The 135,781-nt window shown below is 46.8% G+C and overlaps 1 protein-coding gene across 2 annotated transcripts; it reads left to right on the top strand.

Moving 5' to 3' along the window:
* Positions 1–32,694: 32,694 nt before the first annotated feature.
* Ark2c (arkadia (RNF111) C-terminal like ring finger ubiquitin ligase 2C) lies at positions 32,695–135,562 on the top strand. 2 transcript variants are annotated; one of them, XM_063231736.1, is made up of 8 exons: positions 32,695–33,224; positions 115,175–115,490; positions 117,144–117,254; positions 123,869–123,998; positions 125,178–125,282; positions 125,700–125,795; positions 128,817–128,923; positions 129,389–135,562. In XM_063231736.1, exons 1-8 carry the CDS (start codon positions 33,164–33,166, stop codon positions 129,504–129,506), a joined length of 1,044 nt encoding a protein of 347 aa, XP_063087806.1. In that variant the 5' UTR covers positions 32,695–33,163; the 3' UTR covers positions 129,507–135,562. The 2 variants fall into 2 exon arrangements, with proteins under 2 accessions (XP_063087806.1, XP_063087807.1); XM_063231737.1 differs by lacking the exons at positions 32,695–33,224; positions 115,175–115,490 and having other exon boundaries at positions 123,912–123,998.
* The last annotated feature ends 219 nt before the right edge of the window (positions 135,563–135,781 follow it).

The raw sequence follows: 135,781 nt of genomic DNA, 5'->3' as shown, positions 1-135,781 counted from the left end.
TCACTGCAGACTGTTAAAAATCTGCACTTTTTTTTTTGCAGGCTGGGCTTGATGAGGTCCTTGGTGTTGGGCGGGGCAATGGAGGGGCCAGAAGTTAAATCCCTGTGGTCCAGGTCCTCTGCAATGCTCCCCCTACTCTTCATGGCAATTAGCGTGTTTGAGTGCGTGGTCAGATCTACACCCTTCCAGCTGGTGTGGAAATGGGCCCACCCCTGATCTTCCCGGCCGGGAGTGGAAACCAGCAGCAGTCTGAGTGCTGCTCCCAGCTGAGCCAACAGGCTCCTTCTTTCTGAGTATGAAGAGGGACTTAGACAGTTTCTACTTGGGCCTGCTGTGACAGCAGAACTTGGGGTGGGTGGGGGAGGCATCAAAGTCATTTGGGGAGTTCTTGCCATATATGAACTGTGTATCTCACCTCAACCTGTTCTAACATGCAAGCAGGGCCGTGCAGTAGAAAGGTGCATTTTGAAGTTTCCCAGACAAATCTGATATTCACTCTCTGTCTGGATGAGAACTATGCCTGAGGGGCTCATGGGAGTAACAGAAAGCCCGTGGGGACCCAGACCTGCTCAGAGATGAATGGACCCATCTGCCCGAGAGGAGCACAGAGATGGGCTGGGGGCCAGAATGCCCAAGGTGAGTCCCTGGCCCACTGCCTCCAAAGCTGTTTGACCCTGGACAAGGCACTCAATGTTGCTCATCTACAAGATGATATAACCGAAGCCCTTCCCTCACATGAGACACTGCACTGACACAGAACCTGACCCATACCACTCAGTGATGTCAGCCACAGCTGCTCTTACATCATGCAAGCGGGAATAGGAGGAAATATTCCCCGCTGAGGTGCAAGCCAGTGGCTGCTCTCCCTCCTTCACTGTAAGAGGTGAAGTCAGTGGCCAGGGAGTCTGCCTCTGAAATCCACCCCAGCCAGATCTCCTTTCACTGTGGAGCTGGGGACCACCCTCCTTTGTCTGGAGCTGGGGAGACCGGTTTGGGGAACTAGAGAGTCTCCGGTATCACACCGTGTACTGTCTCTTCTGTGGCTGTCTCCATGCAGACAGGCTTTCCCTTTCAGCATGAACAGGTGGGAAGCTTGGAACCAGAGAAGACAGCCCAGGAGGGGTCGAGGGGCTGGCGCCGGCATAGGAAGATGGTTTTCACAGGCTCCCCAGACCCAACCCACATCCCGGTTTCACTTCCGTGACCGCTCAGATCCCCAAGTTGCTTCAATAGTCCCATTACCAAAGTTCCCTCTGTTCGAGGGCAAAGGGGCTTCATAACCTCATTTCCACCAGCGTGTTGAGACTGAATATATTTGTGTTAGCCAGAGCAATGCCAAATAGTAGGGTTCTGTCAGCAGCAGGGTTTCCTCAAGGGCGCAGGCTGGAGAATCAGGGCCCTGGTGACCTGTGCCACACACGTTGAGGCACAGGGAAGCCAAGGAGAGAGGACTTGTGGGGCTTCCTTGGCTCCTCCATCTCTGTTCCCATCTCTGCCCACTATGCCCCTCCCTGGGGCCAGTCAGTGTGATCAGCATGTGAACTCAGAACTCTCTTCCAGCTCCTGCTGGCCCTTGGCAGGCCAGCAGTGGATGCCATGGAACTACCTTCATGACCACCATCCTCCTTAGCTCCTGGGCTGCAGTCCTGCTGCATTTTTTGGTACATGTTTGCAGTACATAATGATTACACTCATCACAGGGAGTCAGTGCACAGATATAACGTACTTTAATTATTTTTTCACCTCCCCCTATCACTGCCTGTAATCCTGACCTCTGGGAGGCTGAGGCACTTCTGGATGCTTTCAGTGGACCCAGTGCCAGATGCTCCTTTCTCTGAACCCAAAGCCTGCAACTCTTCTCTGAAGGTTTCCTATCCCCTTAGCCTGGGAGCTTGGGAGGGGAAACAAAAGAAGTTCAAACTTCAATATACCTGACTCCTGGACTAATGGAGGTGCTTTAGAATCTCAGAAAAATTCTGCTGAGCTGATGAGATGAGCTGCTACCCATAATACCCCTTTGGCCCTACTTGCACTTGCCCTTGTCCCCTAAAATGCCCACTGGACCTCTTCTGACCTATCTTGCCCGCTCTCCTAAATAAAAGCCAAAGCCTCTGAAACTGATCCAGCCAGGCTGCAGGGTCAGTCCCTGACTGGACACATGGGAGCCACAGTGTCCATTCTGTGAAGATGGCCAAGGAGCATGGCCCTGCTGGGTGTGCAGGGGAGCCAGGGTTTTTGGGCTGCTCTCTGCCTCTTCAGACAGCTCAACCCAGTGTGTCCTCACGCGTCCTGTGTCCTGGACGCCAGCTTCCTTGTTCTATCCTCGGATCCTTCTGATGCCAAAGCCGGTGTTCCTTCCTCTCCACACAGCAGTCAGAAGTAACAGATTTGATGTACGCACAACCAAATGGAGGAGCTTAAAACAGAGTCAGAGAAAAAAATCAGAAGGAGATCCGTAACACAACCCATTTACATTAATTAAAATTATTCATGCCCCAAACAAGAATGTGTGCATGTAAGAAATACAAAACTGGTTAGGAAGGTGGCAATAGAGGGGGAGAAGAGGAACAGAGAGTGGATTCAAACATAAAGAAGAGAGCCAAGCATGGTGGCAGACCCCTGTAATCCTAATCTCTGGGAGGCTGAGGCAGGAGCATTGTAAATTCAAGTTACAACTGGGCAACTTGGTGACTTAGCAAGACCTTTCTCAAAATAAAACGTAAAGAAGGACTTGGTATGCAGTAGCTTGGTGGGCCCTGGGTTCAATTTCTAGTCCCGGAAAAAAAAAAGAGTGGAAAAAGAAAGAAAGGAGGAAGGAAAGAAAGGGTGCATTAAGAACCCAGTCTCACACTGTGTGACTGACCTTAGGCCACAGGATTCCGGAGTCGATGCCATTCTAATGTCTGACAGTGAGGTTCAGGCGCCGCCCTGACTTACTGTATCCCAAATTTACCTGTCCTTCCGAAGAGTCCTGGCTCAGGCCTAGGATCCACAGTAGCCAGCACAGTTCCCAGGACGGAAGAGGCTCATAGCACATAGTGACAATACAACAAGATGTCCCTGATATATAAGACATCCAGAACCTGAAGAAGATTTCAAATCCAACCGAAACTGCAAAATACATGAACCATTTACACACACACACAAATGATGTAAAAAAAAAAAAAGGACTAAACAAAGGAGACAAAAGAAAAGATCTATCTATATGTTCCCATATCAAGAGAGATGCTAAATTTAAAAATACTCTGAGGTACCAGCTCTCATCAGATTTGCAAATTTGCTTGACAATTGCCGGTGCAGGCAAGGCTGTGGTGAACCTTCTCCCGCAGGCACAGCTGGTGGGAATGCTCCATGCAGGGCCTTCATTGACACCTGAGAACACTCCCTAGACATTTACCCTTCCAACCTGCAACCCATTCTGGGAACTTACCCAGAAGGTACACTTCGACAATATGCAAAAATATAAGCACATATGGTTGATAGCAGCATTTTTTATTGAGAGGGGAGGAAGTCCCAGAGAGTGAACCCAGGGCCTTCACACTCAGCTACTTCCCAGCTCTTTTAAACTTATTTAAAATTTTGTGATGGGCTTCACAGAGTCACTAAATTTCCCAGACTGGTCTCGATCTGCCTCAGGCACCCAGACTTGCTGGGATTATAGGCAGACACCACCACACCTGGCTATGGCAGCATTGCTTATACTTGTGAAATACAGGAGCTACCTAAAAGTGAAAGCCTAAGAAATGGGTGGAAGAACCCGCCCACATGATGGGATGCAGGCAGCTGTAGAAGCAAGTGAGGATGCTCTCATTCAACAGATAGGGAGTGACTTTTAGGAAATGTTATTAAGTGAAAAATCAAAATACAAAGAATATATAGTATATTGTGTTTTATGTAAGAAATAAGTGAAATAAGAAACACTCATGTTTTTGTTCCCCCCGCCCCAAAAAAGGAAGCATAAGAAGCCCAGACTAGAAACTATTGAACTTTGTCATCTGTAAAGAGTGGGGTTCGACAGAAAAAGCCAGAGAAGGGCTGGGGGTTTAGCTCAGCTGCGTGGCAAAGGTGAGGTCATGAGTTCAATGCCCGGTACCAGAAAACAAACAAAAAAACAAAAAAACAAAAAAAAACCTGGGGCTGGGAATTTAGCTCAGCAGCATAAACGCCTGCCTTGCAAGCGCGCAGTTGTGAGTTCGATCCCTGGTACTGATAAAAAAAAAAGAAAGAAAGTAAAAGCCAGAGGGAGGGCTTATGGCAGTGACCTGTCTCTGACAATTTGGGAATTACGTTAACAGACTATTAAAATCAACACAGAAGGGGCCGGGATTTAGCTCAGCGGTACAAGCGCCTGCCTGCCAAGGGAAAGGTCATGAGTTCAATCCCTGGCATGGCACCAAAAAATAAAATGCAATAAAGTCAACAAGGATGTGGGGAATCCTAAAACTGAGTGTATATGGAAATGAATAAATCAAACTATGTTTCAAGTGAATATAGTAACCAAAATGAAAGAAAAAAAGTAACCCAAATAGTTTTTGAACACAGTAACTTTGAGCATAAGTCCTCAGACTTCAGATGGAATCAGATTTCTTCTTAGTTAGCTTTCTTTTTGTAGTCGCATAAAGGGCATTACTGGGACAACTGACAAACTTGAAATATGGCTTAGATCAGTAAAAAAGAATTGCATCAATGTGACAAATGTAAATAATGGTTATAAAGTTTCAAATCTCATGAAATTGATAGTCACACAGTACTTTTATAAAAGAACATTTTTGTTTATAGGAAATACACTCTGAAATGGTCATATGAGTTTTCTTGTTTTTCTTTTTCCAAAAGTTTGAAATTATTGTAAAATAAAAAAATGTTAAAAGTGAGTATGGTGACACACTCCTATAATCCTAGCTACTCAGTAGGCTGAGGCAGGAGATTATGTATTTTATATCAGCCTGGGAAACTCAGCAAGACCTTGTCTTAAAATTTAAAAAGGTGTTGGGAATGTCACTCAGTGCAAAGGCCCTGGGTCTAATCCCCAGTACCATCACACACACACACACACACACACACACAAAGTGTAATAAAAGCCCTCTTTCATCATGTAGATACCATACATTTGTTATGTCATTAATCTTCACAACAGTCTGAAGCAAGACCTTTCTTACATCCATTTTGCAGATGAGAAAACAGGCTCTGTAAGTACTTGCCCATGGTCACACTGCTGGTAACTTTTGGGATGGTTCGAAGCCAGGTCTGCCCAACTCTAGAAACTTTGGTCCTGATTCACTGCCTCTTCCAGGGCTGAATGAATGAAGCACCTGGTTCCTCAGTTTCCTGACTGCCTCACTGGTGTGTGAGACAGGCTAACAAGGTGACAGTGCGAGATGAGCAGAAGAAACTTCCTCAGTGCTTCCCGGGGGTAGTGACTTGGCCAGGGGAGGGCACAAGGGAAGTTACAACCCAGAGAGCTTTTGTGCTAGTGAGGAACAGCCAGAAATACCATTGAGAGGATAGGGGTGTATGTGGGGAGTAGAGAGATTGGGGACAGGTTAATACTGGAGATGAGTGTGGGGCGGCTGTTGAGGCAGGAGGAGCCATTTCTCACTCCAACTCCTAGTCTCTCTCAGCCCTTGTCTTTTGTTTTTGTTTTTGAGACAGGTTTTCACTCTGTATCCCAGGCTGGCCTTGAACTCACTGCAATCCTCCTGCCTCAGCCTCTTGAGTGCTGGGATTACAGGGATTTGCCACCACACCTGGCCTTCCTTAACCCTTTGGTGCAGTGTGTCAACCCTGCTCTGGGAGAAATTGTCCCCATATTTTTTTTTTTTATTTTAAAGAGAATAAAACCAAACAAAATAAAATAGAATAAAGCCAATCAAAACAAAACAGTGAAAATGATACAGACTTCAAAACAATGTACTAGGGGCTGGGGATTTAGCTCAGTGGTATAAACGCCTGCCTTGCAAGTGTGTGATTCTGAGTTCGATCCCTGGTACCGATAAAAATGAAAAAGACAAAAAAAAAAAAAAAAAAAAAAAAAAAAAAAAAAAAAACAAACCAACAAAAAAAACCCCCAATGTACTAAGAAATCAACAAAGGCTACCATAATGTCTCATGTTATCTTCAAAGTAGCTGCCCATACCATCAGACATAATAAAATGAAACAAAACACAGCAGAATAAAACTAATCAAAGCAAAACAGTGACAGGGATACAGGATTTTGAAACAAGATAATAGGAAATCAACAATGACTACCATAATATATCTTGTTATCCTCAAAATAGCTGTCCAAGAGGCTGGGGATTTAGCTCAGTGGCTTAAGTGCCTGCCTGGCAAGAGTTCGATCCCTAGTACCAAAAGAAGAAAGAAAGAAAAAGAAAAAAAAAAATAGCTGTCCATGCTATCAGATATAATAAAATTAAACAAAACAAAAAAGAATAAATCCAAACCAAACAAAACAATGAAAATGTCACAGGACTTTAAAACAAGATAGTAGGGAATTAACAATTGCTACCACCTTCAGGAAGAGATCCCCCATAGTTGCTATATTGCATATTGTTATCCTCTAAAATAGATGCTCAGATAGTCGGCGTTAGGCCTGCAAAGTCAATCAAACAATACAGGCATTAAGTTGCTTTTTTACTTCAGTGGTTACCATCTCAGCCTGTGTTTTTCTGAATCGGCCAGTTGCTTGGGGGAAGTGGAGGGTTGGCACTTTTTGTCTCCTGGCCGTGCTCTGGCCGTGCTCCGGCTGCTCACAGGAAGGGGCTGGCTTCTTCTTGGTTCTCTTCCTAGGATGTCCCCATGTGTTTTAATCATTCAGATTCTTCCTGTAGTCAGAAGAATGAAAGAGACAGGTGAGTGAGTCTTCAATGCTCAGGTACCTTCCTGCCCTCCAGAGGGACTGGACAGCCAGGTAGGTTCCTGTGGGTGGGAGGCTGAGGGGCCTGCCAGGGGATGTTCACAAGAGGTCACTGCTGCAGAGAACCCTGTGCTGGCAAAACCAGGATGGCGAGATGCTCTGAATGCAGTGGGAGGAGGCTCAGGCTTCTGCTGCAGGTAGAGTGGGGGGATTGGACCCCTCCCACACCTCATTCCTAAACAACCTTGATTCTGTCCCAGAGCTCAGCACAGTCACTGATTAGACCTCCTCACCCCCTCTTCGGCCTCCCTAGGTTCCCTTCCTGCCTGAGGCTGCCTGGTCATTAAATTAACTTGTTTTCCCCATGATCAGACATTAACTTAGCATGGTTTTGCCTCATTCATCGCAGAAGTAGGGCATTTGGATATGCACCTTAACATTTGTCTTGATGCAGCAGCCTCCTCCCAGCAGGTGCGAGGAGATGACAGGGAGAAGGGAGACCAGAACAACTCTGACCATGCTGAGATGGAGAGGCCATTGTACTAGATCACATTCCTGCCAGATGACCAGAAGTGGACAGACTTACTGCAGTCCTTTCTCTAACAAATAGGGGCAAGTGAACACACTTTTTTTTTGGTCTTTTGAGACAAGGTCTCTTTATGCAGTTCAGGCTGGTCTTGAGCCCAGACTGGTCTCACACTTGCAATGATCCTTCTGCCTCAGCCTCCCAAATGCTGGGATTACAGATGTGTGCCACTGTGCCCAGTGAAAACGCACTCTTAACACGCTCTTGCTCTCTAGACCCACCTGGGTGGGTCAGCTGCAGGGGGCAGGTGCCTACGGCTCTGGGTTGGATGATTGCCCACCCCACCCATCCCTTGCTTTCCTGTGGGAGCAACCCTACTCATTCTGTTCCCAGTCCCTTAGGAGACCAGTCTAGACTGAACTGAGAGGAAATTTACAAAGCTTTGCAGAAGAAGCCAAGAGGGAGCTGGCCAGCCCCCTGGATGGACAGAAAGGATAGCAAAGAGCGTCAACATCAGGCAAGGTTGCTTTGTGATCATGGCAGACAGAGACAGAAGACCCCTCTCCTAGTAAAACCACACAAACATACAGACACGCACCTCCTTCAGCTCACAGGAGTGGGAGCCACATTGCTTTGTTCTTGCCCGTCCATCCCAGGACCAAGAAGCCATTCAGTCACAGAAAGATAATGCTTCCTGACTGATTTGGTGGAGGGAAAACTCCAGTTCCTCAAACCCTTTGCAAAGTCACTGAACACAGTCTACTCCAGCCTCCTGTTCCTCCTTCTGGCCTGGATGCATTGTAGCTCCCCAACATCTACTGTCTCCCTTGGTAAAGTTGCATCAGTAGCTGCAAATCTGGTTCAAAGAGATGTGTGAATTCAGAGAATAACTCAAAATTCTGACCACAGAATTCATTTTCAATGATTTTTAAATCAGTTTGCCAATTTCTTTCTTTTTTTTTTTTTTTTTAAATCGGTACCAGGGATCAAACTCATTACTGCCTGCTTCCAAGGCAGGCACTTATGCCGCTGAGCTAAATCCCCAGCCCCTGATTTTTAAATCAATAAAACATTTAATAATCATAAAATTTGCTCTAGGTTTTTCTCTTTGGTTTTGTTTTTATATTGCGTATTATTTTTATTTTATTCCTCCTTGGAGCTTTTTACACTCCCTTCTCTCTCCTCCCCATTTGCTTCAGTTTGGTCTCCTTCAAATTTGCCAAAGATCTATCTCCCTATTTCCTATCTTTTATTTAGATCTTTGATTTATTTAAACTTTGGTTTCTGACACAAGAGAAATCACACAGTTTTAAACTTCAGTGTCTGGTTTATTTCACCTAATATTATGAATTCAAGGCATATCCAGTTTCCTACAAATGACTAAAGTTTATCCTTCTCTATAGTGGAGTAGTTCTCCAACGTGTATAAATACCTCATTTTCTCTATCCATTCATCTGTTCATGGCCAAATAGGCCACTTTCACAATTTAGCTATTACAATTTTATATTTCGCAGGGTTTTTGGGGGGGGGGCAGGGTACTGGGAATTTAAGTCAGGATCTTGCACTTGCCAGGCAGATACTTATGGCCCTGGGCTATGTCCCCAGCCCCTAAGTTAGCTATTATAAATTGTGCAGTTATAAACACGGGCATGTGTGTATCACTATAAAATGATGTTTTTAACACTTTTGCAAAGATTCCTAGAAGGGGAATTGCTGGATCAAAGAGAATTTCTATTTAAGTTTTTTGAGGAATTTCCATACTGATTTCCATAGTGATTGTACTGGGTCATATTCTTACCAGCAATGGAGATGAGCTCCCTTTCCAAATACAGCGTCTCCAGCACTTATTATTAATTTAGTTCTTAAAGATGGCCCTTGTTTCTGGAACAAGATGGAATCTCAGCATTGTTTTAACTTGCATTTCTCTAATAGACAGTGATGTCAAACATTTTCATGTATTTCTCGACCATTTGCATTTTTTTTTGAGAAGTGTCTTTCATTTCAGTTGCTCATTGTTTTTTCAAAACCCGTGGTTTTATTTTTATTTTTTTGTCTTTTTCATTTTTTATCGGTACCAAGGATAGAACTCATGACTGCACACTTGTAAGGCAGGTGCTTATGCCGCTGAGCTGAATTCCCAGCCCCTCAGTTGCTCATTTTTGATTGGGTCTTTTATCCTGGAGGGGTCTTTTTTTTTTAGTTCTTTGTATATTCTAGATATTAGTTCTCTGTTTGAAGTGTAGCTGGCAAAAATTTTTCCCATTCTGTAAGTTTTCTGTTCACTCTGTTGGTCATTTCCTTTGCTATGCGGAAGATTTTTAATTTGATATGATCCCATGTGTTGACTCTGATATTATTTCTCGTATTCAGGGGTCCAAAAAACTATGAGGTCACTGAAGTAGGGTTTGGTTGTTGTGGCCACAAGCCAAGGGACACCTGGAATCATAAGAATCTGGAAGAGCCTGGGCATGATGGGCACACATCTATAATCCCAGCACTTGGGAGGCTGAGGCAGGAAGATCATGGAGAACCTGAGGCCATCCTGGGCTACTTGTAAGTTCAAGACCAGTCTGAACTGCATATTGAGACCCTATCTCAAACAAAACAAAGCAAAACAGGAAGAGACAGAAGAACTCTTTTCTAGATTCTTTGTTGACATCTTGAATTTCGTCTTCTAGCACCAGAAATGTGTGGGATAAATTTCTGTTGTTTTAAACACTGTTTGTAGTAGTTTCTTATGGCAGAGCCAGGAAACAAACATGGTGGATGGATGGTTTTCTCAGATGCCCATTCTCCCAGGGATGCTGTCTGGCATCGCATTATTCAGTCATAGCGGAAGTCACCTGATGACTCCTGGCTCCTTGTGGGTTTTCAGCCTCACTGGGTGGAGGTGCAGCTGCCAGCCTGCAAGGGTCTCTCCTTGAGTACCAGCCCAATCCCCAATCTTATCCCAGCTGTGAGGAAATAGCAACTGTACAAACAGCTGGGACCTGGGAATGGCTTTTCTGTGGTGGAAAGGGTGGCTTAATCCACTCTGGCTGAGGGGGCGGCTGGCCCAGGCCCTGGTCCAGGACAGGGAGTCTGTGGGAAGCTGGTCAGCAGGACTGGCTGGGAGCCCAGGGTTGGGAGCAGGCCAGGGTGAAGTCAGATAGCCTATCCCCTCCCTGCTCATTATCTAATAAACTTGCTCATGCCTACGCTTGATTATGCTTCCTCTCCCTTGGAGATGAAGGGAAGGAGGTACCTCCATTCAGGATGGATTTTCAGGGAGTATACTCAGTCTCTGGGGACTCAGTGTCTCTCCCTCTCTTTTCTGTCATATCCCCATTGTCTCATCACACATTTTGACTAGTCTGAAATTCCTCCATTGATGCACTTATGATCTGTGATATCCCACAATATCTTTCTGTAAGTAAATTCCTGATGTCAAAGCCACTGAGCACACCTGTATGAATTCCCTCAGCAGGGAAGCAGCTGCCTGGAAGGAAGAGGAAAGACTTTCACTTTCACATTTTGCCTCGGCCAGGCCCGCTGCCAAACTTGCGGGAGAAGTCAGAGGTGGCTGGGAGGTGTCTGGATTCGCGTTACTGTTTCCAGTGGCCTCCTCCTTTCTCCATATACTTCCAGCCCTGCTTTTCTAACTCGCCTCTTAGTTTCTCTAAAGCAAGAGTTTGACAGAGGGCTTCACAAGGAGAAGCAGTTCATGGCTCGACAGGCAGAAGGCAGCAACAGCAACAGCAACAGCAAGAGCAGCAGCAGCAGCAGGCCTGCCTTCCCTCCCTCCTTGTAGACCACACCCAGGCAGAAAGCCCACTGACTGATGCCACCCACACCCACGGGGAGGGGACCCATTATCCACATTCAGAACTTTGCTGAACCCATTTTGTTACCACACACTCTAGATCCAGCCGCCTCCCAAAAGTCCCAACTATGAGGGCTTGAGGCTTTGGGAGGTGAAGGCTTCTTAAAATTTTATAGAATGCAGCTAAAGTAGTATTTTAGGGGAAAGTTCATAACATGAAATATCTTTATTACAAAAAAAGAAAGATCTCAAACTAGCTCAGGGGATGCGTGTCTTTATGGCTCTTCCCTTCTCTCTTTTTTTTCTGCTTCTTGGTTGACATGTTGGTCTGAGAAAGCCTTGGGTGTGGTCTATGTACACTGAGAATGGCATTAAAGACAGGGAGAAGGAGCTGGTCCCCTGGCGACCTCATGGAGTTACCTACCAGCTCTCCGTTGCTTACCACTAGTCTTAGTTCACCGAAATAAACTCTACCCTTGAATGTTGAAGCCATGCTTTAGGAGGAAAGGGTTGTTTCAGTTATCTGTGTCTGAGGCTAATCTAGATACTGCTGGGGAGGATTTAGAGGATGTGGGGTATTTGGCAGAGGGACAGTGAGCAGTGCTGGAGAGGAGGCTGGAGAGGAGGAAATGTGTTTCATGGAGACCATTTTGTGTGAACAGGGTCACCACTGTGAGAGGTTTTAAAGGAAGCTAAGTGTCACTAGTCTACTGGCAACTTTTGCTGAGTTGGTTTCTCTCTCCTGATCTGCTTTCTTATCCACAAAACGAGGAGTGTACTGTGATCTGAAGCTTTAAACCTGAAGTCCACACACAGAGCTTCACTGGGTCTAAATGATACACATTTATATCCATGTGCATTTTTCCAGAGAGGCCCATAGCTGTTTGTTAGCTTCTCTAGGAGATTTGTAGCTCCCAATGAGTTAAAAACAAACAAACAATCAAGCAACAACAACAACAAAATGCTGCCTCAGGTGCTTCCAGCAAGGAAGATCTCTGGTTGACTTATTATGTGTCCAGAAGGAGGCTTGGATGTTTTTATGGGCAGGAAAGTGAATACAGTCAAATTAAGGTTTTGAGTGTTCTTAAAAGTTTTTAACTCTGATAACGAATGCCTATAGGAAATGCGATTTATTTATTCAATTTTTAGAAAATATGTTTTTAAAAACCAAAATACACAAAAAAATAAAGTAAGAATTTTCCCCAAATTACTCCACCCTGTGGAGCACTATGTAGGGAAGTGTGTATCTCTGTATAAAGTCAAGCTTAACTCACATAGGCCTACTGCTTTGCAACCTGCCATTTCACTCCATGTGCAGTGAATGTTTCTCCACACTGAGAAGTGTTTTTCTATGTCAACTGTTTTTATGGCTGCACAATCCCAGGATTCCACACAGGAATTGTGGGGTGCTTTTCCTATGGGAGGGAAAGGGTTTTGATAATAGATGTAGGTTAATAAGAATCTGACACCTACAGAATGCCAGGAGGTTGAGGTCAGCATTCCCAAGCAGCCTGGGAGTGTGCGGGAGATGTGATGAGATCCCCCACTCCCCAACCTTGAACTAACTCCCTGGAATGAGATTTGGGGGTACCTGAGCACAATCAGTAATCTGCAGGACCCCAAAATAGGCACAGGACTTAAATTCAGAAATAAGCCCCAAAGAAAATGGGGTGGGGAAAGAAAAAACTCATCCTTTACAGGTGGGAATGGCTTTGACACATGACAGAGCTGTAGTCTCCTGGGAGACTCTGCTGTCCCAAGCCCTGCAAAAGGCCAACTCCTGCTCCCAAGAACCTCTGGTCCCGGTCATTTTGGGGTCATTTTTGTAAGGATGGTCCCTGCCATGACTTCCCTGGAGAGAAGACCTTGCGGAACAAATCCTTTTGTGGGAGGGGTTCAGACACTCAGGAGAAGGGTGGGTAGCATGGTCCCAGGAGGCCTTGGCATTGTCTTAGCACTGCTGGGCACCATACAGTTGTGTAAGCAGTGGATTTTTTTGGTACCAGGGATTGAACTCACAACCAAGCGCTTGCAAGGCAGGCGCTTATGCCGCTGAGCTAAATGCCCGGCCCTGAGCAGTGGATTTTATTTTCCCATTCATTACCTAAGAAAATGGAACCTCAGACAGGGTCACTCAGCACCTAGGAGAGGGGCACATGGAGGAGGCCCCTACAGAAAATCTGGCAGCCATGTTATGAGCACTTTGAGCAGGAACAGGCTATGGGGGCAGCAGTGGCTCTGGAAGCCACCACAGAACCCTGAACGGTTGGAGAAGGGGGCTCCTCCTTTGGCATAGGGACTGCTGAAACCTAGAGGTAATGCTTGGGTCTTCCAGGCAGGAAACTCAGCATGGTGCATGTGTGGGGTCTTATTATATCGCACATCAGAGACGAGGTTCAAGCCCAGCCCAGCGGTTAGGATTCTGTCTGCACCCCTCCTCTGTGTCACTTGGCACAGAGTGCTCCTATATGAGTCACCTTCTTCTGGCAGGGCGAGACCTTCCCCTGGTACCCTCTCTCATGCTTCTCCCCAATTCAGGCTGGTTATCAAGGGCCACCTGCCAGGTAGTATGATCTTCCCAGAGGGTTCTGCAGTGCACCCTGAAATTAGAGGCATGGAGGTCAAGAGAGGGAGGAGCCAGGGTCAAGTTAGGATGGAGGGACATCTGGGAGCTGCTGCCTTCACAGGGCAGACAGCAGATGCCTTCAGGGGTCATGTTGCCTGGCATTAGCCATCTGCCACCAGACCCACAACAAGTAGGTTCAAATCTCTGAGTATGGTCCCTAACCCTTCCTTACTATTTAGCCTACTTGTCTCTGTTCCGACTCAGCCCTCACCTGCTCTCACCTCCCAATCTGCCTTTACCCAAGCTGTCTCTGAGAGCTTTTCCAGCCTGGAGCCTTGTGCAATAAATTGGGAAGAGTTTTTGGGGGAAGGAGCCTTGCTTCTGACCCATGGAAGAAAGTCCACCTTCAGTGTTGATATTTCAGGGCAAAAGTTCCTGTCTGGAACTTCTTGAGTAAGTAGAGGCTGCTTGTCCATTGTCTCCCAATTTGGAAGCCCTTTACCATTTCTAAAGTGTGTGTACATCAGTGACTCATTCAACAAATACTTAAGTGTCTATACAGTAATGGACTTTGGCAATCAAAGCTATAACATGGCCCTTGCTGTTCTAGTCCTTATATTTACAACTTTCCCTATTACAATCATACCTAATCCAATGTTAATCTAATAACCTGCAGTGTAGGTATGTCTGAGGATAGTAAACCCATTTCAGAGATGGGGAAACAGAGGGCCCGAATGATGATGTGCTGCCAAGTTTATTTTCCAGTCACTGGGCACTGCATGTCTGGAGCCCGAGTTGGAGCTCCTTCCAAACCAGGGGAGTCTCTGGAGGCCTTTTCTGAGGGGATCTCATTAACTCTGATCCCTGGATAGGGTCAGGCCATCTTCCATCCTGGGGAGGACACACTGGCTTTCACACTCCTGCAGTCTCTCCCAGGGCAAGACAGCAGCATGCCTGTGTCCCTGAGGGTCCGAGGCTCTGGGCTCCCCATACCATCCATTCGTGCCTCTGCTGGCCACTTGTTGCCAGAGCACCAGCAGCTGTGCCCGAAGGGAGGGGACCCAGTCCTGTAGGAAAGGAAGCCTCTCGGCAGCGAAGGGGAGGCTGACAGCTTCAGAGACCTGTGGCAAACTTTCCAACCCGAGCTCACCACTAGCTCTCTGAGGGAGAAGAGTGCTCTCTAACCACTTTCTCCTCCCCAGCCCTGTCCCAGACAGCCCAGCTTCAGATCCAAGACCTTTCTCAAAGTCTCCTTTTTCCCCACCTTCAGCCTTCGGGGGCTTCACAGAGAGCTTGGCTGGTACTTGAGCAGGGTTGAGGGTGAGCAGAAACTGCAGTGGCAGAGCCAGGCATGGCAGAGCATGCCCATGACCCCAGCACTCAGGAGGCTGGAGCAGGAGGACCACCAGGAGCCAGAGGCCAGCGTGGACTACCCAGCAAGAACTTTTCTTGAAAACAAAACAAAAAATACTGTGGTGGAATTAGAGTGGGGATTTGGAGAAAGAAGACAGCAGAATTCAGCTCACTAGAACTAAGAACTGTTGAACAGTTGGAGCTAAATAATCTTCATGAAGCAGTTAGCACATTGGCCTAGGGAGCTGACAAGCAGAGACTGCCAGGAATGTTACCCTGGGCAGCAGGTGGGACTAGGTATCAGTGTGTCACTTCTGGTTCCAGGAGCAAGGGCTGGTGTAACTCTATGAGGCCTTACAGAGTATCCCACACCTTTCCCCAGAGCTGTCCAATCCGAGAGAAGAGCCCCCACTAACTACCTACAATGACCATCTTAATTGGGTATACTGAGAAGCCACCTACAGTTTTGAATGTGGGGACCAGGCTGTGTTCCAGAAATCTCTATGTGAGCCAGTTTCTGGAACTCAGAATGCATTTCCCCATAGAAACCAAGTTATAAATGGCGGTTGGTTTTTCAGGCCAGTCCACAAATTTCTGTTTAACTCATAATGTTCCTGTACCTAGTCACCTAGTGATTTATGTGGGAAAATGCACCTTGGGTGCCAATTTGGATGTGGGGATACAGCTCACTTCCAAGGGGGCACTAAGGGCCTGGGAGCTTCTCAGAGAAGCTGGAGGATAGGTAAGTATCTTGGGGAATTAGGAACTCCATACCTGTCCTCCACTGTGGACAGTAGCTTCCATACCTGAGGAGTTCTGAATTGGGAACACCAAGCAAAGTCCCACAGTGAGGTGAGGCAGGGGCAGAAATCCAGGCATGAATGCTTCTCTCCACCTTGCTGAGCAAACCAGTCATGGCGTCTTGTCAGTGAGGAAGTCACTGCGCCTTGAGTATTGCAGATAGCCCATGAGCAGGTGGCCTCTGGCAGTCTGGCTGGAAAAGCTGTCTTCCCACAAGAGTAACGAAGCTAAGCAGAACCAATCTATTTGGCTGCCTCTGGGATTTGGCTGTGGCATAGGGAATGACGGAGTTAGCTGGTAACCCGGGAGCACTGGGATGGAGGAGCATGTTCACCAGCCAGGATTCCAGGAGGCTTGTAGCAGGCCCTGACTCCAGTTGAGTAAATAGAAAAGAGGTTTCTGAGAAGCATCCTGGGTCACAAACTGCGGCAGGGTCTGTTGCTGCTGTGGCCATATCCTCTTGCATTTGCCACCACACACAAAGGTCAGCTTTACAGGATAATGGACAGCTTTTGGCCAGTGTGCAAGGCAGACTGGAAGTGCTACTGAATTAATGCCACCGAAGCAACTGTTAACCAGTGAAGGCTGGGGAGCTGGTGAATATTCTGGCCACCCCTTCTCTCTGTTGAGAAGACTTGGAGGCATGCTCTAGGCTGTCCCCAAAGCTCTCCAGAAAGACGGAGCTCCAGCTGCCCTTAGTGAGAATGAGCATGATATAACAGTTATCTGTTGCTATGGACCAAATCATCTTAACATTTTGTGGCCATAGAACAATAATTATTTCTTATAATCCTGTGGGTTGGCTGGTGCTTTCCTGCTGGGTTGCCCATACCCACTCACACAGCTGGAGACTGGCCAGCACAGAAATTCCAAAATGACCACATCTGGCAGTTGGCAGGTTGCCTGTTTTCCTTGCAGACTGATTTCCCTGTGTGTAAGTCTTAGGGCAGCACTCCAAGAGAGGCTGCAGGCAGAGCTGCAGGGGTTCTTTGGGCCCAGGTTCCAGAACCCATTCAAGGCCATTTCTATCACAGTCCTTTGGTCAAAGTCAGTGTCAAGGATGGTCAGGTTCAAGGTGGGTAGAGATCTTCCCTGGATGGGAAGAGTGGTGAAGTCTTGTTACCAAGAAGTGTGGATGCTGCAGAGGGAAGAAAAGTGGGCATAAAACAATCCGCCATGCTAGATTCCTTTGTTAGCGTCCTTCTCTTCTCCGCCTCTCTTTCTTTTTGTCCTACCGGCATCTTTTCAGGTAAGAACTTACACAATGAGTTTGTGTTTGCTGGGGGAACCTAACCCAAGGTCCACACTGGATCGTTTGGAGGGCCGGGAACCAGCTGAAGGCTCGGCTCCCAGGCCGGACAGCTATGCCACAGGGTACAGGAAGCTTATCTCCATGTCTCTTCTCACAGATTCTGGTCTGTTTCTCCAGTGAAGCCCATTCTTTACCACTTATGTGATAGTACCTCGCCCCATTATCTGCTGTTAGAGCTCCCAAACTTTTGTTTGTTTGTTTTGTTTTGACACAGAGTCTCACTTAAAGACCAGGTTCAACTCAAAGTCGCAATCCTCCTGCCTTAGCCTCTCAAGTGTGCTACTATGTCTTTGCCTCTGTTCTACTTTTGGGGAGATTTCTCAGATTGATCTTCTACTGTATTGAGTTTTACATGTCTGTTCTCATGTTTTTGATTTCCAAGAACTCTTTTTTATACTATTCTATAATTGTTTATTTAAACGTAACATCCTGTTCTTGGTATGTAACATCTTCTCTTATTTCTGTTGGGATATTAATGATCTTTAAAATATTTTCTTCTTCCTGTGGTAGTTTACAGCCTCCAGGGTGAGTGTTTGTCCTCATCTTCATTAACAGAGGCTCCTCTAGAAGCCTGACAGCCCTCGGTCATCTACTTATGATTAAGGGCATTGGAGTGCAGAAGGAACCCAAGTGCTGGCTGGAAACTCTAGATAGGTCAGTGGGTCTTGTCAGATTTGAGCTTCGGTGATGTGGTACGTGCTTTTTAGGAGTCTCTGGGTTGGTGTCTTCAGGGTTTCCCTTTGGGATGGTGAAGTGCTTGGGGAGGCCTTGTGTGCCAGGTAAGTTCTGCCAGTGTTGGAGGCTGAGTAAGGGAGGAGAACTTGGTGGGGGTAATTAATTCCATGGCCAGGACACTATAGGAAACAGACTTCCAGGTGGCTGTTCCAAGGGGAAAGGGACAGATGTCAGTACTGTGAAGTATGGGAGGGGACCTGGAGGCTTCAGCTGCTATCCAGTTTCCAACTCCTCATTCCAAGGGTCACACTAATGTCAGCTCCAGAGTGGAAACATTTTTCTTCCCACCACCCTAAGGTTCAGCTCCCTCAAACCTGCCCATTTCCAGTGACCACATTTCCATTTGCTTTCCAGTCCTCAAATTTGTTGATGCCATCTCCTCTTGGGTCTTTCTGTTCTGGTGAGTTTGTGTCTTTTTAAAAATCTCTTTGTAAGCTCTGGAAGTGAATTCTGGAAGGGAGCAGACTTGGGTATATGTGTTCAAGCTGCCGTCTTGGCTTTCTCTCTCACTGGGCTGGAGTTCTCGCTCCAAGCGATCAGATGGTTTCAACAGCTTCAGCCCAGCTGACTTCACTGCTCTGTGACCTCCACAGACAGGCCAGGCTTCCAGGGCTGCTTCTCAAATTGCTGCAGCTGCAGGGAGGCATGAGGACAGGGCCCCAGCATGTCCAGGCTTTTCAGAAACCCAAAGACCTGCAGCTCATTTACTGGGAGCTAAGCGTGAGGGAGGCACAAGCCAGTGGCACTACTGGGGTGACAGAGATGGAGCCCAGCCAAGCAGCCAAGGCCAAATCAACTGGACCACCTGGGTGGGCTGTACCATTGCCTTTGCATCCATGTGACCAGTTGCTGGAGGTGACAGGGAGGTGGGCCACATGCTAAAAGAACATGTGGATTCTGGTCTCCAAATGCTTGCCTCCACAATCTGACTGCTTTTGGGGTCTGCTCTCCATCTTTTTTAGGAGCTGACTCTTGTTTTCAGGGTACCTTGGTGATTACTCCATGGCCCTGACCTCTTTCCCTGCTTAACAGAATATTAATGTGCATGCCTAGCATTTGGCATGGGTCATGGTGTGGGTCATGGGAGGTCAATGTCCTGGGACCCCTGTGTCATGGCTAATTACACGAGGGGCGTGACACCCAAAGGATGTGAATGTCACCTGCTTCTGCCCATAAGATCTATACCTGAGCTGGGGATGGTATGGTGAAGGGAGCACCTTCTGGGGAGGATTGTCCTTTCTAGTAACAATGTGAGTTACACGGAGAAGACTCTCCTCTCATCCTTTTCTTCCTGATTTGGAAACTACCATGTGAGGATATGATGGTTGAGCAGGGCAGCCATCTTCCAACCATGAGACAATAAGCCAGAAAATTAAAGCCCATACGCTGTGGTGAGTTGAACTAAAAGAGAAAGAACATGGGTTTTTGATTACATTGTTGAGCCTCTGACTCATCTTGATATGCTAACTATTCCTACAGTGGGACATGGTAAGTCAGCTGTATGTGAACTTTTGGTTTAAGCTTCATAAAGCTTTCTGTTCATTACAGTTGAAAGTCTAATACTACTCAGACAATATTTCTGATCTCAGATTCTTCTGGTGCTGTAAAAAAAAAAAAGGTATGTCTTACTAGAGGCACAATAAAAAAGTGCCTATTACGTACCAGGCACTGATATAGTACTCAATTTGAAATCCAAAACCAAACCAGGAAAATGTGGGAGTCAGCAACAAGAAAAGAACCAAGTAGGATTTCTCCCAGTACTGTCATTCCCAGTGCATATAGAAATCAGTATGAATGAGCACGGCATTAAACACTTACAATTCAGTCTGCACACTAGCCTCTTGTGATAATATTAACCCCATTGTGCAGATGGAGAAACTAAGGCTCAGAGAGCTTTTGAAGGCTTTTCCATGATAATTCAGCTAATAAGCTTTGAATCTTGGATCCCATGCTTCACAGAGAGATGGGTGATATGTACCATCCGTTTTCAGCTAGGAGGGAAAAAAAATATGATTTGGCAGTACTTTCTTTCTGGTCTTCATTACTGGTTGCTTTTGGGGCCCAGGTTTGTTGCAGCCAGTTGGTGAACGAGACAGCTGAGCAGGGAAGGAGGGAGCCAGTGTTCATCCAGCTAGTCACACAAATGGGGATTCATTTCACGATGGGGTCCACCATGAGCAAGCACAGCAGTAGGCTCTGGTGGGAGATGACAGTGGAGCAGCCCCGTCCCTATTCCAGCTAGACACCAACACACAGGTGACCAGAAGCCAATGTGACAGGGCAGCATTTGTCACGTGCACGGGGCGTCCCAGAGCACAGAAGAGGGACCATTTGCTTTGGATTTAGGTGTTGAGAGAGCTGGACACTGGAAGCTTCGCAGTAGAGGTGACATTTAAAATCTCAGGAAAACGGTTTGGAGGTTTCTTAAAAAGTTAAAAGGAACTATCATTAAGACCAAGCAATTCTTCTTTTAGACAAGTACCCAAAAAAACTGGAGACAGAGGATTAGATATTTATAACCCATGTTTGCAGTAGCATTATTGATAATGGCTAAAGGTAGAAACAATGGATGAGTGGGTAAACAAAATGTGACATTTCAGTAACAGGATACTGTTCAGCTATAAAAAGGACTGAAGCTAATTGGGCAAGGTGGTGCACACCCAGAACTTTGGGTGGCTGAGGCAGGAGGATTGCAATTTTGAACCCAACTTGGGCAATTTAATGACTTAGCAAGAGCTTACATTAAAAAAAAAAAAAAGAGCTGCAAATGTAGATCAGTTCAAAGGTCTTGGGTTCAATTCCTAGTGTTATATATATAAAAAAAGAATGAAGTTCTGACACCTGTTAAAACATGGAAGAAGACACAGAAAATAGATCCAAGGTATTAGGGGTTCAGGGGAGGGAAGAAAGGGATGATCAGTGGGTAGAGAGTTTCTACTTGCGGTGATAAAAGTTCTGGAAATAGTGATGGTTCTGCAGCACTAATCTTAATGTGAATGTACACTTGAAATAGCTAAAAGGGTTACTGTTACATTGCGTTTTACCATTATCAGTAGAACAAAACAGAACAAAGAAGGAAGGCTCATATTTTGCCTAGGTAGAGAGTATATTGCACCTTCCTATAAGAATTGTAGGAGAGGCTGGGGATTTAGCTCAGCGGCATAAGCGCCTGCCTTGCAAGCAGGCAGTCGTGAGTTCGATCCCTGATACCGATAAAAAAAGAAAAAGACAAAAAATAAAAATAAATAAATAAAAGAATTGTAGGAAACAGAAATGACATGAGCACAGGCCGGCTTCCAGGTCACTACAGAGGAAGGATTTGAGAACACATTCAAGCCAATGGCCATAGCTGGCTTCACCCCATGCTCTGGTGTGAGCCGGGTCTGTCTGGGAGGATGTCCAGGTAGAGGATCTGTCTTGGGAGGATGAACCAGGCAGGAGTGGCAGGGCAAAGGCTTTCAGGGCAGATGGGTAAAGAGATGTGAGCTCCACAGGAGTGAGACCGTAGGGAGCTGAGCTAGGGTGGGGAAGGAGAAGTCTCTCTCCTGTGCTGACATTGCTGAGGCTGTTGGACAGACCCCTGGTATAAGCTGCCAGGAAACAACTGCTTGTTCCCTACATGCTGAGCTCAAGTGTCTTCAGGGATCTCTTGATCATTTGCCCCCCTCCACGTGCTGAGACCTAGGACCCACTCTTAGAGCCTTGCCAGAAGCTCCAGAAATGAATATGACCTCCAGCCCTTGTCAGAATGCTTTAGGCCTCCCCTACAGGTGCCCACAGCTAGAGTTCTCTGATTTTAAGAATTTGCAGGTCAGGGCCGGGGATTTAGCTCAACTGTATAAGCACCTGCCTTGCAAGTGCCTGGTCATGAGTTCAATCCCTGATATTAAAAAAAAAAAAAAAGAATTTGCAGGTCAGCCCGGTGCTATGGTGCATGCCTGTAATCTCAGCTGCTTGCAGGCTGAGGCAGGAGAACTGCAAGTTCCAGGCTAGCTTGGGAAGCTTACTAAGACCTTGTGTCAAGGGGGCTGGGGATTTAGCTCAGTGGCATAAGTGCCTGCCCGGCAGGCACAAGGTCATGAGTTCGATCCCCGGTACCACAAAAAAAAAAAAAAAAAAAAAAAAAGACCTTGTGTCAAAATAAAGAAATAAGAGGAAGAGGGATTAAAAAAAAGAATTAGTATGTGTTAGGTACATGGACCAATTCCCATGGTGATTGTAATTATCTGTAATTATCTGCAATACACTGCAAGCATGTATTACTACTACGACTACTACTAATAAAGACATAAAAAGGGTTGCAGATGTACTTCAGAGCTCCCTGGGTTTAATCATCAGCAGTGTGTGTGTGTGTGTGTGTGTGTGTGTGTGTGTGTGTGTGTATGTGATCTGAGGGTCAGAGAATACTGGAGCAGCAGGGACTCTGGTGTACACTGGAAGGAGCCCTTGATGGGTAAATGTGACCCAGCCATGGGATGTGGGAAGCCCTAGAAGCCTTTTTGTAAAGGCTGAGTGACCAGCTGTGGGTAAGGTTGCTTCGAGGATTCTTTCCCTGAGTTGGGGTGGGGGCAGGACTTTGTGTGCAGTCCTTTCTGGTTCTGAGAGTCACTGACCCAAGGCCCCCCACAAAGCTACACTGACTGAATGGCATCTCATTTCCTTCTTCATTAAATTCAAATACTCCCCATCTGGCTTTGCTTTGAAGCAGTTATTATTGGTAATCAGCCATCAATTCATCCCTAATAATGCAACCTGTACACACTGAAGTGAAGCTGGCCACATCTGCTCCGAGTGGCAGCAGCCCAGGAGATCTGGCCGCCTCCGCACTGTTCCACCTTTCTTCACCCCACGTGTGGCAGAGCCTCCACCTAAAGCCCCTCCTTCCCTTATTCCCTCTTTCCCTTGGTCCCTAGAACCAGCCTTAGAAGGCAGCAGTAACCTTTCCTGGGACTCTAAAGGCCTCTTGGATCCACCTGCTCCTCCTGGCCCCAACTTGAAACTATCTTTAGAGTCAGAGGCATCTGACCTAAGGCTTGTGACTCTGGAGAAGCGTAGTCTCGAGTTTCACTGGATACTCACTTGATGTGGGGAACCCAGGAAGGGAAGAGGGAGACAAAAGACACTAGAGGTCGATTCAGCTGCCTGGATGAATGTGCTGAGAGGCTGAGCTGAGTTCTCTGTGGGAAAATTCATCATCTAGAAGATTGACAGGCTCAAAGGGAGCTCACTCATTGCTTTTTCCCAGTTCAGATTTTGAGCTGGAATCTATGCCTGAATCCAAAGGAGTAAAAACTGATGGCTTCTTTTTATTTTTTGCAGTATTGGGAACTGAACCCAAGGCCTTTGCACTGAGCTATACCTCAGCCCTCCTTTGAGAACAGAATCTTGCTAAGTTACTAAATTTCCCAGGCTGAGCTTGAACTTGCAGTCCTCCTGCCTCAAACTTCCAGAGTGCTGTGATTACAGAGCACACCACCGTGCCCCATTGGGCTGGCAAATTCACTATAAAATGAAGCCGAGTAATCTAACTAGATGTGCAAAGACTATCTTTGCTTTGGGGGACTGCAAATAATCAGCAAGTGTCATGTGAAGTGACCTGGGTTAGGAGCCTGTCTGGGTATATACTCAAATGAATATCTTGTGTCCTTGGTGTAAGTAAACTGTCCTGACCACTCAGAGCCTCAGTTTCCTTCCTTTTCAATGGACAAGCAAACTTTCTATGCCCAGTGCAGGAAGAGATGCTTAGGACCCAATAAAGAGGATTGAGGATGCTGGAAAGAGCACACAGAAGTGAAACTCTGGAAATGTTTTCACCTAAGCCTTTGCCTCTTCAACCCCTGCCCCTCTGTCACCAGAATGGTGGCTCACTAAAACACAGAGTTTATTAGTGACATGGGCTGCAAAGTCAAAAAATAAGCTGAGATACAACAGGATCAAAATATTGGAATCAAAATGTTAGGAATCTGATATTTTAAAAAAAACAAAAAACAAAGAAGAAGAAGAAAATCCTCGATTCCTGTTGGATGAGATAACTTGCTTGTACTCCCTCAGCAGTCCTCCAGGGCAGCAGAGCTGGGAGCAGTGGAGCTGATGTTTAGGTCATCGATCAAGAATGCATGTGGCTCCTTATTGTCAATAGGCAGGTTTTGCGCTGCACCTGGTGCCCGCAGGGTGCTGGGGCTGGGCATTCAATGGACACCAAGGTAGGCATGGGGCAGCCCAGCCCGAGACTCATAGGTTAGGTGTCAGAGATGTTGCTCAAGGAAGGACCCTGGACCATCTGTATGAAATTCACTCGGGAGGAGGTGATACTTGTTAAACTGCAGGTCTCTAGGCCCTGCCCTAGGATGTCCTGAGTCAGAATCCCAGAGGCTTGGGGGCCTATCTTTCAAACATGGTCTCCCTGACTCTGACCACGCGGCCTTGTAAGAACCAGCCCACCAAGGATGGAAGCTGCAGAGGTAACTAAAGAATTAAGATAAGGTCATAATGTCCTTATCTGCAGCAAAAGCCTAAAACCTAAATCATTTTACGTCTTACCATATATAATTTGTTCAATATGCCCTTGATAGTCACTGAATGCATTTGAGTCACTTCCTGTTTTCCTTCCTGGTGGCCTCAGCACGTGAACTGTAATAGTCTCTCTGTCTCTGTCTCTGTCTGTGTCTGTGTCTCTGTCTCTGTCTATCTCTTCTCTACTTCATGTACACACATGCATAATGGATATTGAACCCAGAGCTTTCACACTGAGCTACATCCCCAGCCCATTTTTTTCATTTTTCTTTTGAGATGTCTTTCTAAATTGCCTAGGACTTGTGATCCTGCCTCAGCCCCCCAGACATGCTGGGATTATTGGTGTGTGCCACCATGACTATCTAGGGTCTCCTCTTATGAACTTACAACCTACCCCGATCTATAAACCAGAACGATGTCTAGCATCACAGCCAAAATGTGTCATCTCTAGCATACAAATGGGGAAGAATCAGTGGTCATGGGGTTATTTTATACCTGACTACTGGTGGGGGAAAGAGAAACTTGCAAATAACAATGGCTTTGCTTCTGCTTTTAAAGAAATAATAGTGAGGTTGTCTGGGGTTAATGTGGTTTCGTGAAGTCACTTAGTATCTAAGATCTTTCAGACGTGAGTGTATACTTTCGACTTTATTTTCCTATACAATTGCTCCAGTTCCTGCTCTTACATCCATCTTCCAGTTACTACAAATGATAAAGAGAAGAAAGACACACCTCCTCACCTTGAAGAGCACTTTCCGGGAGTCACACATGAAATCATGCTTACATCTCCTTGATCAGAATTTGGTAACAAAATCGCACCTGCCTACAAAGGCATCTAAGAAATGTAGTCTATTCTTGGTGGCCATGTGTTTAGTTAAAAATCAGGATATTTTACGGAGGAAGAAAGAAGACTAGATACTAAAAGCTGCTAGCAGTGCCTGCAGCGGCATGGCGTTTGTCTTCAAACTGAGACATGGTTTCAATGACAATCTCTGTATTTGAGATTGTCTGATAAGAGGCAATCTGCCTCATGTCTGATAAGAGAAAAACCAGAGAACATGTGGACAAGTTGGTAGAAGTTAAGAGTCATAGCATTACAGAGGCAGTCAGAGAGGAAAGTTTAACTTTTCAGAGATGAGCACATAAAATTCCTTTGAATGACATCACTTTGGGTTTAGGGACAGCTGGACTTGGAACTTTTGGAATCTTATGGTCATAAGGAAAGGCTTGTTTGTAGGACATTCTTTTTCTGGCTAAGGATGTCAGATGTGTCCTCTGTTCCTCATTTACAGTCTTGCACTCAGGAGCAAAGCGCCATTCCTAAGCCTGCCTTACACTCCTATGCAGATGATTTCCTGGCCCCTAGAGTCTACCCAAGCCACCCCCCTCCATTGTTTTGTGCACAGAGAGTCAATTACTTCTTCCAGCACTTCACTCTGATGTTCCAGTGCTTCCCACTGCCTACCAAATACACTCCTGATTTCCCTACCAGGTGTATGCCTGTGTACGTGCACACACACTCACACACACGTGCACATGCATTCCCATTCACAAGCCCACTTGCTGTTTCCTTAACTCAGCTGGGTCTCTGTATCCCCTCTCACCAATGACATGTTTTCAGAAGCTTTGCCAGTGTCTACTTGCCCCTGCTGCAGAAGGACCTGTTCCTGGATGGGTGAAGGAGGAGGGGGGACATGGGGAGCAGAGCCACCCCAGCGATGTGTAGACCTGCCAGTATGAAAAACAACACCAACAGCTACCTTGGAGCAGAAGTGGCTCCGCCTGGCTCATAGAACCAGGACTACTGCTGTGTCGTACTGCAATTATATTTTATTTATGGTACAATATTCTTGTAGTGGTCGCTAACTGAGCCACCTGATCAGGCATGCTCTTTCCCTGTCTGAATGCCCTGTATTTTCAGTGCCTCCTTTAGAGTAGAAATCACTTCTCCCTTCACTAGGTTTGGCTAGGATACAGAGACTAAAATTACTGTGGTTAGAGCAGGATAATTTATTTTTCTCTCTTCCAAGAGTTAGAGACTGCCCACTATAGCCATGGGGGTGAGTTAAAGCCACTCGTGTTCCTGAGGATGTCAAGCAGCAGAGTAGTGGCATCCAAGGGATGGGGGGGGGGCTGGAATTCAGCCTGAACTCCTGGCCTAGGGCTGGGTCAGATACGGTGCCCAGCACTGTCATACAATTCACCTATTTAGAGATGGTGACTTAATGTTTTGTGTGTCTTCAGAACACAAGAATGTGGTTAGCCAGCTTTGTGTGTGTGTCTTTACTTTTATTTTTGAAAGACTTCAAATATAAACAAAGTAGAGAGAATAGTATCCTTCATCTAATTTCCCCAATTATCTACTCAAAGCCAATCCACCAGGGTGTGGTTCCGCCTGTGCCTACACTTGGCCCTCCTCAGGGAGTAAGAACCTTCCGGATATTTCACACACTCTGTAAAGCATGTGTGCACATAAGGGTTGTGAGCTTAGGCACCACCACAATACCGCCATGCCAACGAAAACACAGTGATTCCTTAGTGACTGATCAGTCATTGAGATCAAGCCAGTGTTTGCAATTCTCCAATTACCTTTATAGCTATTCGCTCAAATTACATTTCACAGAAGTCTAAACATTGCATTTGCCTGATCTATCCTTTACATTTCTACAGTTTCCCCCTCCACCTCTTTTCACATGATAATTTATCTTTTCGAGAAAACAGTTGCGGAGTTTCTACAACCTGGATTTTTCTGGATCACATTCCAAAAGTGTCTTATTTAATATGATTCCTTGTGCCATCAATTGGTAACTAGATCTGCAGATTTGACAGGTTTGGGTTTGGTTGTCCCTTTCTGAAAAGCTACTTTTCCTGAAGTTTTGGCATGCTTTTCTATCAGGGATGCGTCATGTGTTACTGCCTCTCCTTTGGTGACAGTAGCAGCCAATGAATATCACTGCTGGGAACTTTTGTTTCATTAGGATGATATTCTCATGAAATAATTTTTTCTTCAATTATTAGACAATATTTCTAAGGAAAGAAATTTCTCCTTGTTAAATATTTCACTATCTTGAAATAATGGTGGACATATAGGAAAAATAAGATTTTTTAATAGATAAGTTTATTGGTACAGTTCAGATATGCATAATGATCACATTCATTGTAGGGAATTTGTACCTGTGCACGATGTATCTTACTTCCTCTTTTTTCCCCATTCCCCTCCCCTTTCTTCAATCTATCTCCCCCTCCTATTTACTTTGTAAACTTTGTATCTATTTTATCCTTTATTTCTCCTCCCCCCATCCCCCTTTCCCTTTTGAATGATTACTTTCTATTTTCTTACTATTATGCATTTTGGTTGTTATTTATACTCAGTTTCTCACACCACAGAGACAATGTGATATTGACATGTATGTGCCTGATTTAGGAAAAATAAGATTTATGCTGAATATATTTATTTTCTGTCTCTATCTCTGCTGCCTCCCTTACTGGGGATTGCCCCAGTGCCTTCCCATTGAGCTACATCCTCAGTCTCCTTTAATCTTTTATTTTTAGATAGGACCTAAGCTGTTAAATTGTCCAAGCTAGGCTCAAACTTGTGGTCCTCCTGCCTTGGCCGCCCTCAGAATGCTGGGATCACAGGAATTATCCCCCCTCCCCCCATACCCAGCCTGGCTTGGATTCTTTCTCTTTATTTACCAATTCCTAGCATCCTTCAAATGAGCTTTATCTTCTGAGAAAGTCATCCTACAACATTCTTGCCTCTAACCTTCTCCCCAGGACTTACTCATTTAACTCCGCCTCAGTGCCAGAGAGTCATGGGATCTTTAGCATTTTCTTGTGGTAGCCAGGTGCTCAGGTATTTTCCCTCACACTGGAAGAGAGGTTGGGACCTGGGGTACCTGCTTCCCTTCCCGTTGGCCCACACCTGTGTGAGGGCTGCAGTGCGTCATCCAGCCTGTATGGCTCCTACTTCCTGGCACGTAAGGCTCTGCCCAGTGACTGCATGGTGGGGGAGGCCTGGGTACAGGGTCCGGTCCTCCCTGCTCCTACCCAGCCCACCGCCCGGCTCTCTGACTCAGCCTGAGGACTTTGACCTCCCCTCTATGCTGCGGGCCCGCTTCCCTCTTTTCCTCTCCTCCTTCTTTTCCTCTTCTTCTTCTCATTCTTCCTCCCCCTCTCCTTTTCCCTTCTTCTTCAGCTCTTTCTCTTTCTACTTTTACTTCTGGATCTTCGTTCATATTTTTTGGTTCCTGACCCAAGGCTTCCCACATTGTCTTAGCCTACTCCAGTCAGTCAACAACATCTCGCCCTAATCCATCCAAATGAAGTCTGAATCACTCAAGCCCACCCTGACTTCTGCCCGCCTCACTCTCCCAGGGTGCTGGGTGCCCTTCGTGGTTACTGTCATTTACTTGTGTTTAAAACCTCCCCCCACCCCCATGGACTGTCCATGCCCCATATAACTATCTCTGCAGCAGGCTGCATCTGGAATCCCAGTCATGCTCAGCACAGGGCTGTTGTGACACCAGTCATGGTGGTTCATTGATCGAAGCACAGCTGTTTCATGCGGAGTTTGAAAAGCTGTCTGTACTAGATGCCAACACAACATGGAGAATAGCAGGAATTCTGTCATCAGTTTTGAAAGTTTTTGATGTCTGCTGACTGATGTGGTGGATTTGTTTTCATTTACTGATTAAAGAGCAATGATGGTGGAAGTCTGGATCTGATACTGCCTTCTTGAAGGGGTTCTTCCCAAAACAGCTGTTTCTACCTGGGTGTGGTGGATATGCCTGTAATCACAGCTACTCAAGAAGCGGTGGCAGAGGATCATAAGTTCCAGCCCTGCTCTGACAACTTTGTGAGATCCTGTCTCAAAATAATAAAATAAAATAGGCTGGGGATGTGCCTCAGTGGTAGGGTACCTCTGGGTTCTGTCTCTGGTAACACAACAAAATAAAACAACCTTCTAAACCAAAAGCAAACAAACAAATCCCAGATGCCTCTGGGCTCCAGAAATGTGCTGATCTATACAAGCTTTTCTTTAGGTGGCCGCAGTGGAACCAGAACAGAGTGAGGAATCACAGTGTGGGTGGAGAACTAACGTAACATCACCTTATAGGGTGATATTTTTCTTTTTTGAGTCAGAAAGCATAGATAGACTTTCATCATCATTTTATGTACTTTTGAGCCTCTATAAACATGTCCTAGGTACTGATTTTGGCAAGGGATCTTAAAAGCATAAAAAAAAATCCAAGTGATGGGATATTTCTGTAAATCTTTCTCTTCTAAGAAATCTGCTTAATGTACTTCTATGGATTTAATTAATAAGAATGGGAGTGGAAAAATCATCCCCACATGACGGAAAAATGGGAAGCAGGAATAATACTAGGCTATATCATAAGAAATATAAATTTCAGTTCTAACTCATCCATGAATTATTGTGACCTGCTCACAACCCTGTTTCTGAGCCTCAGTTTCCTCACTCATAAACCAAGAAATGGGCAGGACAATAAACACATTTTATTCTTGGGGGCATCACTGTATTTATATTTCCAGAGTTCCCTGTATTATTTATAGACACCATAGTTGTTTTCTCACTTGATCCTTACAATAAATCTATAAGGTAGATAAGGTTGGGGTTATTATCCTCATTAGACAGCTGCGAGGGTGGAAGCTGAGCAGTATTGGTAATTCTAATGTACAATAATTCCCTTCTTAGCAGGAGGCTCTTTCCTATGGATGGATGTTGATTTAATGGAGAATGTAGGCATCTGTCTGTTAGGTTTTTCTGATGTATGAATGAATATAAAGGGTGCAATTTATAAGGTGGACCATGATTTCCCTGTGTTCATACTGCTGGTTTGTTTTTCAGTGATTGTTTGTATCCTTTGAATGTTGTATTATTTTGTACTCTTTACAACCTGCACTAAGTAGGCAGTCATAAACAGTAACTAGAGTGAAAGTGGTCATGGAGAGACAGAGAAATAAAAGGGAAGCGATTGAGCAAAATAGGCACTATTCCATGTACTCTCCTAATATTAACTCTTTCTTCTGGTCCTCACACGAATGCTAGGAGTAAGGTGCTATCATTATGCTCACTTTATAGACAATGAAACGAAGACTGACCTCAAGAAGTTAAATACATGGCTCAAATTAATAAGTGTCAGAGTGCTGTCAAGTTCATACTGAGTAGTCATAAATCTTTATACAATGTTATAATACAAAGTAAGAGTTAAAAAATGTCTACCCAAAGCTAGTGAGATTGCAGAGGGGCGGTCCTTATATTGCTGGTAGCATCCACAATGAGTTTCATCTTTTTAAAAGGCAATATTTGGCAAGAGCTATAAGGTTTTCCACACCTGATTTAGGAATGTTGATTCTAAGAAGTTTATTCTAAGCTTATACTTCAAAAGCATGAAGCCATGTGCATGAAATTTGTTATATGATCTGTACTAATGGAAAATTGGGAACAAGTTAAATGCCTCAAGATGAGGTCTGATAAAATAATTTCACAATACACTCACTTGTTGAATTACCTAAACATTTAAAACGACAATTACAAAGACTATGTTTTAAAAAGGGCAAGAAGATGTTCTCCACAATATGATAAAGTTTAAAAACAGGACTAAAATATATAGATTACAACAACTCTAATATATATGTGCATATTGACAAAACCTAAAATAGAATGCAAAAAAGTTCTAGTAGATGTTTAATTTTTCACATTTTCATTAATAGAGGCACTTTTTAAAAAAAATCTAACAGATAGTAAAAAAAGGGAAAAGCTGGTGGTGGAAGTGGACTGTAATTACCATCCAGGGTGAGGTTAGGGACTGCTGTAGGGTTTCAGGCTGCCACCATCCCTGAGTTTTCTGGGGGCAGAAAGTTTCTTTCTTCGGAAGAGGCTAGTGCTCGAGGGATCCATGAGCTTGTGAGAGGCAGAAAAGATGCTGCCCTGCCAGTGCCACCCGACTGCAGTTAGTGTCTAGGTCACCTCTGCCTTGCCTCACTTCTCCAGTTCTTCAACTCTTAGGAGACAGTTTCCTAGCGTCAACCCTGCTCCTCCCATGGGGTGGGTGCTGTCCCCCTTTCCTGGCGCTCAGTACCATAGCCTATCTCTGCACCCATTGGGCCCGTTTACTTTCCAGAGATGCAAAGGGTGAGATTCTCAAGCCCATCTGGATCTCCACTCGATGCCCTGACTCACACACAACTTCTCATCCCTAAAGATGAGGTACCTGAGTTTAAATCCATTCCTTCCAGCTCCACATACCAGGATTTTGCCAGCTGGTTTTTCCCAGATGCATGAAATAAAGGAACCACTGATTTTAAAGAAAAGCCCCAGTGTAGCAAGTGTGATGTTCTGCCCCAAGTAACCTCTGGCCTTGGTGTAGACTGAGCCTGGTCTGAGGGTTTTCTTAGTAGGTTAGCTCCGCGTACATGAGCACGGCCTTAACTACTGCCTGAGAACAAGGTTTCTGGCCGAAGGCTCTTTGCTTGTGTTGTGAGTACCCAGCTGGCCAACCAGCAGCCACATGTGACTTGGGAACTGTGTCTCCACGTGTGAATCTGCTGGAGCCCTGATGTCACATATCTGCCCGTAGACTGTAGAAGTGGGCGTGTCTGTGCACATGGCTGTTGTGCTTGTGTCAGACCAGTCAAATGGTTGAACAAATGGCTCTGGATTTTTGGACAGTGTGTGGCTGTATAGACCGTGTGAACACATCTAGGATAATGTGTGGTTTTTCGATTCAGCAAATATATCGGGAGCTTTGTGCTCTACAAGGGCAAGAATGCAGTGCGCCTGCCAGGGAACCTGAGATGTGCGTGTTTTGCCTATGACTGCTTTGCGCGTCCTCTCATGTGTGTCTTTGGGAATGCGTTCTTGGCACGTGTCCCGCGTTAACAAGGCGGTTGTTCGGTGTGTACATGTTTGTGCGACAGTGCTTGGGTCTTGTTTGCGGCTGCTTGCTGGCTTTCCAGCTCCACTTGTGCCCGCAGTCGGGCTCTGCACGTGCGCCTGCCTTCCTGCGCACGTCCCCGAGTGACCCGTGCGCGGTGGGCAGAGACCTCTGGGTCGTGTGCACTTCTTGCGCTCGTGCCCGTCTCTCTGCGCTAAGGAAAGCACCTCCACATGTCTAGAAGCACGTCTTTCTCCGTATGTGCACGTTCCATGTGCACGCCGCCCGTGTATGTATGTGTGTGTGTGCGCGCGCGCAGGGGTGTCGCGCGCGCGCACCGGTCCGCGGGCAGCCAGGACCCGCGTTGGGCTCCACGCGTCCCGCGGGGCTGAACCCTCCCCCCGCGCCCCGCAGCAGGCCGCGGCGATTGGCCGCCCGCTCGCTCCCGGCCGTCACCCCGCCCCGCCCCCGCCCCTCGCGCTCCCGCGGTCCCCGCTGTCCCCCGCGGTTCCGGCGAGGCCGCGCCGCGCCGCGCTCTGTTCCCATTGGCTGCGCGCGCCTTTGTGTGGCGGCAGCTGCGGCCCCAGAGCCTTTGAATGTCGAGAGGGGCCGGGAAGGGAGCCTTTCCATGGGCCATCTGTTTCCCCGCCAGCCGCCGCCCCGCCGCCGCCCGCGCCCCGCGCTCCGCCTCCCGCCCCGGCGGCTCCCGCAGCCCCGCCGCCGCCCGCGCCCGCGCCCCGGAGCCGCGCCACAAAGGGCCCGCGCGCAGCCGCCGCCGCCGCCGCCGCGCGAGGAGCCAGGATGGTCCTGGTCCACGTCGGCTATCTCGTGCTTCCAGTGTTTGGCTCTGTGCGAAACAGAGGTATCGCTTTTTCCTTTTGGGGTCTGCTTGCGAGCGTGGATCGCCGCAGGCACCGGGCGGGGGCGGGCGCCGCGGGCGGCCGGGACTCAGGGCTCACCCGCGTGGACGCGGGACGAGCGGTGGCTGCTCCCCACCCCCTTTTAGGGAGACCCCCCGGGTGTGGGGGTGGCCGCCCTCGTGGGAGCTTCTGTAGTGAAGTTAGGGTTTGGCGAATTTGGGTCCCTCCCGCCCAGCCCTATTTTTATTCTTTGCGGCGGACGTGGTTCCTCCAAATCACAACCCTTTTCCCTTAATACCTAGCCCTGTGTGATCGAAAGAAGGCGAGAGATAAATGACTTTATGTCTGTATCTGTGTGTGTGAGAGAGAGAGAAAGAGAGAATGAATATGCACGCCTGGTTTTCTGCGACTTGCTTTTTTGAGACATATGGGTTTTCTTTTATATGTGTTTTGTATTTCTTCATTTTTGGTCAATCCCAATAACTGGTTAGCCGGGATCTAGGTATCTGCCTTATCCCATGCCCCAGCCCCCACCATCTCATGGGCAATTGCACGATTTCCCCGTCCCATCTTTTCTTCCCCTTTAACCCTTTTTGTGTTACTGCCCTTGTGCTATGGCCCTGCTCACCCCGCCCCCCGCAATTGTCTTTGTATGACAGTTGCATTTGTGGGTTCACAATCCTTGGGAATGTGTGTGTGTGTGTGTGCGCGCGCGCGTGCGTGTGTGTGTGTGTGTGTGTGTGTGCGCGCGCCTCAGAGATCAGACGTGCGCTGCCGCGCACCCCTGGGCCGGCGGAGCGGGGCATGTGGCCTTGGGTGTTGCGCTGTGTGTGAGGGTGAGATGGGAAGCTGTCCCCATGCCAGAGGCCTTTGCCCCAGGCAGCAGTTGACCAAGCAGCAGGCCAGCGCGGGCTTTGTTTTTAACTGTGATATACGGGATGTATTTGCAGTCCCCTTTCCCCACATCCCTTTTCCTTTATATTCTGCTACAACAATAGCTTGATTTTCTCCCTCCTCTCCCCCTTACCCCACATTTCTTCCATTTTCTTTCAATCAAAAATTGCCACCTCCCAAAGCAAATCCAAGATGCATTTCAATTCTTTTTTTTTTTTTTTTTTACTTTTTGTATTCTGCCTCTGGACTCACATTTCTCTTCTTGGAAATGTTTCTTCTCTCCCACTCCACGTCTGCTTCAATCCCTGCTGGCAGAGGCCCCCTCCCCACCCCCTCCCGCACACACTGAATGATGTCTTCCCTTTGCCGACCTGGCTCCGGCTCCAGTCAGAGTGGGGGGTGGGGTCGCAGGGCCAGCGCTTTAGTGCGCCCCGGGGGCCGGATTGGGCAGACCAGGAAAGCCCGGCCCTCCTCCTTCCAGCCCAGCTGTCCCCAGCCCCGCGCCCCTCTCCAGAACCCAGAAGGCAAGGTTGGCCCCTTTAGGCCTGTTTGAACCGCAGTTTTTGTGTGATGATAGAATGATGACATTCTGCATTTATCAAATCTTTTTTTTTTCTTCATTGTGTAGCTCAGTGAATGGTCAACTCGCTGCTGTGTGCGCTGTGACCCTTCTGCCTCCGCATTTAGCTGTATTGTGACACCCCTCTTAACCATTTCCTGTCTCCATCTGAGGAACGCATTGCTATTTAAGCGGCAGTATCCCCTATCTCAGGCCAGCCTAGCGTGGGGTTGAGGGGGTGTGTGAGGAAGAAGGGGGGCTGGATGAGATCTCCTTGAAATGCCAACCCCCTCCCCCTGTACACAATTATCTCTTATTAGTTGGCATTTCCTCTTAAAACGGGTGTGGAACATTACACTAGGCAGAAATTCAAAAATGATTAAGAAGGATGTTGAGCCTGAAAGTATAATTATCCTGATTAAATCATTATCATCCTCATTAATACCACCAATCTCTAAATACCATTGCAGGATACTGGTTCCATGTTTTGAAATTCAAATTGTTCAGCTGCCTTAAATTTTATTTTTAATACTTCTCCCCCAACCCACCCCCACCAATCCAACAAAACAAATTTTACTTGTTAGTCAAAGTTTACTTTCATGGCTAACACACCCACAGGAAATTTAAGGGCTGAGGGGTGAGTTGGGCTGTGGGTAAAATTTAGCACAGTGTGCTAAGAATTCATGACCTTCCGATAGAGGATACTAATGCTTAACTCAACAAGATCCTACACCACAATCTTCTTGTAAAACTGTTAGATAGTCTGCCAGCTTAAATCTGTTCTTTTTAATTTCCATTGTAGTAGTGTAGGATGTAGGCCATTTCAGAATAGATGTAGAGAAATAACCATTTTTGTATCTTCATCTTGTTTAGCCGAGTACATTGCACTGTAAATCCCTGTTAAGTGGATTCCTTTTGCCTTGGCTTGGAGGCTGCAACACCCCATTTTCCAGTTGTCTGGGTGGCCATCAGCTGGCTGCTTCGTAGCACCCAGACATACTGAGGATTCCATTTAGTTGGAGGCAAAAATTGCTAAAGACAAATATCAAAAAGAAAAATCTCTAATGAAATGACAGTTGCTGCTATTCCAGTCTCTGAAAATTTGGTGCACCAAGGTCCCTGGCTTACGAGGAAGCCATGGCCATAGGGTCTTAATTGTTTAATTGTACAATGTCAAGAGCATCTTTGGACATCTGCCCTGGCCCTCAGAGCTGCTTCTGTAACAGCCGGCTCCCTTCTGCTGCCTGGCCAGCCAGACCTGCTCGAAAACTGGAACAAAACAGCAGCAATCATGAAAGAATAGAGCCCCCTTGGAGGGCTCTTCCAAAATAAAGTCGCAAGTAGCCTCCCTGGACTGCCATTTGGCAAATAAAAAAAAAAAGAAAAAAGGAAAAAAATCTCAGCAAAATGGTTTTCCATTAAACAGGGGTAGCGTGTTCTGCTGTGCTGAATTACTTCCTGTTCTTATTTTGTGGGTAATTTTTTCTGTATCAAATATCCTTTTGGTTGTGTATCTTTTTCACCTTTTCTTGTACTAAAACTAAAGCATGATCTGTATTTTTTTACATCCCCCAGTTGACAATGTACAGCGCTCGGTTAGAGGTGTTACCCTGCTGAAACGTACTGTGGTCGTGTAGCCCGGGCCATCTGCTCATTGTACGCTGCTTTTGTTCTGTTGCCCTTCCGAAGCATGGTGGGCTCAGCCTTTTTTTTTGTATCGTGTGCATGATGACATTGTTACACACAGAATCCACTAATACTAATATACAATCTCTCAATAAAGAACTAGTTTTCCTATATTAACCTAGTGTGCTTTTTCTCTTGCTGTTTTCCCATTTATTGTCGTATCCTGCTGTTTAGATTTCCCCCCTTGCTTTTCTATCCCCACCCTCACCCACCCACCACCCCCACCTCCCATTGTAAGATTTGAGTGAATGCCTTTTCTTTTTACCTTCTTTCTTTTTTTTCCTTTCTTTTTTTTGTGGCAAGATATGGTGACTTTAATCTCATCTAGTCCATATCTTTTAACAATAGATTGGGGCCATGGGATGGGCCAGTTGTCCTGTCACGCTGAAACAGCATATAGAGAGCACCCCTGTGTTAGGCCACCTGTGTGCCCAGAGGTCTCCACATTTCATCTTAGTTTTCCAAGCTACACAGGCACTGGTTTATGATGCTGGAGAAGGGAAAGGAAAATGACACTTAGGTTGAGAGAAGGGATACTGTTCTTAACTAGCAATCTTGTAGCATTTCAGACTCACCTGAAAAACCCATTTTGGTTGTGCTTTAACTTTTCTGTTTACTGTCTCATTGATTTACTGTCCTTATAAATTATGTTGGGGGTGACATGTGACATATAGCTGAAGCCATGGTCTGGAATTTTCAAGAATCTTCTATGTGCATATTTAAATTTTTGGGACCTACAGTGTAAGATTCCCATTGAGATCCTGAATAAGGATGCATTTGAAATAGAAACTGAGACCACCCTACCTTGTCCCAGGGCTGGCCAGCAACCCGACCTACTACTATGGGAATAAGAGAATCTGTGCCCTCTGCAGCCTGTGAGCCTATTAAAGCTGATTATACCCTGCTAGCCTGACAGCTGCTTCATCTGTGGCCCTAAGGCCTCTGTTAGGAGCAAGCAAGTCAGATCACAGCCTTTGTCTGTGTGTGTGTGTGTTGGGGTGGGGGTAGGGAAGGTCAGGAGGGAAGTTACGACCTTCTTCTAAATTGAATTGGAAGAACCTTTAAAATATGCCTTTTTTCCCTTCTATAATTGCACTGGAGAAGCCAGTGGAGAGGTATTTTTTTCCTCTTAGAGTGGAACCCAAATTCAAGCATTTGTCAATTACACCTATTCAGTTTCAGCCCAGAACAAGCCTTGCTAAATGAGGCGTTTTAGACACCCAAGGAAATCAGTTGATTAAAGAAATTCATGGTTCCTTCAAGGGGTCATCGTTTGGAGGCCCATTCTCTCTTGGCGGATGTGCCTTGTCCTGGTTCTCGGGCTGTCTCCCTGTGCTCGCTTGCCTATGCTGCTTTCCTGGCAGGCAGATTGGCAGGGCGGGTGGACGGGCGGTGCCCCCTGCCTGACCACTGCGCTTCCTTGCCTGCTTTGTGGCTTCAGTACAATTCCCCCTGTGCCTCCCTCCCAGCTGCCCTCTCTGCTCTGGCCCTTTGTTCACATGCTCTTCCCAGCCAGGGTGGGAAAGCTGAGCTGATTTACTGTGACACATGGACACACATGGATGTTCCCGGTGGAGGCTCACGCTGTCGGGAGCAGAGATAGCAGGTCCCCAAAGCCAGTCTTGAGGATGTTTTTTTCTTTAAAATTTTTTTGTTAATTTTCATGAGACTATTAATTTTGCTCCTAGTTTGAGAAAGCAAAATACCCTCCCAGCCAACCTGAGCAATAATCAAACTACCCTAAATCAGGGGACCACTCTCATTTTTATCCTGAAGAGTACATCATCAGTGTTAATTAATTCTACGATTTTTATTTTTTAAATTAGTGTCAAGTATATCAAAACTGGTTGACAATACATTTTGAGGCTAGTTTATTAACCTAGTAATAATGTAGAAAGCCACTGGGTTAATGGGAAATCGTGTTTTGGCAATTTATCAAGTGCACACTATATTTGACCCAGATTGTCAGAACTAAACACTTGACATATTATGAAGACTACCCCCTGAAAACTGAATAATTTAAGAACTACAAAGCTGATATATGTTATATTTATTCTCTTAACCCTCTGACACAGACCTGCTTTGACTCAAGCATTTTGGAAAAGCCACCTGTTAAGGGGATCCTCTACTACTAGCCCTGTGATAAGGTAGCCTTTGTTCCAGTCTTTCTGAATTCAAGAATTTCTTTTTAGATTAGCACTGGATAAGGCCCACTTAAGCAAGTTTTCTAAAATGATAATTTTCCAAAAAGCAGCAAACACTATTAAATGTTCGGGGTTAGGGGACAAAGCCACTGAGAGCACTAACACATTCCTGCAGCTGATGAGGCTGGACCATCTTTCTTTTTTTGCAGCTTTCTCACTTACTGCCCCTCCATCTTTAAATAAGCAACCTGCAGTGTCACATTGGAGAACTTGGTAGTTGCCAGAGAGTCAGTGACTCTGTGCTAGATCCAGGTGTACCCTTGAGCCATTTTCTGGAGCCAAGACCAGGAGACAAAATGCTCTTGACTCTGATTCGGGGCATTCTATTCATTTCACGATCTAACAATGAAATGTAAACATGACCCCGTAGTTGAACCACTTGCAATGCTTATACCTCATGTGCTGATCATTCATTCATTCATTCACTCATCCACCCACACTATTCATTTAGTTAATAAGTGTTCTATGGTATCTACTTTGGGCCATGTCCTGTGTTAAGATGGTTACAGAACAAAGAGGGACCTCCTGGGCTTATGCTAAGGCTGGGAGGATATGGAATGCTCAGGGCACCAGATGCTGTCCAAGATGTCTGAGCTGAAGCACCAAGTGAAGGGAAGACTGTCCTGGCTGGTGCAGCAGGCTCGGAGCTGTCCAGGGTGTGGGTCCTAGCTCAGTCTTGATCTGGAAGAGTGAACCTAGCTACTGGTCTGAGCATCACCTGGACGACGACCATCATGAAACCTACCTGACAGGGGGTGTGCAGACTGAAGGCACCTCACACACAGTGAGGACATGTTAGTTGGCTGCCTTTCCTCTTCACAACTGTAGGCATTTACCGTTGGCTTGAGGATCAAATAAAGTCAGAGATGACCTTGCTGAGGAGGTGGTGTGCATACAGGATGGAGTAAGAGGGGAGGCTTGCCGTGTAGGTGTGGGGATCCAGTGAGATTTTGACCAGTGCCAGGGTTCTGCTGATTTGTCAAGAACACATGTGCACATGAGGAGGGAGGTGTGTGTGTGTGTGTGTGTGTGTGTGTGTGTGTGTGTTGTCTTACACAGCAACAAGGGCTGCAGGCTATTGTCCTGCCTTTGAGTGACTCCCCAGAGAATAATCAGGAGTCTCCCAGTACAAGGTCTACAGAATATGGGGAAAAGGCTGAAGGAGATGTCAGAGACAGTTTCTGAAGCCTTTGGAAAAGTTTGAACTTGCTCCTGTAGCCCCTGGGAGCTCTCAGGGGACAGTGGTGTATAGATAATTTATTCTGGCAGCTGATGACAGAGAGGTGAGATGGAGGGGCTGAGGTCAGGGAGGAGGCCATGGAAACTTTCTAGGGGTGAGGGTAGGAAGACGGCTAGCGTGGTGGGTGGTCCTTACCAGAAGGGAAGGAGGGAGCAGGGTTGCAAGTGGAAGGGGCTCAGGAGGGTGAGGTCTTCAGGATGCTGGGACAGTGTATCCCATGAAGACAAATGGAGGATGAGAGGAACAGTCAGCTCGGTGAGCAACGAGTCCTGTGTGTAGAAAGCATACAGCATTTGGCAAACGAAAGGGTATTGGAGTGACGATTGGGAGTAGAGACTTCTAATACCATGAAGTCCAGTTTTCTGTTGGAATGGGAAATGAACTTCAATAGTAAAAGCCTTCATGTTTACATGACCCCTCTCTCTGCATGCCTGACACCCCTAATTGGATAATTTACAGCTACCTTGAGCTGCTGGATCACCTGAAGCAGCCGCTCTCGCATTAGCCTCTCTGGTGGCTGTAGCTGGGCCCACGGTGTTTCAGTCTGGATATATTTTATTAAGTTTTCTCCTTCTGAGAAGAGGTTCCAGGACAGGCGAATGCCAGGAGTTTTGTTCCCATGTATTTGCAGAAAATCACCATTACCATGAGAAGGAGGAGCTGGAGGTACCCAGCCTGGTAGCTGAATGGGGTGGGCCAAAGGCAGGGGTGTGGTGGGGTGAGGACAGGTGGCAGGGAGTCATGGGCTCTGGTCTCAAGATTGGTCCCCTTTGTAGAGGGAAGATTTCCCTGATTCAAAGTTTATTCTCTTTCATGATCTCTGTTTTTCCCAGTGAGGAAGTAACTGGGAACCAGAGGAAGAAACTGAGGTCTAGAGTGGTGAAAACCCTTGCCCTCCTGCCCCCACCAGTAAATGACTGAACCAGGTGCCTGAGTGCTCAGCTGTAGTTCCAGCACTGGCCTCATGGTGGTCAGGCTTCAGGGACCTCCTTAAAACTAAGGCAAGGAGAAACAGTCCTGCTGTCTTCCACATCCAGTTCAGACCACTGGACCCTTTATCTGCACCGGGAGAGGCCTCCTTGCATCTCGCACACTGCAGACTATGATAAGTTCAGTTCCTAATGCTGAGCGCTGTGTGCCTCACAGTGGGCCCTGAGAGGTGGGGTGTGGCTTGAGGACCAGAGAACCCTTAGTAGGAACTGAGCCAGAAACTAGGACCGGGAATGGTGAGTTCCTTTAATTTTCAGGAGCTGCCTCAGCAGAGGCTTGGCCTGCTCACTGAGGGGGATGAGGAGGCAAGATACGTGATTTGCTTTCACAGAAATAACAGGCATCCTCTGCATTGTAGGTGTGTTTTGCAAGCTTTCTTAGATCATCTTGCTGCCTTCACAGTTGTCTTTTGTATCATGGAGATAACAGAATCCCATTTGGAAAGTTTGGAAAGTAAACCAAAGAGTAAAGTCTCTTAAGGATTCCGCCCCTCCGATCGCATGAATGAACTGCCTTCCACATTTTTGTACATACATTTAGTGTGTGTTTATTTTGCAGTAAACACAGTGTATATGTAATTTGGCATTCTCCATTTTTTATTTCACATAATGTCACACACGTTTTCACATTTTATTGTATTTTCACAAGCATCACTTTTAGTGATTATAATCCACTGGAATGGTGGTTTGATAGTTGGGACTGGGGCCTTCTGATGCACTCAACTGCCACGGTCGTGGAGTCTCTTCATGCTGGCCTACTCTCTGCTTCCTTCTGTATGGAGCTGTGAGGAGAGTTAGTGGATGACTGACAGGTCCCAGCCCTGCCTAGTGCCAGTCCCTTCCATCAGCAGGCCCAGTGGGGCAGAGGTGTAAAGGAAGGAAGATGGTGATAAGTGTTCTGTGACCTGGGTTCTGCTTCTTTTCCTGCTGTGAAAAGAACTGTGATCTTGAGCAAGTCAGTTTCCCCCATCAGTCCTTAGTTAGCCTGTCCAGGGTCTTGTCACGTGAAGTTACACGTGTGACACAAACTGCAAAGCCAGCCCAGGAATGACTAGCATTGTGCACGGGGACACAGTCCTGGCTTCGAGTCCTTATCTGTCAGTTACCACCCCGATGATGCTGGCCAAGTCGCCCTGCTATGCGACTTTACTTCCTATCTGCCAAGGGAGATAATTGGCCTAATTGCCCCTTACTGCTCCAAAAAAACTGTGATTTCCTCCTAATGAGAATAACTTCCGTTTCTGTTACCTTTTTATCAGGACAGCTACACACGCCCCTAAGCATTCTGTGGGCCCTTGGTTTCTGCTGGTCAGGCTGTACTGTGGTACAGGTGACAAGGGAGTAGTCATGGCTCCTGCTGGGCTGGCGGCCCTTGGCACAGACCCCAGGGCTCCCCAGGATTTAGGGTTGGGAGCGCTTCTGCTGCCACAGTTCCAGGGCTGAGGAGTGGGTTGTTGCTTCCCTTTAAATGTGCCCTGAGGTTGGGGCAAGCAGCCTCCAACAAATCCCCCCAGCCATTGAGGGATGATGATGTCACCCACGTGGTGGCCTGGCCATGGCAATGCCAGTTCATATTCCCAGTTCACAGGGTTGGCTTCCCAGTCTAGGAGAGGAAGTGGCAGAGCTGAGTCAGCTTGTGCCTGCAGTAGGGAGGGCAGAGAGGCAAAAATTCAGCCAACACCTGTCTCAGGGAAGGCAGGAAGCCCCAACAGCTGCTGCTTCCCTGGGGGCTGAGGGTAGGAGGGAGGAGCCAGTGCCCTCCGTGTCCCTCAGCCGGCTGAGCTCCAGTTCTCCCCGACCAGCTGCCACGATCCTATGCCATCCCTTCTTGAGAACCCCTCCTCTGGGCTGTCTGCCCCTCAGGACTACCAATGTTTTAGAGCAACTGTTTATTCCAAGGCCTGTGGGAGCTGAATGTGCCCACTCCTATCTCAGAGCCAGAGGCACTAGGTTTCCTTTACCCAAAGGATGCCTTTCCATAGCTCTTGGCCTTCATGGTGGGCTCATTCCCTGGAGCCCAGGTGGGAAGGACCCTACTCCTCTACCATCGAGGCATGGGCCTGCTGACCAGAGTTACAAATTCTGATTCCAGGGAAGGAAAGGAGAAAGGGGAGGCCTAGGTCCACAGAAGTGGCTCTTCTCAAATCTCCCTGTACCTTGACCACCCCATGGCCCATGGTATCCCCAGTCCTGCTGAGGGAGGAGACCCCAGGGTAGCTGGGACAGGGCCATGGCCCCAGCTCATTCAGTGCTCACCAGAGCTCCTCATCTTGGACACCAGGGTGGGTCAGCCATGGCTTTCCCTTTGCTTTAGGTAGGCAGGCTGGTGTAAGTCAGGCAGGGTCAGGAGAGAAGCAGCACATGGTGGAGGGGAGGCAAGCCTTGCTTGTCTTCTCTGGCTGGAGTAATCCTGAGGCTGCTCCAGGATAGGTGCCCAGGATGTGGGGCTGTACCCACCACAGAATTCAAAAGGACAGATAGCAAGAGTTGGTGGGAGGTTAACTGGACCTGCCTGAACCTGGGGGACCCAACCGTCCAGGGAAGTCCAGGGAAGTGGGGGCGTGAAGAAGATACATCACCCGGGTGAGGGACTCATTGCCAGCTGGCCTCAGCTTGATCCTGCCTGGTAGGTGAGGTGTGAGTGAGGTGAAGAGCCTGGCACATGGTGGTTCACCCTAAAGGGTCCCTGACCAGCCCAGACTCCCTGGAGAGAGTGAGAAAGGAACAGGGGAGTCGAGGTGGTCAGAGCTGGGCTGTGCTCACTGCCCAGGACCTCCTCAGCAGGGGCACTCACCTATCCCATGTGGTACCCAAGACTGAGAGGAATTCCCTTGGGGAGCATCAGACTGCAGGGGCTAGGGAGTTATTAGATGTATGCTCAGCAGGCAGAAGAACCTTAGCTCTGAGGCAAAAATGGCCTGGACTCACTGCAGGGTAAACACAATTCAGTTTCCAGTTTCACCTCTCAACTGGTGAAAAGCCAGCCAAATGCCTCTAGATGTGGATTTTCCACACACTTTTGGGTAAAGATATAGACCTTCAGTGACATATTCAGTCCAAGCCGTGCCCTATGCTTACACTCTTCCCAAATGTAAGTGCTTCTTGGACGTGTGTGAAGAGCATTTTGGGATTGGCCCCAGGCCTCTTATTCCCAGCACTGGGAGCCTGGAGTCCAGAGAGCAGAGTCCAGAGCTGGCTTCCTGAGTCCAAAGCAGGATTAGAACCAGATTTTTTTTTTTTGAAACAGGGTCTTGCTCTGTAGTCCAGGCTGACCTTGAACTCACTATGTAGCCCACGCTGACCTTCAAATTGCGGTGATCTCTCTCAAGTGCTGGGATTACAGGTGTGCATCATGCCAGGCTGGAACTCAGATTTTTGATGCTGAGGGCCAGAGGGATCCTTGGGTCCTGATACAATCTGTTAAACTGTATGAGTCTGGGCAGCTCAAGTAGGGCTAGTCAGGACTGATATGCACTTGGGTGAAGCTTGAAGCTTACGTGGTACGTGGAAAGGAGGTCAGGGCATGGAGATAAACCCACCATAGTGCTGTGTAGGGTTTCCTGGACACCAGATGGGGCTGCCCCTGTGCGCTAAAGATTCTATTTTTTTTATTATGGTGAAATAAAAACAGCATAAAATTTGTCATTTTAGCTATTTTATAAGGTATAACCCAGTGGCATCAGCTGTACTCACACACAATATTGTGTAACCATCACCACTTCTTATTTTTTACACTTTTTATTATTCCAAACTAACAAAGGCTTCCATTAGTCTTCACTGACTTTGGGGCCTGCTTGCAGGCAGGGCCAGGGCCGTGCTTGCTGAACCTCCTGGCGGAAGGGCTGTGGGCAGAGCAGGAGGGAGGACTGAGTGGCAGGGGAGTAGATGCAGATTTTGCCATCAGGCAATCTGGCCCTGTCACGTACTATCTAGGTGACTTAGGCCCTTGCTGAATCTGTCTCTTCCTCTGAAAAGATGGTGGTAATTGTATTAATGCCAGTGTCATGGGGAGGTGAGGATGAAAGAGATTATGTTACATGTAAAGAATGAGGCACACAAAATCCTGGGAAGCACTTAGCAAAAGATAGTCATTTCCCAACACCCATCCACACACCCTTTCTTGCCCTCTGCAAACACACAAACCTGCTTAATCAAGCCAGGTACAGCTGGGGGTCTTAGGGGACTTGGGCACACAGGAAAGGGCCACACAGGAAAGGCAAGGCATGTTCCAGTTTAATTGCCTAGGCAGTTACTGAGAGTCCATGGTGAGAGATGGGGAACTGACACACAGACTGCGGCTGGCTGGGGAGAGCCTGGTATGTTCCTGAAGTAGAATGAAAATGTATGCATCTGGCCACATCAAGGACCAAGCCAATGGTCATGCGGGCTAGAAAGTGTGGCCCAGCCAGGTGGAAGATAGCTTGGTAGCATGGGAAGAGGTCACTGAAGCCTACATAATTTGGGGGTGCAGCTGGAGCAGGCAGGACAAGCTACCCCAGTAGAAGGAGATGGACCCCAGTGGCCCAGACAGCCTTCCCCGGCCCCTCCCACAGAGAGCCAGAGCCTGCCCAAGAGATGAATATCTGAGTCCTGTGGCTGTCACCCTTGTCTGAATTTTCTTTTTCTGTTCTGAAGCATTGGACTCTCATTTCATCGTCATTCCACCCATCCCAGTCCCCTTTCTCCTGCCTCCCTTCTGGCCTGGCCATTCTGGCTGTGATTCGCTGCCTTCTCTCCTGCCCCTCTGCCTGGCCACACTGCTCCAGTGGGTTGCTCTGCTGTCCCTCCGAAGAGAGCCAAGTGGAGGACTGAGGCTGCACAGGAGCAGGGTTCCGTGGCCGCCTACCTAGGGCACTGGTTCTGCTCTCAAGATGGGATGCAAATTCACACCTGCCGGGGCTGAGTGAGAGTGAAATGACATGCCCACCATGACTCCTGGTACAGTGCAGGGCTGCTCTTGCTATGTGTGCTTACCTGCCAGGAGTCATCACTTGCAGACTCCTCTTGTTAGCTCCTTGGAAGCTCATTAAATGTGATGAAGGAAGCTGTGGTGGGGGGATCTTTTCTGATGCTCAGTGTTCTTGGCTGTAAAATAGGAACAATCACAGAAACTCCGAACTAAGGTTAAAAGGAGGCTCAGATTTGATAACAGGTCCATTCAGCTCACTCAGCACACGTGCTCTGAGCACCACAAGTGTGTTCACTGGACCAGGCCCTGTGCCAGGCCCTGGGGACAAAAGGATAACAACAAAACAAAAGTGGCAGCAGATGCTCATGTAGCCTCCCTCTTCCAGGCACTCTCCCACGCACCTTACCTGCCTCCCTGAAGAAACTGAGCCTCATAGGAAACAGGTGTGTGGAGGATCTGACGGTCCCATTCTGAGTCATGATTGGGTACTTCTCTGACAGAGCAGACATCCTAGGGAGGCGATGTCCAAATTTACCGATGCCTGAGCAAGTCTTAAAGGCTGTGTGAGGCTGAGCAGGAGAGGTAAGGAACCTGCTAAGGAACCAGAGGCTAACGTCCTGCTGCTGGGGAGCTGGGACTTTGCCAATCTCCTGGTCAGCACTGCCTACTGGTTGACACAACTGGCAGCAAATTGGCTTTTGTGGAGAGCAAAGTGCTCACAATCTCTGACTTGACTTGTCTTAAGCAAAGGGCCAAAGGTGAGAGCAGGATGCTACCTTTGAAGAACTAGCAAATGGAGAAGAGTCTCCACAGACTCCTGCAAAGAGGTGATGGGCGATGCCTTCACAGTAAGAAGGTTAGCATGCTCTGCCGTGGAGGGTGGGGCTTTGGGGGAGCAGGGTGGTGGTTGTCTGGGAGACCTTGAACATGTCAGGGTGGAGCTGACCTGGAAGTAGGGGAATTTCCCACCCTGTTCATCCAAACACTGCTAAAAGGTTACATGTTTGATCAGTTTGGAGGTGCTGCACACTACACCCCATCTTGGAGAGTACCGCTGTCTGTTGTTAGTACACTGGATGTACTGCTAAAGACTGTGATAAAGACAGCCCTGTGGTTTGGCTGCAGTGTCATTTCCCAAAGCTATCTTACCATGGAGCTGTGTGTGTGTGTGTGTGTGTGTGTGTGTGTGTGTGTGTGTGTGTGACTTCTAGAAACATTCCTTGAACTTCATGCCTGGAGCACAGTTTAGGAGGTACTAGCTTCAGAACTGGGTCACTCAACTCAAGACTGGTCCAAAGCACCCCCATTATAAGATAAGGGAAAGAACATTGAAGGGAAGCCCATACAAGATGGCTGCTTGTCTCAAGGTCCCTTGTCCCAGGGATGCCATGCTTAGCTACTATCTTAATCTATGCAGGTTGCAATAACAAAACACCAGAGGCTGGGTGACATAAATAACAGAAATTCATGTGTCACCATTCTGGAAGCTACACAGTCCAGGATGCAGGTGCTAACAGGTTCTGTGTCTGGCAAGGCCCACTTCCTGGATGCTTGCCCTTTTGCTGGAACTTCATATGGCAAAGGAGGGGAGGATCTCTTTGATAAGGACACTAATACTATTCACAAGGACTCCACACTCACACTCACAAGGACTTGCTGCTCACAAACATGTGTCTACATGGGTGTACCCCGTCATACCTACAGCCATTATTGACAGAACTATAAGCTTAGCTGTTTCCTGATGGGGTTCTGTTTTTCCTCTCTGATGTGTCATGTGTGCCCCTGTGAAGCCTTGAACTCACCATCACTGAAGTCACATCATAAATATTCCAACAAGGAGGTGAGGCCATCAGCCAGGATGGTGCCATGCATTCTAGCACACCAGAACCCACACCATCGTAGGGTCTCTGCAATCGTAGGGTCACTGCTCACAAGGAGCAGTGGCTGAGGAGGGAGACAGACTTGGTCTGGTGTGGCCTCCACTATGATGAGTAAGGCAGACATTACAAGGCCCCTTGAGGCCTGTGAGGTTTTGAGTTCAGACCGAGGATGAGCTCCATGTCAGTAGAAGGGGGCTCAAAAGGCATGATCCTTGCTGGGCATGGTAGCACATGCCTGTAATCCAAATACCCAAGAGGCTAAGGCAGGAGGGTTGAGAGTTCAGCCTGGGCAACTTGACATGACTCTGTCTTGAAATTAAAAATAAAAGGGACTGGGGATTTAGCTTAGTGGTAGAGCACCTCCAGGTTTAGTCCTCAAGACCACACAGTGAAGAGGAACAATCATGTCCGGTGACCCAAGCCCCTGGATCCCTAGGAGTGGGTCTGGGGACCATCTGGGAAGATATGGAAGAAGCAGCAGCAGGGCCAGGAAGTGGCCAATGGCCCTGCTTCACTGGCATTCCCAGCAGTGGGTCTGAACCCTAGCTGTAGTCCTACTAGCAGAGAGACTCCTCAGCTAGTGCCCACCTGTCACCCAGGTGGCTGGACCACACGATATTAATGTTGCTGCTCAGTTTTATAAAGTATCCTGACAAGCTGGTGAGCCAGGCGCACTCAGTCTTATTTACGGCTGCTATTATTTCTCCAACATTGAGATTAATTTGACGATAGCTGTTTATAAGCTCCTCTGTCATCAGATAGGCCCATTACCTGGGAGGAGAGGAGGCTGGGTTTAATTTGTGAACACTGTGCTGAGTCCCTCTGCCCCGGAGTGCATGTGGGAGTCGCAGCCATAAATCACTGCAGACACAGCTGCGCTGAGGCTGGGAGCTCCCCGAGTGAGCAAGAGGCCCCAGTGCTTGTAAGTAGAAGAAAGAGTCCTGATGGGGCACTCTGCAGAGCCAGGGGTAGGCAGGGATCACAATTATCAATGCCAGAAAAGACCTTACATCACAGGTGACCAGAGGCTTCCTCTTGAGTCCACCCTACCTAACAATCATCTGGAAACTTCTTAAACTGTAGATTCCTCTGGCCCAGCTGCATAGCCCGTGTATAGCCCCATGCATTCGTGCCTCTGTGGGGCTTGGTCTGTGGAGGACTGGGAGCAGGGGTGGGGTGTAAGATAGGCAGAAGTTCAAGTCCTCTCTGCTCCAAAGGCAGATGCTTCACTGGATGTCTGAGAACAAAGGATAAGAGGAAGGGCCTCCAAAGAACAGATAGGGAGGTTGGGCCCTTCAGCAAATGGCAAGGTTTGCAAAGGGTGTCTCCTTCCACCTGCAGAGCCCACCCACCATTGTTATCCCTCTGCCTACCACCAGTTCCTGTCTTGTCTAGGAAAGAATTATTGTCTGTCAGTGTCACACTAAGGACTTTAGAGACATCGTCTCTTTGTGCTCTGATGTTCATCCCTGGGTTGCTTTTTATTAAATCCAATTGAAACATAAGATGACTGAGTTGTTGCAAGAAGTGGCTGTCGGTGAAAAGGTCTGGAAACCGAGGCTGGGGTTCAGATCCAACCTTGAACCCTTTATATGAGGCAGTATCCCTTCCCCAGGGACAGGGTCCATCCACGAATCTGCTGTACACAGACATTGCACCCCTCAGCAGAGAGTAAACTCCCATGTGTGTTGGAACAGAGGTCTCCAAGAATGCGGACACCAGCAACTCTAAAGTGAGGGCTAGGAGCTGTGGAGGGGAGTGTCTTGGCAGGTGACTGCTTTGTTCCATTTGCCTGGCAGTTTCTTCCTAGAGAAGGGGATGTTTCCCCAGGGACTCTGGAGCAAGTAGCCTTCAGACTGCAATGGCACCTTTCCCCCTGGTAGCCTGGCAGGCCTGTCACTGCAGCTCAATGGGGGAGATGTTTGTGAGGCAGGAGACCCTGTTTTGCTTCGATGGTCCATAGTGTAGGTGGCAACCTTTCCTGTGGCCTGAGTTTCTGCCTTACCTGGGCCTGTCCCCTAGGAAGACATGCGCTCTGTTCCCAGGACTTGGCCTTTCTTCTCCCACCATCAATTCTCCCAGCCTGTTTTATTTTGTTTGCGGTACTGAGGATGGAACCCAAGGCTTCTGTCATGCTAGGCAAGTTGTCGGCCACTGAGCAACACTCCAGCCCCACTTTCACAGCCTTTGCAGGGCTGTGCTGGAGACATCTGAGAGCCTTCTAGACAAACTATCTGCAGTTCCCTTTCTCAGGCACCTTGGGTCCCTTCCAGGAGGCTCCCCTGATGCTTTCCAGCTGGTCAAAGCCCATAAAAAGGAAAGGAAGTAATATAGATTCCATTTGGACTCTGTTTTTTATCTAGAATCTCCACTTCTGTTAATATGGCCTCTACTGCATATGATACCACACATACATACCACATATCATCTTTTTTCCAAGTTTAACTCATATGGACCAGAACTGAATCTGGTAACACATACTACAGAGACTCTTACATCCTAGCACAATAGAACAGGCTTATTATGAAGAATGTAAGTTTGGCTGCTGTAGCAGAGGCTGGAAACAGAAGTGACTTAAAGGGATATCAGTTGTCTCAGAACAGCCTAAAGTCAGGGGTAGAGGGGAGGTTCTGGGGAGGCAGCACTTTGTGTCAAGAGTTTCAGGTCCCTCTTCTCTTGACTTCCCTAGAATGCATGGCCCAGGATGGTTCACCACAAGCTCACTTTCCAATCAGCAGGATTGATGAAGGGAAAGAGTGGGAAGGACATAGCACAAGGATGCATACCATCCTTTTACATCCCATCGACCAGAAAGAGTCACAAGAACATACTTAGCTGCAAAGGAGGCTGGGAAGTATATTCTTTATTTTGGAAGGCCATAGGTCCAGCTAGATTTGGGGATTTTGTTACTATATTGGAGCGAGCAAATACTGGATGACAATGCATCATCTCTGCCTTAGTTGCTTCTTAGAACCTATGCATAAGGCCTTATATTGATCCTGGGTCATGATTTTTCAGTGTTCATCCAGTTTTGTTTAGTGGCAGCTCAGAGCATAGTGTATGATAGAAATAAAACAAGAGACCCAAATCTCAGAGAGGCTCTTTCTCTGCTGCTCACTACTCTGCCATCTTCCTGGAAGTCTATAGTGTATCATAGATCTTCATTCAAAGCTTCATGTGCTTGGGCAAGGTATGTAATATCTTGATGCCTCAGTTTTCTCATCTGAGAGACGGAATATGAATATGACCTCCTTCTTGGATTACTGAAGAGATTCAGTGAGAGTCCATAGGAAGTGCCTAGTACAGTCTCTGGATTCTGGGTCAGGCTCTGGATGAGAATGAGGGTCTATAACCTGAGGGTTGTCACAAGAATGAAATGAGAGCTAATCACTCCTAGCCCAGGTGTCTGGCAAGCTGAAGGCACTCAGTGACTGCTAGCTAGCTCACTATCCCCAGACCCACTGGAGTTCATAAGGGACGTTACCTAAAAATCCCTGCATCTCATCCTTTCACAGGTGGAAGCAAGGGGGAAGGCTCTGTGAATCACAGTGGAATGGGGGAGCCAGGTGACAGTGTTTGACACAGGGAGGACCAGGAATCTGGTGCTGAGGTAGGGTTATGTTCAGTCCCCACGCTCCTGCTTGGGTCTTCTTTTCAGGAAGGAATGAGATGGCTCTGGAAACGATAACCAGAAACATAGCCCATGGCAAAAGCCAGATGACTGCGGCTGGCCTAATATAGCTGAGGCTAAAAGAATAGTGGCCTAGGGGCTGGGGATTTAGCTCAGCGGCATAAGCACCTGCCTTACAAGCAGGCAGTCGTGAGTTCAATCCCCAGTACTGCTAAAAACGAAAAAAGACAAAAAAGAAAAAATAAGAATAGTGGCCTAGTGGGTAATCCTGTTTCCCATTCAGCAAGGCCCAGCTCCAGTTTTTAATCTAGACCACAGAAATATTTGACCCATCTCCTTATTTTACACGGCTGGAAAGGGACTTGACCAAGGTCACTCAGTAGATGTGAAACTCAGGTCCCCACATCTCCTGAATCAAGAAGTCAGAAGACACAAAACTCACTCAGTCCCCCATCAACTCTTCCTTCTGCCTGCAATCATGAGATACTCTGTTTCTTGCCACACTGTGGTTGATGAGTCCAGGGAAGGCCCTGAGAAGCCATGTGCATTAGCAGATGCACCAGCAGAAGAAGGGGACCTCCATCAGAGGGAGGCAGCTGTGATAGGGCAGGAGCTTTGCACCATCAGGGGCTTGGGCCCTGGGCTCAGATACCAGCTCTGTGGCTTACTAGTGTGCACTCAAGACCAAGCATGGGCAAACTGGATACAGTTCCCGGAGATTAACTGATGCAGGTCTTTGAACCATCAGGGCTATTCAGACACCCAGGCTGAATAGGCCACAATACTCATGGTCTGGATGAAGATGAGGGTCTATAACCTCCTGAGAGGGTTGTCATAAGGATAAAACGAGAGCCATGCCACCTCATTCACCCACACAGGCCGGGGAGATGTGAGGTCAGGGTCAGGGGGAGGTCAGCTGTGCTGTTGAAGAGATGGAGCTCTCTTCATTCGGAGGCCCAAATGGAGAGACTTCACAAGGGACTTGAGGTGTGGTAGAATATCTCTAGGGTTCCTCAGCGTTTTCAAAGAACATGCCATTCTTGTCAGCTTTGGCACTGATACCATTCTAAGACGTACACCTGTTCACATGTTATAATCTTTGAAATTGGAATATGACTTATAAATGATAGTGTGTCCTACTTTACTTGCCTCCTAAAGATCTTTTAGTGGCTCATAAAGTGGTAATGTAGCATTAATTGATAGTCGCTTAGGGTTGATGCCATTTGGCATCTTTTTTTAAAAATCGGCTCCATATACAAGTTTTGGGAGCCACAGATAAATATATGGAAATTTTAAGAGTAAATAGTGCTAAGTTTGTGATTTGTAAGACCTAGCTATCTTCCTCATCATAGATATCTTTCTTTGTCTTGTTTTTGACATTTTAAACATGGCCTAAGGGCTTGGAGAAGACACATCAGAGTGAATGGAAGTCTGAATCGGGAGACCAGAATCCTGAGGTCCCTTTGATGAGGACCAGCTTGCTCTCCTTTCACAGAACTTGGGCTCCTCACTGGTCCATGGATGAGGGTCTTATTTCTGCTTTTCCTCTGACCCCCAGTGGAGATCACAGGAGACACTTACTGTCTGAAAAGGAGTGGGTGGGAAAAAAGGCCCAGAGGTAGTATTCTAGAAAAACACTAACTTCTTAACTTTCCTTCTCCTCCCAAACCGGCTGTTTGAGCACTTTCCTGTGCCCCTTGGAGGACCACCAATCTCCTGGATGCCCAGGTGATCACCAGGAATGTTGGCCTCCTTTTGCTCCTCCAGCAGCTATGGTCTCCAAGGAGCCTGGCACATGCTTTACTGGGGTCTCTGCTGTCGTCTTGGCTCAGAGGCTGCCTGGCCTCTTGGCTTCCTCTCCATTTTTTTCCTTATGTGCTCAGTTGCCCCTTTCCTAAACTCAGCTTTGTACACATGATTCAAAGCCCTGCATGACCACTGCACTAAATATTCACTACGATACCACCACACTAGGTACATGAGCATCATAGACAGTGATGACAATGATAGTGATGATGACAGTGATGTAGAAGGGCTCAAGTGGGTGGAGGCATGGTCTGGTGATGGAGCTGCTGCACCACATAGGAGTCTGGTCCTTGGCAGGGTCCCATGATCTTCTGCCCCAGGCCAGGATGAGCTTGGCTCAGTGTAGGCCCTTGCTCCAAATTCCTCCCTTATTCTCTCTTGTATTTATTACTCTAATATTTACCATGGCCCTTCTCTGTGCTAGGAACTATATAAAAGCTGAGAAAGAAATTGCTTTATTGTTCATTCATCTACTCACTGACTTACTCACTCTTTCTGTAGATGTTCTAGGAATGTTCTAGGTGCTGGAGGCCCAGCACTGAAAACCTTCTGATATTAAGAAGCTTACATTCTAGTGCAGAAGTTGGACAATAGCAAGCAAATAGGCAGCAGATCAGAGGTGATACATACAAGTGTGTAGAATGGCACAGGGTAAGGTGGGGTGATGCGGTGGGTGAAGTTGGGGAGGGGGTGCATGCTTTATGTCTGACACTTAGGAGGAGACCTGTGCTTGCTGTGATGTCTAGCATACGAAGTTTCAGGTAGTGAGAAAGGGAGCCCAACAGATCTAGGGGTTGAGTCTTGCCTCCCTGTTGTGAGCTTGGTGTACTGTGGACACTTCGGAGTATAGCACACTCACACTTTCCATAATGCATTCACAGACTCAACCAACTTTGTATGGAAAAGATTTGAAACCAAAGATTGCATCTGTATTGAATATGTACAGCTTTTTCCCTGTCATTATTCCCTAAACAATGCAATCAGCAACTATGTACACAGCCTTTAGGTGGTAGTGTTACAAGTCATCTAGAGATGATCTACAGTATGTGGGGGATGCACTTAGGGTAACAGACACTATGCTATGGTATACAAAAGGACTTGAACATTCTCAGATTTTGGAATCTCTGGGGGATCCTGAAACACATCTACCAGAGGATTCTGAGTAAAGACTGTGTTCACTGTAAACACAGGCAGGGAGGATTCAGACTCCATCTAGACCTCCAGAGCCTAGCCCAAGACAAGGCTGCTGAAGGCTGGGAGGGTGCTCAAGCCTCTGCACCCTCCTAAGGCTCTGTGTCCCTGGCTCTTCTCCCCACTTTGCCATGTGTTCTTCTCGCACTGTCTCCTTTTGTCCCCCAACTCCCTGCCTTGAGTCTAGACCTCAGTCACATCTAGTTATAGGGCAGGTAACAATGGCTCCACACTTTGGGAAAACCTGGACTTGAGTGGGTAGAGAGGTGTCCTTCAAGCCAGAAAGATCCCTGCAGAAGGTGGCAGCCAGTGCCCTGAGCTTCTATTCTGGACTCTGATTGAGCTGCGGCCAGCTCTAATGCTGGACACTAGGGTAACCTGGAATCTTAAGAAATCCACATTCCCGGGGGCTGGGGATTTAGCTCAGCGGCATAAGCATCTGCCTTGCAAGCAGGCAGTCGTGAGTTCAATCCCTGGTACCGATAAAAAACGAAAAAGGCAAAAAAAAAAAAAAAAGAAAGAAATCCACATTCCCAGGTTCCACTCTATGCCCACCTCTCAGAGACAGGAATCTGTGTTGTTATATATTTACATTTTAAATATGCACTCATTGTCTTTTCATTGAGGAAAGAAAAGTCCATAGAAAAGACCTAAGATGTATGACAGACTCATCACTCAAGAGTAAGTTTTTTCTCCTCTCATCCTGGCACCAAGCCTTCTCCAGAGGTAACAGGAACATGACATGTGCTAAAGATGGCATATTCTGTGGTGAACAGAGTCTGTAGCCCCTGTCCTCAGGGTGCTTATCATCTTGGCGAGGTAGCAGAGTAAACACATACTCCATCGATAGGCAAGTCCATGGGGAAGACCTAATTTGATGGGCTGTGCTGGAGAAGATGGTGATGCATAGGATGAAGGTTTCCTGACTTCTTTTCCAGAATTCTGGGTGGCCGTGCAGGTTCTCAGGATGCTCAGTTAAGCTACCAGCCGGCCTCACCGAGGGTGGATGCCTGGGGTTCAGAGAGGAGCAAGATCCCTTCCGATGTTTGGGAGGCACCATCCAGCTAGGGAGACAAGACATCTATGATGAGAACTGTATTCCTTTGTTGTGGCCACTGCAACAGAACCCCACCATGGTGCGACTCAACGCAGCAGAAATGTATCACCTCCCAGTTCTAGGCAGGAGGACGAAGCCGAAGTGTCAGCAGGAGTGGCTCACTCAGAAGGCAGTAGAGAAGACCCCTTTCTTGTTCTCTCAATTTCCGGGTGACTACTGGTAGTCCTTTGGGAGCCTTTGCCTATAGATATGATCTCCGGGCCTCTGCCTCTATTATCAAAGGTTGTTTTATCTGTGCATCCACCAGGGCCTCCATATGGCCCTACAATGACACTTATCAGTATGACCTCTTTGATTACACCAGCAATGACTCTGTTTCAAAATAAGGTCACCTCTATATAGTCTGGAATTAAGGTGTCAACGTTATCTTTTTTTGTGTGATACAACTCAACCTACAATCAAGATGACCAAGTCGAGTATTGCAGGCCCAGGGGATAGGGTGTGGTCCCTGCAGTCTGGGGCAGTGGCACCAGCTCCAGAACAAGGTGACCTCTATGATTTGGGAGAGTTCAAGACATGAGGCCTCTAAAGGACAGTAGAGGAGGCTGAGCATGAGAGAGTGCAAGCCAGCAGGGACAGGCTCCCAGACTTTGGCAGAATCACCTTCTAGCCATCTCGGTATGTCAGTCAAAGGCTATACACTTGGGAAGCCTGCCACACATCCCATGGGTCACACGTTTGCTCCTCTGAAGGAAGTGTTGGGCTCAGGGGTGTCTCAACCTTTCCCTATGACCTTCCCCAACTCCCAGAAGCTCTAGCCTTGATAGCGGCATCAGAAGAGGAGGAGTGACTGTCACCTGGGCTTGTGGGATGAACTAGTATGTTTTCCTCAATCCTGAGGCCTCTGGCCCTTGACGACATACTCCAAACACCTAGGGCTTTTCATTTCTCTCCTTCTTGTCTTCACACTGACCAGCTTCTCTTTCCATGACTTTCCTTCTCATTATCTCAGGAAAAACCATCATCATGTGACATGGAATGTTTATCACTATATTCCTGGTACCTGGAGAAGGGCCTGCTGAGAGCAGGCTCACAAGAACCTGCTTTGATTTCAGGCACATTCCTGACCCATTGTGAGATGAGAGCAGTATGTAGGAGTCACTCACTGCCCCCAATCTTATCCCTGCACAGCCCTACACTCCCCCTTTTGAACCCCCCTTTATACCACTGTGGCACTCAAATTGGGTAGGTCTCTTTCTTTTTCTTGGGTTTCCATTATCCTCAAAAGTGGAGGCAGTGAGATCCAGGTGCTTTCCCAGGGCTTAAATGAGAAGACAGACCAGCAGTCTTAAGATTCTAGAATTGTGTAGTTCAAGTCAATGACACAATCTGAGTTCGTGCCCAAAGAAATGGGGCACAATGCCAAGCCATGGATTCAGGAAGAACAGGGGAGACTGTCCCGCCCTGCAGAGGTCATGGTTAAGTCTGCTGGGAATAGTGGATTTTACAAGTGATGAACTCTACAAAGGAGGAATTCCGGCAGCTCTACAACGGCATACCTGGGATTCCAGCTGGTTTGGGGCCAGGTAAGGCCTTCCAAAGTGGTGGCATATAAGGGAAGACATGGCTGATTAAGAAACGTTAGCCAGACTAAGGTGAGAGAAGAGTTCTTAGCAGAGGGAATAGCATTTTGGAGTCTGCAGCTCTTAGTAAGTCTCACTCTTGGCTGAAAATAAACAGCAGCCTGGTGTCTGAAGCATTAAGGATGTGAGAACTGAGGGTAAAGAGACTAGATGGATTCCATGTCAAAGGCCACTGTGTTAGCTAGCATTCAGTTTGGGTTAAAATCTACAGTTTGTTTCTCTCACCTACTTGGGAACAAGTCTGGAGGTAGCATTTCAGGGACAGTGTGGTGTCGCATGGTGACAAGGACCAAGACTCCTACTTCCTCCTACTTACTGCTCTGTCACTCAAGACTTTGATTCCAGAAGTCACTTGTGGCTCAAGATGTTAGAGCTCTTGTTTACGCATTCCTGCAAATTCAAGGGAGAAAGAGATGGGAATGTCTGTTGAAATTAAGGTACTTTGTGGAAACTGAATGCATCATTTCCCCTAAATCCTGATGGACAGATGTTAGGCACTGGTTACTTTAAGCCGAAGGGAAACAGGGAAAAGATTTGTCCATGTTGCCAACTAAAAATGAGGATTCTGTTATTTTGGAAAGAGGAAAGCAAGTACATTGGGAGTCAAGTCAAGGCCTCTAATTATGATCATTTATTTAGTACTTTAACAAATGAGATGTGTTCTAGATCCAGAATACTCCTCAGTGCATCACAAGTCCATGAGGTGCTCACTTCCAAATGGAGCTGTCTCCCCTCCTACCAGTGTGGTTCATTAGAGAGTTATCCTCCTCCCCTCCATGGCTCTGGCGTTTTCCTGTATGAGTATTGAGGGTCTTCCCTCTGGGGGGTCTTCCCTTCTGCTTCTAGGATGAGAGAAGAGGTAGTGAGGTGTTTGTGGTCAATCATGGAGGAACGTTGAAGAGGAATTCACAGGGATCGAACTGGAGGTCAGACTATGGTGGAAAGGCAGTCTTCTGCTTTGGTGGGCCAACCTGGGAACCTAGGATTCCTAATGAAAATCCAATTAAAATTCCAAATCCCTTATTTACAAACAAGCCCTTGAGACCTGGGTTGCTTGTATCCTTTATCAAAGACATTTCCATGCCAACTCATGCTCTCCAGCCTGTTCTTCCTTTCCTTTTTCTCTTTTCTTCTCTTTTTGATCCGCAGTACCAGGCAGTACCAGAAAAAGACCCTGCATTAGGAAAGCTTTCAGAATGTCCCTGGTGACAGGAGATGGAGGGCAGCAAGCGCCCCACCCACACAGGACTGTCTTCATCACCTTTAGTCCACAGGCCCACCTGCTTTGTGATGCACCTAGATCCAGAAGACAGGGTACAGAATTTCACATGGCGTAGCCCCAGTACCAACTCTGGAGGACACACACAGGCTATCCAGCTTTAGGGCACTCCACCTACTCTGAGACTCCAGAGCTGTGGCGAAGGAAGGACCTGGGGCAGGGCTTCAGTGCTACAGAGTGAAGTTTTCCTTTTGCTGTCCAAGTGGCCTTCCATGAAACACTGCACTTTGAAAGGAGTTTTCTGCACCCAGAAAAACTGTCAGCTTCCAGTTACTCTCTCAGTGGCCAGTGGATAACCCAGATAGGGTGTGGGCTAGGAAGAGGAAAGTCCCCAGGTCACTTTCTACTATTTAGCAACAGAACTGGGGAATGAGTGTATTTTTCTTCTGCTCCCCATTGCTTTGTGAAGTCCTTGGGAGGAACTGAGGTGTTGCAAGAAGGAATGGGAATATGAAAAAAAATGAGGTTTCAACCTTGTTCTCCCAAGTGAAATATTAACTCTGTTTCTGTAGAGTTGATCTTTTAAACATGAAGAAAAACAACATAAATTACATATACTGATGGTGACATACAAATCATCAGCTGTGTATGTTCATGGTTATGTAGGTTACATGCATATGCATGTTAACACGTCATTGGAAATTGTAGCTAGGTGTTACAATATCCAAAGAAAGGCAAAGGGTGTGTACAGACTTTCTCCTCTGTGCCTGGACAGGCAGTTGTCCTCCACAGTTTCTTCTGGACCTTCCCAAAGATGATCATGCTCATCCCATTCTCGTCTTTTTTATACCTGTTAATGTCGTTCCAAGTGTTGTAGAGTAGAAAACAGACTATGGAAGGAGTGAAGCAAGCTGACTGTCCACAGATGAGCCTGGCCCCCTCAGGTGCCAAGATATCCAGCCTTTTCCTGCCCTAAGTGCAAGGTGCCCTCGGTGCTGGAGGCCTCAGTTACCCCTGTCTCTGATGTCTGTGTATTTCCTGGGTGACAGGATCTTTGACCCTCCGATAGACCTTAGACATCTGCACTAGAAAATGAGAGTGCTGGTGATATGCTCTCAAAGATTCCTGTTAGCTCAAATCTCTACAATCCTATTATCTACTTCATGCCCTGCTTCCCCACTTAAAGAAATTAAGAAATAGAGCAGTACTGAACATAACAGCTCATTTATGTCCCTGAAGGATTTCAAAGGCATTTCTAGATGGGAAGCAAAGTGAAACTTGAGTTTGACTGTGGTTTTCTTGCTGAAGGCAACCCTTCCCAGCCCTAGTCCCAATCCAGCCCCTTTCATGTGAAGCTGTCATGGGGTGGTCCTAGGCTCTGCGCTTAGGAGTAAATCCAAGATGACAAGTAGGTGGGGACAGTGGCTTCCCTCTCTAAAGCCAGTCTTCTCTCTGTCAAGTTATGAGAACCTAGCAGGCTCTTGGGATGGGTTCTTGGTAAGGCCATTTTCTCTTCAGGATTTTGTAAGAAAGCTGATTTCTACCTGAATTTTTTAGATCAGAGGTACTGTCTTAGCTAGGTAAATCCTCATTGTACCTCTATGGGGAATAAGAAACTTTGCACAACAGGCTTATTTTACTGGAGTGAGTCAGGCCGGAGTATGTAGAGAGGCCTGGCAGGTTCCAAGCAGCTTGGCTCACTCATTAGCAAAGCCCAGGATTCTTTTTGAACTTTCTCTATGTGGCTCTAGGATTTTCTGTTCTTGGAAACTCTGAAACATATCACAGAAGCTACTCAAACAGAAGCTACTTGCTCAGACTAAGGAGAACCTTGCAGCTTTGTTATTTATAATCATAGAGTATCTCAGCCATGGCCAGTGATTTTTGGGAGCCTGCTTCACGGAAATAATAAGTGACCTGCAAAGAGTCATACCATGTTGTTATCCTTGAGTAGACAAGTTCAAAGTGCTTGACCAGGCTTTCTTTTCCACAGTCCTCTCTGGTCATTTCTTTAAAGTACAGAAACACAGAGCAAAGAGGAGCTTTAGAGGTATGTTTACTTCCATTTTGCAAAAGTAGAAATTGAGAGTCCAAGGAAGGAAGATTCATAGCACAAAATAGTAGAAAAGGGCAAACCAGATCCCAAGGCTCCTAGCTAAGGAATCCTCCTTCTCTGGTCTGTGACTGAGGCTGCTGAAGGAGCAGGACTTTTTCACTGACCTGACTGTAAATATCTTTAGGGCAGGGAACATCCCTTCTTGGCCTGGATCTCTTTGGACTTTTTGAGCAGAATTGAAATGATTACACAAAACAGTGAATTGCTTGAGTTTGAGTCCCATGCTGTGCTCCTGAACCTCTTTTCTAAGGACAAAAGCTTTTTGAGTATCTTCTGGCTTTTCCCCACCCTTACCTGTACCTTTGTTCTCCAGCCAAGTTTGGTTGGGCTAAAAATCCACAATACTTTTCAGCATTAAGCAAAATAAGCTTGGATTTGGTCTAACAAAGGTTGAAATCAACAGCTCCAAAGACAGATCACACGCTCTAAAGAAACTGGAGAGGTGTTCATTTTATGGTGTTCCCCAGAGCACTTTTTGTAATGTCTGTCTCACATATAGATAAGGTGACTTCAGGCTGCCTCCCTGACTCTTGATTGTGAGATTTCCCCCTCCATTTTCTGCATGATTCCTGGATTTTACGATTGGTTTGCTTTTGGATTTTATTTTCTTCAAAGGCAGTCAAAGGAGAGGCTGGTGGCCCCATACTGTTGTCACTGGTGTCTTTACAAAGTTCTTTGGGTCAGCTTTGTCTTTAGGTGCTTTCTGACAGTTTGTTCTCACAGCCTGGTTGAAGGTGGCCCTTTCTGAGGACCATGTGGTTCCTGTAGCATAGAAATGCTAGGAAAATCAGTTCAATAAATTCTTCCAAGTCCTTTCTTTCTGGGCAGGAGGCCTGAGGCCTCAGCAAGTGGCTGGCTAACAGGCCAGGTTTCCTGGAACTTCAGGGTAGAACAAGAGGTCTGACCCAGGATTCAAGGAAGTTGGGTCCTATGGATAGGGGTGGGCTGCTCCCAGGCCTTCTGCTCTCCCTCTATGATAGAAGGGTGGTGGGGTTGAGGGTCTCTGGGATTCCTTTCACTTCTGTTGCCCTCTGTTTTCTGGTTCTGAAATTCCTGTTTTATCATTTTCCCTGCTTCTCTTAACACTCCCTCTCCTGGCCTCCTTGTCTTCTTGCTAAAGGAAGGGAGGGGAATTGTTCTTTGGAACCAGATCTGGGTTGGAGAGGAGGAAGTATGAATGGCAAGCAGCTCCATGCAGGCTTTGAGGCTCCCATGTGGGCTCTTCAGGGACCCAAGTGCCCTGAAAGTGCTGTCCAGCCACACCCCTGACCTGGGGTTAACAGTCAGGGACCCAAGGGTTCTGATATGGGGAGGGCTAGCATCTATCTCTACAAGTTTCTGGAGGAGCCTTTTCTACACTAAGTGAGCAAAGATACTTATTTTGGCACAAGAATGCTGATTGTCTATATATATGGAAGCCTCTGAGTTTGAGATCTGGCTGGGTAGATTTTCATTTTATGGTCTTGTGACATTTAATTTTATTTCTGAGTCTACATTCATGTTTTGTTTTTATTTGCAGTACTGAGGATTGAACACAGGACGTTCACACTGAGCTCCATTCCCATCCCTTTTTATTTTTTATTTTGAGACAAACTCTGAGTTGTAGAGTTACCCAGGCTGGGTTTAAACTTGGAATCCTTTTGCCTCATCCTTCTAGAATGTTGGGATTACAGGCATGAATTACCATAATCATTTGGGTTCCAGTATATTCATTCAATAGTGGGAGCTCTAAATTTGGGACTAGATGTACCTAAGCAGCTGTGATGTGAGCAGGGATTCGAATGACCACAGGAGAGATGTGAACCTGGAGGATGGCCCTGAAGGAAGTCACAGTTGTTGGTGACTTCTCACATGTGCCTAAGGACAGCGCACTTCTTGTGATCAAGTGATGGAGCTTAATTAAAAGAGTTCTGTTACACAGGCATAAATCCTCTGCAAGAGCTGAGAGAAACAACTGAGAACAATGGACATTGTCTCCTCTCCCTTGGCCCCAAGCCCAGCCTAGCCCCAAGAGAACTTCCTGTTTTTCCTAAACATCTCCCTCAGATGCTGAAGTTCATCTCTTGATGAGCCCAGAGAACCTGGCGAAGGGTCAAGAGAGTTACTCACTGGGCTCTTTGTATTTTCACTGAAAGGGACAGTAGCATGGGGAACTTCTTCATAGGGCGTGGTTATTATATGTAGGAGTCATCACTAAGAGAAACAGTAGGATTTCTGGAAAGTTTCTAACCTGGGAGAAATACATTCCTTTCTAAGATAGATTGGACATAGCTCTGCCTTAAAATCTTTCTCTACCTTTCCTGGTGCTGAGATTAGGTGAGTTCATTTTTTTCATCACTTATGTGATTATTTACTTAGGTATAGGTATGGGCTGGCCACCATCAGTCAGGGAAGCAAGAATTAACAAAACTTTCAGGAAGAGAGGATCTAAATTGAGTAAAAGGCCCCCTATGTCCCTGTAGAAAGAATAGGCTTTCTAACACTGGCTTAAGGCCCAGCCCTCCCATTGGGCTTCTGGGATTCACACCAAGAGGAAATTCATCATATACTTAATTTCCAAGAAAAAGGAAATAAATCACCAAGCAAAACAACACTATGAACCTTACAAAGCAAACACAACAGGAAGACACTGAGGCTAAGTGGATGAAAGGCTCCTGCTAGGCTGCCCATCTGCTGGGGGATGTGGGATCTCTCCTTACAGTTGTAGAGTTTGGGTAGTTTCCCTGGAGCCTTATGGGATATTTAGCTTCTCATTCAGCTGGTTCAGTCCTGCTTCCTCTCCCATTCCTGGCTGTCATACCTGCCTCTCCAGATGTTGGGTAAACAGGAAGACTCTTGGGGTTTCCATATGCCTTAAAATTCAGCAATTCGGTGATTTCTAGGAGACTCTGAGATTGGAGCTCAAATCGGAGGATTTTGTTAATGTTCAGCATGGGTGATAGGGAACAGTTTTTCTAGAGTAGTGACCTGGAAAGGAAGCAGGCTCTCACTTAGCAGAGGAGTGGCTCTGGTTCTGATCATCTGTGCCAAAGCTTTCAATGACATTCTGTGAAGAAGAGTAGAATTTGTTACTGAAGGGCAGAAAGGTCTCATAATCAGATGGTTTCAGTGAAATGGTGGACCTTAATCTGGGCTTTAAAATGCCCTTCAAAATTTTTCGAAAGCTGTGATTTTTATGATCTTTGGCACCATACTCTACCAAACTGGTCTTAGCTTCTTACTAGCAACTTGTAACCTTGTGCTATAGTCCAGACCATTCACAGACCTCTGGCTGGCAGGTTAGAGGTGTGGTTCACAAGCCTTCTTGGGCACTGGAATCTATGAAATGCTTTAAATCAGTCAAATTGCTGGGCTCCACTCTTTGACACCAAATATAGTTGACCTAGAGTTATAGGGATCTGTAGTTTAACCGTTCTCTACATGGTTCTGATTTCCAGTGAAGGATGAGAACTATTTCCTGAGGTCAGTGATAACTCCATGTGTGATCTCCTAGGTATCACCCTCACGTGAGGAATTTCTTGGCTCTCTCCCAGAGCTATTGAATTAGAACCTCTGGGTTATACCTGATAAGCCACATGAATAATTCTGAGGCACACGAAAGGTGGGTAATCAGGTCCCTAGACATCATCTGCTGTCTTGGACAATTGTCATGAGCCCTTTTGTTGGAACAAAGAAGTTCTTCCCAGACTAAGTTTACTGGAGAATCACTAAATGGATCATTTTCAGATACGTTGGGCTTTTCTACTACCTCCATCTGTTGGCTGAGATTGACTTAGGATATGACTAAAGAGAAAATAAAACACATTCGATAAAGTACAGTCTTCTTTCCTCTCTACCCCTCCTCTCTCCCACTGCCTTAAACATTCGGGCCTCTGGGTGGGAAACCAGCATTTCTAGGACAAGTCCTGGTCATGAGATCCAGGAGCAGGAAGCACCCCATGAGTGTCCCCAGCTTCCCTGTTGGCAGAGATATTGAATCACCTTGGTCAAAGTTTGACCTGAGTTTTGACTTGGGCTCTTTGGACCATTTAGGGAGGTCAGCTAGACTTTGTCCCAAGGCAGTTGAGTTCTGTTCTCTTCATTGCAATTCTGTGGAGTTGTGTCTTATTCAGTTACATAGTGAATCATGAAGCAATCACTTCATGCCAGGCCTAGCTCTGAATAGAGAAGTGAGACAGCAAGTTTGTAATGAACCTTCTGTGGGGTTTGGGAGTATAGTCTGGAGTGAAAATATCTAGGTTCAAACCCTGGCTCTGCCTTTGACTAGCAGGGCAAGTTGTTTGACCTTTTTGAACCTCAATGTCCTCATGTTTAAAACAGGATGATGATAACATCTGCCTTATAAGAATATTGGGAGAATTTTGTGGAGTAAATACATGTAGAGTTTAGAACAGCACATGACACATAGTAATGCTAAACTATCATCATTTCTGTATTCTGTAGTACTTTTGTGGTTTGTTTGATCCCATTCACTTGTGTGATTTAGTGTTATACTGACATCAAGAACCTATGGTCCAGAGAAATGAGGCTGTCTGCACAAGTTTACACAACTGAGTGGCAGAATAAGATTTGAATCCAGGTTTCTGCGGTCTAAAAGCAACTCCTCACCCCCACATGTGATTACTGTGTGGGAAACAAGAAATCTATCATTTATCAAGAATCAGGGTGTGGATGTTCATACCCATGAACCACTTGTGGAATATTCAAGATGGTGGCATCCCTACGGGCTGAACTGAGGCAGGGGCAAACTGTGCTGGGACTTGGTGGAAAAGCACAAGTGAAAAGGGGAAGGTAGAAGCCTGGTTGTGTGTGTGTGTGTGTGTGTGTGTGTGTGTGTGTGTGTGTACATGCACACATGTGCTAGGAAGAACAAGATTGGAAGAAAGCAGTGTGGGAAGAAGGGGTGAGACAGGAACATTGAAAGGTTGGTGACAGAAGCCTCACAATCCCTCCATTGGACAGTGAGTTGTCGTTTTAGGGAGGCCAGGGTTCCCCTCCCCTACCCCAATACACACTTTCATCAGAAGACTTTGGCCTGGCAACACCTCTTTTCTGAGGTGGTTTTCTAGGTGACCTCACTTTGTTCAGCTCAACTTTTCTTCCAAGTTCCACTGGATAAAGTAAAACTTTAATGCACATCTCAGGAGGCTGAGGAAACTTTATTTGCTTTTCTTTTATAATTCTTGGCATCAGGGTCTAGCCCAGGCACCGCTGGGCCCATCTACTTTAAATTAACACTAAGAAGTGATTCCGGAGAGTGCTGCTGGCTCTTTACCCTCCACCCCTACCCCAGACTTGGAGATGATTCTGAAAGGGACCTTGAGCACAAAGGAGCTTCTTTCTGATAGGATTCCTCCATCCCCACAAGGGGAAGAAGCTGAAAAAGGCCTTGCTGTTTGTCTTCCTCTAGAGCACCTCTTTCCAGAATCATCTACCCACTGGGGTTCCCAGTTCCTATTCTATTCTGACAGAAGGAAGAAATCAAATAACAATTAGTATTTGTGAGAACGTTTAATGCACCATACTTGACTTGTGCTAAGGGCTTCATATGTTGTTCTTACCCCCATGGGGAAAGTCAGGGAGTCACCATTATTCCCATTTTACAAATAAGGAAACTTAGTGGATACAGGGGCACACACATCTGTAATCCCAACTACTTGGGAGGTTGCATGAGGATTCAAGGCCCATGTGAGCAACTTAGTGAGACTTTTTCTCAAAGTAAAAAAAAGACTGGGATAATAGCTCAGTGGTAGAGATTTTGTTTAGCATGTACAAGGCCCTGAGTTCTATCCCAAGTATTGCAAAAAGGAAGAAAGGAAGGAAGGAAGGAAGGAAGGAAGGAAGGAAAGAAGGAAGGAAGGAAGGGAAGAAGGGAGAGAGAGAATAGAAGCGAGTGAGGAAAGAAAGAGGGAACAAAATAGAGGCCTTGGATACTTTCTATTCTTGGTTTAGGTAGAAAAAAGTCATGTTTAGATTCAAGATTGGAGGATGTGCCTGGCTCCAGGCTACCCCTTTTCAAAGTCTGATCCTTGATAGTCAGGTGTGGGTGAGGGCTCTGCCCTATACCAGATGCGAAGGGGATCCAGGACCAGGATAAGACATTATCTCTGTCATTCTCTTGAGCCACTTCTAGGTGGAATGACTCAGGGCACAGAGGTCCCAGATGGCAGGACATCCCAGAGAGCAATGGGAGAACAAGCTCCATGAACTGTTGGAGCTTAGGGAGCAAAGCATCAGTGGAGGATTTCAGAGTCAGGAAGACAGGAATGAACCTAGCATCTCCCTGGTCAACCAAGAGGGAGGGATGTGTAGGAGAAGGGTGCCATACGGTAGGCCAGGGAGGGGAATCTGACAATGAAGCTCCATCAAGGGGTAACTCAGGCCCATGCTGGGTCCTCAGTGCTCTCTAGTTAAGGGTACAGTTAAAGGAGATCCAATATTTTGGAAAGATTTCCAACAAAAAGAGGATCCTGAGTGAACAGGTTCTTTATGATGGTTAGATGATACCATGGGTGTCAGCTCCCACCTGGCATCTCATACCCAGCAGGCAGCAGCTGGTGGCTGGAGGTTGGCCGGTAGGTTCTCAAAAGCTGGATTGTGACTTCTGCCAGCCAGTGCCCAATTCAGACGCTTTCACAGTCCTCACATGAGGCTCTGCAAGGAGCATTGATCAGGGCAGCAGGGGTAAGAGCCTGGCTGGGTGCTGGGATGTGCTGATACCACCTCTGCTTGCTGTGCATCGTTAGGCAAAGCCATTCCAGTCCTTCCTGACAGTTCCATCATCACACAGCAAGGAGCCACAAGCCTGCCACCACCACACCCCTGTGGGGCCCCAGTGGAATAGTGCCCAGGACAGCCTCGAAAAGGTACTTTATAATATAAAGGGTACCCTTGTCCTCTCCATCTTCCCTGTGCGGGTCCACCTATTAGGCTCTAAGTTCACCCTTCAGCCTTCACTGTGACTGATTGCCTGCCTGGAAGAGAGGGTCACCATGCAGAGAACCAAGCCCATGCTAATACACAAACATGCAGATGTCTGCATTCCAAGCCTGGTCTGTTGTGTGGACTGGCTTGGAGGGTTGGGGAGCGAGGGGAGGGAGCTGAGCCTTGTCCTAGTTGGGCTGCAGGAATAAAAATCTTCTGTTGCCTCTGGCTGTGCTGTTTTATCAGTACTGTTAAACCCTGTGTACTTTGAGAGGCCCAAATCCACATTTCCCTTATTCTGACCACACTGCAGTGCTATTATGTAAGGGCTGTGTGGTGTCCAAGAAGCCACTGGGGGCACAGGAGAAAGAAGCTTTCTCATCCCAGTACCTTCTCCCCTCCCTTTGCTTCCACAGCCTCTTAATGGCACCACCATCAGCCCTGGAATCTGAGGGGGACCCTGCTGCTTGGCAACTGGAGCTGCATGTGTGTATATAGGGTAGGAGGACACACAAAGCGTGGGGTAAACATTCCCATGGTGACAGTGTCCCCCTCAGTCTTCTCATTCCACACACCAAGGTGAGCAGAAAAGCCTCTGCTCATTCACGTTCCACTCCTCAGAGTCCCCATGAGGGGTGTTCTCTCTGTTAGGAGTCTGTAGCGGCTCCTAGGACCTTGAGCTTGACACTATTATTGGGAATAATAACAGTGCACATCTCCCAAGCTTAGCGTTCTTGCTAAGGTTCCACAGTGGTTATTCATCCTGATATTTACCAGGAGGATGAGGACCAGAGAGGGCTCAAGGGATTGGGCTAGAGTGACCCAATGATCAGTGGGTTCTCTCCAGGCCTCCTGTACTGCAGCACCCTCCAGTGTCCTGGGGCAGAAGTACTCACCCTAGCTGGGTACATCTCAGAGTGGTCACTGTGATGGATGCTTTACTGGCTGTGGATGACCCTCTGAAAGGACTCTAGTGATGAGAATACCGATGCCCGGACACCAAGGGCTCCTGCTGGCTCTGTGGCACCATGGGCTCTATGGACAGCACATCACTCATGTAACCCTTTACAGGCTTCCCAAGACTGACCCTCCTCGGGGACATCGAAGGAATGCAGGAGTTGTTATCCACATCACACACGTGGGGAAGCAGAACTCAGTGTGGCTTGGTGCCCATGGGAGCAGAGTGGGGACTCACTGGGCCTCACCCGTGCCTGGCAGCCCTGAGCCCCCTGGCAGCTGCCTGCTTTCCCAAGAGCAGATGGACGGTGGCTCCCACAAAGGGGCTGTGTGGCACGCGTGCTGCAGTTCCCATGGCAAACCCAGACCTTGCGTGTTTCTAATTACTCCTGGTGTTCTTTTCTTCCTGTGGCATGAGTGCAGGCGGGCTGGCCCATTCTTACCATCCTGTTCCCCACTTCCCCTCCCACCAAGGGTCCCCATATGGAGCCCTTCTCACAAACAAGGACACTGGGCCTAGGCAGCTAACGCGGGTTACTAAAAGACTGGGGACCAGCGGGATGATTTTTATTGTACTAAAATAGTTTGATTGCAGAGGTAATATTTTATATATACAGTATATACAAAATGTATATTTTTAATCTTTTTTTCCTCTGGTTGAACCCAGGGCCTTCTTTCTGAGCCACATCTCCAGGCTGCTCTTTTTCCTTTTTCTTTATTTTGGGTCAGCATCCGAGTGAGTCACTAAGTTGTTCAGGCTGAGCTCAAACTTCCTATCCCCCTGCTCCAGGCTCCCAGAGCTCCCACCTGGGATTGCAGATGTGCTCCACCCTGTCCAGCTCTGTTTTAATCATTTTTAAGGGCCACAAGTCCGTGGCATTGAGTACATTCACAATGTTGAGCCCCCTTCTCTACCACCCATCTCCAGAATTCTTTTTGTCTTCCCAAAGCAAACCTTTGCAACCAATAAACACTTAACTCTTCGAGCCTTCCTCCTTAACCCTGGCAACCTTTGTCCTGTTTTCTAGCTTTATCAATTTGCCTCCCCACTTTAGTCCTGCATGTACATGGACTCACATAGGATTATTCATTTTTGTCTGGTTTATGTCATTCAGCATACTGTCTTCAAGATACCTCTGGTGGTGTAGCAGATATTAGAACTTCCTTCCCTAGCCAGGAGGCTTCTCTTTTGTTCTAATTTTTTAAATTCAAACTTTAAAAAAATATCAATGAAATAACCCCACCTCCCCACAACAGTCTTGTGTGGAGGCTCAGTAAGTGGCACACAAAAACAGAGGAACTTAGCCAAGTCCAGAGAACTGGGGACTGCATACACCAACCCTGGAGAGCCTTCCTGGGAGCTCCAGGGCTTCTACCCCAGCAGTCCCATGTGCCCTGGCGAGGGTGCCAACTTGATAAATGACAGGTTGTGGCTGAGGAGCCCTGCCTGCACTGACCCCTGCACTTTCCTGCCGTTTCTTGGCTTCCTTCCTGCCTATTGTCTTGGCTCTGGGCCCCAGCTAGACTCCTAGGTTCTTCCAGCTCAAGTGGTGGTCCAGGGGTACTGCAATGTTATTTACCTAGAGGCCTTGGGGTTCTTCCTTACCTCATCCAGGCTTCTGTACCTCAGCAGGCTTCTGTACCTCAGCGGGCTGGGTTTATCTGCTCCTGCCTGAGTCTTTTCTAGCCCCTGGGGAAAAGCCCGGCTGCCGCTCCCTGAAGCCCCTCATACCCCCTGCATAGCCCACTCCCCTGTACCTTTGGCTCCTCCAGGCTGCTGTGACTCCATTCTCTTCTGTACCTACTGGCCTCATGCGTACATTGATGCTGGACACCTCCCTTCCCTTTCTTCAAGAATGACTTGTCCTGCGTGCTGTGTGCTTGGCCGCTGGTATTAACTGTATGCTCCGTGAGTTGCTCGCTGCCTGGGCTTAGCCATCCTGGGAGTTTTACGTGCAGGTCAGACCTCAAGGTAGGCCAGGAGGGCATGATATCATGGGACAGGAGCACAGTAGTAATATATGTGCAGGGGACAATTTGGGTGCCTTAAATTCATCCTGGCAAGTAGATGCTTATCAAACAGTTGTGTATTAATAGCAGTTTCAACCTTGTGCTTAGGGCTTGGGAGGTTGCAAAGATCAGCAGGGGATGTGGCGGTAACCAACAAGGGCTTAGCATCCTCTCTGGGACAAAAATCTCTCTCTGTGAGGACAGAGTAAGTGTGCTCACTTCACAGACAGGAAGACTGAGGGTCAGGGTGCTCAAGAAACAACACCCAGGACAACACAGCCAAGACATAGTGGAGGCCACAGTCCAGGCCTGTCCTGTCCACTGAACTACAGCTCCTGGTGGATGAAAGGGGTGAATTTGGGCAGGAAGGAAACAGAAGGCTCAGCCCATCAGGGAGGGAGTTTTCCTCAGGGGTCTTTGCAAGCCCCCTGTGGATTTCAGCCCCTACTTGTGCACTGTTAGACCAGATTCTGTAGGCTGTTACAAACCATGCCTCTGTGGCTTAGAAAGGAATTACTTTGGGGGCCTCAACCCTGTTCATTTGAAATTCATTCAGCAAGCACTGGTTAAGAATCAGTCATATACTGAGACTGTGAGAGAATCAAAAAGGCAAAAGCCGGGCCCTTCCCCTGGGCAGCACCTGGGCTGCTGGGAGAGGCTGCAGTGCCCACATAGGTGCTAAGGAGGGTTTAAATATGGTAATCGTGTCTGAACTCCATGTCCCCACATGGCCTGACTGTGGGTTATTTTAAATGGTGAATATATTTTATATGCCAGATCTTTAGAAGGTATAAAATGTGTCATATTTAAATTTATATCTTCAGCAAATAGCCTTTAGTGAAAAGAATGTTTCATAAAGATGAGTCTGGATGAGACTTAACAGCTTTCTCCCTTTCTTCTTCCTTCCCCTCCTTCAACAAGTGTTGATTGGAACATGTTCTGTACCAAGCACTGTGCTAGACACAGTGAATGTGTCCTCTCACCTTTCCCCCAGTGAGGAGAGAGGGACAGACAAAGACGGTGCTGGCCGAGCCTCCAGTGGCTTTGCAGAGAGTATGTAAGGCGGGGGTGTGATGGAGGGGTGGAGGGGCAGGGCTGTGTGTCTCCATGCCTGGAGCAGGTTTCCTGGGGAGAAACACTGTGCTTTCGATGCTAGCATTTGTCCTGTGAAGGGGAGGAAGTTAGGGCAGGGTTTCAGGGACTAAGGCCCATTAGAGGGGTAGGAAGAGGGTTTCAGGGACTAAGCCCATTAGAGTCTATCCTATCTGTGAAGTGTCCTGGAGATCAGAGGAGGGTGAAACTAATTTTGTGTAAGGGTTGGCACACGGGAGAAAGATAAAGGCCTCACAGAGGAGTTGCTGTTAGGGGCACTGTAGGTGAGTAGGAGTTTGATAAGCAAAGGTTGAGAATTTTTTGGGCAGAGGAAGTGGCATGAACCAATAAATGCACGATATATTTAGGTGTGATATGCAGACCATCATTTCTCAGGCAAAGGACAGAAAGAGTGGGGCTTGGCAAAAACAAGCATCCAAGAAGAAGTTCTAAGCCAGCGGGTTGTGAATGGTGCTGGGCTGCACATGGGAAGTAGAGCAGGAAAGAGGAGGAGGAGTCAAGGGTCCCCCAATGCCTTGGGAAGGCGGTGATGAGTTTCAGCAATATATGAGTTACACTCTTTGAGAGATGAGGCCCATGGAAGATGACCCCAGGGTTTGAATCTGAGCTCAGTGCTCTGCCAGATCCTAATGCATGAATGCTCCAAGGAATTACCAGTTTATCAATTTGTAGTACTGGAGAAACAAACTTGGGGTACTGGGATTCTAAGTAAGAAAAGGACCCTGCACATTCTTTGGGGAGCTCTAGTCTGCACAGTTCTGCCTCATAGTTTCTCCATTGGTCCAACTACAAATGAGGAAACTGAGGCTGGGTGGCTGGGTGCAGTGAGTATCAGTGCCAGGGCTGGAAGGCAGGCTCCTAGACTTTCCGGCCTAGGGTGTAACCATCAGGACATGGGTCCCTCCAATCACCATGGAGAAGCAGGGTAAGAAGAGGGGGGCTTATGTATCTCTTTAGTAACTTCTACCCTAACTGTAAAAACTCTGAGAGCTCCTGGCAAAGCACTGAGTGCTGTGTCTTCACTATGGACGTCTAGCCTGCCCACCCCTGGTGCCACCACCAGCACAGCCAGATGAATAAGCAGCTGTACCCAATGCCACCTCCAAGGAAGGCTCCAGTGTCCTGCATGAGTTCCCCCTGCCTCTCACTGGGACTGCAGGGGGGTGGGGGTGGGTCTGCATTGGCGCGTGGTCCCCAGGCTGTGCAGCTGTGGGGGACACTAAAGGAAAGGGAAGATTTGCATCCTAAGTCCTTGCTATGAACCCCTGCCCCAGCCTCTGCTTTTACCCTATGACGAAAGCTGCTGAGGATGCTGTGGTTCTAGCAGGTCACTCAGTCGAGGAAAACCCTGTTTACTCTTTTTGGGAGGCATGTAGACTAGAGGTTTTTAAGCTCTGTGAATCTACTTGCCCCACTTTGACAAACACAAAGCCCCCTTTTTACAATCAATTTTGAACATTAAAAGAATGAATCCATTTCATAAGACAAGGAACTGGTTCCGTTTCAGGATTGACTCCTCATCCCAGTAGATTCTAGAAGTGTGTATGTATCTTATGCATTTTATAGATGAGGAGATACCACAGAGAGGTTAAATAAGCTCCTGGGGTCACACAGTAATTTGGCTTCTGGACAGTTGCACTGTCTTCACTTCCTTCTCCCCACATGCCCAGCTTCCAGCTTCCTCCTTTAAGTCATCTGCAGAATTCTCCTCTCTCCCAGGCCAGAGACCCTCCTTCCTAATGGGGAAGCCTAGCCGACCGCCCTCGAGCGTCAGATGGGTTTTCAAATGTACAGGAACACACAGCTTTGGGACCACTGACGGAGGAGGAGGAATTTGATGGTGGGGTAGGATCAGAGGGCCTTCCAGAGGAGTTTCAAGGTGGCTCTGTGTATGTCTCTGTCCCTAAGCTTCTGCCTGCAAAGGAAGTCTGCATGACTGTCCTGTCTCTTGTCCTTGGGTAAGGAGGTTTCTGTTGCTGGCCCTGTGTCCCATCTGTGTCCACATCTCTGGTGGGAGTGAAATGTGACAGAAGAGATGAGGCTCCAGCCAAGGCCTCCCCACCCTGACACTGGCTGCTGGTCTCTGGGTCTCCTCCGTGAGCTGTGCTGCTAGGGACTGTTGCTCCAGGGGACAGAGCGGCAACTGGCCTTGAACCTTTGCTTCTATTGCCACCCCTTGTCTCTCCCTAGTTGCTGAGGGTAGAGATAGGCAGACAGTGGTCCGAAGAAGGCTCAGGGAAACTTGCTTAAAGTTTCAACAAGAAGGGAAAATAATCTGCTGTAGTGGTGCATGCTTGTAATCCCAGTATTCTGAGATGCCGAAGCAGGAGTTTGAGCCCAGCCTAAGCAACTAAGCTAAACTCTGTCTCAAAGGAAAGAAAAGGGAAGGATGTAGTTCAGTGTGAAGACTGCAGATTCAACCCCTAATACTGAAAAAAAAAAAAGGAAGCGAAAGAAGTGAGCACACTAATGATACCATTATGGTGGCGGTGGCGGTGGTAATGGCAGACATTTGCTAGGGCTTGAGCCATCGCAGCTGCGAGCTGCCATCGCAGTGCATTACCCAGACTCTGGTTAGGTCTCAAAGCTCCATCCTTGTGAACCTGTTGCCTCAGGGAGACACTAAGCTCATTGCTGGGTGCTGGAGAAACTCATGGGTAGGTGCTGAGTGCTGCTAACTTCTTGAGTGTCCAGCTCGCAGTATCTGAGATTCTGGGGCCCCGAGTCCAGGCTACATCCTGGGTTGGGTACTTGGGAGTGGCCAACAGCCAAGCGTGGAGAGAGGATAAAAGGTAAGAGGTCCTCTGGGAAGGACAGGTGCTCTTCCTGGGGGATCTGGTACCCTCTCCCCGGTGCTGCTTCTCTGGTCTTAGAAACCCCAGAACCCACTCCATGGTAGAGAAAGAAAGGAGCTGAGAAAGACTGCTCAGAGGGCAAACTTCAGCCCACTTGGTCCCATTTTCCTTCTGGAACAGATCTGTAATAATGTTTTGATTCCTGAGAAGAAACACATGCCTTGTATCCTCCCCCATGTATGGCAGTGTGAGGAAGGCTTGGTCTCAGTTTTCTCACCTGCAAAATAGGGACAATGCTATCAACATCCCCTCCCACACTGAACAAAGGTAGCAAAGCCATTCTGTAGAACCAGCATTGCTGTTACTGCCAGCCAGGCTTGGAAAGAAGGTCAGGCCTGTCCTCTGTCACGTGAGACCAAAGTCTGGCCCCCATCTAGGCTTGCTGTACCCTCCATGATCTCTCTGGAGCGCTCCTGATTTGGACTCAGCCCTAACAAACACCTCTTCTCCATCCTGACTGGCTGTCTGCAGCCACGAGGCTGCGTCCATCCCAACCAGACAGGCTACCCTGACCTGGTCTCCCAAAGGTGTCAGCTGCATCCATGTGTGGCCATTCATGAGATCTTCTTAGCTCCAAAGAGGCCTCCCAGAGGGAAGCAACCCATCATAAGACTCTTGGGAGCAACCCCCAAAGGCGTGCAACCACAAGTTCTTGGAATTCTGGAATTGTTCTCTTGCTCTCTGGCCCAGAGTCCAGCCAAGCATCAGCAGTGCCTCCTCCCTCCCTTGGCCTCAAGGGCAAAATTTTCCTTGGGTCCTGCAGAAGCACTGGGGACAACTGTGTGTGGCTCATATAGAGTCTCCTTGTGCTGCATCCATCCTCACATCCTGCTGAGGGAGGGCAGGCTTTGAGGAGTCAGATTTTAAGTCTCAAACCTGTGGCTTTCAGTGACACGGTGGTTTTCCTCCTCCTCCTCTTCCTTCATCCTTCCCATGGTATACATTTAATGTTTTTAAAATGAGCACATTCACTGAGTGCCAGTATCTTATTTTTTTACCATCAAAGGACAAATCTTTCTTCCTCATGGATCTCAGCAGATGCTGCTGGCATTCTTGCATGTGAGGTTCTAGTATTTCCAATATAGTGTTCCAGCACTTATCCATCTCTTCTGATGTCGATTTCAGCCCCATGGGACTGCAAAGGCATGACATTCCCCCTTCTAGGGAAGAAAGGAAGGCTGTGATGCTTCCATCCTTTGAGGGAAGCAGAGCCAGGGCAGAGGCTGAAATACCCCTCCCACTCTCTGGGAGTATCCTTGGCCATGCGTGGGCGTGCAGGAAAGTCCTGGTCATGGTTCTGTTTCCCAACCTGGAACCCAGGCTCCGGGACCAGTGTGGCTGGATCATGACACCTATCTTGTGTGTTACTTTCTTTCACCGGCCAGGCGTGGATGAAGTCAGAGGCCCTGCCCAGGCTGGAGGATGCTGATTGGGTCTAGTGGATGCAGGAGGGATGATGAGAGATGCATCATATTCTATTCAGCTGAGGGAGATGCTGGATGTTGGGAGCTGAAAACGTGAGGCCAGTCCAAGTTAGCATCAAAGTCAAAACCTTAAAGTGTCAAAAACATAGTTAACTTACAAATATATAGAGATTTATTCATTTTGCAAATGAACAAGAAGGATGATAATCGTAGTTGAAAATAGGGTATGAAAGAATATGTGCCAGTATGTATATACACATGTTGGTGGGAAACTAATGTTGGAATAAGATTGCTAAATGAGACACACAACTGGTTAGTTTCCAGGGGGCAATAAAACCATAACCTTCAGGGGCTGGGAATTTAGCTCAGCGGCATAAGCACCTGCCTTGCAAGCAGGCGGTCGTGAGTTCAATCCCCAGTACCGATAAAAATGAATAAAACAAAACAAAAAAACCCCCATAACCTTCAGTGTTATATTCTCCACTGGACCCACGTCATTAGCTCTGCATCAGTTCTCTGGCAAACAGCTAGCCATAGAGTTTGGGCTTTTCTCAGTCATAAATCAAACAATGTGATACTGCTCTGAAAGGCAGACAACTCTCAGGCAGGTCTGTTAGACCACGAACTACCACGGCTCTCAAGGGACACGCAGTTTCTCCTTTTTGCCTTATTTCAAAATTGTATACACACACACACACACACACACACACACACACATACTGTACAAAAAATGGTCAGAGATTAAAAAAGAGGGATGTCAGCCAGTGAGACCTCAAGACAGACATGATCAAGACTGAGTCAGCACAGGGGAGCCGCTGCCTCTGCCCCACTTTCAGCCCTGTCGCATCTACTTGGTTGGGCCCCTGCCCCGTGAAAACGAGTTTGGCACTTCATTATGAGTCCGGAGACTGGGGATGTCCGAGATGTCGTGTAGGCCTCTCAGGAATGTCAGTCTTTCTGAAGACCTACAGGCTGGTGTGTGTGTGTGTGTGTGTGTGTGTGTGTGTGTGTGCTCGCATGTGTGTTATTTCTCTTGCTTATTATCACCAAAAACTTTCTTTAGAGCTCTGCTGACTTATTTCCTAACCTTCCCAAATTCATCACTTTTCTCTTGACTTTTTCTCATGGCATACCCTCTTCTTGCTAACACACATGCACGTACATAGACCCTGTCATCTAAGGAAACTCAGCCTCTGACATCTGTGGAAGCAGCAGAGCCTCTCCATAGAGAGGCCTCTGTCCCCTACCTTCCACCTGTTTTATTTGGGCTATGGCTGGCCCATTCTGTGCTTTTGTATGAGTCAGAAGATGTCCCCTTCTTTTGGTAGATGCAGCCGAGGGCTTGGGTATATACACAACTACTTCAGCCTCACTCACCCCTTGCTGGACACGTTGGTGCCCCAAACATGGTGGCCCCATACCTTTTCCCTGCAGAGATGTCCAGAGAGGTCTCCAGGGCTCCCTTCAACTTTTTGGTTAACAAACCTTTTTAAGTCCCATCAGGAGCTGGCCCACCCAGTGCTGAATCCATTCTCAGAGATTCTGCTCATCACTTGTGCTGGCCTTGTCTCACTGACCAGAGAAGATAGGTGACTTGGGCCTTCTAAAGTTGGGGGTTACGGGAAGCCCATGGTGCCCTACCAATTATAGGGCTGTTTCTTAAGCCATAAATCCAATGGCACAGATATGACAGTCAGTTTGTACATCCTCCTGGGAGATGGAAATGTGGCTCATGGCACAAGAGGGTGTGAATGACTGCCAACAGATTGTCTGTCTTGAGGACTCTGGGCAGTAGGTGGATTCTCTGTGTGTGTGTGTGCATGTGTTTGCGTGTGTTTGTGGTGTGTGTGGAGGAGGTCTGACAAGAAGGTGATGAATAAGGACGTTGAGGTTGAAACTGGGAGCTTTTCCGTGGTGGCTCTGCTGATTCCAGGGTTCCCCAATTCTGCTTCTCTCTGTTGCTGGGCTTCAAATGCACACAGAGAGAATCTCAACACATGCTGCACAGTCTCGACCTGGAAGTGTCATCCCTCACCCCTTGAGTGTGAGCCAAATGTCTCCTACCTCCTTCCAGAGCATCTCTGAATCTCCAGACTCTTGCTTCCTGCCTGCAGTTTGGCAGGACCCCTTCAGGGTAGTTAATTAATAAATCAGTGTTTGCTTTGTTAGAAAAGTGATTTTTTTTTCTCTCTGTAAGTGAAGAGTGTTGTAGCAGAGCCTGGTGAGGTATCTGGGGGTGGAGGAGTTGCTTTTATTAATCTGTGCCAAGAAGACTGTAATATTGTCTCCACAAAATGAGGGGATGGGGCTAGACAGCCTCATGGTGGCGTATGCCAGTCCTGACGTTCTGGCTCCATGAACCTTTGTCTGTAGGAGGGCATTGATTTTAGGCCATCTGGGCCCTGTTCTCAGTTGTTTTACCAAAATGGAGATATTGGGGTCCACCCACAGCTTCACAAGGCCTTGGCAGTAAATGCTTAAGCTTATCAGTTTGGGGGTAATGCACGTGTAGGTAAGAAGGGGATGCAGTTTGGTGCATGTTGTGCAGAGGTTTTTCCCGCCCCTGGCTGCCTTTTTGCTTACACATGTAAGGTGGGGAGAATGAGAGGCTTTCCAATCATGTACAAAATCTGCGCATTCTCTAACATTCTGGTTGCAGTTTCACCACAGCGTGGTGTCACCATCATCATCCATCACCTCTGACATCTGTACAATCTGAGACTTTATTAAGTACCATCAGCTAAGTAGTCCTTCCAATTGAGATGAAGGTTCTTGCCTTGATGGAGTTGAGGTGGATATACCATCATTGTTTTATAGGCTCAGAGAAGATAATAACTTTTTTCTTTTAGGGTCATTAAATACTGGAACGATAATGAAAATTGAAGTCTCTTTCTGATTTATTTTAAGTCACCTCGCATCCATATATCCATCCATCCATCCATCCATCCATCCATCCATCCATCCATCCATCTGATAATTGTTATGTACCCATTCCAACAAAGGTAGCAGTAATGAATAGAAGAGAACCTTTTGCTCATATTTGCTGTCTGTTCTGGGGATATTCTCCCTTTGGGGGAACATGCTGTCCCTAGAGAGAAAGAGGGGATGTGCAGTGGGCGCCAGGACATAAAGCTCTCAGAGGAACATTTTGTTTCTACTCCTCACTGCTTCCTTCTTCCTTCTGTCCATAGCAGACTGGATTTGGGTCATTTTGGGGATCCTTCCACCTTCAGATTTCTAGAACCTCTGGCATGTTGAGCAGGATTTTGCTAGAGAAGAGGCTTTAATGCTAGCAGAGGAAAGAAAGGACACTGAAGTCTTAGACACTGCTGAATGCTGGTGCAGGTTGCAAACATATCTTATCAAATTCATTTCTTACAACAGCCCAAGGGCAGAGGCAGGATGAACAGTGAGGTAGCCTAAGTGAGTGGGCCAGGTCAAGGACCCCAAGATTTCTGGCAGTCTCATTGGGCTGAGTCTGGGCCTTGTCAGTACAGATTTCTCTGTCTGGCCAGCTCAGGGGACATATTGCTTGATGTCATGTGGTTCTCAAACTTTAGTGGCCAATTTAGACAGATAACCAGGCTCCACCTCTAGAAAGTTTTACTCAGTAAGTGGGCATGGGTGTGAGAGGTCTATATCTAAACAACCCCCTGCTTGGTGATTCCTGTGCAGTAGTAGGGGACTAGTTTTGAGTAAGGAAATCACCTTTTTCTTGGGACATTGCAGGTCTGTGGGAATGAATTCAGTATGAAAATGGCACTTAACTCTGGGGACAAAGAAGGTGCATATGACTCAGTATTCTAGGACTTGTAGAATAGAAGCTTTGGTGTCAAATTCCTGGGAAAGCTGTGCAAAACATGGGCATTTCTGTGCCTCTCAGCACTGCCTGAGGGTGGATACAGAGGGTGGGAAGCAAGATCAGCAACCCCAAGCGGAGGATGCTTGCTTAGAACTGAGCAGACAGGCTAAGGATGAAAGGGCTCACAAATCGAAGCAGACCAGGATTCCCTGCCACCTTCAGTTCCAGAGCCAATCGATGAGAAAAGGGGAAACTTCCAGCCATAAGGACTGAGGACTTCTGAGACTTGAGGGTCAGGGCAGGGGCCATGAGCACCCAAAGCAGACTCTGTAAGCCAAGGTGACCTTGGGGGTTATCTAGTTATAAGGACAGCAAGTGTGGGGCATACAGGCTGCCAGCTTGACTCTTGGGACTGATGTCTTAGTTAACATGGCAGGTTTTCCCCAGGGCTATAGGCAGCATAGAAATTCTGCTTACCCTAGCCTGTAGGCTGGGATTGTCTAAGATTCAAGTTGGCACATGAATTCTGTGCAAGCCTCTTTGCCATTCCTGATCAGCATATACTCCCTTATTTGCCACAGAAAGAATATGAAGCTGAGAGCTGAAAGTGGCCTGCTCAAGGCAACATGTTCTTTAGAGTTAGAGCTGGGAGATGAAAAAGATAGCTGTGTACTAAGGTGGTGTTTTCAGAAGGAGCTTGGATTCCCCGGCCAGATGTACATAATGACATCTCCGTTTTGAAGATCTACCACTCACTTGCTATATTAAAGGCTTAGAAAAAAATAATAAAGGCTTGGAAGATTGCAGCAAGAAAGAAACCGCTTTAATTTTTTTTCCCATTTAACCTTTTCAACTCAATGCTTCCTGTATGCATCTGATCCCGGGACACTTCAGAGGCGTAGAAGCTGCTCTGTCTAGTAGGATAATTCTTCATTGGGATGTGCAGAATCTGCAGGCTGAGCATGAGATCAGCAAGATGGTTCCACTCTGTTTCTAGGGTCTGCCTTGCCTGTGATCAGTGGCTCAGAAAGGATGTGGGGTCGGTGCTAAATAAAGCTGCTCTCACCCAAGATGCAAGGAGTAAATGGATCTTTGTGGCTTCTTTTTCCTCTGGTGGTTTAGGCTTCTCAGATGGCGGGTAGGGTAGAGGATGGGGAACGTGAGCCTCCTCACCAAATCCCAGTCAACAAGAAAAAGCGACTCTTGGGGGAAGGGTTTAGAGTCAACCAAAGAAAGTTCCATTTTCAAGAGTGAGGAGTAATGCCAAGAGTGTGTTGTTGTGTGCAGAAGTGGGGATGAATGAAAATATGACACCCCACTTAGGGACAGTAATGAATGGAGCTAAGGGCTGAGCTGTAGCTCAGTGGTGGATCATGTGTTCAGCATATGTGAGAGCCCTGGCTCTCCCTTCAAAAAATGAACAAACAAACAAACAAACAAACAAACAACAGGTCTAGGAATGCCAAGGTTAAAAAAGCAGAAACAAAATGAAACACTAAAGTAGTTGTCATGAGGTTCATGTACTTGACTCTGGGACAACTTACTGGATTTCTTTAATAGTTTATTGACTTTTAGTTTACAAAGAGTTCTACTAGGACAGAGGCCAAAAGAGCATCGCTCAAGATCTGCAATAGACTGAAAACAACCAATTAGAATGGGAAGAATGTGCTTAGGGGCCCCAGGACTGACTTACAGTGGATAGGAGAGGATATACACTCATTTTGTATCATAACTCACTGCTAGGTATTTAGGACACCAAACAAACAAACAAACAAAAAACAAAAACAAAAAAAACAAAAAACAAAACAAAACAAAACCAGGGCAGAGTCCATTTTATTTAGTTACCGCTTGAAGAGCCAGGAGAGTAAGTGTAAACATTTAGGAAAGGTTTCCACACTAAATGCTGGAGATTAAATGAGTATATTTCTGTTACAGGGAAAATTCACTTACATGAATCTTTCCTGACAATGTTGATAAATGAAACATCACTCACTGTAAGTTCTAAATGTTCTGACTAAATTCCCATAGGACAGATACATAGCATGTTACAGAAAACAAACTGTGTCTGTCAGTTGTCTAATTCAACTACCCTATTTTGTAAGCACAGAAATGTTGTATAGGGATGGAGGGAGCCACCAAGCTAAAGCCACCAAGGTGATGGGGGCAGGGTCGGTGTCCGGTTCATGGTCCAGCATTTGCTATTGTCGAGAACGATCATGAAAATGGATTATTAGGCCTGCCCAGACCACCCCACCATGCCCCTCTGAAGGGCATGGAATTTCAGGCATAGGATCACCCGCAAGGCTTTCTTGAGTTCATTTTTGACTTTATTCCAGCCAGAACAGCCCTCTCCAAAAAAGGAAATGTCTATTTATCTATTGTCTGCCTCCCCATCTGGGTCTTCCCTGTCTTCTGCCTAGCTACGTCTGTTCACACCTGACTTCCAAACACCTCTCCTGGTGGCGTTACCCATGCTGGTCTAGTCTGGAAGGGAACTGGGTTGATACCCCTCAGATTCTTATGCAGAATATCTGGTTTCTCCTCATCATGAAGTTGGCCATTTTTCTTGGTCTTGAGGAAACCTTACAGACTTCTATACCATCTCTAGGCCAGTAACTATTTTCTCTTCTTCTCCCCTGGTGGCATTAGCATAATGAGAGGCCACTGTGGAGATTAAGGCAGGGTGAGGTCTCATAGGGAACTCCACCTGCTCCAGCCATCTCAGGCCTCACTGCAAGCGACAGTGGTGGAGATGAGTCCAGACTGCTATATCCTTAAGTGGATGGCTGATTTTGTCTCAGAGAAATTCTGACATATATATTCTATGTACTTCTTGTAGAACTTGAATTCATAACTCATGGGGTCCCAAGTCTCCGTGATAGGGAACATTGACCTTTCCTCTGAGTGATGGGCACAGGATGGTTTCTTTTACCCCCCTCTTTTCTGTAGGACAATCAGTCCATCAACTCTCACTCACACTTATGCTATGTGGACAATAAGACTAAGGAGACTACAAAGGAAATGGGGCAGGGCAATGGCTCAGAAATCCAGATTGGTCTGAGCTCTGGTTTTGGTAGTCTCACTTATGAGTTGGGTATTCTGGAATCTGGTACTTAATTACCCTTATCTATAAAATGGGAATAATTATTTTGCTATAAGAGTGTGAGGATCAAATGTGATAATGAATGGAAACCACAAAATAAGCACTCAGGAAATAGAAATGATTGTTCTACTGTAGAGGATATTTACTGATCTGTTCTTCTACTATCTCTAAAAGTTGTTGATGAAATTCTTGAAACAATGAATGACACGGAGATTCTTTACATTTCAAAGTGTTCTGCAAATCTGCGTGACCAGGCTCATTTTTGCCATCTGGGTGGTTGTGGCTGAGAGTTCTGGTTCAAAGTAGTGCCAGTCACTCACTGCTCTGTAAACGAGTTCTCAACTTCATTCATTCTTTACCATTTCCAGTTCACAGAGCACTTCCTCATGGATTAGGTTTCAGTAATCTTGCGGCAGGAGCTTGGGGCTCGAGGCCCAGCATCTTCCCTTCAGCTTGTGATGTGGAGCAAGTCTTCCAGCCACATGTCATTCAAGGTTCTCTAGCAGCCAGAGGGGACAGTGTACAGATCTTTCAGCTGGCCCAAACAATTAGAGGTCAGGCATGGGGGGTAAGCACAGTGCCTGGCTCCCTGCATGCTGTCCATTCAAGGGAAATGGCTATGTGGGTGTAAACGTCGCTGCTCTGTCCCAGCATCCTCATCTGTCAGGACTGTGGGACCCTGAAGTCGGGGAGAGCTGGGTCCTAAGGACCTCTGGGGTAGCCATGGGGGACAGGGCTAGTTTGAGCAGCAGGTCCTCTACTTCTCTTCAAACTGAGCTCCTCTGCTTGATCTGTGGAAGTTAAAATAAGTTTGCACACCAGTGGCTAGTGGTCACTGCTGCTTTCCTGCACCATGATTGTGAAGAGCTCTGGATGAGTCAGCCTTCCTTTCCCAAGATTGGCTTGGCTTCCCCACTCACCCCTCACACACATACCCCCTCCACGTACACCCCCCCCCACCACACCATACAAACATGAGGGCACGTGCATACAAACCCACCAACATGTCTCATTTCTGTCTCTGTGCCTGTGCTCATGCCATTCCTCCTTACCCTCCATCCTACCTTCCCTGGCTTTCACCTTTAATCTGCCTTTTCCTGAAAGTACTTGGGTTACTCCAGCCTTCTGCTTCCTGAATGCTCATTGGATTCACCTTACAGCCTGGAATGATCCTGTGTGCCTAGTTCAGAAGCTTCGCCAACCTTGCCTTCAATGCCCTCCTTGGTCACTGGTTGAACACAATTCATGGAAGTGGACAGGAACTCACAGTGTTTTACTACTTGTCAGCTCTTGAAAGTCACTCTGGGAATCCTTGGAGGGTCTCTGTGTTCCTGTCCTGCTGGGTAGTGGACATAGGCTCAGAAGTTGCTTTAGGGAGCACATGGAAGGGATAATGATTCATTCCACTAGGGGGATCCATAGAAAGGGGTCAAGGCTGGTGGACACTGGACTAGCCTCAGAGTGACACTCTCCAGTGTCTCTTCTTTTTTAGGGCCTGTCCTTTCTTGTTCCCCAGCTCCTGTCTGGGTACATGAGAGGACCAGGCACTGCTGAATCTAGGAGGACAATATACCTCTATCGTATTGAACTGACAAAGAGATGACACATGCCTGCCATTAGGGACGGACTTCTGATCTTGTTTCCCTCTGCATCCAGTCTCCAGGAACCCAAGTGGAACCCAACCAGAAAGCCCTGAGGAAGCCTCCCTTCTGCCTTAGTGCAGAGACCGAGAGGGACCCAGGCAGTGGCTCACAGTCACAGCCACTTAGCGGTAGAAACTTGGGGACTTGAGTGAGTGCTCCTGCCTTAGCCTCACAGGCATATTTTTCATGGGTCAAATTTGCTTAAAACTTAGGTCCATATTTAAGAGCAGTACCCAGAAAGAGCACTGTTTAAGAACTCTAGTCTCTGCTAAGCGGAGAGGAGAGGACCTTTAGCTCTATCCTGAACACACTCATTTGAGTTGGAGAACTCTATGGTGTGAATGTTTCCAGATGTTGTTCTGGCTGGAGGATAATCCTAAGGTAAAAATGGGACAAAAGGCCAGGCCACACCTGTCACATAAGAGCTCTTTCAGGAGGCAGGCAGCCCAAGCAGGACCTGCAGGAGGCAGGCCAGAAGTTCACATTGATTCTTCTTCTACCTCAGGGCTTTAGAAATGAGATTCCTTCCCCAGTTTAATGCCCTCCCTAGGCCATGGTCCTTTCCCTTCAGTCTAGGCAGAACATGAGCTGGTCCTTATGCTGTTTGAGTTGTCAAAGTGTGAGGTCTTAGAACTATTGTCACCTACTCCAAAGCTTCTCAGACCTTAATGTGTCCTCCAGATGTCTCAAACTTTACAACATGAGGAGCTGTTCCTAACACGGGGGCAGAGTTCGGTGGGGAGACAGTCTTCTAAGTAGAAAAGATATAGACTCCTGTTTTGGAGGAACTGGCAGGTCTTGAGAGCTGATTCACAGCCTGCCCCTGCCAATCGTTGTGTGGCTGCTTGGCCTTCCTGAGTCCTAGTTAATATGAAGTTTAGATTTGCTAAGGCAATCACCGCCTGTGGTGACCAAAGAGGCCCCAGGAGAGATGCCATGGGAGACAAGTAGGGCCTTCCTCTTAGCTTCCTGCTGCTACCTGGGGACACAAACCCCACTGCAGGCCATACTGTCACCAATTTCCTTCTCATAGAACCATCTTTTCACTAAGCTGCAAGTGCCTAGGAAAAGTGAGACAAATGGGGCCCCTTGCAGAGGGGAAGACTTCAGCCAGGGTGACACTGTGGCCATAAAGTGACAGCATGCATGTCCCGATTTTACCACTGCAGCATGATGTTTCTGGAGTCCCAGGCTGGGAATCTGTGGTTGTGCAGCCTTCATACTGACCACTCCTGTCTCCTGCCCAATTCTTCGACAGTACCCTCCTAGAGTGCCAACTGTCCCTGAAATTTAGTTGTGCTGGGTTCATTCCCTCCATGCCTCTCCCCATCCCTTCCAGTCTGCTGCCTGATGCCTGAGGGATGCCTGGAGATGTCACTGCTGCGGGTCATGAGTCTCCAGACTGCGCCCACGGCCAGGCCCAGCTCTCACTCTCATTTCACTCTCAGCTCAGCGCAGGGCACGTAGCTACATTAGGGAGGGTTTTCTACAGAGAAGGGAGTCTCTGCTGAGGCTGGAGGGATCAAATGAAATGAAACCTGAGCTTAGTTTGAAGCCAATTCATAAAAAACTAATGACCCAGGTGTGTTTATTTCTAAATTGGCCCCTAAAAGGGGCCAATTGTACATGATCCTGAATCCTAACAAGCAGGAAATCCAGTGCTTCCTCCATGCTCCCATCACAGTGCAAGGGCAGGGCATGTCCTGAGCACAGCTCCCTGGTGTTTCTGCAAGAACCAAAGGCTTTTGGAATCAATAAAGGAAAGGTCTCAGGAATTGTATTACAGGCTCTTGGAAAACAGATGTCTAGGTGGAGGATGCAGCGGAACTCTCTGAACCTGGAGCGTGAACGTGAACGTGAACGTGAACATTCTTACACATGGGGCTCTGCCCCAAACATGCAGTGAGTTTCACATAAAGCCTCACTTAGCCTGTAGAGACAGGTGCCTCTGGTCAGAGAATCTTGGCCAACAGACACTCTGAAGTGTCATCCACTCCACTCCTCCGTTGCAACTCAAGCTTACACCTAAACTCAATACAGACTGGCTAAACTCCTGTTCTGTGGAGTAAGGGGCAGATGGGCTAAAAGATGAATGGAAGCAAGTCAGCAATTTTCAGTACGATGTTTGCTATTAGTACTTTTCCTTGAACCTCCCAGGAATGAAAGTCTTTGAAGTCTGAATCTCCAAGAGACTGCATGTCCGTCTCCACTGCCGTTTTCTATGTGCCAAAGACTGGGCTAGAGACAAAGGGTTTTGTTTGGGGGGCTGTTTGGGTGCATTGTAGAATACTTAGCAGCATCCCTGGTTTCTTCCTACTGGATGCCAGTAGCACTCCTGCCCCCATGTTGACAGTCAAAAACATCTCCAGACATTGCCAGATGTTTCCTGGAGACTATATCATAGTATTTGAAATATATTATCACGCCATTATGGCGCATACAGTACTGATGCTCTAGGCAGCCCTTTGAGGAATCAACTTTATTATCATTCTCACTTTACAGATGACTTTACCAGAGCTGAGCAAGTCAAGTAGCTTCTCTGCAGAGTCAGGATTCACACCTGAGTTTTGTCTAACTGCAAAGTCTGTGATTTTAACTGTGACTCCTGCTGCAGGGACAAATATCATGCACTCTCTGAAGCGCTAAGGAGCCAGGAACTCAGCTGGTGTGCACCTGGAAAACATTTAAGCTACACAAGAGCTAGAGCTAATTAGTGGTGTTCGATGCAGTCCCAAGTTATGAATTCCTTCCCTTCAGCAGTTTTTGGGACTAAGTGGAGATGAGAAGAAGCAGTTGAGTAAACCTGCCTTCCTTCTGCAGTAGGTTGTCTGACTTTGGGGCTTGTATTGGTGTCGATTGCAACAATAATACTGTGTAATAATCTACCCCACACCCACTGGCTCAGAACCATTTATTAGTGCTCCCTATTCTGTGGGAAATCCCAGTAATCCTTTGAGCCTTGTTTAGGGTCAGCGAGGCTCACTCATGCATGTGTGGTTGCTGTTCTTGGTGGGACTCTCTTGTATGTATGGGCTTCACTGGGACTGCTGGGCTAACTTGGGTTTGTTCCTAGTGACCTCTCCCGGTTCAGCAAGTGAGCTCAGTCTTGCTCATGTGGCAGAGGCAGAAATCTGAGAGACAGCGAGGAATGTGCACGTGCTCTGAGGCCTAGGTTCAGAACTAGGAGAATGACTGCTGCCTTATCCCACTGGCCAAAGCAATTCACAAAGGTAGCTGAGATTCAGGGTTGGGGAATAGGTCCTACCTCTTGATTGGAGGAGCTTTGCAGCTGCATTGTAAGGAAGTGGAGACACAGAGGAGTCACTAAGGCCGTGTTTGTGTTTGTTCTCTTATAGCTCTCATCTGGCCAGCCTTGAGAGGAGAAGGAAATGTTAGCAGCCTCAGGCTTCAGGCTGAAATTCTAGCTGCTGGTTTCCTGTCATATTTTAAGATTTGAGCTCTATGACGGTATAAACCTCACCCTCCCAGCCTCCCACCCCACCAGAGTCCCAAGACCTAACATGTGCCTGGCACACACTAGGGATCTAATAATGATGATCAGTGGCTAAAAATGAACTTACCTTGATTCATTTACATCAACTAACTTCAGTGTAACTTGATATCTGTGGTTTTTGTTAATTACTTATTGTCTGTTGAGGTCAGCTATAAGGGGCCAAAAACTGCTTGATTCTCAGCTTGACTGTCAGGATCATGCATAGATATGGCTTAGTAGGGACAGGGACTGGAGAAGTCGTGGTAGTGCTGGCCTTGCATACCACACCTAGACCATGACAGGCTGAGCCATCTTAGGAAAGTCATGGTGGAGGCCTGAATTACTCGTAACTTCAAGATCTTGGCATGATGTGGGTTGGGTGGATCTTCTGCTCTTTTTCTAGCTGGCTCGGTTCAGCCAAACCCAGCGGGTGCCTGAGGCAGCTGGCTGACTCCCTTTTTCCTTTGAAAGCTGAAGAGCTCTGGGAGGGAAATCCAAGACCCATTTGAGAGTCTCCACAATGCTGGCTGTGTAAGGACGGCCAGGGCACGAGAGCTTTTCAAAGCCCTAGATTCTTAGAAACAGGAAACTGCTTTCTACAGTCAGTGAAGTTCTTCTCCCCTGGGAGGGACATGAAATTGGGCCTGGTGTTGGCTGTGAGGGGCCCTGCTGGATGCATCCTCTTCCTGCACTTCAGCGTAGAGGGTGAGCCTTAACTAGATACCACTGGTGTCTTTCATCCTCACCTTGAGAGTTTCTTGGGGCTGGGAATGGAAATTGGATGGGTAGTGAAGAGGGGTTCCTTCCAGACCAAGATACCATCAGACAAGTGTGTCAGACTGGGTGATGGTGTGTGTGTGTGTGCATGCGTGTGTGTGTGTGTGTGTGTGTGTGTGTGCATGTGTGTGTGATCATGGTGAGGAGGAAGGATAGCATTTCAAGGGAGGGTGAGAGGAGCATTCACCAGGAGACTAGGTTTGAGTGTCAAGAGTATGTCAGATATCTGGAGTGTCTTGCAGAGCTATGGATGGACCATCAGGAGAAACTCTGTCTCTAGGTGCCTGCTGGACATGAACCTGATACAGGTGACACCACTGCCAGGGATGGGCTAATTAGGACTTGAAGAGAGGACAGGACAGGTTTAAGGGAGAGAAGGGATAGTGCTGGATTGAAATTGTGGGGTTGGGAGATCTCGATTTGGCAGCATGGGTCTAGTGCAGGTCAGCTGAGATTGGGGCAAGAGCCTCCTCTTTGGTCTTCAGGGGCTCTTTGAAGACAAATGGCCTTGGAGCTGCTGCCAACAAGGATCTGTAGCTGGTGACATGAGAGGCCGAATTCCCAACTACTGAGACTCTTCCCTCCTCGATTCAGAGTTTCTGAGTGGAGAGGAAGTTAAGGTCTTTCATCCTACTGGCTTTGGCTTTATCCTCTGATCTCTGTCTCAGACAAGACATGTCACAACATCTGTCACTGTCTAGTTCACATGTGTAGTTCGGTGACAGAAACTGTGCCAAGGAACCCCTGGGAACACCTGTTGAAGGACAGACTCTTGAATACTACCAAGAGAGTCCCATACAGGACCAAGAGTCTGCAGTTGACAGGATCCCCAGAAAGTTGTGAGGAACTCTGTGTGTCTTCTGACTGACAGACTATATTCAACTGCATGGGTTCATTAGAACTCATTATGGGTGTGTTCTGGGCCCACTGTCTGGATGAGAACAGACAAGTGTTCCTGGAGAAGAATGAGCTCAGGGTCACACAGGCAATAGGCATGGGACTGAGATGAGAGATTGGAGTCCTGATACCCTGGGGAAGTGCTCAGCGCAGCTAAGTGGAAGGAGCCAGCCCACGAATGGCTGTGCATTTGCGGTGATCTGGCTCCTTTCCTCTATCACATACCCCCCACAAACTACAGGACCTCCCAGGAATGTGTGCCCTTGAACACAGTCAAAGGGCAAAGGCACCTGACTCCCTGGTATGCGCCTGTTTGGTCTGATGTGCTCATGCTGCCATGGTTCCTGATGGTGGTGCACAGAACCCTGGGTACTTGGAAAAGGAGGGCATGGCTTAGGCTGAAGGAGAAAGTGGAGAGGATGAAAGCAAGGGTCGTCTACTGGTCCTGGAGTCCATGTCACTGTTGGCTTCCTCTCCTCTTCCTTCTTGCTGGAGAACCATGTGGGCCCTTGGAATTGAGCATTTGTGATACAGGTGAGGAAGATGAGAGACAGAGGACAAATGACTTCCCCAGGCCACATCCTTCCTGCAGCAGACTTGGAGATGTGCTCGGATTTTCTGCCTGCTATTTTGTGACCTCAGACCTGGGAGCACCGGCACACTTCCCGCTTCCCTGCCCAGGCTGCCCTTATTCTCTCTCATCTATGAAGGTTTCCCTGGCTTCTCTTTTTTTTTTTAATTTTTATTTAAGGAGAAAAGAAAAGAAAGGAAAAAAAAAACAGTGAAGGGGTACAAGTTATACAGATTTACAGAATAAAAAAATGCGCAGTAGGAAATCACTAGTTAATGGATTACATATTGCCATCTTAGAAATAATTGTTTAAGTCACAAAATTAAAGCTTGTAGAGTGGACATTCCAACAATGATACTGCAAACAGTTCTGTTCAATGATCCAATAAAACTCTGTGATATCATTTTGTATCTTATACATTAACTTCTCATTCTACGGTGCCTGGCTCTTCAGTGCCCTTCAGCACTCACCATCGCCTCTGGCCACAAAATCCTGACAGGACTTTTCTTCAATAGTGTCAGCTTTCAACAGCCCTGTCACTGTGTTCCTAATGGCTAAATCCTGCACCTCCATCGGTTGATGGTCCCTTTGTTCTTCTGTTAGGTTAGAATGAATCCTGGAAACAGACTCAGGGTCAGGTCTGTGCTGGTCTTTGAAGACTAATGTCAGTGCCTCTGTACCCTGCATCTTCTTAGTGTCTCAGGGTGCAGGCAGCACCGCCTTTGGTGTCCACACCATGGGTTTTATTGATGAGGTCAGCATTGTCTTAGCCTTGCTGTATATCACATCCCATGGCTCCTTCTCTTCTTCCCCACCTTCCTTCTTTCCTCTCCCTTCCTTTCCTCCATTTAAGTCAACACCAACCAACCCTCACTGGGCCACTGACCTAAGTGTAGAATCTCTTATCCAAACCACATAACTCATTTCTATCCACAAACATTGCATAAATCTTCTTCAATTTTCTGATTCATCCACTTCAGTGAATATCTACTGAAGGCTTCCTTAGGCTGTGTGCTAGATTTCTGATGCAATCAGATCCACCGAGCACTGGTGCATGTCTGCCAACCTAAGCGATCTCATGGTCAAAGGTTACACTTTAGGGAGCTCTACTGACCCCTAGTGATGATCCATCCCCCTCTACTCTTTTTAAGTGATCTTGAGCCATTTAAACATTTATTACAAATTTGACAAGATGTTTTATAATTCCGTGAAAAAGTCCTTTTCATCTTTTTTCTTTAAAGGACAATTTAATAGAATTTATGGTCGGAAAACCATTGGCTATAATTCTTGATTCCTCAAAAATTGCTCAGCTGTTCTAGAATCACATCTGTAAGTTCTTTCCCAGAGTTCCACTGCAGTTTAAGATTGCTGGATGGTGGTGGTGGTGGTGGGGGGGTGCAGCTAATGTGCTGTCCGTCTTGCTTACTCCTTTTAACTTAATCTCATGCATTCTTACCAAGTCATTTTGATGGATGTAGTTGGAGGGAGGAGGAAGGCTGACAGAAACATGCTAACAGGTGTAAAGCACTTATCTTGTGTGGCAGACACACACGGTATGCAGAATTCATCATACCATCTCATCCTCGTACAGTTCGATATAGTAGAGATTGCTGATCCTGTTTTAGAGCTAGAGAAACTGAGGCTGGGGAAGTTCAGAGACATAAAACAAACTACTCAAAGTCACACAGCTGCCATTGCCACATGGTAGATGCAAAATTGATAGTCAGATCTATTTTGGCCCAGAAGCTTCTGATTGTTCCTCTGTACCAGAGACTTGCATCTAACTTTACACAGGGCTGATGTGGCAGCTCTGCCTTGGCCTTTTGGTAAGGTGTACCTTAGAATTCCTTTTATGTAGGACCTGACTCCTAAAATGATAGCCTATTATTTTTGAACATTTCTGTTGTGTACTTTTGGCAGACCAGGGTGTTTCTCTGTAGGACACAGAGAGTTCGGGTGATTTGTCAATTATCCTATAGCAGAATTCTTAGCCCAGGGGTGGGTCAGTGTCTCTGCAGATCTAAGGACTTCTCAGAAACTGTAGGAGGTATGGGAGATGCTATAGCCAGGGAAAGTATCCCTACAGCTGCCAGAATTCAGGGATGCACTGCCATCCTAGGCCTCGCACTTGGAAAGTGGCTCAGTGTGCTAGCTGTGTGACAGTGGGACCAGTGAGGGTCATAACCATAGCCAAGGCAGAAGGATGGAGAGGTTGGTGGAAGGGGTAGCAGGGAGTGGCAGAAACAACAGGATCAGGTGAAAAGGTGAATGGAAAGGGTGAAGGGAAAAAAAAGTGAAGACACTAGAAAAGATCCAGGGTCCTGACCTAGGCTTGTGGCTCCACATGAGCTCCGTATACTCCACGGAGTAAGACAGGGAGGAGGTGGTAGGGGAGAAATTTGCATTGGATGTGCATGTGGGACATCCAGGCAAAGCAACTTCAGGTTTGGAGTTGGTAAGAGAGTTTTGGGGACTCTTGCTATGGGAGAACCCTTTCCTGAGGGTCCTAGCATCCAGAACTCCTGCTGAATCCTTTTCTGCAGGATCCATGTCCCCTGTCTTCCAGTCAGATGGTGGCTCTGCCTGGCATATGCACACCTATGCACTCTTACACACCATCCCCACACAAGTCACACATTGCCCTCATATACATACTCACACATATTCCCATGCATGTATGTACACCTTCACACACCCATGCACACCCTCCTCATACACACGTGCATACACCCACATCACTCTGGCCTTGCACCTACTTCTACACTCCCCATCCTCACACTTACATACTTGTACATTCACACACTCACTCAAACACACTGCTGCACACCTTGCACAGACATGTATTCTTACTCATCACACACTCCTGCTCTTGATCAGCTCTTGCTGTAAAGTTGGCCTTTTTTGGCCACTGAGGGAGTGGCCATCATCGAGGGACTAATGCCTAGAATGCCGTGGCACAGCAACAGCCAGGCGGCCCACACTGGGGTTGACCCGCCCTTCACTGCCATTCGGCCTTTGGCACTGACTGGAACTGGCTGGCTGCAGTGAACCTGTGAAAGATTTGAAGGCTTTCTGTTCATAATTCCAGGCCACTAGGAACCTCGAGACCAGATGGTCTTGGCGTGGGACAAGTGTCAGGACTGGATAAGTCCCAAGAGCAATCCTTGATCTGGTTCATGGTACAGACAGGAAGACTGAGGCTCAGAGAGGGCCTGACTTGCTCAGGATTCTCTGCCAGGGGTGGTGGCTGGGAACTGGAACACCAATGCTCGTGCCTGTGGCAGGATCCCTCAGTGTTCCCTGGATGAAAATTGAACCACAGAGAATCTGACCTACCCAGAATCCTGACCCTGATGGGGACTCGCAGATCTAAGGGGGGCATAGGGCGGCTGTGTCTCCTGACATCATCCTAGTCATGTCCCCAAGCAGCCTAGTTTCCTGTAAGGATGACTATTTATGGAACTCTTATTTAAGAGTTATCTAAAACCTTCTTGAACCTGACTTTTGCCCCTGTGCTATCTTCTCTTGGAGGGAAACGAGTACTATAAATTGCATCCTACCACATAAAGTTTTACTTCCTTTCATTTGAATTCTCATGTTTGAGATCTATCTGAGGTCCTGGGATTAGTAGATGGAGCCCTTGTCTTCCTTTTCAGGGCAGCTGAAGTCTCCTGAAAGTCCAGCTTCCAACACCCTCAATCATCTGGATGCACCACATTTCTTTGTCTAAATCTGACTCCTAACTGCCCAAGTGTGGCTGTGAATGGCAGGCGTGGGATTGACTTTCACTTGCTATTGTCTTTGTATGTCTCTATCTGTCTGTCTCAGATTCTCTCTCCCCCCTGCTTCTGATATATTCTTCTTGTTGTATGACTTTACTTCCCCTATTATTAAATCATGGAACAAGAAATTTAAAAAATATAATTTCCAGTCTTAATACTAGTCATTTCATCCACTAGGATACATTAGTCTGTTAGTTTTCTTTTCGTCTAGATTTTTTCCCTAGGCAGATGAAGTCTTGTTTAGTTTGTTTCGCTGTTTGGCCTTGGAACCAAAATGCAGTGGACATTTCCAGGCCCAAGGCTCCAGCAGTGGCTTGCACAGGGGAAAAAAATGAGTCACACCTGTTTTTCATGATTGGATTTTAAAATTAAGAGCAGTGAAACACTTGCTGGGAGCTGGCATAGGGCTTGAAACCTGGGCCTACTGGGTAACTTCTATTTCTAAGAAGCTTATTTTCCAGTTGGGGCAACAAGACCCAGCTGGCTGAAAAGGTGGGTGACACCACTGCTATTACATCATTCCCAGTGTGATGAGGCTGCCGGGGGCCTTAACTACTGGGAAGCACAAAGGCAGATGATGTCTTCAGGACTTAGGGTGGCCCAGGAGGCCTTCTGGGGAAGATCGTAGAGTACCTGGCTGTGCAGTCTGAGTCAGTGTGGGAAAGATGGCTGGGTAGGAAGGGCATTTCAGACTTGGGAGACCTTTGTATGTGGGAAAGCACCAGTGTGTCTAGAGTCCAGATGTAGCTTGGTTAGGCGGGTGATAGGCTCATGTCAGGAGTGATCGCTCAGGAGAGGAGTCTGCCCTGGAGGAAATAGGGAACCACAAAAGTGGCTGATAAAGCTGCTGTGACTGGGGTATTGATTCAGTGAAGTGTGAGCAGGAGACGTCTTAGATCTGTGTTATAAGGCAGTGAAGGGGCTGCTGAGAAGGTGAGGGCATCTGCCTAGGGGCAGGCCCTGCCTGCCTCCTATCCAGAGCCAGAGCTGGCCTAAATGCACAGAGCTAGATTTCCCAGATTCAAAGGGCAGATCTTACTTACTGAGATACCCTGGAGAACGCCATCAGCAACTACCTGCAGGTGGAAACATGTCGATGTCTTAAGCTGTTCCGTGAGTTAGGACACATATCCGGTGGACCTGTTGGAACAGCTCAAAGGGGACACTAAGGAGGGCACTCACAGAGTTTGAGGGCTGCACTTAAACAGTCCTCAAGGACATGCATTGTCCTTGTCAGCGTTTGTAAACCAGGGAGTTGTTGGAGCAGGCAGAAGACAGGAGTTGTATATCTAGACTAACACCCTGCTTACAGAACTGCCGTTGGATCTGTTCATCTGCGGAACAGAGTTGGGAGGAGAGGTTGGCTCTGGCTACCTCCAACCTGCATGGGGCGTGGTGCAATGGAGAGACTGCTGTGTTAGGAGCCAGGGAGACTCAGGCTGGGATTGACTCTGACTTTGGGTAGCAGAAGGTGACTTTCTGCCCTTTATTCCTCATCCTGGGATGTAGGCAGCTCGTATGAAATAAGGATTCAGGGTAGAAGCTCTGAAGGGCCCTTCCTCTCTTCATTTCAACGCAACTTAGAGACCATGGCCAGTTTCTCCTTGCTTCACAGTGGTCCTTGAGCACATCTCTGCCAAAGGGCACTAGGTTAATTCCAGTCTTGTGCTTAGCAGTTGTGGGACACATTTTGTGCACATCTCTTTGTAGAGTTATGTGACTTTGTAGGATGCTGAGTAGAGGTGCCAGTCACCAGGGCTTGTGCATTGGTGATTTCTGTGGCCTTTGCTGAATTATTCTCTATAGAGGTTGCAGAGTCATAATCCTACTGTCCAGCTGTGGGCCTGTGGTGAGCAGTGGTGGGGAGCACATCTCGGCAACACATTTTCCGCCTGTAAGGTTATATGACCTCAGAGTCCTGCTCTAGCCCTGCTTCCATTTCTAACTCCAAAGACAGCCAGATATGGCTTCTTGAGTCTCTCCTTTCCCTCAGTGCTGTGACTGCTTCTAACTCCTGCTGCTTTTCTGCTCTAAATATCCCTGTGAGTGAGGGGGGAGACAGAGACAGAGACAGAGACAGAGACAGAGACAGAGACAGAGAGACAGAGGAGAGTATTCAGGTATTGTTTCTACAACTGTCATCCAACTTTTGTGCTCACACCTGGAGGGTCAAGAGGAAGAATAAGCTGTTAAGCCATGTGTCACAGTGAATGCCAGACCCCTAAGCCATGTGGAGAATACAGCAGCCAGTGTTCTCCAGATTAGTGAGTTTAAGCTAGGCGCTGATAACCCTGATGGTGATTTTACCCCAGGAAGATAGTGGTAGAGGCTAGATTTTGACCGTGACCTGAAACCATGTCCAGAGGCACTCAGATTTATCACCAAGAACTGTCCATGGGTTTGGAGGGAAGGACAAGCAAATGGCAATGACGAACAAATGGAAAGCCATTGCTAAGAAAGTGCGTTCAGACTTGTAGCTTGTGCATCCTGCTCTTGTCATTGGTATAGTTGGTAGTAAATAAACCAGGTAAAATTTTAATGCATGATTTCCTCCACTGTCGTGGCTATGAAAGTAGCCAGCAACAACTAATCCCTGGATTCTTTACATGTGCCTGCAAACATTAACAGGACTCCTCTGTTCCCTCCTCTTACACTTATTTGGGATCTAGATGCCAGTGTGAGCCAGGTGCTGGCTATGTGTGATGGCAGATGACCAATACCCTGCCTCCACCCCAGGAACTTGCTTGTGACAAAACATAGAGTGGAAAGTGACAAGTGTCGTAACAAGGCAGGTAAGCTATGCCTGATGGGTTCGGGCACCCTGTAATGACAGCTCTGGCAGTTTGTATTCCCTGAGAATCTGATAATTCTGAGGGCTTAATGAAGCAAGACAGTCAAATAGAAAGGAGAGGACTGCTGTGGAGGAGATGGGGCGAGCCCTTGGTGATGGGGGAGCTTCAGCTCAGGGCACTTGCAGGTTTCATAGAGCCACGGCAAGTGGCTTTGTGTTGAGTGAATTTCCTGAAAGGTAATTGATGTACTGTGGTGTTGGCTGGAGGAAAGAAAGAGACAGGTTTCCTAGGGAGCTCTGCACTTGGCCCTTGCTGATGAGGTAATGCCATGAGATCATGATTAACAGGACATGTGCTTCCAAGTCTCTTTATTTTTTTACCCTCGCTGTTGACAGGGGGTTACATGGAGTCATTTGCATTTTTTTTTTTTTTTTTTGCGAAGTCTGCTTTACTTCTGATCAACTAATTTCTGCACGTTTGATAAATTCTTACTATGTGCCAGCAGTGAGCCTGGTAGCTGAAGTCACGCCTCATGGTGTTGACAGTCTATGTGTGTGTTAATATTTGCGTCCCCACCTGTGACCTGGAACCCACCCAAAGGAGGGGCACTTGGATCTTAGTGGGGGACTTTGAGATGTCTTCACATTCCAAATATATGAGGCTCTTCTGGTGGAATCTCAGCCATGGGTCAGATATTTGAAGCGTTCACCTAATGCAAACACAGGTATGGGGGCAGGGACTGAAGAAACCAGATTCTACCAAGAAGCTGAGTGAATGGGATTTATAGCTTGGAGCTGGACATGAGTGGGTGACCTTCACATTCCCTCAGGTCCTTTCTCCTGAACTGTGAGGGGTTCAGCAGGAACAGGAGAGGCTGGGGTGCCAGCTCCCTGAAGTGGCATCGTTGAATCCAGTCTCCCGGGCCAAAATGCTTCTTGTCAGCAGAGTAATTGGATCTGACTTGCAGCAGGCAGAGAGCAGAGGTGTTCGAGTTGGGGCTATTTTTAAACGCCCTCTCTCTCCAGTAAGCCTCTCGAGCTCAGTGGGAGAGAATGGCTCATCTCTGAGTCCTGGGAATCAAAGTGAAGCCCCTTCCCTGCAAGCTGAAGTTCTCTCTCCACCCAGTTCTTCAAAATCAGATCTTAATTTGGGCATTGGCCTATGAATTGTGTCACACCACAAGCCCTGGTTTGGGGAAGGGTCAACTATGGGGGCAGTAGGGTCAGTGACATATCCTGATTTGGGCCTGCTGCCCAGCTCTCTGGAGACAAACTCACGGCCCTCTCTTGGTGGCCTGGCAGTCCCAGAGGCTCACTTATAAGTCTGCAGGCAAACACGTCCCTGCCTGCTCCCTCTCCCTTTGACTCTGGATAGCAGCTCACAGCTGCCTGTCAGGCTCTGAAGACAGAGCAGAGAGCAGCCACCTTCCTGTCACACTTCCTGCTGGGAGCTGAGCCCCATCCTGCGTGCCACCCAGGAGATAGGGAGGGCTCTGAGGAGGCTGATGATCTGTCAGCCTGCTGCTGTGGCCATCCAGGCTGTCTGCTTCTTCGCACTTGTTTCTTCCTCTCCCCAGCTCCCACTTCACTAACGGCCTGGGAGACGTCATCTGACACGGATGCAGGGCAGACAGGAAGGGCAATCCCTGTCCCCCTCCCCCCACTCCTGGGGAAGGGCAGGCCACCTCTGGTAGGAGCTGTCATAGCGGTGGCAGCATTCAGAGACAGTGTATGTGGCACACCTGTGGGTGTCACATTCTGTGACAGAGGCCGAAGGGGAGTCCTTGGCTGAGGTCACTGGCAGATCCTCTCTCTCTTCAGGACCCCCAAGAGTCCCCAGAATCCCTAAAACTTTTGGATGCAAAGAATGGGGGTTGCTTTGGCCTCAACAATGCCCCTCTCTAAGTAGATGTCAATGTCCAGGAGTCTTCCCATCCTGGAAGGGAGCAGGATTGTGTTCAAGTTTGTCATGTTGGGTAGCAGTTCAGTTTTTGGAATTGTTCGGTTAAAATTTTGCAAGCCCAGAAGCCCTGACAGGAACATTCTTCTCTAGAAGAATTAGAGTAAGGCAGATTTCTCTGTCCTATCCCAAGGGCACTGATTCACAAGTTTTATAAAGGGCAAACCCAGCGCTATCATGGAGTGAATCATGTGGTGACATCCCAGCAACCCTGGAAAGATGTCCCCCACACAAAAGACCTCTGCTCTAATCTGACCCGTGCCTGGACCACCCTGCAATGCAGCCGGCCCTCCCTTAGCTTTCTAATGAGTTCTGACCAACTGGGGCTGGCCATCCCCTGGCTTTGGATTGCTCACATCCTTCACAACTCATCTCAGGTCGGCCTTGTTCTGTATTACTGACCCTGTGACCTGGGAACTCTGACAGTAGGGTCTTTGCTTCCTTTGAGTCTCAGTTTACTTATCAATGGGGAGAGAAGAAAGGCTGAAACCGGAGGAAAGGCAGGGGTGACATTGGTGGGAGCCCTGGGCACTGAATGATGGACAGATTATTATCTTTTCCATTTTGCTGGGCTCATGCCCTTAAAATTATTTTACTTTAAAAATACTACTGAGAGTATTTTAAAAGCCATATACTATGTGCATGTTATATACAAAATCATATTGTAGGAAGGATGCATGTAAACACACATCAGAGTACCCTCTCTTCCCTGTCCCTTGCTGTTCAGTTTCTCTTGTCAAAGAGAATCACTGTTGTCAGATAACATGGATCCTTCCAGAAATCATCTGCTTATTTACTTTTGCTGTGCAAACACACTATCAACCAAAATCACACACCTTAATTCAAACTACTGCAGCATCTTAAAAATGCTTGTGGTTGCCTCTGTAGTACCAGGCCACATCTGTGTAAGACATTTTACAATTTTCAAAGCGCTTTACCCCAGCATATCTCCTCTGCCTCCATGACAGTCCTGGATATAGAGTGCTATCCTTATGAGCATTTTGCAGGTCAGGAAGCTGAGGTTCAACAGGCCAAGACATTTGCTAAGATCACACAGATAGTAAGACTGGATTTATCAAATTCCCCATGCAGATGCATCTCACTGCTTCCTTCAGGAAAGACTTCACTCTTTCTGTATTGTGTTGGTAAAGAGAACATAAGCAATAAAAATTATACACTAGCAAAGCAAGACTCTGGATAGGTCCTACCAAGAGCCATACTTGGCTAATCCCAACAGGCCATGGCATAGATAGATACTCAGATGTCAATTGCCCTCAATGGAATGCACACACGTCATGCATATGCACACTCACACATGCCTTACACACACATAACTGTCTGCCTCCAGCACTGAGAAGGGAATCCTGATCTTCTGGGCTTCTCTTGTGTCACTGGTGTTGGAGCGGTGGGGTGGTAGCTGGGAAGAGCTGTAGAGGGTTTACTGGGAAACCTCCCTCCTGCACTGTAGTAAACATCATTATTTTGTGTATGGCAGGTTTGCAAATGGGTCCACAAACTGACATCCAGGGCTGCAGGAGAATGTGTGATGGGGCCTCATGAAGCCTCACCTCCTGCTGGGCCTTTATTCTCAGCTCCTGGGCACCCCACTGGCTTCAGAAGACATCTGGATTCAAACCAAGAAATGAGGTGGCAGTGGAGGGAGGGAACAGAGAGGGAGGGAACGGAAGCCAAATCAGCTTGTGGGTAGCAGCTGTTTCAGAGCCTGGGTGAGTCCCTTCCTGTGGCCTAGATGACCTTAGACAGACTATGACTGATGCCCAAGCCAAACCTGAGACCATGACCTCGCCAGCGATCGTCTCAGGAGCCCTCTTCTCCGTGTACCTGACCCTTCACTGAGAACGGGCTTTGACAGTGATGACAGGCAAAGAGAGACAAGCTTGGAATCAGAAAAACGGGCCCCGAATTTCCAACCTGGGCCATCTGACATTGAGCAAATCTTTCAACCCAGACACTCAGGTTCTTCGTCTCTAAAATAGGAATAATCTCTATAATCCATAGCACTGTGTGGTTGTGGGACTGAGTTTGGGCAAGGCTTTGTAACAGGTGAAGTGATCCACACGCACCATCACAAAGGGACTGAAGTACAAAGAAGCTGGTGTACCAGGTGGGCGAATGGATGGGCACAGAGGCTAGAAATTGTGCCCAGAGCCCTGGAAATGACATCCAATTCTGGACAGGAGCGTTAGAGTGCCTAGTGTTACACCAGCTGGCTACCCCAGTGCTGTGGTTTGTCCTCAGCCTTCTTGACTTTGCTGCTGGCATTTTCACTGCTAATTAACATGTCATGGGGGTGGAGAGAAAGAAAAGCTCAAAACAATTGATTTGTCTATTTGCCAGCACATCTGGGGAAAGGCTGGGTGTGGGAGGTCAGAACTGAGGCTAAAAATTTGCTTCATGTTCTGAAGGAGACGCACGAATCTGTGGGTTCCAGTTCTCTGTTGCTGTTGCTGACGAAAGCTCTAGGAAATTAAAGTTCATCTGCAAATTCCTCAAAGCTGTGGGCATGGAGAGGAGGCTTTTAAAGCTCTCCTGGCTCTGTCAGGAGAAGGGTGACATAGGAACCTGACTCATGATTAGGGAGACAATTAATAAATCACTTCACACCTGCCACGCATCCTTCTATCTCTGCACGCATCCATCTATCCATTCACTCACTTCCGTCATCCATCTACCCAGAATTCACTGATTACCCACTGTGTCTAGCCCTGCTTTGGGGGGGTGCTCTGGTTGTTAGAAGGAACAAAGACAAGGGTTTGCCCTCTAAGAATTTAGATTCCTGTTCAAAGTAATTAGAGCCTAACTCAGCACAGAGTCTCCACCTCACTAAATGGCAACATCTCTGTAACAGGCATCCCTTTGTCTTTATGGCAACCACTCCAGAACTTGGCTGTGAAAACAGTTGCCATTTATTCGGCACACAACTCTGTGGGTTGGTCACTAGGGTTAGTCTCGGGTGGCAAGTCCTTTCAGTACCTCTGGGTTCACATGTGTGCCTGAAATCAGTGGCTAGAAATGCTGGCAAGGGTAGCCAGCTAGGGTAGCCTAGGCCTCACATGGCCTCACATCCACCTCACATGGCCTTGCATACTGCAGCAGGACAGCCTGGGCTGTGCTTCTGGCAGAGGCAGGAGATGAAAAAATGAGAACTGGAAACTTTATTAAAGCTTAGGCTTAAAAACCAGCATGATGTCACTTCCCTTACATTCTATTGGTTGAAGTTAGTCACAAGGCTAAGCCCTGACTCCTCCTCTTGATGGGAGGAGATTCTATAGGTAAACATAAAAGGAGAGGCTCATTTTTGCAAACTTTCAACTGTATCATTCTTCTAGTTGCTCAGAACAAAAGACTTGGGGTTTTCCTTGTCAATCTATGAGCAAACGTGTCATTACTACCCTTGAAATGAAATATATGTTGGATTTGACCATTTCTTTCTCCTCACCCAGCATTACCACCGTGATACAAGAAACCACTGTCTCTTGCTTGGTCTATTTTAAACATAGCAGATAGAGTTAAATCCTATCACCTCTCTACTCCTCATCTCACACAAAGGAATAGTCAACATTTTTAATGATCCTCAAAGTCCTGTGTAATTTGTACCCTAGTCCCCGATCTGTCTTACCTAAACTACCACATAAGCCTCCTAGTGTTTCTCAAACATCAGTTTTGCTTAATCACTGGGCCTTTGTATGCACTGTTAATTTGCCTTGGAAAGCAATTTGTCTGGTTATCTCCTGCTCAGTCTTTTTCCTCCTTCAGTTCTTTTTGCAAAAATTATCTTCTCAGTAAAGGCCTTCCTGGGCACCCTATTTACAACAAAAATACTTCCTCAGCCCCATCTTTCCCTGCTTCAGTTTCTTCCACAGCTCTATCATTATCATCAATGAGCAGCATGCTTTCTTATTTATCTACTTATTATCTAGACCTGTGCTGTCCAATAGAATAAGGTAAGATATAAAAAAATAGTAAGACATGAATATCATTTAAATTTTTTAGCAGTCACATTGAAGATGATAGAGGGAGAAATTTATTTGAGTAGTATAGATTATTAACTAACATATCCAGAATGTTATTATTTCAACATATAATTAAAGTTTCTTGCTTTATTTTACTCTACTTTATTATTTTATTTTATTTTGCAGACCCAGGAATAGAACTCAAGGCTTTTACACTGAGCTACATCCCTGCCCCTTTATATTTTTGAGATAGGTTCTTATTAAGTCTCTAAATTTCCCATACTGGGCTCAAATCTGCAAACCTCCAACCTCAGCCTACCAAAGTGCTGGGATGACAGGCACGTATCATCATGTTGGCTTTAAGAGGCTTTTTTTTTTTTTTTAAATTATCTTGTGGTTAGTCTCTGAAGTTTGGTGTATACGCTGACTGGCCATATGTCACATGTGTGACCATGCTGGGCAATGCAGAATGAGGTCATAGTTTCACAAGAGCCTGGGTTTTTGACTGTTTTATTCATGGCTGCATCCACAAATGTTGAGTAGTATTTGCCAGGCATGCAGTGTGATCAAAAAATACAGCAGATGCTTAAAACAAAAATTAATATGGTAGAAGATACATTGTCATTAATCCACTTCAAAATATTTGGAGTCCTGAATTGATTCAAAGTGTTTACCTGTCATGGTCATTTTCATTTTGGGGAAGAGTTTGGGGAAGTCGCACAGTGCCAGATGCAATGAATAAGGTGGGTAAAGACACACCACATTGTTTTTGTTTCATGGAAATTGTCTTACAAATTTTGAAAAGATTCAAGACAATATGGCGGCCATGACAGGCGACTAAAGGTGATTATGAAAGAGAAGTCTCAAAGCTGCTTCAGAAATTGGCAAAAACAATAGAAAATTGGCAAAAACAGGGCGGGGAAGGGGAGGGTGATATTTTGAGAAGGAACTAATCATAATATGCCTTTTACTGTGATATCTTTTAAGTTTAAATACTCACCATATTTTTTATCGTACTTATAGCAAGCACACAGTACATATTTGGAGAATCAAGTGCAGTTTTGTGACAAGGCAGTTTGAGACCCAGAAAGAGCGTGTTTGGGCACGCTCACTCTGTAGGCTGCTGGGACAGAACTGGTAATGATAAGACAGGCTTTCTCTACCAGCCTTGCTTCTCTGTGTTCTCCATTCTCTTGGAACACACAGACCTCTTGCCAGTTCATCCACTCTGAACAGCAGGGATGTCATGTGCCGTCTCCCTTTGTACAGGTGCACTTGGGAGGTAGCAGTGAGAGGAACCGCGCACCCTCCAAAGCACCAGCGCCCCCTGGAGAGGAGCTGTCTCTTGAGGGAGTGCTGTTGTTGCACTGTGCATCCCTTGTTATTCCTGGTTCCATCCTGGAAGTAGGATGCCAACCAGAGGGCTTCTTTTGGAAGACTGCCCATGGGGGGCCAGATGCTGGGCACTCTGGATACTTTCCCTTGCCTGCTGCTTCACTGCAGACTCTGCTGGGCATGGCAGGAAGAGTGGCGACTTAGGAGGAACAGATGCTATCAGGATTTGGGAATGCTTGCATCCGGCCCCGGGCTAGCCCAGTGGAGGGTGACAGGCATTTCTACCTTGGAGGCATTCTCAGAGGTGGTGCTTTGCAGAATTCACCCTGCCCATGAGCAGGTGTAATGCCTCATGCTCATTTTGAAGATTAGAAAGCTAAAGCCCACAGATGGGAAGCTTTGTGCCCTACTTGGTCTCCTGAGGACTTTCCTGGGCCTATTCTCCATAGCAGAAGGAAATCTTGACCTGTGAGCCCTCTTGGTCTAGCTGGGGTGATTTAGCAGAAGGGATACCAGCCTGAAACAACTATGCAATATTACCCCAAGCGAAGAGCAGAGGGGTCAGGGATACAGCTGGAACAGGCCTAGCTAGGGAGGGTTAACAGGATTGGAGAAGGCAAGTGCAATCACACGCTAAGCCAGGGACAGCTAAGGGGCTGATGGAGTCACTTGGGTGACCTGAGATGCACTTTGCTGAATGCAGAAATCTGGGATCTTCCAGTTCTGAGAAATCCATAATGTTCTGGTTTTCCTAGATACTTCCTTTCTTTCTCCCTCTGCTCCCCCTTCTTCCCTTCCCTCTCTTCCTACCACCTCTCTCTTTTTGTTATCTTTCTTTCCTGTTCTCTTTTACAACCTTATCTCTCCCCAGCCCTCCTTTCTTGTAGTATATTTCCACCAATGTTTTTGCTTTTTCTGTCACACACACACACAGAGGCCTAGAAGGGGTACCCCTAGAGCAGTACTGGTTGGAATCCAATGTAACTGGTTCTGGCTCCCCCTAAAAGCAAGCAGACACCCTACCCAACTGCTGTGGTTTGGGTTTGAGAGCATGGGGAGACCAAGAGCTGCGGTAGCACTCAGCTGTCTAGACACCCACAATCAAAACCTCAGAACATGATCTCCTGAGCATGTCACTGCTCCCAAGCAGAGCCATGGTCCTCTCTCTTCCTTCATCTTCTCCATCTCCACATTTCAGATTCCTGCAGAGCAGAGACAGGGGACCTGTTAGAATTCTCCTGGGGCAGTGGAGGTCCAGGAAAGAAGATACTGTCTGTCCTGTCCTCTGTTTGTAGGGCCAGCCTGTGTGTGTGTAATTCATACCCAGCAGTCTCCCTGTAGACATGGCTTTCCATAACTGCTTCTAGTTCTAGGATTCAGGCAATGCTCATGTGAGGTGGGCCCGGGAGCCAATGCACTTCTCAACAGGTGCCAAGGCTTAGGAGTTTGCTTTTAAACATTAATTTGCTCAAGCCTGGGCTATACCATGAGTTCAAGGTCACCCTAAACTACATGGTGAGACTGTTGCAGAAAAAATCAATTTACTTGAATCTTTATAATGCACACAGTATTAGGACTCTCTGAATTCCTGAGCTAGGCAGACATGCACATGGTTGACAATGTTGATCTATGCATCATGGTGCAGGCATTTTTCCCTTAGATGCAGGCTCTGTTCTGGGTCTCAATTTGCTTTTTCAAGATTAGTTGGTTGTGATTCGCACTGTTCACTCATGTCCCACACTGATCCCGGTTCATGTTGGACTTGTAACAGGTACCTGGGCTCATTGCAAAGAATTCTTGCTCTGTCTGTGGTTCTTCAAGGCTGCAGGCCCTACCCACCCCATGTGGGCATTGAACCCAGAATCTTCAGACTGAGTGACACCCCTTGCCCTTTTTATTTTTTGTTTTGAAACAGAGTGTTGCTAGTTCCTCAGGCTGGGCTTGAGCTTGTGGTCTTCCTACCTCAGCTTTCCAGAGTGCTGGGATTACAAGAAAACAAGATTACCATAACTGGGCTCTAAACTGGTCTTTCTACCAGCAGCTGCTTTAGTTACTTGTTTTTCTGCCACCATGAAAATCCATGTGGAGCTCAAGTGCTGGCAGACAGTGCTCGCTCTCTACCAAGATTTTTAGCAGGAGGCTGCTTCCTACATGTTTAGTCCACTCATCCCATAAGGTCTTAACTATGTGTCACCATGTGTGCTAGACATCATGGAAACAAGTGAATGAGGAGTCGCAGGCCCTTCTGACCATGGATGCCTTCCATAAAATACCCTGCTATGCCTTGGTATTTTGATAGACCCAAGAGGAGAGTTTAAAGAGACTTTATTGGGCTCTTTTGGGATGGAAGACTGGAAGACTGTCCCTTATCCACATGATTCTTTTCTGTGATTACATCCTGTCTCTGACCATCCCTCCCTTCTACTTTCCTTTCCTATGTTCCTAGTCCAGGGGAAGCTGGAGCTACACACTGGCGTTCGCTGCTGGTGGGAGCTCTGTGGTTTCCTTGTCTCAAAACCATGGACAAATGGGTTTCCTAAGGATGCAAAATCTCTTCCTTTTAGTGTTTTGAGAGCTGGAATTCTGGTTTCCTGGGAGAAGCTGAGCTTTTCATCAGAAGTCAAAGACTGGCCCTCGGGAAGCACCAGAAACCTGCTCCTGGCTTTAAAGACCCCTTTGGGTCTTTAATAATAAATAAATGATGAGGACACAGCACTTTCTCTTTTTAAAATTAATTTTATTGGTATGTTGTAGATCTACGGTCTGCTAAGATGTATCATCCGGAATGTGTACATGTACATATCTCACCACCACAGCTTCTCTACAGAGAGACTCAAAACCACTCCCCAATGGGTGCCAGAACTGGGGCCTTGTCATTAATAGGTCACCTGCTTAGGCAGGAACAGAGTTATTCCTATGGGAGCTCTGGAGAGGGAAGGGGGAAGAGGAGAGGAGGTGGGACCCCCAGGGTCATGGCATGGATTTCTGCTCAGTAGCCCACTTGGGCTGGTGCATTCCTCTCTGAGGGGCCCTTGTGTGGGCTTGCATGAGTGAGTGAGGGTCGCATGCCTAGAGAGGACTCTGTGAGGGCAGGGCAGGGATCACATCACACTTAAATTCAGGAGACCTAAACTCTAGCCTGACTCCAGCCTGACTCCAGCCTGTGCTCCAGCCTGACTCAGCCTGTGCTCCAGCCTGACTCAGCCTGTACCTGAGAGCCTTGGACAAGCTACTCAGGTTTCTTGGTTCAAGGTTCTTATCTGTAGGATGAAGGCTGTCCTGCATTCTGCAGGGTCTCACATTCTCTTTTGTACCATCTGACAGCCTGATTTGGGATACTTAATATTACCATCCACACTATGATTCCTTACCAGCTAGTAATACACTGCTTTGCAAGATAATGAAGTTCTTTCCTCCTTTTCCCTCTTGGCTCCACCTTTCTCCCTTTTTCTCTCCTCCATTCTCTCATTCTCTGTCTCCTATTGGAACCCTCAATTCCCTTCTGAGAACAGAGGACATTTGCTGCATGGTATTTACACTGCAAACACTCCCTTCACAGCTTATTACTGGAGATGAAGTCTGTACATAAATAAGAGACAGAGTTGTCACTTGGGAAGACCTTGGAAGGCTCTGTGGGAACTCGCCATCTGCCTCACATAGTCAAGGGTGGACAGGATGTGACAGTCTGTGATGAAGGTGGTGGTACTTGGGGCAAAGAACAACCATCGAGGGCCCAGAAGTGGGCAAAGACCCTGAGGGTCTGGGATAGAGGAGAAGGAAAGTCACATGGCGGGAAGAGGAACAGGGAGAAAGCATGAGAGGCTGGCGGGGAGCTTCACGAGGAATGGAGTGCTTAGAACTGGGCTTTAGGACATAATATGGCCGCTGTTTGGGACAGGGATGTCACAGGTGTTTCTGCCTCTCATCAGACGTTGAACAGCGCAGGCCAGCATCACACACTCTTCTGGGCAGGGGCTAGGGGCTGGAGGTTGGGCTCTTGCCATGCCCAGCTATGGGACACTGGGGGTGGCTCAGCTTTCTATGCCATTTTTTGCCTCTCCCATATGACAAGAGAAATGTGGCCAGCAGAAAGTGCTAGCAGTATGCAGGAGTAGGTATCAAGGATTCACAGATTGAGGAAACTAAAGCCTGGTGAAGTCCACTGTGACTGTGAGGGAGGCCGCCCTGGCCTCTTGGCACCCTTGGAAGCTTCTTGGCACTAGAGTCTTCCCTAGGACTTCTATGGGCTGACAACTGCTTTGCAAAAGACTGGCTTTCTTGGGGCTGGTGTGTGCATTTGAAAAGGGAGCAAAAGCTGAGCTCCAGAGATGAGGCCAGGACCTCTTGTCCCCACTGGTGGCTCACTGTCCTCTCTCCCTGCATACCATCCCAGTGCCTCTGCAATGGGCCCAAACTCCAGTACTCACCTTTCTGTCCCACAACTCAGGGGAGTGATCCTGGGTCAGTGAACTGAGGGACACCAAGAAACAGGACACCCTGGGAACTGGCTTAGGGGTGAGGGAACATGGCCTGGCTTCCCTGAGGGCCTGGAGAGTCTGGTTCCCATCCTCCTCCCCTAGGGTTCCCAGGAGGAGTGGAGGAGGTCTGGTCGTGGTTGACTGGGCAGTCCCTGACAGGATTCTGGGAAGACCCTGCCTGAGGCTCCTGCAAGTAGAAAGCAATCGTCACCAAGGCAATGCAAGAATGCGTGGCAATCCATAGATTGGGCTGAGGTGTCAGGTGCTATTGTGGTGCCAGCAGCATCACCTACCCCTCCTGCAGCCCCTCTTGTCTGAAGGCTGATGATGGGGCAGCTCAGCACTGGAGCCTTGAGGGTGGAGCTTTGTGGGGGGAAAGCCACTTCCTAAAATAGTAGAATGAATAATACTGGTGTGTGTGTGTGTGTGTGTGTGTGTGTGCATGTGCATGCGTGTGTGTGTCAGACACACAGACAGAAAGAAACAGAGAGACAGAGTGCCTTCAGTCAAGTGTGGCTGTCCTTACCATCTTTGGTACTCTGTAGTCTTGGCCTGGCTTCTCTCTCACACTCCAGATGCATCTCTGACTCCACTGACCACATCTGCAGCCCAGAAAAGGCCCAGACAGCATCCAGGGAGCCCTCTAGCAACCTGGTGCTGTTTCTGAACCACTCTGATCCTTGGGAGGCCCTGATTAATCCCTTTGGGGTGCTATGACAGCACATAAATTGGGTGACTTAGAAACAACCAATGTTTGTTGTTCAGTTTTGGAAGCTAGAAGTCCAAGATCAGGGTGCTGGCAGATACAATGTCTGTTAAGACCCTCTTCCTCATGGATGGCACCTTCTAGCTGTATCCCCACATGGTAGAAGTGACCAGCTAGCTCTTCAGGATCTCTTATAAGGACACTGATCCTTTTCATTAGAGCTAATCATCTCAAATGTGCCCCACCTGTTAAAGTGTCTGCATTTAACAGGGGGGGTTGGGTTTCATGTTATGGATTTAGGGGGACACAGACATTCAGACCATTGTATCCCCGACTGCTGTCTCTGCTTTGTCAAGCTTCCCATTGTGCTTGTCCCTCTGTGCTCTTCCAATGGCCCTGCTCCTCAATTTGGCTTTCAAGACATAGTTAGGTTCAAATCTCCACCCTGTCACCCATAGGACGGGTATACTGGGCAAGTCAACAAATCTTTTAAAGACTTGGGCCTTCATCTCTACCTATCTCCCCAAAGCTCTTGACCTTGTGTCCTATCTCTCCATTTCTTTTCCTTTTCCTCCCCCTTGGGGCAGTGGGGTTCCTTCTACCCTCTAATCCCCCTACTCTCCAGCTGCCAGCCTCCTTGGGCTCCTTGCACAAAAGGCATGAAGCAGCTCCAGTTCCCAGGCATTTGCAAAGCACCTGTTTTGTGTTCTGAGTGTCAGATGGGCATCAGGTGAACTGTGCACCTGTGGGCTTTCCCATCACATCTGTGCAGACTTGGCCTCCTCCAACCTGTAGCCCTGCACCTGCCTTGTTCAGGCCCAGGCCCTGCTGTAAGCCACTGTTCCCCATCAAGTCTTGGGAGCTGCAATTGTCAGCATCAATTTCCAGAGGCCTAAGACGCACATTCTCTTCTGAAACTAATTTGTGCCTTGTAATTGATGTGTTTATTTAATGTGGTGCTCTGTTTGTTTGTTTTTGGGAGACCTTCCTTTTCCCTTGCTCCTTTAAAATGTTACTTAGCTCATGATGGATCATTCAGTTGGTGGCATTTTAGCCTTGGGGAAACACGATAAATGCACAGTGTAATCAGGGACATCTGGAGATTATTTTTTAACCTGAAGGAGTGACTCTAATGGGAAAAGCTGCAGGTTGCCTACTAGTGTGTGTGGTGGCATCTGGGAATGTCATTGTTTAGACCTCACTTAGTCATTGGCTGTCATGAGAACCCACATATCCCTCTGAGGGTGTCACTTTCTTGGTCTCTGAGAATAACCAGAGCAGCTGTTACCAGGTACTGTCACGGGGCCCACATGACACAGGGCTGAGCAGGAGCCCAGGAAGCCCAGGGTGCAGGTTTTCCAGCTTTATTTCCCATCCAAGTAGGATAATGAGGCTGAGAATCATTCTGGAAAGGGGGTGACAGAATGGGGTATAGAGTTCCTGAATGAAAGTCGAAGGACCTTTGCAGGTGAAAATTGCCAGCAATATATTTTTTTTTTTTGTCTTTTTCCTTTTTATCGGTACCGGGGATGGAACTCATGACTGCCTGCTTATAAGGCAGGCGCTTATGCCGCTGAGCTAAACCTCCAGCCCGCCAGCAATATTTTTATAGATAGATACTATTGTCCACCTTCCTCTTGCTCCCCGTCCTGCTGGGGCATCTGCTTTCACTCCTCTGTGCATCAGCTGGGAGCCGAGGCTGCAGGAGCCAGGCAGCCTCCCTAGGCTAAGCTGTTAGCCTCAGCCCTGAGGTGGCCGTAGCACCCTGCAGGCTGCGGTGCTCAGGACAGGCATTGGGTGCAGGGGGGGAGGTGTGTGAGGAGGTAAGAAACTGCAGCAGGAGAGGCCATTGCCACCCCGGGCCTGAGGGGAGGACGCTGATAGCTACCCTCCCCCCACCTGCCAGACCTCCTCAAACCCAGGCTCCTGGGACCTCCTGCCCCTCTCTGTACCACTCAATTTCAGAGCAGTTTGTCTTCAATCAGCCACCTCAAGGCCTCAGGCCTCCAATGGGAGCCACTGTTTCCCCCCTCACTCCCTTAAACGCCAGGCAGATATCCAGGTATTTCCTGAGCATCCTCGAGTAGACAGGTGGGAACCCAGATCTGGTGAAGCCACACAGCTCAGCCAGTGGCATGTGTAGACCCAACGGTGCCCAGTGGGTGGGAGAGGCTGGGTCTCTATAGGCCTCTGGGGAGGTTGGCATCCCTGGGGCTGGTATGCAGGAGGCATTTGTGTGGGAGTCCAGAGTCAACACAGACCCTAAAGATGAGGAGGCAGCGGTGAGATGTGAGCAAACCCTCTCTGGGAGAATGTGTATGGGAAGTCAAAAATATTCAGCGGATCCACGTGGGAGTCTAGGGGAGCAGGACTTGGTGGAGTCCAAGGAGGACAGAGCTTTACTACCGGGCAAAAGGGTGTGAGTTTCACCAGTGCGGGTTCCCGTGTGAGGGCAGGCAGGCTGTCTAAAGTGCTTTGTGTTTCCTATGGAGCTGGATTTTTCCCTTCAGAGCTGTGCTGTCCCATCTGGAAGCCACTAACCACAAGGAGCTTGTGAGTGCTTGGAATGTGGCTAGTTCCAAATGAAATGTGTTGTAAGAACAAAACATGTGCCAGATTTCAAAGACCTAATATTTTAAAAAAGAGTGTAAAATGTCTCAATAATCTTTTTCATCAAATACATATTAAAATCACATCTTGACTATATTGAGTTACATATAATGGTATTAAAATTAATTTTGCACATCATTTTGTTTTTTTAAAGGTGATTACCAGAAAATTTAAAATTCCCTAGTGGCTCACATTATAATTCCATTGGACAGAGCAGGTGTAGCCTTTCAGTGTCCTTTAAAAAACAAACAAACTCATTTCTTTCCTGTTATCAGGACTGTCTTCCATTGCTTTATCTTCTTACAGCTCTTCTTTCCCTCTTTGCCCTTCGGGTCTGTCCCTTTTACTGTCATGAAGGTAACTGTCAGAGCGAGGAGGAGGAGACCCAGAGCCCGCTTTCTCACGCCCCCATCCCTGGACTCATCAGAGCCAGAATCACGAGGCAGGCAGAGAGGCCCTACTTATCCAGAACTTGTAAGAACTAAGGTTGTAGGTAATTGTTTTCTGGCTCATTTTAATTTTTATTTCTTTTTGCAAGTTTTTTAAAAACAAAGAAATCTATCAACATGTACAACATTTACAAACTCAAATAGACCCAAATAAGATGTATTTAGTAAAATAGCCGTTACCTGCCTCCACCCTTCCCACTAGGGTTAAATTCGCTTCAGCTCAATGCTTTCAACCTTTCAGGCATTCATTTCCTGACTTACAGAAGTTACTGAGGAGATTTATAACCAAATAGAGGGTTATTTGATTTTTTCAATTTCTGACATTGTCTATATTCTTCATATTATGGAAAAAATGTTTTCTGTTCTATAGTTTATCAGCTACTTTATTATTAATATGTATATATTATTACTGCTGGGCCAAGTAGAACATTATAATTACGTTTGTTTGCACAACTTTTTTTTCTGGAGGCGATCCTTGCCTTATTTCTTTTGTTATTGTCTTGCCTCCTATGATTTTTAAAAATAAATTCTACCAAATTATCAGTTTATAATTCTTCAAATTGTATTTTCATGTGGCCGAATTTATCTGTAATTCTGGTTTTCCATCCTTCTTCCCACCAGATAACCTACCGAACCCTACCCTTGTGAGGAACTTTCACACAACTGTTTGCTAGAGACTATTCTGCCCCTTTGGGGTGCGCCTCCATTACATTGTTCCTTTTTTTCCTTGGTTTCTGTCAGTAAGTCTTTGAGGAGAAGGTTAATTTTTATTTGAAATGGCTTTATCCTATGCCCTCAGTTGATTAATGGACACGGAAATCTGCATTGAAAATCATTCACCCTTTGCCCCAGAACCTGGAAGGCAATGACTCTATAGTTGCTAAGTTCCTAGGGCCACTTCTGAAAAAAGTCTGATGTTCTTCTGATTTCTGCCTTTTGCATAGGAGCTGTGTACTTTCTTTGGGGGGGGGGTGTTAGAATGGCCTCTTGGCCCGTTTGGAGATTTCACAGGGTGACGCTGGAGAGTGGGTTCTTATCCCCATCTGCATTGCTGGGTACTTAGGCCTCCTTTTTTATTGAGAACCACAAACCTTCAGTTCTGAAAATATTTTTGTGATTTTTTTCATAATTCTTCCTCTACTAGTTCTTCCCTTTTTTCTCTCTCACGAGTGCAATGTGGAGTCACGTGGTCAACCTTGTCTCATTCTACTTCTGGGAAATGTTCCTGGTTTAATCTCTAACTTCATCATTGAATTTTAGATTTTGCTTTGTATATTTTTATTTTCCAAGAGCTCGCTTTCCATATTTTCATTTTCTTTTCTTTTTTTTTTTTTTTTTTTTAATCTTTTTTGAGATGGGGTCTCGCTATGCAGTTCAGGCTGACCTTGAGCTCACTTTGTAACCCAGGCTGGTCTCGACCTTGTAAGGATCCTCCCACCGCAGCCTCCGTTGGAGTGCTGGGATTACAGGTGTGAACCACCACACCCGGCTCTCTGGGGTACTGGGGATTGAACTCACGACTTCGAGCTTGGCTTTACTTGCCAGGCAGGCACTTAGGCCACTGAGCTAAATCCTCGGCCCCTTCATTGTTTTTCTTAAATAGGTTCCTCTTGTTTCAGGATCTAACATCTTATTTCTCTGAGGATACGGAAGCCCCCGCCCCTGCCCTAACTGCTCAATCCTAACATTATCCCTGTTCCTCTGACTTTATTTTTGTTTTCCCCTTTTAAGTTTGACATGTTTTCCCTCTTTTTCACTTTGCAACCTTCCTCATCAGGTCCGTGCACCATCTGATCATGTCAGACAAAGCAAGCCACTAACAGCTGTGCAGAAGCTCTGTGTGACTATATGTAAGAACAGACTTACAGCTAATTGGCATCATTACATAGTGGCTAGGGAGACAGACCCGTGCATTTCATTGGGCCGCTATCACCGAGAGGAACAAATAGAGCCTTTTCTATGACCAAGGATTTTCTTGAGAGAAGCATCCCTCAGTTTTCAGCCCACAGCAGTGTGCAAAGAGAGACACATGCTGGTGTCAGGATTTTTGGCACCAAGAAGTAGAAGGAGGTAGGGAGTTGCAAAGTTCCATACACAGATCTTTACTTAATTGTATTGGACGTAGTGCTGCATGTCTGACTAGTGTCACCTACCCCGCTGGGGACTTTCTGGGAGAGGGAGAGAAGCCCTGAGAATAACAACTGTCCTTTGTGGAGACTTGTCTTCAGCTTCTTTCTGCTCAGCTCTCTCCCTTCTCTCCTGCCTTCTGAGGTAGCTGCTACCTCATTCCTGACCTTTCCAGCCCCTCATGACAAAGTTTGTCCACTTCTTGCTGATCACCCCTACAGAGGCACTTGGTGTCTGATTTCTCAGCTGTGCTAATTCCTTCATCTGTTTTCCATCTTCCTAATTTCGGTTGACATCTGTTGCCTGCTGATGTCACTTGTCCTGTTCTGTCTTTGTGTCTGTTTATGGTCTCCTTATTCTGTTGGTCTCATTTCAGTGGGGTTTGGGAAGGAGCAGATGTGTGTTGAATCTGCCATGTTTAGCAAAGTTCTTCGTAAACCTCTCTGTACTGTGCGGTCTACCTCCTTGCCTCACTGGAAGATTCCACAAGTGCCCAGAGCTGACCTGAAAAATGGAGAATTTGCAAAGTTTTCTTGTCATCAAATGCAGTATAGGTAGAAAAGTACTGGGGCCTAAGTTAAATGTGACAAAAGTCCAAGTTGTATGTGGATATATTTGGTTTTAAATATATTCTAGATATTATAAAGTATTATTTATGTAATAAATTGTTTCATGTGACTTGCCCCCTTAAAACTACAATGCAAAACAACTTGTGGCTTCTTACTGTGGAACAGGGCTTGCTCTCTGGGTTGGATCTTGGTTAGCCAAGGTCTCAGGGAAGTTCACAGACGGGCGAGGCTGCCCTAAATTTTCTCTATGTGGTGCATACGAGATTATATGGAAGGAGTTCAATTCAAGAAAGCAAATCTGCCATTGGGGACCCTTAAACCTCTTTAACAAGTGTGTTAACTATTTTTTAAAAATGTTTTTCAGTTCATTAAACATCCTTTCCCCTCCAACACAACACACAACACCGCAGCGTGAAAGATGACCATGTGCGGATGAGAGTATTGGAAATGCTGTGCGCTGACAAAGGCCTGAGTTTCACCAGCTCCAGGCTGCCCGGGCGGGCTGGGGACCGCGGTCCGGAGTAGTGGGAGAGTCCCAGTGCAGGTCCTCATGGACACTTCTGTCCTTGCCTCCCCAGGTGCCCCCTTTCAAAGGTCTCAGCATCCGCACGCTACCTCCTGCCGCCACTTCCACCTGGGCCCCCCGCAGCCACAGCAGCTCGCCCCCGACTTCCCGCTGGGCCACCCCGTGCAGTCGCAGCCGGGCCTCAGCGCCCACATGGCCCCGGCCCACCAGCACAGCGGCGCCCTGCACCAGTCGCTGACCCCGCTGCCCACCCTGCAGTTCCAGGACGTCACAGGTCCCTCCTTCCTACCTCAGGCCCTGCACCAGCAATACCTCCTGCAGCAGCAGCTCCTGGAAGCCCAGCACCGAAGGCTCGTCTCACACCCCAGGTCCACTGCCACTGCCGGCGCCAGGGGGCGGGGACAAGGAAGGGGCTGGGCTGGGTGGAGGTGAGGCCTGGCGACAGCCACAGCCAGGCTAAGGCAGGGGGCGGGGCGGGGCGCGGGGGGGGGGCGTGGGGGGGGTTCTGGGGAAGTGAGCTCTGATTCTTCTTGGATTCTACTTGCCAGACTTGGCCAGCAGTTGCCAAGTGGCTCTGCAGGAGGTAGCTTTTGCCTCTGTTGGTGACATTCATTTCAGACAGTGAGCTGGACCATTACCTGATGGTTCCTTTAGAAAGCTAGTGTATGTCTCCATCATATCATCCCCTCAGGGTCTGGGATAACTTGTGGTCTGCGGTGTTCACAGTGGACTTTTGTAGGCATGGGAAGAAATTTAGCTAGAGACCTCAGGATCCTTCCAGCCTATAACCATTTCATTCTAATACCCAAGAATCATAAAGAATTCCAAAGGAAACCGCTGGTTCTAGCTCTGCCCTCAAAGAATCCAAGTCTCGTTGAAAAGTCCAGCTGCGGACCCATAAAACAAGAGATAAAAATTAGACTGCTAATCAAATGGCTCTGAAGTAGCTGTACTTCTCTGAGCCTCAAGAAAAGAAAAAGAATTGAATTAGTCCAGTGATCCTCAAACTTTCTAGTCATAAGACCCTCTTTATATGCTTCAAATGAATGACCACAAAGAACTTCTGTTCATGTGGGTTAGAGCATCAATATTTACCATCTTAGAAATTATTTTTAAAAAAATGATCAATTCACTAAAAAATAAGTCCTTATGCTAAACCAATACAATATCTTAATGAAAATAACCGTATTTTAGTGAGAAGAGTGACTTTTAAAAAAATTTGCAAGTCTCTTTAAGGCACAGTTTAATAGAAGAGCTGTATCCTTACTTCTGCTTCTGTACACAGTCTTGCAGAATGCCATTCACAAAGTTTCGAGAAAATTCCACTGTTCTCCTGTGAGAGAATGAGGGTGAAAAGCAAACTGCATCATAATTTGATGTCTCAAACCACCCCAAAGCACCAGGGACTCCCAAGGATGCTTGGAGTGCTTTGAGAACCACTAGCATAGGTGATCTCTAAGACTGTGGGCATTGGTGGCTATAGCACTTGAGATCCTTGGGACAGGAGAGCAGCGATGTAGCAGGTCAGAGGTGAGGTCACCAAGATCTGGAGTATGCAGGGGGGTCTTCCTGGAGAATAGGGGCTTTGACTTTAGCCATTAAAGTTGGGAAGAACATGGAGAAAGGAGGAGGAAAGAAGGTGGTAGAAATGGAGAGGGCAGCCCACAGGAGGGACATCTTATGTTTTGAAGACAGCCCTCCAGGAACAGAGTGGGAGCATCAGAAGAAGGACAGAGGGAGTGACAGAATTTAGGAGGACTCCAGTGGCCTGCCACACACACCTAGGGAGAGGCCTGAGGTCAGTGGGCAGCCTGAAAAAAACCGGAAAGGCCAAGTGACCAACTGCTACTCATCTGGGAAGCTCCCTTGGAGTTTGGGAAGGGGGGTGAAACCCATCACCCCCTAGTCTATGGGCTCTGTGTGGTCTCCTCTGGTTGGTGGGCATTGCTCAGAGTTGTGGGAGCTCACCTGTTCCTGGCAGGTCTTGATGTCATGGGCTCTGTCTTTGCTTTCTGGTGCAGGCGGAGTCAGGAGCGTGTTTCCGTCCACCCCCACCGCCTCCACCCCAGCTTTGACTTTGGCCACCAACTGCAGACCCCTCAGCCCAGGTATTTGGCTGAGGGCACTGACTGGTGAGTTTCTGGGATACCTGGGGGAAGGACATCTGTCAGTCTTGCCAGATCCATGGGGTTTCTGTTTTTCTTCACTTTGAATGATGCAGAGAGCCTAGACTTCAGTCCTTGGCCTATCTCCCTGTCCCTAACTACCCTCAGGGTCAGCTGGTCTCACTTGGCTCTGGTTCCAGCAGCTAGTTTAGATATAACTCGATTTCATCATGTGCCTAAGCCGTGGCTCAGTGTCTGTGGTCCTGCAGGGGAGGAGGGAGACAAGGGTACAAAACATTTTCTAAGTTCAGAGACATGAGTTGGTAGACATAGGGGAAAGGCAAAAAAGAGAATTCTGAGGAGACAGGGTGGTCAGGGAAACTTCTTCAAGGGGAGGGTTTCAAGAGAGCCACAGAAAAGTGCCAGGAAGTGCTGCCAAGCTAGTGCAGGAGGAGGCCATAGGTCCTGCAAGGTGGAGACAGAGCTGGCCAGGTTGGAGGTAAAACTTGGGGAGAGAAGCTGGCAAGAGAGTTCGAGGGTTTTGTAACTGTGTCTGGTAGGCAGGGGCCCTGTGCAGTCTTCCCATCTCCTGTGCTTGGGATGGAGATCTCTGTTGTCTTGACAGGCAGTTTTGCTTGTGTTTGGATCTTGGTTCCACTCAACTCACTGGTTCTCATTTTGGAGAGGGTTGATTGTAACTAGAGGTGGATAAGAATCCTTAAATACTTCTAAAAGATATACAATCCACTGAGTCTTTAGATGTAAATGGCATCATCCTTGCAATCTATTTCTAAATAGTTCAGTAAAAAAATACTTGTTTCTGTAGAGATATGAGGGAAACAGAGATGCAGTAAAATCTAAGGAAAGAGACTCTATGGTAGCTACTGTTATGTCGGGTTGTCTTGTGGTGAACCACTATGTTGCTTAAATTGTTCTGTTCTGATCTGTTTTGTTATGTCCTCTTTTATCTTAATCTTTTTAAAATAAAATAAAATAAAATAAAATAAAATAGTACAATGGTAACATTTGGGAAATCTGAATGAAGGGGGATCCAGGGATTCTTTATGCTGTTCCTGGAAATTTTAGGTCAAAAAAATACTTTTAAATGTAAAAAAAGAAAATTGTCTCACTGGAAAAGGATTAGGTAATTTAAAAACAAGTGTCTCATGGTGTCATTTTCAGCCATTTGGCCCAGCAAACTGGCTTAGTCGAGGGAACCTTAGGGAGCCCCTTCGGTAGGCACCTAGGAATGATTCTAAGGGGCAGTTCTGGTTGATGGACCACCCAGGGTGCTGGTAGGTTCGGGAAAGAGGAATTTTGGCATTTCTATTGTTTCTGATCTTCTGCTTATTCTCAGGTACAATCTCCGTCAAACTGAACAATCCCTTGAAACAGATTGCACTGCTGCCAACTTTAGCCCAGCCCTTTTCTAATTAGCAGATTCAAATTAGGAAGATTTAATTGCAGTTTGGATTAAATCCTGTCCCTCAGCAGTCAAGTCAGTTCAATTTGATTCAGTTCAGCACACATGGAGCACCCAGGGCGCTTACCTAAGGCTGAGCGATTTGCATGCACTCACAGGGCCCAACAAAGCCTGGGGGACTGGACAGACGACACAGGCGCAGGTGCCATTGTCCCAGAGAGACGTCAGGAGGGATCATGCAGGTGTTAGCCCTGTCCCAGCTTTCTTATTGAGCCAACCTCTTCCTGCTTTGTTCTCCTTTCAGCCACTCTGCTGTCTTGGTCCCTGCTACCTGGAGGAACCCAGAGCTTGAGACTCTGAGAGGTTGTCCCACGCCCCAGAGTCCTACCTGGGTCACCTTTCATGTAATGAGCTCTGCTTTGGCAAAGGCCAATCTAGTGTTACCAAATGATTATTGTAATTTTGATCATGCTAATTGCATCCTAACCATCTTTTCCAGAGAGGACTCTTCTGCCAGGAGAAGGGAGTCTAGTAATTGGATTACAAGAAATGCATGGTTGGAGGGCCACTTTCACCCTCTGTGAGGAGGGGTTCTGCAGTAGCTCCTTTCCCTTTATTTTAGACAACCAGTAGAAACCAATGAATATTCCTTAGGCCATCTGAGAATTCTGTATTGGGTCCTTGTCTAGTCCCTGATGTATGGCCTTTCTTTCCCCCTCCCATGGGGATACTTTAGCCCTCCCCAAGCAGCTTTTCCCGCTGGGCATCCTGGAGCAGAAGGCCCTTAGTTCAAAGTCTACTTTACCTGTATTAACGTAGCTGTCCCAGCTTTGTTTCATGTACTGTTTGCATGGTATTTTCTTTCCTTAGTTTACTTTTAACTTATGTCTTTATATTAAAAACTTTTTTCATAGGAAGCACATATTTGGCTTTTGGTTTCCAGTTGACAGTTTGTTAATGGGAGCGTTTAGACCATTAACATTAATGTAATTATATGTTTGGGATTACACCCACCATCTTGCTGTTTGTTTTCTGTTTATTCTGTCTTTTTAAAAATTACTTCTCATCTCTTTCAAGCCTTCTTTTGGATTGGTTGAATATATTTTTACTATTACACATTGGCTTTCTTGTTGTGTCATTTTATCTTGTTATTTTATCCTATTTGTGTGTTTAATCATTCTATCTACAATAGGATTATACTGCTTTGTGTGTAATGTAGAACTCATCACAGTATACTTCCATTATTACCACTTTCCCATTCCATTTGTAGTTTTTTTATACATGTTGTAACACCTCAATATATTGCTGTAATTTTTGTTTTAAATCAAGCTCTTTGAAAACTATTATTTGGAGGTCAAATACGGCCATTCATTGGTTTTGTAAATAATTTTTATTGGAACACAGCTATATCTATTTGTTTATATGTGGTTCATAGCTGTTTCTGAACTACAGTATCCACTGGAATAATTGTGGCAAAGAAATATGGGTCTTTGATGCTAAAATACTCTCTGATCCTCTAGAGAAGAAGGTTGCCAGTTTCTGCTTTAAACAACCAAACCCCAAATCCATGTTTTAAATGGAGAAAAAGAATATTTTACATTTCCACACACTGCCATCCTGGCACTCCTTATATTTCTGCATAGGTCTAAGGTTCTGTTTGGAACGATTTTCTTTCCTTTTGACTGGAGAACTTCCTCTAATGCTGTTTCTTGTAGTGCTGGTCTGTTGGCAGCACCTTCTCTCCCCTTTTGTTTACCTCAAAATGTCTTATTTCACCTTTATTTTGAAAGGTGTTTTTTGCTGGCTGACAAGTTTTTGCTGTAGTTGTTCTTTTGATGAAATGTCTTCCATTGTCTTCTGGCTTGCTTTGTTTCTGGGGAAATGCATGATAATTCTTATGTAGGTTCTTTGGTATTTAATGAGTCTATTTTTCTTGGATTGGTTTTAAAATTCTATCTTTATTAATGTTTTTCAAACATTTGATTATTATATGTCACAAGGAAATTTTCTTTGTGTTATTCTGCTTGAAGTTGGTTAAATTTTTTAAATCTATGGGTTTATAGTTTTCACCAAATTTCAGAAAAATTTTCAAGCACTTTTTCTCCTAAAATATTTTTTCTGTCCTTTACCTTCCATCCTCTCTCTTGGAATCTTTTCTGTCTCTTCAGTACTAGGGATTGAACCTGGGGACTTAATGCTGAGTTACATCTCCAGTCTTTTAAAATTTTGAAACAGGGTCTTGCTAAGATGCTGAGGCTGGCCTTGAACATGCAATCCTCTTGCCTCAGCCTCCTGGAGTGCTGGAGTTAAGGTGTGCTGCCACACCCAGCTTCCTCTTGAGTCTTTACTTACTTATATAGGTGACCATTTTATATTGTCATTGAGACTGTTAATTTTTTAGTTTTTATGCCTGCATGCTTTATTTAGTTTTTCTATTGGTATGTGTTTCAATGACTGATTTTTTTTCTCCTATAGTGTCTAACCTGCTATTAATCTGACCCAGTGAAATTTCATTTCAGACATTGCAATTTTTATCTCTAGAATTTTCATTTAGGTCATTTTATAAATATCTTTCTTTTTTCTCCTGCCCATGTTTATATTTTTATCTACATGTTTGAAATGACTACAATAGGTACTTTAGCACCTTTATTTTTTAATTCTATCATCTTTGTCATTTTTGCATCTTAAAAGTCTATTGTCTGATTGTGATCTGATTATGGGCATATTATCCTTTTTTAAAAAGCACTTCCAGTGTTTTTTTATTAAATGATGAACATCATGAATTATACATTGTTGAGTAAGTTTATTTTACTCAGAGACTGTTGAACTTTGTTCTGCTAGGCGGCTCTTGCAGTTCAGCTTGATTCTCTGGAGACTTGTTTTTAAGTCTTATTACTGCAGGTCTAGAATATCCCCAGATTATAGAATACTCTAGACCTACTCTAATAAAGCTTACAAGCAAGCTTCAAAAGGCTCTCTGGGTCTCTACTGAATTTTCTGAATGATCATCAAGAACGTTCTGTGCTGACTTGTAATTTGAATGCATCCTAACCGTATGTAACTTATGACAAACATTCAGTATTCCTTTGGTGCTTTTCGCTCAACCTTGCAAGATTTCATCCCAAGCATACATCACCTTAGCACTCAGCAAAGATGCCAGGGGACCCAAATGCAGATTTCTGGAACTCTCTTTTGATGTACCTTCCTCACCTCCAAAATACTGTATTCTGGATGCACTATCCTGGGAAAAGCCAGGAAAGTTGTAGGACTCACCTTGTTTGTTTTCCTTCCCCCAGGGATCTCAGCTCTGCATTACTCAGTGTCTGAAAACAGATTTCATGTATTCTGTGCAGTTTTCTAGTAGTTTACTGTAGGAGGGCAAATCTGATTCCTGCTACCCTAACACATGGCTGGGAGCAGAAATCCCTTTATGGCCCTCTAAAAGGATCATTCAATTCCAATTCATTTTAAAAAATGAATACCACTAGAGAAAGTAGAGTTTGCTTTTATTTGGATTTTGCTGTTACACTGGTGGCGTCACTTAAAATATTATGAATTTTTTATATCTCCTGCACATTGGCTCTTAGATCAACGTTCCAGCATCTTGGGGTTCAACTCTTACTGCTTAGCAAACGTACTTCAGAGGTGGCATTGTGTCTTTACACTAGAAAGCACCTTGTGTCTGGTTGTCTCTCCTTTTGTGATGTTAGTAACAATTGATGATTTTTGCCTAGATCCTTTATTTCTTCAGGGAATGCAAAATGATAACAAATAATTTAATCTTTCCCTGTTCAGTTATTAGCTGGAAGACATTTATGGAGAGAAATTTTCCCTCCTCAAGTATTTGGTTACATCTAATAAGGAAATGGCAGGATAAATATTTGGGGTTTTTTCTTTTTCTTTTTTTCACTAGTATTCCACGTGAAGAACTGATTCCCTAGTATCCTTCAGAGAGGACCAATTTTCTTTAGCATCAGTTAACTCTGATCAGTTAAACCTATTTCCTGTGTTTCAGTCTCAATTGCAGTTATACTTACTTTTTAAGCAATATTTTAAAAAGTCTAACTTTATTAAAATGAAAACTCATAAGCATAATTCTCTATTTGAATATTAAAACATTTCAGGAATTTTCTAAGGTCAAATTTATTTTTAACATGTTTATCAGGACATATTTACTATACCTATGAATGCATTCATTGTGGGGAGTTGGTGCATATATATATATATATATACATATATATATACACATATATATAGTTATAGTATATATATATATAGTACCCAAATCCTTTTTGTTTTCCTTTCCCCTCCCTTGCCTTTTCCTCTCTCCATCTCTAGATCCCTTTTCTTTTGCAGAAGGTCTATCTTCCCTATTTCCTATCACCTACTTTTTATTTTGCTCCTTAAATTATTTGTAGTTTAGGTTTTTCATATATGAGATACCACGTGATATTTAAGTTTCTGTGTCTGGTTTATTTCACTTAGTGTTACGATCTAAGGTGCGTCTATTTTCCCACGGATGACTCACTTTTGTCCTTCTTTGTGGATGAGTGAAGTTATGCTTATTGCCACGAGATTATCCTCCCTTCCCGGGGGAGCTCTTTCGGATGGCCCTGAGCACACGGCCCTTTCCCCAGTGTACTTTGACAGCTGTGTTGCTTTCAGTTATGACAAGATGCTTTACTCTGTTGTGTGCATTTTTTCTGCAAGTCTGAAATAAACCTTTTTTCAAAATTAGCCATTGATTTCTCTTCACTGTAATTAATTAATTTATTAGATTCAAATGAAATGTGTTTCCCTGTACTTTTAGAAGTACGTGGCAGGGGGAGGGCGAGGATGCAGCTAGGACGGTTTTCTAGCCTGTGAAAAGAGTGTAGAGGTCTGTCTCCTTTTTCTCAAAGTGCTCCTTCCTCTCCTTTCATCTGGATCTTGTCCTTCCTTAACTGTGCGTCCCTAATCTGCTCTGTTTCATACTTCTTGCAGTGTGTCTCTCAGTGAAGGGCTTTGCCCTGGGAGGGACATTTGAGCTCCAGCACACTCAGGCCTTGTAGAGCGCTTTGCTCTGAGGTCTCAGTTTCTTCTCTTTACAGAGAAGGGTAGGGCTGGATGATGGAAGGTCCCTAGCAGCCCTCATACTGTGTGGCTCTGATGTCTAAAATACCTTCTGGAACGGATAGTGCATCTGCCCCCTGTGGTTACTGAGGTTGTGTCCCTGCAGGGATCTCAGTGTGGACGCTGGCTTGAGTCCTGCTCAATTCCAGGTGCGGCCCATCCCTCAGCACTATCAGCATTACCTAGCAACTCCTCGAATGCACCACTTTCCCAGGAACTCCTCCTCTACCCAGATGGTGAGTAAAAGGCTCTGCCAGAAAGAGAATTCCTCGTCGGGTGCAGTGGTGAGCTGAGGTCCCTGGCTCCTCTGTGTCTCGGTCCCATTGTGTCTAACCTGCTCTGAGTCCTGGCTCCCTGAGCACACCCACCACTGCTCTGGACTGAGTGGGGGTGAAACGAAAGCTGCTGGGCTAGAAGCTGGTGCTAGGAAGGAATAGAAGTAGATAGGACAGTGACACAATGCTGGGGTCTTTGGGGGAAATGCATGAGCTGAGATCAGGCAGAATAGACCCTGTCCCTCCTACAACGTCATAATTTCCTGCGACCATGTATTCACAGGCTTTGGTTTTACTTATCTGTGAATTGGGGATGTAGAGGTCTGCCCAGCACATCTGGTGTAAGAGTCAAAAGAGATCACAGAAGCACAGTTCTGAGCACTTCACATGTTTTATTTCATTCTTCAAATAACCCCACACAATAGGGTTTTATGCCTGTTTTACAGATTGGCAATCTGAGGCCTAGCGAGGTTATGTAACTGGTCCTGGGATGCACAGTAAGGAGTTGAAATGGGAGCTGGTCCCTCTGACTCCTAGTCAGGATGAAGAAGAGGTGAACGAGTCAGGGTCAAGCAAATGTAGTACCAATCTGTATCTAAAATATTGATGTTTTTCTCAGGATGGACTTTTTTGCACTCATTTTGACTTTAAAAATATTGCACATTATTATATGCTTTGACTATTGATTCTTTTGTTTTTTACTTTGGTCCTGGCCTGCCCTGAACCAGACAATGCACTCTGCTGCTTACCTGCCTAGTTTGAGTTCTGGTTATGTCACTTGATTGTATAATTTGAGCTAATTACTTAACCTACCTGTGCCCCATCAGCCTGAGGGGATTGTAATTGCATGCACAATGTAGATCAAGTGAGGTGACTGGATTGGTTTATCATGTGAAATGCTTATGGCAGTGCCTATTATGAAGTGGATACCCAGTCAGATTAATTGTTATTTAACTGATTTTAACAATGCTTCTTGGGCTGGTCCACACACAAGTTTGGTTCTTGATGAGAAAAAAGGGACCTAAGAGAAGGAGGAGACATCTCTCCTGCCTGCCAGTAATCATGGCAAGAGAAGCTGCATGTGGGCCTCATAGATAAGCCTGGGATCCTTGTTTATTCAAACTTTTCTCTTCCCAACAGGTTGTCCATGAAATCCGAAATTATCCTTACCCTCAGCTTCACTTCCTTGCTCTCCAAGGACTGAATCCCAGCAGACATACTTCTGCTGTGCGGGAGAGCTATGAGGTATGTTACTCTGTCTGACACCAGTTGGATTGGTGGAAATGACATTGTCTTATACCATCCCTCTGCTAGTGGGTAGGTGAAATCCCATGGCAGAGAGAGAGAGAGAGAGAGAGAGAGAGAGAGAGAGAGAGAGAGAGAGAAAGGAGGAGGAGGAGAAGGGGAGAGGAGGACGAGGAAGAAGATGGGGAGGAAAAGGAGGAAGAAGAAGAGGAAGAGGAAAAAGGAGAGGAGGAGGAAGAGAAAGTGGAAAAGGAAGAGGAGACAGGAGATGGTACAGGTTCTTAGCATCAGACAGGTCCTTCCTGTTGGCTATGTGAATGCTTCCTGCTACCATCTTGGGTGCCTTCATCTTTACCATGTGTGTACATGTGCATTTAAATATGCTGACTACACAAGTCCCTGTTTTCCTCTTTGCAGGAACTGCTGCAGCTCGAGGACAGGCTGGGAAATGTGACTCGGGGAGCTGTGCAGAACACCATTGAGAGGTTCACTTTCCCCCACAAATACAAGAAGGTGAGGCTTCCAGCAGCCAGCCTACAGGGTCAAGGAATGGAAGGGAACTGTGTTACTTTGTGTACTTGACGAGTTCTGGCCTGGTTGTGTATAGGAGCACAGCTCAAAATCCAGAAACCTCTGCTCTGGTTAAATACTCAGATGCTGTGAATCTTCTAACTTGTGCAGGTGGTGGTCAGAGGGAAGATGAAGACTTCTCATCAGCAAAGGTGGAGGGCCGTGTGTGTGTGTGTGTGTGTGTGTGTGTGTGTGTATGCACACACATATATCTCAGTGAGGTGGGCAAAAGGTTCCTGGATGGAAAGCTAAGATTTGCTTTAGAAAACAATTCCAATGTCACTGTCACCTATGGAAGGGTTCTGAGAGGAACCCTTCTAAATCTGACTATTAAAAGTGAGTATCCCGACTGAGGAGCTTTTAAAGCCACAGAATCAGTAGAAGCAGAATTAGCAGATTATTGCCCAAAAGTCTAGAATAAGATTAAAGACCAGGAATTTGAGATCCTAAAACATTTAAAAATTTTAAAAAGGAATGAAAAATTTAGAAACAACCAAGATGTCCTTCAATAGATTGATGGGTATATTCATACAATATTATTTGAACTGTGGTACATTCATACAATATTATTTCACAATAAAATGAAATTAGTTATTAAGCCACAAAAAGATGTGAAGGAGCATTAAGTGCACATTACTAAGGGAATAAGTAACTCTCTGAAAGCTGACTCTTGTATGAATTCAAGAATACAACATTCTGGAAAAGGCAAAACTCCTGAGATAATAAAAATCTCAGTGATTGCCAGCTGCAAGGGAGTGAGCAATGAATTGATGAAGCATAGAGGATTTTTATGGCAATACAACTCTTTTGTATGATATTGTGATGGTGGACACCTGATGTTATATGATTGTCAAAACCAATGGAATGCCATGATACATAGAGCAAAACTTCATGAAAATTAAGGGACTCAGCTAATAAGAATCCACCAATATTTATGACCAGTTGTAGTATGAGTATCACAGGCATGAGATGTTAATTTAGTGAAATCATGATGGGACAATATATGACAGCCTATTTTAATTTTGGCTCAATTTTAATTTTAACTAGAATTGCTACAAAAATAAAGTCTATTGTAAAGACAAATGAGCTATTAATTGTAAAAATTCTCTCTTCCAGAAGAAATTAAAAATATGGTAGATATTGAGAAACTTGGAGTAGAACATGCTTATGGTGGTCCAGTCAGAGATTGTCATCACTGGCTCATAAGCTCAAGAAAGGAGTGGTTGGAAACACCTGGTGTTGAGAGCAGATCACCAGCTTTAAATTTTAGTATTTATGGCTGCATGACTTTGGACAATATGCTTGACTTTTCTGACCCACTTCTTTCTGTTTTAAAAATTCTTTATTTGTAGTATTGTGGATTGAACCCAAGGTCTTTACACTGAGCAACATCCCCAGCCCTTATTTTGGTTTTTAGCTTTGTGCCAGGGGCTTTGTAGGTTGCCCAGACTGGATTTGAGCTTGCCCTCTGCCTGCCTCAACTTCCTGTATGCTGGGATCACAGTTGTGTACCACTCTGCCTGCTTTCTTTCTTTCTTTCTTTCTTTCTTTCTTTCTTTCTTTCTTCTTTTTTCTTTCTTTTTCTTTCTTTCTCTATTTTCTTCTTTCTTTCCTTCTTCTTTCAACATGAAATGGAATGGTAGCATTAGTGGCTACAGTATGATTCACTGAAATGCTGTGTATAAATATCCCAGTGCAGTGCCTGTTCCCTACTGGGTGTTTGGGAATGGCAGGCTGCTATTACATGGGAATGAGGTACACTCCTTCCTAGGCTTGAAGACCATGAATCTCATTACACCCATGTCCTCACACAGGCATTGAGTTTATTCATGAATAATTTCAACCACATTTATTGAGTGCCTACTACATGTCAGACTCTGGATTACATACTAGTAGGGAAGAAGTAGCAGTACTTCCATAGCTAAGGGTATCATCTATGTGGGGAAAGTGGTCCTTCTCTGAAGAGGCTTTAAGGTATTGGATAAGAATATGGAAGGAAATGAGTGGATGTTCAGGGATCCAGAGCAGTTTATGTGTCCTTTACTGCAGATGTTCATGTCTAGAAGGGCCACACACCACACCTACCATCTTTTCAATAGGTCACAAGAAAATAGAGAAAAGAAGCAACACAGAATGAAAAGAGAAAATGGATAAATTGGTAAGATAAAGGGCTCAGGTAAAAATTAGTATCAAAGAAGAACCAAGGAAAGAAAAATGTTGTAAAAGAGAAATAAGAATTAAAAATGGGGACTGAAAAAGTTTAGGACCCAAATAAAATGTCAAAAAGTTTTTAAAAAAATTTTTTGAGACAGGGCCTTGCTGCATAGTTCAAGCTGGTCATGATCTCACTATGTAGCCCAGGCTGGCCTCAGTCTTGTGACAATCCTCCTGGCTCAGCCTCCTGAGTGCTGGGATTTATAGGTGTGCCACCAAAATAGTTTATAGCAATATGACACAAGTTACAGGAGTTAATGCTGTGTGCAGTAAATTTGCCTTTAATCTGCCTTTAATCATAAGTAAATGAATATTAACTGAGTTAATGAATGAATGAATGCAAACACAAATGAATTAGTGAAGCCTGCTGGACCAGAAAGTGGATCAAGAGACCCAGAAGCAAGGTTTGGCTTGGACAGGGTCTGAGGAGTGAAAGAGAAACAGAGAGGAGAAACTGTTTGTACATGCGACAGAGGTTTGCAAATTATCAGTTAATTTCTTTCCAAACTTTGGGCTTCTTGACAGTGTCTGGGTCAGGAGACAAAAGTCTGTTTGGCCTCTTCTTCATTTGGCAGTAACCCTCTCTCCCTCTCTCCTACAGCATGGGGGAGGGTTGGGAATAGAGTTTAAAAAGACACTGATCCTCAGGAGAAGAGGAAGTGCAGGGTGAGAGGAGGCTGCGGTGAAAGCCAGTGGCCACCAGGAGAGTCTGCCCCAGATGATGAGTGCTCATCCCTTTGCTTCTCGTAGCGAAGACCCCAGGATGGCAAGGGCAAGAAGGACGAAGGGGAAGAGTCTGACACTGATGAGAAATGCACGATTTGTTTGTCTATGCTGGAAGATGGAGAAGATGTGAGGTAGGAGGACACCTCTTTGAGTCTGTCTCCCTTCTCTCACAGTCATTCAGTGCCCAGTTACCACACTGCATGCCCAGGGGTGAGGATGCTTGCGGGTGCGTGCTTATGAGTGTGCCAAATGTGCCATAGTTTGCTTTGTAGTTGCACTGTGAAGGTGGGGCATGGAATGTTGTAGATGTGGTACCCACGGTTATGGACTCATTGAAGTTAAGTGAAAGAAGACAGCATGATGTTTGGCCTGGTGGCTCTAAGACAGTCATGGCTTTGTTTCTGGCTGACTTGAAAAGGCCTCACAGAGGAGAAAGAGGGTCTATGAGGCTCACTTCCGGTCATGGCTTTCTGCCTCAACCATGACCTCACAACTACACCTCAGGGATGCAGAGTGTCCCCGGTCCGTGCAGTGTCCATTACTTCTGTTGCAGCACCAGCTCCTGCCTTTGCTGCCTGACTCTTTCTCTTTTCCAGACGCCTGCCCTGTATGCATCTCTTCCACCAACTGTGTGTGGACCAGTGGCTTGCCATGAGCAAGAAATGCCCCATCTGCCGAGTGGACATTGAGACACAGCTGGGAGCCGATAGCTGAAGGAGGAGTTAGCCAGTGAACACCCCATTTCCTTCACCAGGTCCCCCCACGGCCATAGCCCTTGCAGCCAAACTTTGCCTTCTGAGCCATTGGACGTAGAGGAGAAGCCTGCAAGCACATTTTGTGGAAAGAGGAGTCAGTGGTATCAGTGTCTGAGGGAGGAGCGGGTGGGGGAGGACCCACCCATCCAGATGGCGACTGCCCCATCCGCCTTGCTCGCAGGAGGGAGGGAGCTGGCCGTGCCTGTGCCCTGAGCGGGGGTGGGAAGGGGGGACCCACGCCGCTGAGAACTAGATATGATCCCGAGGGCACTAGCGGATAGACGGCCCCTCAATCCTGACCTTTGAAGGATTGTATATATACCTCTGGACCACGTAGAAACCATGTAGGGGTCTCTAGCTATTTCTGTGGATGGCAGCCAGAGCATGTTAGCTTAAGAAAACGTCGTGTGTGGTGCTCTAGTCATCTTGTGGTGGACATGTCGCTATTACTGAACTTGCACCAAATATTTCTCATTGAGTTTCTTGTTTTGGTGCCTGACTGAACCAACCAACGACAGCCCCAGTTTTCCCGTCTTTATGAAAGAAAAGGAAAAAGGAATCAAAGGTGAAAAAAAAAAAAAAAAGCCAAATCCTGTTTACGGTGAAAAAGGATGACTTCTTTTTCACCCAGGTTGGAAGTGGGGTGTTGGGGGGGTGTTCTTGTTTTGTTGTCATTTTTGTTTTTCCTTGCTTTTGTTTTTCTCATGTTTACAGTGCACGGAGTATGGAAGGCGCCTCTCAGGAGGGAGGACTGGGAGAGAGCAGATGGGGTCAGAGTGGGGCTTCTGAGGGGTTCAGGTGAGGGGGAGAATGTATTGCCAGAGCAGTGAGCGAGTTCGTCTGTAAGTCAGGCTTCACGTCCTTGGCCTCATCGCTATGCCTCTGGTTCCACACGGAACTGGGGAGCACTCGGCCTTCAGCTCTAGCTGCTGCTGTGTTCCTGGAAGCCAGGCGGCCTCTGCTTACTCCAGCTCCTTTCTTACGGCTGGCTCTTGTCCTAAAATAAAGAGGCAATGTAGCCGCTGCCTCCCTATGCAAAAAATTAGCCAGATGATGCAGATCAGACAGCATAGGTGGCCACTTGACCTTGGCCAGAGTGCCCGCAGCCAGCACTCAGGGCTAAAGTCCACCTCCACAGACCTTGAGGAGGACCTTGAGCCTCTTCTGGGCGCTTCGAGTCCAGTCAGTTCCTCAGAGATGGTCCTGGCTCCGAGACCATGATAGCTGATCCTCTCCCCTCCCCTGCCTTCCTCCCCTCCCCCTCCCCTCCCTTGTCTTGTCCTCTCCTTTCTCTTTCACCTGTACTGAAGTTTGATCCCAGGACCCCCTAACACTGAGCTATCCCCCCTGCCCAGCCCCACATCCCTGGCCTCTGATTCCTTCTCTGACTCTTTGATAACTTTGGGCAATTCCCTTTCTTCCTCTGTGTCTGTTTCCTTCTCCTTCCTGTGGGGAGACACAGTGCATCTCCCTTTTCACTCCCTCGGCCTCCCCTAGATGTGGTGAGCTGAGCTGTCTCTGTCTAGCACATTCTGTGCTCTTTATTCTCTCCGGAAGCCTCTTGGCTTTTAGGGATGTTATGCTTTGTGAGATAGATCTGGACATTTCATATGCATCATATAATGTATCTTTCTGGACCACCCTACAATTTTTTGATCCCAAAGGGAGCAGAGGACAGAAGACTGAAGACAGCAAAATCCACCAAATGCCAATCTAAACCCAATCTCTTCCTCTAGCTGGAATTTTACCACCTCCCCTTTCTGCTTGCCCTTCTCTTTCCCCCTTATTTGCACTGCTCTCAAAGTCTCCCCTTCCCTTAGCCCCTAGCTAGTCTCAATGCTCTCATATCTATAGGGCTGGGGACAGGACCCTTATCACATAAATGAACAAGTCCCATGCACATAAGGAAATCTGAGTCTGTATTGCTATTGCCAGGACCAGTGGGAGAACTTGACAATGAGGCCAACTTTGGCTTGACTTGAAGCCTGTTACAGCTAGCCCTATCTTGGAGGATGGCTGCTCTGGACACCTGTGGACAGAGAGGGGGACACAGTTGCCAGTGGGGGGTTACTCCATATCCAGATGAAGGTGTCTCCCAGTGCCAGTCTTCTAGTGTCATATAAAATCTTTGTTGAGTGCCCGCCAATGCAGGTGTTGGGAAAGAAAGAGCTAAAAAGACAGTGGAGGATGAGACAGCACACAACCAATAGTGCAAAAAGGACAGGTAGTTTAACTTACAGTGTTAACAATGGTGAGCATTTCACCCTACAATTTGGGGACTGTACTGTGCCAATAAGGTCTGCAGGGCAAAAGCTGGGAAAAAACATCTGAGGATGGAAAGGAAACTGCTTACTGATAGCCACAGGAAGTTGGGAATTCTCTCCCCTCTTCTCCAATGGCTTAGTCAAAACTAGGAATTTATCAGAAGATTTAGCCTGCAGGTAGTTAGGATGGTTTAGGCAGGTCACTCTTCTCTCAGATTGGCCTTCTGTTCCTCATCCTGAGGCTGTCCTGAAACGCTAGCACAAGAGGGGAGTCAGTGAGGAGCCAGGATACAAGGAGAACTGATGTCCTGTGTTTTAGCCCTGGCTCTTCACTGACAAACCGAGTGATGCTAAAACCACCTCCTCTAACCAACATGGGCTTCGGTTTCCCCAGCTACGACACAAAGAGGCCGGGTTGGATGCTCACCCCCAGCACTTACATTTTGTGATCCTCCCTTGCATCCACACATCTTTCAAGTCGTAGAGCTGTGTGCCAATCAGGCTGTCAAAAAGGACTTCTGTGGGCATGAACATGTTTCAGAGGCTGAGGGCACATGTGCTGAGTGAGAGTGGGACCTGGTCCCCTCCTCCTTCCCATTCTCTGCAGGCTCCCTGAGTGCCCCAGGCTAGAATTAGGGACTGGGCTGGGGAGGGGGTAATTCCTGAAGTCCCCTCCCCTCCCCATCTCTCTGGGGTCCTTGTTCCCTGCGGGTAGGGATGAGAGGGCTTGGCACTCAGAACCCTCCCAGCTCCCTTTTCCTTAGCAGGGCAGCTGATCGGGTGAGAAGAGTGGAGCAGGGTGTGGACTTCTGCTTCCTCACAGTCCCCCGATTGGTCAGGGAGCCAAGGAGAGTGGCGAAGAGGCAGGGTCCGGCCTCTGCATCTCATATTCACCACCTCCAGGACGGAAACATCTGGAGTCCTCCTGCTCAACTCAAGGGACTCAGACTCTTTCCTGACTGAGACGCATGAGTGCCTTCTGGGGAGACAGCAGCCCCAGGGTTCAAGTTGGGCCTCCTTACTGCAGCCACAACCACAGCAGGTCTGCCGAAGATGCCAGTCAATCAACCCAATGCCACAAGCCGGGCTGGGCACAGGCAGAGGCGGGCAGGGGCCGCGGGCTCCTCTACCTGGCGGATGCTGGCCACCTGCTACCCTTGCTCAGCACCTGTGGCAGGACTCAAGCTCCTCTTCTGCAAAGGTTCCCAGCCTCCGTGCAAGTATTCTTAACTCTTTACGCCTAACAAACAAGCACAGTTTTTTCAATGGTGAAGAAAAGCACCAGACTTTTTTTTGTTCCTGAAGAAAATTTCCCAAACCCCCTGCCTGCCGGCGGGACGAACACTCCCCACGTGGGGCTGTAGCAACGTCTGTCAGGTTCCCTGTGTTTCATCTCCTGCGCGCGCGTAGAGCAAATGCTAGAGCGATTTCAGCTGATAGAAAAACAAAAATGAAAAAAAAAAAACCACAAAAAACAAAAAACATGGCACGTTGCTAGTTTACAGGGTTTTGTGAGTTTAAATGCCTTATATTTAACAATCATAATTTATGACTAACTTGTAGATATTGTGGGTTCTTATTTAATTATTTTTATAGTTGTTTTGCATTTTTAATTATAATTTATTTATTTAGAAAGGATACTAATTTTTTTTATTACTCCTATTACCTCATTTTGGCGTTGTTTCTGGGAGTGGAATGCTTTGCATGCATTGGTACGATGACAAACAACTATGAATACAAAAAAAATTTTAAATAAAATTCCGCGAACTTTATTTCGTCCAAACTATCAGGGTGTGTGATTGCAAGCTGTCCTACTGTGGTGCTGGCCTCTTTGGATACATTCCATACGAAATGCAAACCTTTGATTCTGTATGCTGTGATCTAGTGAAAAACTCCAATATAGTGACTGTATTTAGCACATATATAAATATAATTTGCACTCGTCAGCAGACTGGGGTAATCCTTTCACTTGCTACCCCTGGCGCCCTCCTCCCAACCCTATGCACCCACTAACCCGCTTTTCCTTCTTTCCTTATTCTTCCCACCACCTCAGCCCACTCAGCCTCCCTACCTAGAGGAAGGCTCAGGGCACTAGAGCTCTCTGTCTCCACCCAGGGCCCAACTCTTAATGGTTCCAGGATTGGAGCCCTTCAGACACTGCCCGCAGGAGCATCTGCAAGCCACAAAGCCTGCTTCATTAGAATGAGCCCTGGGTAGGGGCTGGGGGCACCACTGCACACTTCCCTGTGACTGTTAGTCCTTGGTCTCTGTCAGTCTTTTTTGCTGGGAGAGAGAGGAGAAAGGAGTTCTCCAGGGTCCCTCAGATTCAGGTAGAGTATGACACAGGTCTGGGGAAACTATCTTGCTGGATCTGTCTCACTCTCTCAGAAGAGACAAAGAAGAGAAAGATGGAAGAAGAGAAAAAGAAAAGAATAGGGTGGGGGAGTGGGTTGAGGATTTTATCTTGAGGGTTGCTCAAAGCAGACATCCACAAGGGTTTTTGTCCTTTTATAGGCAGCATCCTGCAGGTGACAAGGAGGTCTGTTAGGAGGACACATGCCTGGATGTGAGCCATGATTTTTCACAGGGCTTGGGTGGTCATGCAGGGGGCCTTGCCTTGTTAGGTATGGAATGGGGTGGAACTGGCGCTCACATCCTGTCATCTCCAGGAGACTTTGTGGTTGGAACATTACCCACTGACAACAGGTTGGGACACAGAGTTTGCCTAATGGTCTCTGTTCTCTCCCTTGCTCTAGGGACTGTTGTCAGGAGAGGTTGCTAGAGAGGGCAGCGGGCTTCAGTCTCACTACCCCATAGAGGAGTGGGAAGGAGACTTGGAAAGCAGTGGCATCAAAGGCTGGCACAGGGCTTAGTCCAGGTGCTTTTGAACCAAAAGAGAAGGTTCAGGCTCCCAAGAGGAGCCTTCCAATGGGCTTGACCCGTGTTGCCTCCCTCCTCTCGTTCCTCTCTTCCTTCCGTTCTTGTGCAGCTCATCCTTCCTTCTTGGCTTTGGACATCACTGCCTTTGCTTGGTGGGGAGCTCCACCCGCCAAACAAGTCCTCATGGGGATGGCCGGTGCTGGTGTGGGGGAGTGGAGACCTGGAGTCATTGCATGGCTTGCGTGGCTTGCCGAGTGGCTGGACTGAACATGGTTCCTAACCCCATCTCTGCTCCAGCCTGATGATGGATGGGGCGCTTCTTGGGGCTTCCTACCTACTGCTGCCTGGCCTCCCCTTCTGCCTCCACCCTGGAGCCTTGCTTTCCTTGGAATCACCCACCATGCTGGTGGGAGCACAACCCCCACACTGCCAGGCCTGGCAGACACTGCCGCAGGGCTCCTGGATGGGCACGTCTTACGCTGCTCTGCTCCACTCTTGAGCCTGCTCTCCCACTGTCCCCTTCCAGCCCCACCCCTGGCCATGGATGTGGTGCTCAGCTATGGAGCATGCTGCACCAGGCCCTTGAAGGGGTAATTTGGTTGCCCCTGGTAAGTGAAAGGATTATCCTCAGTGTTGATTGTCCTTTTTTGTAACCCTCCTGCTGTTCTGTTCTGTTGTGCTGTGCAACATTTTGCTACATAGACTATTTTATAGCAGAAAGCTAGAAGAATATTTATTATGAATATTAAAGCAATAGTGCATCAATGAAAAAGCGGAGACGTTAGGAATTGTGTAAATGCTTAGATTCACTTTTGGTGGATTTTTTGTACTTTATTTATAACTAATAAAATGAACTGCATTGCTAACTACACCTCACTGGTGTTGGGTGCTTATTTCTTTGCATACGCAGGGTGTGTCTGGGGAACAAACTTTTGTCTTTGCCCAAAATTTGAAGTAACTTCATTTACACATATCCCACCAACTTGCCAGGTTCTTTTTCATCATTTCCTGTCTTTTCTCGCTTCTTCTCATCTCCGCTACCCCTCTGTCTTGTACTCCTCCTTCTTGTCTCTTGCTTATTTCTGCTGTA

This window comes from Cavia porcellus, unplaced genomic scaffold (assembly GCF_034190915.1).
Source record: "Cavia porcellus strain 051 isolate PalLab524CR breed Dunkin Hartley unplaced genomic scaffold, mCavPor4.1 scaffold_20, whole genome shotgun sequence".
Lineage (NCBI taxonomy): Eukaryota > Metazoa > Chordata > Mammalia > Rodentia > Caviidae > Cavia > Cavia porcellus.
Note: the sequence above shows the minus strand (reverse complement) of the source record. Positions and strands in the feature narration are given on the sequence as shown.

Coding starts and splice junctions, on each gene's coding strand:
- Ark2c (XM_063231736.1), top strand. CDS start 33,164: ATGGTCCTGGTCCACGTCGGCTATCTCGTGCTTCCAGTGTTTGGCTCT. Junction 117,255..123,868: donor TTGGCTGAGGGCACTGACTG/GTGAGTTTCTGG, acceptor GTGTCCCTGCAG/GGATCTCAGTGTGGACGCTG. Junction 125,283..125,699: donor CTGTGCGGGAGAGCTATGAG/GTATGTTACTCT, acceptor TCCTCTTTGCAG/GAACTGCTGCAGCTCGAGGA.